Source organism: Tamandua tetradactyla, chromosome Y (assembly GCF_023851605.1).
Source record: "Tamandua tetradactyla isolate mTamTet1 chromosome Y, mTamTet1.pri, whole genome shotgun sequence".
NCBI lineage: Eukaryota > Metazoa > Chordata > Mammalia > Pilosa > Myrmecophagidae > Tamandua > Tamandua tetradactyla.
Genome location: NC_135354.1, coordinates 5,074,069 through 5,218,247, shown reverse-complemented (window position 1 = coordinate 5,218,247; position 144,179 = coordinate 5,074,069).

The following is a 144,179-nucleotide window of genomic DNA, read 5'->3' as shown; positions in this document are numbered from 1 at the left end:
CGTGATGAAGAGATGAGAAGACAAGATGAGATGAGCCTATGAGATGAGGAGATGAGACGAGATGACAATATAGGATGATGAGATGAGATGAGACAATGAGAAGAAACTATGAGATGAGATGACAAGATGATGACATGCCGGGATGAGACGATGAGGTGGGGTGATGAGATGAGACTGTGATTCGAGACAGGATGACAAGATGGGATGATGAAGTGAGACAAGATGATGAGATGCGTTGATGAGATGAGATGAGACGGTGAGATGAAATGACAAAAATAGAGGATGAGCTGATGATACAGGATGAGGAGATGAGTAAAGGCAATGGGATAGGATGAGATGGGATGGCAAGATGAGATGAGATGATGAGATGGGACAATGAGATGAGATCAGATGATGACAGGAGACAAGATGATAAGATGGAATGATGAGATGAGATGAAACAATGAGATGGAACGATAAGATGAGATGATGAATGAGATGAGACAGCAAGATGAAACGATGAGACAGGATGATGAGATGGGATGATGAGACAGGATGATGATTTGAAATGAGATGACAAGATGACATGATGAGAAGCATTGATGAGACAAGATGACGAGATGAAACAATGAAATGAGACAGGGATAGGAGATGGGATGATGAGACAGGATGACAAGATGAGACGGAAAAATGAGATGGGATGACGAGATTAGATGCATTAATCAGATGATACAATGAGATGCGATGAGGAGATGAGAAGATGAGATGAGACAGTATGATGAGTTGAGATGAGATGAGAAATGATGAAGAGATGAGAAAATGAGATGAGACGAGACTATGATGTGACAAAATGAAACAAGATGACAAGACAGGATGATGAGATGACATGAGACAATAAGATGAAACTATGAAATGAGATGACAAGATGACAAGATGATGAGAAGAGTTGATGAGGTGGGTGATGAGATGAGATAGGGAGGTGAGACAGGATGACAACATGGGATGATGAGATGAGACATGATGATGAGATGGGATGAGGAGGTGAGATGGGATGATGAGATGAAATGACAAATATAGGGGATGAGCTGATGAGATGGGATGATGAGATGAGAGAAAATGAGATGACGAGAATAGACAGGACAAAGACACAAGTCAACAAGATGAGATGAGATGATGAGACAATGAGATGAGATGAGGAGATGCAGTGAGGAGACAAGATGAAGAGATGGGATGATGAGATGAGATGAGACAATGAGGTGAGAGGAAGAGATGTGATGAGATGGCGAGACAAGATGAGATATATTTCATATATTAATTTTTGGTCTTTCAATGTAGTTAAAAATATCATTAAAATTACATAAACTAAAGAAAATGACTAAATCAATTCTAAACTTTCTACCTTCTGTTGAGAATTTGCCTAATGATTGGTACTGCATTGACTGGGCTAAAAACTGAAAAACTACAAGGGGTAGTAGGCCCTTAATTGGAGGAGAGTTAACATCTCTGCAATACTGAATTTTCCAATACATGAATTCAACACAATAATGGATGAAGGGAAAATGAGACGGGATGAGGAGATGAGATGAGATGACAAGATGAAATGACAAGAATAGAGGATGAGGATGAGACAGGATGACAAGATGAGATGAGACGAGGAGATGAGATAACGAGACTAGACAGGGTGATGAGACATGCAGAGGAGATGAGATAAGATGATGAGATACCGAGACAAAATGAGACAGTGAGAAGGGATGAGGAGATGAGATGAGATGATGAGAAGGGACAATGAGACAGGATGATGAGACGAGATGCCAAGATGAGACAACAAGATCAGATGATCAGACAAGATGGTGGGATGAGACAGGGAGACAAGATGGGATGATGAGACAGGATGATGAGGTGAGAAGAAATGATGAGAGGAGATGAGACAATTAGATGATGAGGCAAGATGAGAAGATGAAATAATGAGAGGGGTTGATGAGACAGAATAATGAGATGAGATGAGAGGTTGAGATAGGACAATGAGATGAGATGATGAGTAGGGAAAACAAGACAGGACAACGGGATGAGATTGGATGACAAGAGATGAAACAAGATGAAAAGATGGGATGAAAAGAGGAGACAATGAGATGAAGCAAGATGATGAGATGAGAATGGATGATGAAATGATGAGATGAGATGACAAGATGATGATATGAGATGATGAGGTTAGATGATGAGATGAGTTGATGATATCAGATGATGAGACATGATGATGAGATGGATGATAAGATGGGATGATGAGATGGGATGATGAGATGGGATGAGGAGACAAGACAGGACAATGAGACAGGATGACGAGATGTGATGAGATGATGAGACAAGACAAGAGGAGACGATGAGAAGAGACCATGAGACAGTATGATGAGATGAGATGACTAGAACGGACAAGAAGATGAGACAATGACATGAGATGATGAGATGGAATGATGAAATGGATGATGAGACAGGAAGATGAGATGGGATGAGGAGACAGGATGACGACAAGAGATGGGACCACGAGACATAATGATGAGATGAGATGAGACGATGAGACGACTCAAGATGAGATGATGAGATGAGATGATGAGACGGGACAATGAGATGAGATGACAAGATGAGATGACGAGATGAGATGATGACATGAGATGATGAGACAGAATGAGAAGATAGATGATGAGATGGATTGATGAGATGGTATCATGAGACAGGATGATGAGACGAGATGGGACAAGGAGATGGAATGACGAGATGAGATGAGACAATGAGAGGAGACAAGATGAGATAATGAGTTGAGACAATGGGATGGGTCAGTGAGATGAGATGATGAGATGGGATGATGAGATGGACGATGAGATGGAATGATGAGATGGGATGATGAGATGGGATGATGACACAAGATGGGACAATGAGACAGAATGATGAGATGAAAAGGGATGACAAGATGAGACAAGATGAGGCAATGAGGTGAGATAATGAGACAGGAAATTGAGATGAGATGATGGGATGGGATGATGAAATGATGAGAGAATGAGACAGGATGGAAGGATGAGACATGGAGACAATGGAAAGATGATATGGGATGATGAGATGAGACGAGATGACGAGATGGGATGATGAGAGGAGATGACGAGATGAGATGAGGAACTCAGATGATGAGATGGAATGATGAGATGGACGAAGAGACAGAATGATAAGATGGGATGATGAGAGTGGATGACAAGATGAAACAGGACAATGAGACAGAATAACGAGATGAGATGAGATGACAAGTTGAGACAAGATGAGATGATGAGATGGGATGATGAGATGAGATAATGAGATGGGACAATGAAATGAACAGGCCAGGAGACAAGATGGGGGAATGAGACATGTAGATGAGATGGGAAGACGAGATGGGACAATGAGATTAGATGAGACAACGGGATGGGATGATGAGAGGAGACTATGAGTGAAGCAAGATGATGAGGCGAGGTGAGATAATGACATGAGATAACACAATGAGATGATGAAATGGGATGACGAGATGAATGATGAGATGGAATGATGAGATGGGATGATGAGACAATATGGGACAATGAGACAGAATGGCGAGATGAGATGAGATGACGAGACGAGACAGGATGAGATGATGAGATGAGATGATGAAATGGGATGATGAGATGACATGAAGAGAGGGGATGATGAAATGATGAGAAAATGAGACAGTATGTTGGGATGAGACATGGAGATGAGATGGGAAAATGAGATGGGATGACGAGAAGAAATGAGATATGGAGATGAGATGATGAGAGGAGATGACGAGATGAAATGAGATGAGTTGAGATGAAACGAGAAAATGAGATGAGATGACGAGACGACATGAGATGAGACGACAACATGAGATGATGAGAAGGAATGATGAGATGGGATGATGAGATGGGATGATGAGATGAGATGGGAAAAAACAGAATAACGAGATTAGATGAGATGATGAGATGAGACCAGATGAGATGATGAGATGAGACAACAAGATGAGACGATGAGATGGGATGATGAGATGAGATGGCGAGATGGGACAACCAAATGATGAGACAATGAGACAAAACAGTGGGATGAGGCATGGAGATGAGATGGGAAGATGAGACAGGAAGACAAGATGAGACGTGACGATGAGATGGGATGATGAGAGAGGCAAAGTGATGAAGTCAGATGATGAGACAAGGTGAGATGAAGAGACAAGAAGACGAGATGAGATGACAACATGAGATGATGAGACGGGATGATGAATAGGATGATGAGATGGGATGATGAGACAGGAGGATGAGATGTTATGAGACAATGAGACAGAATGACGAGATAAGATGAGAAAATGATGAGAACAAATGAGACCATTAGATGAGACAATGAGATCGGATGATGAGATAACATGAAGAGATGGGACGATGAAAGAATAAGACAATGAGACAAGATGGTGGGATGAGACATGGAGACAAGACGGGAAGACAGGATGGGATGATGAGATGAGATGAGACCATGAGATAGGATGATAAGAGCCGAAGATGAGATGAAGTGAGATGATAAGACAAGATGAGATGATGAGATGAGAGGACAAGATGAGAAGATGAGTTGAGACAATGACAGCAGATGATGAGATGGGATGACAAGATGGACTATGAGATGGGATGATGAGATGGGTTGATGAGATGGGATGATGAGACAAGATGGGACAGCGCAACAGAATGATGAGGTGAGATGAGACGATGAGACAAGATGAAATGATATGATGATACGGGATGATGAGATGAGATGATGACACAGAACAATGAAATGATGAGACAATGATACAAGACACTAGTTTGAGACATTCAGACGAGAGGGGAAGATGAGACGGGATGACAAGATCAGACAAGACATCAAGATGGGATGATGCGAGTAGATGACGAGATGAAGTGGGATGATGAGACAAAAAAGTATGAAGAGACAATGAGATGATGAGATGAGATGATGAGATGAGGCGACGACATGAGATGATGAGATGTTATTATCGGACAGATGATGAGACGGGATGATGAGATGGGATGATGTGACAGAATGGCGAGATAAGATGGGACACTGAGACAGAATGATTAGATAAGATGAGATGAGGAGATGAGACAAGATGAGGCAATTGGATCAGATTTTGAGATGGAAAGATGAGATAGATGACAAGATGGGACAATGAAATGATGAGACAATGAGACAAGACAGTGGGATGAGACATGGATATGAGACGGGAAGATGAAGCATGATGATGAGATGAGATAAGATGACTTGATGGGAGGTTGAAAGAAGACAATGAGATAAAACGAGATGATTTGAGAAGATGAGATGATGAGATGATTCGATGAGATGACGAGATGAGACTATGAGATGAGATGATGACATGAGATGATGAGATGGGATGATGAGACAGGCAATGAGATGGGATGATGAGATGGAATGACAAGATGAAATGGGACAACCAGACAGCATGATGAGATCAGATGAGATGACGAGACCAGACAAGATGAGACAATGAGGTGAGATGATGAGATGGGATGATGAGATGAGATGAGGAGTTTGGATGATGAAATGATGAGACAATGAGACAAGATGGTGGGATGAGATATGAAGATGAGATGGAAAGACGAGATGGACGAGGTGATGAGATGAGATGATGAGAGGAGATGATGAGGTGAAGTGAGAAGATGAGACGAGATGAGAGGATGGGATGATGTGATGAGATGATGAGAAGAGACTATGAGATGAGATGATGACAGGAGATGATGAGCCAGGATGAGGAGACAGATGATGAGATGGGATGATGAGATGGGATGATGAGATGGGATGACGAGATGAGTTGTGACAATGAGCCAGAATGATGAGGTGAGATGAGACGACGAGATGAGAAAAGATGAGATGATGATATGAGATGATGAGTTGGGATGATGAGATGAGATGAAAAGACGGGATGATGAAATGAAGAGACAATGAGGCAAGATGGTGGGATGAGACACAGAGATGAGACAGGAAGACTAGATGGGATGACAAGAGATGAGAAGACAAGATGGGATGATGAGAGGAGACAACGAGATGAAGCGAGATGATGAGATGAGATGATAACATGAGATGATGAAATGGTATGATGAGATGGACAATGAGATGGCATGACGAGATGGGATGATGAGATGGGATGATGGGATTAGATGACATGATGAGATGATGACATGAGATGATGAGACTGGAAGATGAGACAAATGATGAGATGGGATGATGAGATGGGATGATTAGACAGGATGATGAGATGAGATGGGACAACAAAACAGAATGATGGGACAAGATGAGATGACGAGATGAGACAAGGTGAGATGATGAAATGAGATGAAGAGATGAGACTACAAGATGAGATGATGTTATGAGATGATGAGAAGGGATGACAAGATGGACAATGAGACAGGATGACAAGAAGGGATGATGAGACGGGATGATGAGATGAGATGGGACAATGAAACAGAATGACGAGATGAGATAAGATGATGAGATGAGACAAGATGAGATGAGGAGATGAGATGACAAGATGAGACTTGAGATGAGAGGATGACATGAGATGATGAGAGGGGTTGATGAGATGGGACAATGAGACAGAATGATGAGATGAGATGAGATGATGAGATTAGGAAAGAGGAGACAATGAGATGAGATGATGAGACTGGATGTTGATATGAGATGAAGAGATGAGATGATAAAATGACAGAAAATGAGACAAGACAGTGGAATGAGACATGGAGATAAGACAGGAAAACATGAAGGGATGATAAGATGAGACAAGAAGGTAAGATAGGATGAGAGAAAATGATGAGATGAAGTGAGACAATGAGACGAGATGATATGATTAGATGATTAGATGAGATGATGAGATGAGACAATGAGATGAGACAATGACATGAGATGATGAGGTGGGATGATGAGACAGATGATGAGATGGGATGACAAGATGGGATGATGAGATGGGATCAAGAGATGAGACAGGACAATGAGACAGAATGACGAGATGAGGAGACACAATGAGACAAGACAAGTTGAGATGATGAGATGAAATTATGAGATGGGATGATGAGTTGAGATGATGAGATGGAATGATGAAATGATGAGACAATGAGAAAAGATGGAATGAGTCATGCAAATGACATGGGAAGATGAGATCTTGTGATGAGATGAGACAAGATGATGAGATGGGATGATGAGAGGAGAGGATGAGATGAAGTGATACGGTGAGATGAGATGGGATTATGAGGTGAAGAGATGAGATGACGAGACAAGATAACGAGATGAGACAATGACAAGAAATAAAGATATGGGATGATGAGACAGTCAATGAGACGAGATGATGAGATGGGATGATGAGAAGGGATGATGAGATGAGACGGGACAATGAGACAGAAAGAAGAGATGAGATGAGACAATGAGACAAGACAAGATGAGATGATGAGATGAGACAATGAGATGGAATGAAGAGATGAGATAATGAGATGGGATGATTAAATGATGAGACAATGAAAAAGACGGTGGGATGAGACATGGAGACCAGACCAGAAGATGAGAAGAGATAATGAGATAGGATGATGAGAAGAGATGAGGAGATGAAGCGAGATGATGAGATGAGATGAGATGAGGAGACGATGATATGAGGTGACAAGATGCAATGACAAGATGAGATGATGAGACAGGATGGAGAGATGGACAAAGAGACAGGATGATGACATAGGATGATGAGATGGGATGATGAGACGAGATGGGGCAATGAGACAGAATGATGAGATGAGATGGGGCAACGAGATGTGACAAGATGTGATGATGAAATGAGACGATGAGATGGGACGATGAGATGAGTTGATGAGATGGGTGATGAAATGATGAGACACTGAGACAAGACAGTGAGATGAGACATGAAGACGAGATGGGACAAGATGAGATGAGACGACTGGCTGGGATGATGAGAGGAGATGATGAGATAATGCAAGACAATGAGATGACATGAGATGATGAGACGATGAGAAGAGATGATGAGATGAGATGATGAGATGAGATGATGAAATGAGATGATGAGATGGGATGATGAGATGGGATGATGAGACTTGTTAATGAGATAGGATGATGGGACAAGATGATGAGATGACATGGGATAATGAGACAGAATGATGAGAAGAGATGAGATGACGAGATGAGACAAGATGAGATGATGAGAAGAGGCAATTGTGATGGGATGATGAGATGAGATGATGAGATGGGATGATGAAATGATGAGACAATGCCTTCCGTAGAAGATGGCAGCTTATTTAGGCATGCAGGTCTTAGTTCCTCCTCCACAACTACTACCATACAACTAGAAACAATACAGAACAGCTCCTGGAGCCACGACAGAGATGAGACATACAGTGTTCCCCATTCCAGAATGGCTGGACTGGCCAAGAGACTCTGCTGCAGTGAGGTCCACGAGAGGTGTGCGCATCCCCAGGCCATGGCGGCTGGCGACCAGAGCACCTCCCTCCCTTCTTCCCAGGATGGCTGAGAGCTTTGGATCAGGTTTCCCAAGCCACGGCTACCAGAGTCCCTTCCACACCCGTGGCTTCCTGGGCCAGGTGGGAGCTTTGGATTGGCAGGGTTCCCCAACCATGGCAGCCGGTGACACTTCCCCATGCATGGCTTTGCTGGTCAGCTGGCAGCCTTAGAACAGCGGTCCCCCAAGCTGTGGTGGCTGGCAACCACAGCCCCTTCTGCACATGTGGCTTCCCGGATGAGCTGGAACCATCAGAACAGCGGTTCCCCAAGTCTCAGTGGCTGGCAACGTTCACCACAGGCGAGTTCCCAGACGGAAAGGAAAAAGTCTCAAACAGTAGTAGAGACTAAGCCCAACCTAACACCAATAGTGGCACTAAGGTACAACTTCTGTCTATTAAATTTGGCCATCAGCTCACACAAAACTGATCAAAGCAGAAGTCGCCAATTGGGCTAATTGAAAAAGAGGAAAGTTGGTGAAACAGAGCATTCAGTGGCTGTTTCTATGGAGGCTTCATTGATTCTGGGCTCAGCACTAGGATTACATAGGTTAGAACTGCCCCAAACACAGAAACAGGCTGCTTTTAGGGCTCTCCACCAACTGAACCTTCCCTGCAGGTGGGGTGAAATGCAACACAGGTGAAATTCCTCTCTCAAGGAATTCAGATCCCAGGACTTCACAATTTGAAGCCATCAAAACCAACCTACAAACTTTCCTCTGTCTCCACCACACACCCAGCAGCGAGAGTCTTCCAAAGTTAAAAGAGCCACAACATGTTTTGCTGGACAGACAAGCAGACAGACAAGCACCAAATACTGGGCAGGATAAGAGAAGAGAGCCCAGAAACTTCACAGGAAAGTCTTTCAACCTGCTGGTTCGCACACACAGGGAAATCTGATTAAATGCTCAGATGTCAGCAAAAAATAACAAATCATACCAGGAAAATTGAAGATATGGCCCAGTCAAAGGAACAAACCAACAGCTCAAGTGAGATACAGGAGTTGAGACAACTAATTCTGAATATACAAAGAGAAATGGAAAACCTCTTCAAAAACCAAATCAATAAATTGAGGGAGGACATGAAGAAGGCATCGGATCAAGAAAAAGAAGAAATGGAAAGTCTGAAAAACAAATCACAGAATTTATGGGATTGAAAAACACAGTAGAAGAGAGGAAAAAACAATGGAAACCTATAATGGTAGATTTAAAGAGAGAGAGGATAGAATTAGTTAACTGGAGGATGGAACATCTGAAATCCAAAAAGAAACAGAAACTATAGGGAAAAGAATGGACAATTTTGAGCAGGGGCTCAGGGAATTGAATGATAATATGAAGCGCTCAAATATACATGTTGTGGGTACCCAGAAAGAGAAGAGAAGGGAAAAGGAGGAGAAAAACTAATGGAAGAAATTATCACTGAAAATTTCCCAACTCTTATGAAAGAACAAAAATTACAGATCCAAGAAGTACAGTGCACCCCAAAGAGAATAGACCCAAATAGGCATTCTCCAGGACACTTCCTAGTTAGAATATCAGAGGTCAAAGACAAAGAGAGGATCTTGAAAAGCAGCAAGAGAATAACAATCCATCACATACAAGGGAAACCAGATAAGACTATGTGTAGACTTCTCAACAGAAACCATGGAAACTAGAAGACAGACGGATGATATATTTAAGTTACTAAAAAAGCAAAACTGCCAACCAAGAGTTCTATATCCAGCAAAATTGTCCTTCAAAAATGACGGAGAAATTAAAACATTTACAGACAAAAAGTCGCTGAAAGAATTTATGACCAAGAGACCAGCTCTGCAAGAAATAATAAAGGGAGCACTAGAGTCAGATATGAAATGACCGAAGAGAGAGCTATGCAGAAGAGTGTAGAGAGAAGGAAAATCAGATATGATATATATAATGCAAAAGGCAATATGGTAGACGAAATTATTACCCAAACAGTAATAACCATAAATGTTAATGGACTGAATCTCCCAATCAAAAGATATAGACTGGCAGAATGGATTAAAAAACAGGATTCTTAGCCCCAAAGATAAAAATAGGTTGAAAGTGAAAGGTTGGGAAAAGATATTTCATGCAAATAACAAGCAGAAAAGAGCAGGAGTAGCTATACTAATATCCAACAAATTAGACTTCAAATGTAGATCAGTTAAAAGAGACAGAGAAGGATACTATCTACTAATAAAAGGAACAATTAAACAAGAAGACATAACAATCATAAATATTTATGCACCAAATCAAAATGCCCCAAAATAGGTGAGGAATACACACAATCACTGAAAAGGGAAATAGACACATCTACAATAATAGTTGGAGACTTCAATTCGCCACTCTCATCAATGGACAAAACATCTAGACAGAGGACAAATAAAGAAACAGAGAATTTGAATATTACAATAAATGAGCTAGACTTAACAGACATGTATAGGACAGTACATGTCACAACAGCAGGATACACCTTATTCTCAAGTGTTCATGGATCATTCTCAAAGATAGACCACATGCTGGGTCACAAAGCAAATCTCAACAAATTTAAAAACACTGAAATCATACACAACACTTTCTCAGATCATAAAGGAATGAAGTTGGAAATCATAATAGTCAGAGTGCCAGAAAATTCACAAATACGTGGAGGCTCAACAAACACTCTTAAACAACCAGTGGGTCAAGGAAGAAATTACTAGAGAAATTAATAAATATCTTGAGGTGAAAGAAAATGAAAACACAACATAACAAAACCTATGGGATGCAGCAAAGGCAGTTCTAAGAGGAAATTTATTGCCCTAAATACTTATATCAGAAAAGAAGAAAAGGCAAAAATTCAGGAATTAACTGTCCACTTGGAAGAATTGGAGAAAGAACAGCAAACTAACCCCAAAGCAAGCAAAAGGAAATAAATAGCAAAGATCAAAACAGAAATAAATAAAATTGAGAAAATGAAAACAATAGAGAAAATCAAGAAGACCAGATGTTGGTTCTATGTGAAAATCAATAAGATTGATGGGCCCTTTGCAAGTTGACCAAAAGAAGAAGAGAAAGGATGTAAATAAGTAAGATCAGAAATGGAAGAGACATAACAAGTGACCTCACAGAAATAAAGGAGTTTATAACAGGATACTATGGACAACTTTATGCTAATAAATACAACAATGTAGATGAAATGGACAAGCTCCTAGAAAGGCATGAGCAACCAACTTTGACTGAAGAAGGAATAGATGACCTCAACAAACCAGTCACAAGTAAAGAAATTGAGTCAGTCATTCAAAAGCTTCCCAAAAAGAAAAGTACAGGACAAGATGGCTTCACATGTTAATTCTAACAAACATTCCAGAAAGAATTAGTACCAACTCTGCTCAAACTCTTCAAAGAAACCAAAGTGGAGGGAAAGCAACCTAATTCATTCTGTGAAGCCAACATCACCCTCACACCAAAACCAGGCAAAGATTTTACAAAAATAGAAAACTACACACCAATCTCTCTAATGAATATAGATGTAAAAATCCTCAACAAAATTCTAGCAAATTGAATCCACCAAACACATTAAAAGAATTATGCATCATGACCAAGTAGGATTCATTCCAGGTATGCAAGGATGGTTCAGCATAAGAAAATCAATTAATGTAATACACCATATCAACAAAACAAAGCAGAAAATCACATGATCATCTCAATTGATGCAGAGAAGGCATTTGACAAGACTCAACATCCTTTCTGGTTGAAAACACCTCAAAGAATAGGAATACAAGGGAGCTTCCTTAAAATGATAGAGGGAATATATGAAAAACCCACAGCTAATATCATCCTCAATGGGGAAAAATAGAAAAATTTCCCCCTAAGATCAAGAACAAGAAAAGGATGTCCATTATCACCACTATTATTCAACATCATGTTGAACGTTCAAGCCAGAGCAATTAGACAAGAAAAAGAAATGCAAGGCATCAAAATCGGAAAGGAAGAAGTAAAACTATCACTGTTTGCAGATGCTATAATACTATACATCGAAAACCCAGAAAAATCCACAACAAAAAAACTAGAGCTAATAAATGTGTACAGTAAAGTAGCAGGTTATAAGATCAACATTCAAAAATCTGTAGCATTTCTATACACTAGCAATGAACAAGCTGAGCGTGAAATCATGAAATGAATTCCATTTATAATTGCAACTAAAGGAATGAAGTACTTAGGAATAAATTTAACTAAAGAAACAAAAGACCTATGCAAAGAAAACTACAAAAAACTGTTAAAAGAAATCACAGAAGACCTAAATAGATGGAAGGGCATACCATGTTCATGGATTGGAAGACTATATATAGTTAAGATGTCAATCCTACTGAAATTGATTTACAGATTAATTGCAATACCAATGAAAATCCCAACAACTTAAGAATTACTGAGTGCATATGTAGATTGGTATGATTTCTAAATGTTGTGTTAATTTCTTTTTTTTCTTTCCATTAATAAAAAAAATAAATAAAAATGTGACCCATTAGGAGGTATGCTATATTCCAAAAGAACTGCATGAATTTTCCTATCTATATAGACAGAAATCAGGGGAATATATGTGGGCATGGATATTAATGGTGTGGGATAATGGTGGAAGGAATATAAAGTTGGATCAAGCTGAATTTATTGATATGGGCCCTCTAAGTGGAGATTCTGCTATCAGTGGTGTAGCTTGAAGGGTTAGAACGGGTATTAACTGTTTGGATGGTTGGCTGAAATGTGGATCCAAAGCTGGCCAACATTATCTGTGGGTAAAAAATGCCATAACTGCCCTGGTATAATGTAGATGAGGGGATCCAGAGGCTTAGAGAGATAGAAACGTTAGAGTGGGTTTATCATGGAAGACCTAGTCACACGCCCCAGGAATGTCCAGAGGACACTTCTTTTACCAGAAGCTTGAGAAATAAATTTGTGAAAAAAAAATCCCAACAACTTATTTTTCAGATATAGAAAAACCAGTAAGCAAATTTATCTGAAAGTCAGGGTACCCCAAATTGCTAAAAGTATCTTGAGGAAAGAAAACGAAGCTGGAGGTCTCAAGCTGTGGGACTTTAAGGCACATTATGAAGCCACAGTGATCAAAACAGCATGGTATTTGCATAAAGATAGATATATCGACCAATGGAATTGAAGAGAGTGCTCAGATATAGACCCTCTCATCTATGGACGTTCTAGCTTTGACAAGGCAGTCAAGCCAATTCACCTGGGACAGAACAGTCTTTTCAACAAATGGTGCCTAGGGAACTGGATATCCATATGCAAAAGAATGACAGAGGACCCATATCTCACACCCTATACAAAATTTAACTCAAAATGGATCAAAGATCTAAACATTAGTTATAAGATCATAAAACATTTAGAGGAAATTGTGGGGAGATATCTTGGGAAACTTACAATTGGAGGCAGTTTTATGGACCTTAAACCTAAAGCAAGAGCACTGAAGAAAGAAAGAAATAAATTGCAGCTCCTCAAAATTAAACACTTTTGTACATCAAAGAACTTCATCAAGAAAGTAGAAAGACAACCTACACAATGGAAATCAATATTTGGAAACGACATATCAGATAAAGGTCTAGTATCCAGAATATATAAAGAGATTGTTCAACTCAACAACAAAAAGACAGCCAATCCAATTACAAAATGGGAAAAAGACTTGAACAGACACCTCTCAGAAGAGGAAATACAAATGGCCAAAAGGCACATGAAGAGATGCTCAATGTCCCTGGCCATTAGAGAAATGCAAATCAAAACCACAATGAGATATCATGTCACACCCACTAGAATGGCCATTATCAACAAAACAGAAATGACAAGTGCTGGAGGGGATGCGGAGAAAGAGGCACACTTATCCACTGCTGGTGGGAATGTCAAATGGTGCATCCACTGTGGAAGGCCATTTGGCCATTCCTGAAAAAACTGAATATAGAATTGCCATATGACCCAGAAATACCATTGCTAGATATCTACTCAAAGGACTTAAGGGCAAACACACAAATGGACATTTGCACACCAATGTTTATTGCAGCATTATTTACAACTGTAAAGAGATGGAAACAGCCAAAATGTCCATCAACCGACGAGTACCTAACAAACTGTGGTATATACATACAATGGAATATTAAGCAGCTTTGAGACAGATTAAATTTATGAAGCATGTAATAACATGGATGGACCTAGAGAATATTATGCTGAGTGATACTAGCCAAAAACTTAAGGACAAATGCTGTACAGTCCCACTGATGTGAAGTGACATTAGGGAATAAACTTGGAATATGTCACTGGTAACAGAGACCATCAGGAGTTAGAAACAGGGTAAGATAAAGGGTAATTGGTGCTGAATGGATGCAGACTGTGCAACAGGTCTAAATACAAAAACCTAAAATGGACAGCATATTACTACCTAATTTTAATGTAATTATGTTAAAACACTGAATGAAGCTGCATCTGTGCTACAGTATTTTTTGTTCGTCTGTTTGTTTTATATATACTTTTTGAATTTTTTACTTTCATTTTTTTCTCTATAATTTCATTTTTTTCTTTTTCTGTTGTCTTGCTATTTCTTTTTCTAAATTGATGCAAATGTACTAGGAAATGATAATCATATATCTATGTGATGATATTAAGAATTACTGATTTAATATGGAGAAGGAATGATTTCTAAATGTTGTGTTAGTTAAATTTTTAATTAATAAAAAATGATGAGAAATGAGACAAGACGGTGGTATCAGACATGGAGACGAGATTGGAAGAATAGATGGAATGAGGAGATGAGATGAGACAATGAGATGGGATGATGAGAAGTGATGACGAGATGAAAGGAGATGATGGGACTAGATGGGATGATGAGACGATAATATGAGATGACGAGATGAGATGATGAGGGGAGACAAAGACAAGAGTTGATGAGACAGGATGATGAGATGAATGATGAGATGGGATGATGAGATGGGATGATGAGATGGGATGACGAGACGAGATGGAACAAGACAGTATGAGAAGATGAGATTAGATGATGAAATGAGACAAGATAAAATGATGAGATGAGATGATGAGATAGGGCAATGCGATGAGATGATGAGATGGGACAATGAAATGGCGTGACAATGAGACACAATGGTGGGATGAGACATGGAGATGAGATGGGAAGAAAAGACATGACGACAAGCTGAGATGAGACGATGAGATGGAATGATGAAAGGAGACAATAAGATGAAGCAAGATGATGAGACAAGATGAGATGTTGAGAGGATGAGATGAGATGATGAGTCGAGATGACGAGATGGGATGATGACATGAGATATTGAGATGGGATGTCAAGATGGATGATGAGATGGGATGTCAAGATGGGATGATGAGACGGGATGAAGAGGCAAGATGGGAAAATGAGGCAGAATGATGAGACGAGATGAGATGATGAGACGAGACGAGATGAGATGATGAGATGAGATGATGAGGCGGGACAATGAGATGAGATGACAAGATGGGAAGAAGAAATGAAGAGACAAAGAGAAAAGATGATGGAACGAGACTTGGAGATGACATCAGAAGACAAGGTGGGATGACAAGATGAAACAAGATGACGAGATGGGATGATGAGTCAGAATGAGGATATGAGATAGGTAAATGAGACAGAATGACAAAATGAGTTGAGACGATGAGATGAGATGATGAGACAGGATGAAGGGATGAGATGGAATGGGACAGAAAGATGCAATGAGATGAGATGATGAGACAAGACAAGATGAGAGGAGGAGCTGAGAAGATGAGATGGGATGATGAGAAGAGATGATAAGATGGGACAAAGGAATGAGGAGAAAATGACAGAAGACTGTGGCATGAAACATGGAGATGAGATGGGAAGACGAGACGGGATGACAAGATGAGACAAGATGATGAGATGGGATGAGATGACGAGATGAGATGACAACAAGAGATGAGACGGGATGATGAAACAGATGATGAGATGAGATGATGAGATGGGATAATGAGACAGGATGACTAGATGAGATGGGATAATTAGACAGAATGACGAGATGAGATGATGAGATGACACAAGATGAGGCAATGAGATGAGAAGATGAGATGGGATGATGAGATGAGATGATGAGATGGAAGGATGAAATCATGAGAAAATAAAACAAGATGGTGATATGAGACATGGAGACAGGCCTGGAAAATGAAACAGGATGATGAAATGAGATGAGATGACATTATGCTGAGATGAAATGATGAGACATGAGGACAAGATGAGATGACAACATGAGCTGATGATATGGGATGATGAGATGGATGATGAGACAGGATGATGAGATGGGATGATGAGATGGGATGAGGAGATGAGATGGGTAAATGAGAGAGAAAGACTAGATGAGATGAGAAGATGAGATGAGACAATGAGACTGTATGATGAGATGGTATGATGAGATGGGATGAGGAGATGAGATGGGTAAATGAGAGAGAAAGACTAGATGTGATGAGAAGATAACATGAGACTATGAGACTGTATGATGAGATGGTATGATGAGATGGGATGAGGAGATGAGATGGGTAAATGAGAGAGAAAGACTAGATGTGATGAGAAGATAACATGAGACTATGAGACTGTATGATGACATGAGATGATGAGATGAGAGGATGAGAAGAGACTATGAAATGAGATTGTGAGACAGGATGATGAGACAGATGATGAGACAGGATGACAAGATGGGATGATGAGACAGGATGATGAGACGAGATGGGACAATGAGACAGAATGAAGAGATGAGATGAGATGATGAGATGAGACAATGAGATGAGATGATAAGATGGGACAATGAGCTGAGAGGATGAGATGGGACAATTAAATCACTAGACAATGAGACAAGACAGTGGGATGAGACATGGAGATGAGATGGGAAGCTGAGACGGTATGACAAGATGAGACAAGATGATGAGATGGTATGAGATGATGAGACGATGAGATGAGATGACGAGATGAGATGACAACAAGAGATGAGATGGGATGATGAGACGGATGAAGAGATGAGATGATGAGATGGGATAATGAGACAGGCTGACTAGATGAGATGAGGTAATGAGACAGAATGGTGAGATGAGATGAGATGATGAGATGACACAAGAAGAGGCAATGAGATGAGAAGATGAGATGGGGTGATGAGATGAGATGAAGAGATGGAAGGATGAAATAATGAGAAAATAAAACAAGATGGTGATATGAGACACGGAGACAGGACTGGAAAATGAAACATGATGATGGAATGAGACGAGATGACGAGATGGGGTGATGAGAGGAGATGACGAAATGAAGTGGGATGATGAGATGAGATGAGATGGCATTATGCTGAGATGAAATGATGAGATGCAAGGACAAGATGAGATGACAGCATGAGCTGATGAGATGGGATGATGAGATGGATGATGAGACAGGATGATGAGATGGTATGATGAGATGGTATGAGGAGATGAGATGGGTAAATGAGAGAGACAGACTAGATGAGATGAGACGATGAGATGAGACAATGAGACTGTATGATGAGATGAGATGATGAGACGAGAGGATGAGAAGAGACTATGAAATGAGATTGTGAGACAGGATGATGAGACAGATGATGAGAAAGGATGACAAGATGGGATGATGAGACGGGATGATGAGATGAGATGGGACAATGAGACAGAATGATGAGATGAGATGAGATGATGAGATGAGACAAGATGAGACAATGAGATGAGAAGATGAGATGGGACAATGAGCTGAGAGGATGAGATGGGACAATGAAATCACGAGAAAATGAGACAAGACAGTGGGATGAGACATGGAGATGAGATGGGAAGAGGAGTTGGGATAAAAGAGATGAGATGAGATGATGAGATGGGATGATGAGAGGAGATAGGGAGATGTAGCGAGACAATGAGACAAGATGAGATGATGACACGAGATGATGAGATGTGATGATGAGACAGACAATGAGATGGGATGACAACATGGGATGATGATATGGGATGATGAGATGAAATGGGAAATGAGACAAAATGACCTGATGAGATGAGACAATGAGATGAGACAAGATGAGACATTAAGATGAGATGATGAAATGGGATGATAAGATGAGATGATGAGATGGGACCATGAAATTATGAGACAATGAGACAAGACTTTGGGATGAGATATGGAGATGAGACAGGAAGGTGAGAGGGGAGGTTGGGATGAGATGAGACAACAAGATGGGATGATGAGGGGAGATGATGAAATGAAGTGAGACGATGAGACAAGATGAGATAATGAGACAATGGGATGTGATGATGAAACAAGACTATGAGGTGAGATGACAACATGAGATGATGAGATGGGATGATGAGACAGACTATGAGACAGGATGATGTGAATGGTTGATGAGACTGAATGACAAGACGAGTAAGGAAAACAATACAGAATGATGAGATGAGATGAGATGACAATATGAGACAAGATGAGACGATGAGATGAGATGATGAGATGGGAAGATGAGATGAGATGATGAGATAGGAGATGAAATGATGAGACAATGTGATAAGATGGTGTTATGAGACATGGAGACAAGACAGGAAGTCAAGACGGGATGACGAGATGAGATGAGTAGATTAGATGGGATGATGAGAGGAGACGACGATATGAAGAGTGATGATGAGATGAAATGAGATGATGAGATGATGAGATGAGATGACGAGAGGAGACGACGAGATGAGTCGATGATATGAGATGATAAGCAGGATGACGAGGCGGATGATGAGGCAGGATGAGAAGATGAGATGGGATAACAAGACAGAATGATGAGATGAGATGAGATGATGAGATGAGACAATATGAGTCATTCAGAGGAGAGGATGAGATGGGATGATGAAATGAGATGATGAATGGGATGGTGAAATGATGAGACAATGAGACAAGATGCTGTGAATAGACATGGAGATGAGGCAGGAAGAAGAGACAGGACAATGAGATGAGACATGATATGAGATGGGATGATGAGAGGAGATGATGAGATGAAGTGAGACCATGAGACAAGATGAGATGATGAGAAGATGAGATTAGATGACAAGATGAGGCTATGAGATGAGACGATGATATGAGATGATGAGATGGGATGATGAGATGGATGATGAGACAGGATTATGAGATGGGATGATAAGATGGGATGATGAGACAAGACGGGACAATGAGAGAGAACGATGAAATGAGATGAGACAATGAGATGAGACAAGATGAGATGTTGAGATGAGACGATGAGATGGGATGATGAGATAAGATGGCAAGATGGGCGATGAAATGAAGAGACATGGAGAAAAGACAGTGGGATGAGACATGGAGATGATATGGGAGGATGAGACAGGACGACAAGATGAGAAGAGATGAAGATATGGGATGATGAGAGGAGATGATGAGAAGAAGCGAGATGATGAGATGAGATGAGATGATAAGACGAGATGAGATAATGAGACAAGACGATGAGATGAGATGAAGATGTTAGATGATGAGACGGGATGATGACATGGGATGATGAGACAGGATGATGAGATGAGATGGAACAATGATAAAGAATGACGAGATGAGAAGAGATGATGAGAAGAGAAAAGATGAGATGATGAGATGAGACAATGACATTGAACGATGAGATGAGATGATGAGATGGGACGAGGATATGATGACACAATGAGACAAGACTGGGGGATGTGACTTGGACACAAGATGGGATGACGAGATGGGATGATGAGATTAAATGAGACATTGAGATGGAATAGTGAGATGAGACAATCAAATGAAGCAAGAAGATGAGACTAGATGAGATGATGAGATGATGAGATGAGATGATGAGATGAAATGATATGAGATGAGACAGGATAATGAGATGGACAATGAGAAAGGATGACGAGATGTGATGATGAGATGGGATGACAAGATGAGATGGGAAAATGAGACAGAATGACGAGATGAGATGAGACGATGAGACAAAACAGGATAAGATGATCAGATGAGATGATGAGACGACATGAAGTGATGAGACAAAGGAATGATGAGACAATGACACAAGACGGTGGGTTGAGACATGGAGGCAAGACAGGATGATGAGACGGGATGATGACATGAGATGAGATGACGAGATCAGAAGATGAGAGGACACGATGAGATGAAGTGAGATGAAGAGACGAGATGAAATGATGAGACATTGAGATGAATTGATGAGACGAGACTATGAGATGAGTAGAGGACATGAGATAATGAGACAGGATGATGAAATGGATGTTGAGACGGGATGACGAGATGGGATGATGAGACAGGATGAGGAGTTGAGACAGGACAAAGAGACAGAATGACGAGATGGGATGAGACAGCGAGATGAGAAAAGATGAGACGATGAGATGAGATGATGAGATGGGATGATGAGAAGAGATGATGAGATGGGATGATGAAATGATGAGACAATGAGATAAGATGGTGGGATGAGACATGGAGACAAGATGAGAAGAAGAGATGGTTCAATGAGATGAGACAAGATGGCGAGATGGGAGGATTATAGAAGATGATGAGCTGAAGCGAGATGATGAGACAAGATGAGATGATGAGACGAGACAACGAGATGAGATGACATGAGATGATGAGATGGGATGATGAGACGGAGGATGAGATGGGATGAAGAGATGGGATGATGAGACGGGACGACGAGACAAAACGGGACAACGAGACCCAAAGACAAGATGAGATGAGATGATGAGATGAGACAAGATGAGATGTAATGTTGAGAAGATGAGACAGGATGATGAGATGAGCTGAGGAGATGGAATGATGAAATGGTGACACAAAGAGACAAGATGGTGGGATGAGATATGGAGAAAAAATGGGAAGACGAGTTGTGACAATGGGATAAGATGAGACAACAAGATGGGATGATGAGAGTAGACGATGAGATGAAGTGAGACGATGAGAGGAGATGAGATGATGAGAGGATGAGGTAAGATGATGAGTCGAGACTACGAGATGGGACGATGACATGAGATGATGAGACCAGATGACAGGAAGGGCGATGAGATGGCATGACATGATGGGATGATGAGACAGGATGACAAGATGAGATGTGACAATTAGACAGAATGACCAGATGGGATGTTGTGAAAAGGTGAGACAAGATGAGATGTTGAGATGAGATGATTAGGACAATGAGATGAGATGATGAGATGGGATGATGAGATGAGACAGGACAATGAGACAGAATGACAAGATGAGACTAGACGATGAGACGGGACAAGATGAGAAGATGACATGAGATGATGGGACATGATGATAAGATGGGACAATGAAATGAAGAGAAAATAGGACAAGATGGTGGGATGAAACATGGAGACCAGATGGGATGATGACACAGGCCAACAAGTTGAGACAAGATGATGAGATGGGACAATGAGAGGAAATGATGAGAGGAATCCAAATGATGAGACTAGATGAGATTACAAGACGATGAGATGAGATGAGGAGATGATATGATGGCATGAGATGATGAGAAGGAATGATGATGGGATGAGAAGGGATGACGAGATGGGATGATGAGAAGGGATGATGAGCCGAGATGGGACAAAGGGACAGAATGATGAGATGAATTGATGAGAATAGACAAGATGAGATGATGTGACGGGGCAATGAGATGAGATGACGAGATGGGACGATTAAATGAAAAGATAAAGACACAAGATGCTGGAATGAGACATGGAGATGAGACAGGAAGACGAGACAGGATGATGAGATGAGACGAGATGGTGAGATATGATGATGAGAGGAGACGAGAGGAAGTGAGACGATCAGATCAGATGTGATGAAGAGACGATGAGATGAGATGAGGAGACGAGAAAACGAGATGAGATGATGACATGAGATGATTTGATGGGATGATGATGGATGATGAGACAGGTTGACAAGATGGGATGATGAGACAGGATGATGAGACAAGATGGCACAATTAGGCAGAATGAAAAGATGATATGTGATGAAGAGGCCAGACAATATGAGACAATGAGATGAGTTGATGAGATGGGATGATGAAATGATGAGACAATGAGACAAGATGGTGGGATGAGAAATGGAGATGAGAAGGGAAGATGAAACAGGACAATGAGATGCAATGAGAAAATGACATGGATTTGATAAGAAATGACAAGATAAAGTGAGATGATGAGATGAGAAGAGATGACCAGACAATGAGTTGAGATGATGAGATGAGATGACTAGATGACATGATGAAATGAGATGATGAGACAGGATGACGACATGGATGATGAGGTGGGATTATGAGATGGGATGATGAGAGGAGATGACGAGAGGAAGCGAGACAATGAGACAAGATGTGATGATGAGATAATGAAATGAGATGACATGTGGAGACTATGAGATGAGACAACAAAATGAGATGATGAGATGGGATGGTGATATGGATGATGAGATGGGATGATGAGATGGAATGACAAGAAGGGATGGGACAATGAGACAATATGTTGAGGAGAGATGAGACAACAAAGCAATACAAGATGATATGATGAGATGAGATTATAAGACAGGATGATGAGATGAGATGATGAGATGTGATGATGAAATTATGAGACAATGAGAAAAGATGGTGGGATGAGATATGGAGATGAGACAGGAAGATGAGATGGGATGATGAGATGAGAAGAGATGACAAGACTGGTTGATGAGAGGAGATGATGAGATGAAGCCAGGCAATGAGACTAGATGAGATGAAGAGATGACGAGATGAGAGGACAACAGGAGATGATGAGATGGGTTGAAGACAGATGATGAGACGAATGATGAGATGGGAGGTTGTGACGGGATGACACTATGAGTTGGGACAATGAGACAGAATGATGAGTTGAGATGAGACATTGAGACAAGACAGGATGAGACGATGAGATGAGATGATGGGATAGGATTGTGACATGAGATGACGAGATGGGACATTGAAATGATGAGACAAGTAGACAAGGCTGTGGGATGACACATGGAGACCAGACAGGAAGATGAGATAGGACGATGAGATGAGACGAGATGATGAGATGGGATGATGTGACAGGATGACGACATGAGGTGAAATAATGAGCTTTTAGAATGAGACATGACAAAAAGATGAGATGAGATGAGGAGATAAGATGATGAGATGGGAGGATGAGACAAGATGGGACAAAGAAACAGAATGACAAGATGGGATAGGACAATGAGAAGGGATGACGAGATGGGACGGTGAGATGAGATGATGAGACAGGATGAAGTGACAGATGATGAGACAGGATGATGGTTTGAGATGGGATGATGAGATGAAACTATGAGATAAGAAGACAAGATGAGATGACAAGATGAGATGATGAAACGAGACCGCAAGTTTTGACAGGGAGATGAGATGGGAGGATAAGCCAGGAGGACAAGACAGGAAGATGAGATCAGATGAGATGTTGAGATGAAATGATGAGAAGAGATGGTGAGATGGTACAATGAGTCAGGATGATGAAATGAGATGAGACGACGAAATGAAATGACCAGAACCAAAGAAGAGATGATGAGATGATAACAGGAGACGATGAGATGAGATGACGAGACAGGATGATGAGATGAGACGAGATGACAAGATGGGATGATGAGATGGGATGACGAGACAGGGGGAAGAGAAGGGACGAGATGACAAGAAGGGAAAATGAGATGAGATTAGATGATGAGATGGTACGATGAGATGGGACAATGAGAAGAGATGGGAAGAAAAGACAGTGTAAGATGTGAGGACAAGATGAGATGACAAGATGATATGATGAGACGGGATGACAGGATGAGCTGAGATGATGAGATGAAATGATAAGAGGGGACGATGTGATGATGAGATGAAATGACCTTATGAGATGATGAGACGAGATGATGTGTTGAGATGAGATGACTAGACAGGACGTTGAGATGAGATGAGACAACGAGATATGCTGAGACGATATGAAATGAGACAATGAGATGAGATGACAAGACCAGATGATGAGATGGATAATGAGACAGGATGACAAGATGAGATGAGACAATGAGATGAAACAACAAGATGATGAGATGATGAGAAAAAGCGACGAGATGAGATGAAGTGATGAGATGGGACAGTGAGAATGGATGATGTGATGAGATTGGAAGATGAGATGGGACAACTAGATGAGATGCGATGACGAGATGGGATGAGATGAGTCAATGAGATGAGATGACAAAACAGGATGATGGGATGAATGAAGAGACAGGATGACGAGATGAGATGGTCGACAAGATAGGGTGATGAGATAGGACAAGAATATGGGACGAGATGATGAGATGGGATGATGAGTCTAGATGACATGATGAGATGAGATGACAAGATCAAATGATGAGAAGAGTCAACGAGATGATGAAACGACCTGATGAGATGATGAGAAAAGATGATGAGATGAAATGACAAGATGGGATGATGAGATGAGATGAGATGACAAGATGAAATTATGAAAAAAGATCATGAGATGACGAGATGACATGACTTGATGAGATGATGAGACGAGACAATGTGATGAGATGAGATGATGAGACGGGATGATGAGATGAGATGATACAATGTGATGTGATGAGATGATATGATGAGACAAGATGATGAGATGAGATGACGAGACCGGATTATGAGACAATCAGACAGGATGACAAGATGAGATGAGATGATGAGATGAAACGACAAGATGATGAGATGACGAGATAAGATGACAAGATGAGATGAAGCAATGATATGGGGCAATGAGATGGGATGATGTGATGAGACTGGAAGATGAAATGGGACAACTAGATGAGATGAGACGATTAGATGGGAAGAGATGAGTCAACGAGATGAGATGCAAAATGGGATGATGAGATGAATGATGAGACAAAATGACCAGATCACATGGGTCAACGAGACGGGACGATGAGATGGGACAACGAGATGATGAGATGGGATGAAGAGAGGAGATGAGGAGATGAGATAACAAGATGGGATGACAAGATGAGATGAGATGATAAGATGAAATGATGAGAAGAAATGAAGAGATGATGAGATGAGATGACGAGATGGGACGATGTGATGTGATGAGATGAGGAGATGTGATGAGATGATATGATGTGATGAGATGAGAAGATGAGATGATGAGACCAGATGATGAGACAGATAATGAGACAGGATGATGAGAAGAGATAAGATGATGAGAGGAAATGTCAAGATGATGAGATGATGAGATAAGATGAAGAGTTGAGATGACATGATAAGATGGGACAATGAGACTGGATGATGTGACAGGACAGGAGGATGAGATGGGACAACCAGATGAGATGAGAAAATGAGATGCAAAGAAATGAGTTGACAAGATGAGATGAAAAACGGGATGACAAGACAAATGATGAAATGGGATGATGAGATGAGATGGGTCAATGACAGGATGATGAGATGGGACGATGAGATGGGATGTTGAGATGACAAGATGGGATGATGAGATAGGACAATGAGATGATGAGATGGAATGAGGAGACGAGATGACGTGATGAGCCAAGATGACGAGACAGGGGGATGAGGTGAGACAAAAATATGGGAAGATGAGAAGAGATGAGATGAGATGGAACAATGAGACAGGATGACGAGATGAGATGATGAGATGGGTTGGTGAGACAGGATGCAGAGATGAGACAAGATGATGAGATGGTGTAATGAGACATGACAATGAGATGAGATGGGACAAAGAGACAAGATGACAGGAGATGAGGTAATGAGATGAGGCAACGAGATGAGACAACGGGATTGGATGATGAGATGGATGAAGAGAAGGGATGACAAGATGAGATGAGATGACAAGATGGGTTGACAAGATAAGATGGGATGAGAAGATGATGAGATCAGATGAGAATAAGAGATGGATGTCAAGAAGGATGATGTGAAGGAATGATGAGATCAGATAGGAAGATAAGATGGGACAATGAGAGGAGATGAAACAATGAGAGGACAATGAGATGATGAGAAGTCAAGATCAGACAAGATGAGAGGATGAGACAAGATGGTGGGATGAGACAGTGATGGGACAGGATGTCAAGATGGGATTATGAGATGAGAAGAGGTGATGAGATGGGATGATGAGAGAGGATGATGATATGAGATAAGACAATGAGACGAGATGAGATGATGAGATGATGAGAAGATATGATGAGATGTGATAAGCTGACAAGATGGGACGATGAGATATAATGATCAGATGAGATCAGAGAATGAGACGGGACAATGAGATGAGATGAGAGGAAGAGATGATATTAGAAAATACGATAAGACAAGATGAAGGAGTGAGAAGTGATGATAAGATGGAACGATGAGATGGGATGACAAATGAGATGAGACAAGATAAACAATGAGATGGAATGATGAGATGGGATGATGAGACAAGACAACGATTTGAGAAAAGATGACAAGATGAAATGATGAGAAGATGAGATGGGATGAAGAGACAACCAGATGAAACAATGAGACGGGAAGATGCAATGGGACGATAAGACAGGACAATGATTTGAGACAAGACGACAAGATGAAATGATGAGAAGATGAGACGGGATGATGAGTTGAGAAGACAAGATGAGATGAGATGACAAGACAGGGAGACAAGATAGGAGCATTAGACAGGAAGATGAGAAGAGATGAGATGAGGAGTTAGAATGGCAGGATGGGAAAATGAGATGAGAAGAGATGATGAGACATGATGAGATGAGACCACAAGACGAGCTGATGACATGAAACAATGAAACAGGATGATGAGACAGATGATGAGACGGGATGATGAGATGGAATGATGAGATGAGACAACGAGATGAGATGAGATGATGATATGATATAGGATGAGACAATAAGATGAGAGGATGGGGTGGGATGACAAAATGAGATGGGTTCATGAGAGGAAACTATGAGATGAGATGACAAGATGATGAGATGAGACGCTGAGACTGGATGACAATACGAGACAGGGAGATGAGACATGATGATGAGATGGGAAAATGAGAAGTGTTGAGATGAGGATATGTCAAGAAGAGACAAGACAATGAGATGAGATGAGAGCACGCAATGATGAGACGAGATGAGATGACAAGAGAGGATGACAGGATGAGACGAGATGATGAGATGAAAATACGAGAAGGGATGGTGAGACAATGAGATGACAAGATGAGATGAGGAGATGAGACAAAGATATGGGACTGTGAGATGAGACAGGGAGACAAGATGGGATGAGGAGACGGGATGACAAGATGAGACAGGAAAACAAGATGGGTTGACCAGATCAGATGAGATAACGATATGAAATGGTGAGATAAGATGAGGAGATGGGAAGAAGAGATGAGAAGGGACAACGAGTTGAGACAAGACGATAAGACATGACGAAGAGACAAGAAGATGAGATGAGACTATGAGATGATGAGATGAGACAAGATGAAAAGACAAGATGATGAGATGAGAAGAGAAAAGATGATGATATGAGACTGTAAGACAAGACAGGGGGACAAGACAGGATGATGAGATGGGATGATGAGATGGGATGAAGAGATGAGATGGGACAATGAGATGGAAAGATGACATGAGATGAGACAATGAGAGGAGACAAGATGGGGTGACAAGATGAGACAATGAGACAGGATGAAGAGACAGATGATGAGACGGGATCACGGGTAGAGATGGGATGATGAGATGAAATTAGGAGCTGCGAAGATTAGATAACATGACAAGATGAGATTATGAAATGAGACAGCAAGATGTGATAGGGAGATGATATGGGATAATAAGACAGGAGGATGAGACAGGATGATGAGATGAGATGAGATGTTGAGGTGAAACGAAGAGAAGAGATGATGAGATGGGACAACGAGACAGGATGACGAAATGAGATGAGACAACGAGATGAAAGACAAGAAGAGAAAATGAATCAGAACAACATAATGAGACTGGATAATTAGATGGGATGAGTAGATGATATAGGAAAACGAGAAGGGATGACAAGTTGGATGACAAAATGTGATGAGATGACAATATGAGATGACAAGAAGAGATGACAAGACAATGAGACAGGATGATGAGATGAAACGAGATGATGAGATGAAATGTTGAGAGGACGAGATGACAAGACAAGATGATGAGATGAGATGAGATGATGAGACATGACAGGATGAGACCACAAGAAGAGCTGATGACATGAAACAATGAGATTGGACAATGAGACTGGATGATGTGATGAGACAGGAGGATGAGATGGGATAACTAGATGAGATGAGATGATGAGATGGGATGAGATGACTCAACGAGATGAGATGACAAAACAGGATGAGGAAATGTATGACAAGATGAGATGGGTCAAGGAGATGGGACAATGAGATGGGAAAACGAGATGGGATGATGAGAAGATGATATGGGATGATGAGATCGGACAACAAGATGAGGAGATGGGAAGAGGAGATGAGACAATGAGATGAGCAAAGATGATAAGACAGGGAGATGAGCTGAGACAAAAAGATGGGATGATGAGAAAACACGAGACAAAGAGATGGAACAATGAGATGGGATGACAAGATGAGACATGATGACAGGATGAGATGAGAAGAGATGACAATATGGAACAATGACATGAGATGATGAGATGGGATGAGGAGACGGTCGATGAGATGGGATGATGAAATGAGAAGGGATAATGAGATGGAATGAGAAGAGATGGGATGATGAGATGAGACAAGATGAGAGGTGAGATGAGATGAAGAGAAAGGACGAGGAGAGGACAAGATGGGATGACGAGATGGGACAATGAGACAGAGAGATATGATGAGGAGACGAGATGATATGAGCCCAGAAGAGGAGAGAGGGAGATGAGATGTGACAAAAAATGGGAAGATGATAAGAGACAGGTTGAGGAGTTGGAAGAATGAGATGAGACAAGATGAGATGAGATGAGAGATGAGATGATGACCTGAGATGAGGAGATGGGAAGAGGAGGTGGATGATGTTATGGGACGACAAGATGGGATGATGAGAGGAAATGATGAGATGAAGTGAGTCGATGAGGCGAGATGAGATGATGAGATGATTAGATGAGATGACAAGATGAGAATATGAGATGAGATGACGACATGAGATAATGAGATGGGATGATGAGATGAATAATGAGATGGGATGTTGAGGTGGGATGATGAGATGGGATGACAAGATGGGACAATGAGACAGAATGACGAGATGAGATGAGATGATGAGATGAGACAATATGAGATGATGAGATGAGATGATGAGACAGGAAGATGAGGTGAGGTTACAAGATGGGATGATGAAGTGATGAGACAATTAGAAAAGATGGTGGGATGAGACATGGAGATGAGATGGGAAGATGAGATGGGAGGATAAGATGAGATGGGAGGATGAGACGGGATCATGAGATGAGATGATGAGATGAAGCGACACGAAGATATGAGATAAGATGGCGAGATGATGAGATGAGATGACAAAACGAGACTACTAGATGAGTTGAGGACATGAGATGTTGATACAGGATGAAGAAAGAGATGATGAGATGGGACGATGCAATGAGATGATGAGGTGGAATGATGAAATGGTGAGACAATGAAACGAGACCATGGAATGAGACACAGAGATGAGAAGGGAAGACAAGATGGGATGATGAGATGAGATGAGATGACCACATGGGATGATGAGATGAGATGAGACAATGAGATGGGATGATGAGAGATGATATGAAGCAAGATGATGAAATGAGATAATGAAACAATGTAAGGACATGATGTGATGAGACAAAGAGATGAGATGAAAATATGAGATGATAAGAAAGAATGACGAGAAAGGACAATGAGACAGAAAGACTAGATGAGATGAAATGATGAGATGAGACAAGATGAGATGATGAGATGAGATGTTGAGATGGGACAATGAGCTGAGATGATGAGATGGGACAATGAAATGATGAGACAATGAGAAAAGATGGTGAGATGAAACATGCAGACAAGATGGGAAGACAAGATGGAATGACGAGATGAGATGAGATGGTGAAATGGGATGATGGGAGGAGATGACGAGATGAAGTGAAATGATGAGACGAAATGAGGTGATGAGATGATGAGATGACATGACGAGATGAAACAATGAAATGAGACGATGATATGAGATGAGACAGGATGAAGAGACAGACGATGAGATGGGATGATGGGATGTGATGATGAGATGGAATGATGAGGCAAGACGGAACAAGACAGATTGATGAGATGAGATGAGACAACAGGATGGGACAAGATGAGACAATGAGATGAGACAATGAGATGGAATGATGAGATGAGAGGATGAGATGGGATGATGAAATGATGAGACAAAGAGACAAGATGGTGGGATGAGATATGGAGATGAGACAGGAGCTTGAGATGGGATGATGAGATGAGATGAGACAATGAAATGTGATGATGAGAGGAGATGACGAGATGAAGCGAGACAATGAGATGAAATGAGATGATGAGATTATAAGATGAGATGATGAAATGAGATGATGAGACAGGGTGACGTGACTGACGATGTGATGGTATGATGAGATGGAATGATGAGACGAGATTGGACAATGAAATGGGATGATGAGAGGTGACGATGAGATGAGATGAGATGACGAGAAGTTGAGATGTGATGACAAGATGAGACAACAAGATGAGATGATGACAGGAGATGATGAGACAGGATGACCAGATGGATGATGAGATGAGATGGGTCAATGAGACAGAGTGAAGAAATGAGATGAGATGATGAGACAAGGCAAGATGAGAGGATGTGATGAGATGATGAGATGGGAGTTTGTGATGAGATGATGAGATGGATCATTGAAATGAAGATAGAAAGAGACAAGATGGTGGGTTGAGACATGGAGACTTACAGGAAAATAAGACAGGATGAGGAGATGAGATGAGACAACAAGATGGGATGATGAGGGGAGGCGACTGGATGAAGCATGATGATGAAACAAGATGAGAAAACAAGAAAATGTGATGACATGACAAGATGAGACAACAAGATGAGACAATGACAGGAGATGATGATATGGGATGAAGAGACAGACGATGATACCGGATGACAAGACAGGATGATGAGATGGAATGACGAGATGGGATGACAAGATAAAATGGGACAATGAGACAGAATGACAAGATGAGATGGGATGTTGAGATGGGACAAGATGAAACAATGATGAGACATGGAGACAAGATGGGAAAACGAGAAGTGAAGAGGAGATAAGATAAGATGATGAGAAGGGATGAGGAGATGCGATGATGAGACTAGATGCTACAATGAGACAGAGTGTTGAGATGAGATGAAATGATGAGATGAGAGAAATGAGATGATGGGAAGAGACAATGAGACAGGATGATGATATGAGATGTCAAGACAGAATGATGAATGATTGGAAAATTAGTCAAGATGGTGGGATGAGAAATGGAGACAAGACAGAAAGATGAGCCTGGAAGACGATATGAGGCAAGACGATGAGATGGGATGATGAGAGGATATGATGAGATGAAGCAGGATGATGTGATGAGATGAGATGATGAGACAATGAGATAAGATGACAAGACAATGAGATGAGATGATGACATGAGATGATGAGATGAAAGACGGGATGATGAGAGAGATGATGAGACAGGATGACGAGTTGGGATGATGAGATGTGATGACTAGATGAGAGGGAACAATGAGACAGAATGATGAGATGAGATGACACGATGAGATGACACAAGATGAGATGATCAAATGAGATGATGAGACAGTACGAGAAGAGATGATGAAATGGGATGATGAATTGATGAGACAATGAGATAAGATGGTGGGATTACACATGGAGACAAGACAGGAAGATGAGATGGGACAATATGATGGGATGATTAGAAGAGACAATGAGATGAAGCAAAACAATATGACAAGATGAGATGACAAGACTATGAGCTGAGATGATGAGATGAGATGACGAGATGTTATGATGACATGAGATGATGAGACAGGATGATGAGATGGATGATGTAATGGGATGACGAGATAGGATGATGAAATAGGACGACAAGACGAGATGAGAAAATAAGAAAATGACGACATGAGATGTGACGATGAGGCAAGACAAGATGAAACGAAGAGATGAGACATGAGACGGGATGATGAGATGAGATGATGAGATGGAACGATGAAATGATGATACAAAGAGAAAAGACGGTGGGATGAGGCATGGAGATGAGATGGGATAATGAGATGGGATGATGAGATGAGATGAGATGTTGAGATGGGATAATGAGTGGAGACAACAAGCAAGATGATGAGGAGAGATGAGATGTTGAGATGATGAGATGAGACGAAGAGAAGAGACTATGTGAAGAGACGATGACATGAGATGATGAGTAGGGATGATGAGAAAGATGATGGGATGGGATGATGAGATGGGATGAAGAGACGGGATGACAAGACGAGATGGGACAATGACACAGAATGACAAGATGAGATGAGACACTGAGACGAGACAAAATGAGAAGATGAGATGGTATGATGAGATGAGATGAAGAGATGGGATGATGAAATGATGAGACAATGGGGCAAGATGATGGGATGAGACATGGAGATGAGACTTGAAGACAAGATGGGATGACGGGATGAGACAAGACAATGAGGTGGTATGATGAGAGGAGATGACAAGATGAAGCAAGACGGTGAAACGAGGTGAGATGATGAGACAATGAGATAAGATGATGAACTGAGACAGTGAGATGACATGAGATGATGAGATGGGAAGATAAGAGGAGATGATGAGATGAAGCAGGATGATGTGATGAGATGAGATGATGAGACGATGAGATAAGATGACAAGACGATGAGATGAGATGATGACATGAGATGATGAGATGGGATAATGAAATGAATGATAAGATGGGATGACAGGATGGGATGATGAGACAGGATGCTGAGACAAGACGGAACAATGAGACAGAATAATGAGATGAGATTAGGTGATGAGATGAGACAAGATGAGAAGATGAGATGAGATGATGAATGGGACGAAGAGATGACATGGCGAGATGGGATAATGAAATGATGAGACAATGAGACAAGACAGTGGGATGAGACATGGAGAGGAGATGGGAAGATGAGATAGGATGACAAAATGGGATGATGAGAGGAGAAGATGAGATGAAACAAGATGATGAGATGAGATGAGATGACAAGATGAGGAGATGAGATGACGAGATGAGATGATGAGATGAGACGATGATATGAGATGATGAGAACGGATGACAAGATGGATGATGAGATGGGATGACAACATGGGATAATGAGACGGATGATGAGATGATGCGGGACAATGAAACAGAATGATGAGATGAGATGAGATGACCAGACAAGTCAAGATGAGTCAGAGATGAAATGATGAGAACGGATGATGAGATGAGATGATGAGATGAGCTGTTGAAATGATGAGACAATGTGACAAGCATGTGGGATGAGACATGGAACCAAGATGGGAAGACCAGACGGGACTACAAAATGAGATGAGATGACATAATGGGATGATGAAAAGAGACAATGAGATGAAGAATGACGATGAGATGAGATGATATGATATGATGAGTCAATGTGATGATATGATGAGATGAGATGTCAAGATGATTCAACGACCTGAGATGATGAGACGCCATGACTAGATGGATGATGAGATGGGATGACAAGATGGGATGATGAGATGGGATGAAGAGACAAGATGGAATAACATGACAGAATGACAAGATGAGATGATACAACGAGATGAGACAAGATGAAATGATAACATGAGATGATGGAAGGAGATTATGAGATTGGATGATGAAATGATGAGACAATGAGACAAGACTGTGGGATGAGACATGGAGACGAGAGCAGAAGACAAGATCGGATGACAAGATGAGATGAAACAACGAGGTGGGATGAAGAGAGAAGATGACGAGATGAAGTGAGATGAGACTGCGAGATGAGACAAATACATGAGATGATGAGACAGGATGACAAGATGAGACTATGAGTTGAGACAACAACATTTGATGATGAGATGGGATGTTGAGACGACAAGGCACAATGAGACAGAACATCGAGATGAGACGAAACAATGGGTCGAGACAAGATGAGATGATATGAGACAAAGAAATGGGAAAATGTGGTGACATGATGAGATGGGAAGATGAAATGATGAGTTATGAGACAAGATGGTGGGATGAGACATGGAAATGAGATGCGGACAGAAGACAGGATGAAGAGTTGAGACAAGATGATGAATGGGATGATGAGAGGAGATGATGAGATGAAGCAAGACCATGAGATGAGATGAGATAATGAGATGATGAGATGAGATGACAAGACGAGGTTATGAGATGAGACAACAACATGAGATGAAGTGATGGGATGATGAGACGAGACAGGACAATAAGACAGAACGTTGAGATGAGATGAAACAACAAGATGAGATGATGAGATGAGGCAATGAGATGAGATGAGGAGATGAGAGTGTTAGATGAGACGACTACATGATATGATGAGATGGGATGATGAGACCGATGATGAGACGGGATGAAGAGATGGGATGATGAAACGGGATGAAGAGATGAGCCAGGAAAATGAGACAGAATGTCGAGATGAGATGAAATGATGAGATGAGTCAAGATGAGATGATGGGATGAGATGATGAGATGGGAAAATGAGAGGAGATGATGAGATGGGATGATGAAATGATGAGACAATGAGACAAGATGGTATGATGAGACATGGAGACAAGATGCAAAGATAAGAAGGGGTGAAGAGATGAGATGAGACGTCGAGATGGGATAAGAGAGGAGATGACAAGATGAAGTGAGACATTGAGACGAAATGAGATGATGAGATGGTGAGAAGAGGTGGCGAGAGACAAGATTATGAGATGAGATGATGACAGGAGATGATGAGATGGGATGATGAGATAGACAATGAGATGGCATGATGAGATGGCATGATGAGATGGGATGATGAGACAAGATGGGACAATGAAAAAGAATGAAGAGATGAGATGAGATGACAAGATGAGACAAAATGAGACAATGAGATGAGATGATAAGATGGGATGATGAAATGAGATGACAAGATGGGACAATGAAATGATGAGACAAAGACAAGATGGTGGGATGAGACATGGAGACAGTACATGGTGATGAGATGGGATGAAGAGATGAAACGAGACAATGAGATGGGATGATGAGAGGAGATGAGATGAAGTGAGATGATGAGATGAGAAAAGATGATGTGATGATCAGAAGATATGATGAGATGAGACTATGAGATGAGACGACAACATGAGATGATGAGACAGGATGAAAAAACGGAAGTTGAGACGGGATGACAAGATGGGATGACGAGACAAGATGGGAAAATGAAGGAGAATGACAAAATGAGATGAGACGATGAGATGAAACAAGATGAGATGATGAGATGAGATGATGAGATGAGATGAGGATCTGAGATGATGACATGAGATGATAAGTTGGGATGATGAGATGGACGATGAGACGTGATGCTGTAATGGGATGATGAGAAGGGATGATGATATGAGATGGGACAATGAGACTGAATGATGAGATGAGATGAGGCGACAAGTCGAAACAAGATGAGTTGTTGAGACAGGACAATGAGATGAAATGGTGAGATGGGATGATGAAATGATGAGACATTGAGACAAGACAGTGCAATGAGACATGGAGATGAGACGGGAAGATGAGATGAGACATTGAGATTTGATGAGGAGAAGACATGACAAGATGAAGCGAGATGATGAGATGAAAGGAGAGCACAAGTCAATGAGTTGCGATGATGAGATGGGATGATGAAATTGAGACAATGAGACAGGACAGTGGGAAGAGACATGGAGATGAGACAGGAAAAGGAGATGAGGTGAGATGAGGACATGGGATGATGAGATTAGATGATGAGGTGAAGCGAGATGATGAGACAAGATGAGATGACAAGATGATGAGATGAGATTACAAGATGAGACTATGAGATGAGAAGATGACATGAGAGGATGAGACAAGATGATGAGTTGGAGAATGAAAAAGGATGATGAGATGGGATGATGAGACATGATGACAAGATGAGATGGGATAACAAGACAGAATGATGATATGGGATGTGATGACGAGACAAGACAGGATGAGATGATGACAAGAGACAGTGAGACTGAATGATGAGATGAGATGACAACATGGGATAATGAAATGATGAGACAATGAGAGAAGATGGTGGGATGAGATATGGAGATGAGACAGGAAGATGAGAAAGGATTACTAGATGAGACGAGATGATGAGATGGATGATGATAGGAGACGATGTAATGAAGCGAGATGATGAGATGAGATGAGATGATGAGTCATCGAGATGAGATGATGAGATGAGACCATGAGATGAGATGATGACAGGAGATAATGAAATGGGATGACGAGATAGGATGATGAGATGGAATGACGAGATGGGATGATGAGACAGGATGGTGAGACAAGATTGGACAATGAGACAGAATGATGTGATGAGATGAGACGTGAGATGAGACAAGATAAGACAATGAGATGTGGTGATGAGATGCGATGATGAGATGAGATGATGAGATGGGATGATGAAATGATGAGACAATGAGACAAGATGGTGGGATGAGACATGAAGATGAGATGGGATGATGATACAGGATGACAAGGTTCGACAAAACGACAAGATGAGATGATGAGAGAAGACAACAAGATGAAGCAACACGATGAGATGGGAGGAGAAGATGATTCGATGAGATGAGATGGTGAAATGAGGCGATGAAATGAGAAGACAACTTGAGATGATGAGACAGGATGACAAGTCAGATGATGAGATGGGATTTTGAGGTGGGATGATGAGACGAGATGAGGAGATGAGACGGGATGATGAGATGAGATGGGACAAAGAGACAGAATAATGAGATGAGATGAGTCAACGAGATGGGATGACAAGAGGAGATGACAAGATGAAGCGTGACGATGCAATGAGATGAGAGGACCAGACGAGATGAGTTGATGAGATGGGACAATGAGATCAGACGATGACGTGAGATTATGAGACGGGATGATGAGATAGATGATGAGATGGATTGACAAAATGGGATGATGGAATGGGATGATGAGATGAGACAGGACAAAGAGTCAGAATGACGAGATGAGATGAGATGATGAAATGAAACAAAGTAATGAGATGATGAGATAAGATTGTAAGATGGGATGATGAAATGATGAGACAATGAGACAAGATGGTGTGATGACACATGGAGATGGGAAGGGAAGACAAGACGGGACAATGAGATGAGACGAGATGACAAGATGGGTTGAAGAGAAGAGAAGATGAGATGAAGCAACACGATGAGACGAGATGAGATGATGAGATGATGAGATGAGATGACGAGATAAAACTATGAGATTAGACAAAAACATAAAATGATGTGATGGAATGAAGAGACAGATGATGTGATGGGATGACGAGATGGGAGGACGAGACAGGATGACAAGACAAGATGGGAAAACAACACAGAATGACGAGATGAGACGAGACGATGAGACGAGACAAGATGAGACGATAAGATGAGATGATGAGATTGGACAATGAGCAGAGATGACAAAATTGGAAGATGAAATGATGAGACAATGAGATAAGATGGTGGGATGAGGCATGGAGTTGAAATGTGAAGATGAGATGGGATGATGGGTTGAGATGAGACATTGAGATTAGATGATGAGAGGAGATGACCAGATGGGATGATGAAATGAAGAGACAATGAGAAAAGACAGTGGGATGAGACATGGAGATGAGATGCAAAGATGAGAAGGAATGAAGAGCTGAGATGAGATGATGAGATGGGATGATAAGAGGAGATGAGAAGAAGTGAGATGATGGGATGAGATGAGATAATGAGACGATGAGATGAGATGATGCGATGAGACTGTGAGATGAGAGGACTATATGATATGATGAGATGGGATGACAAGACCGATGATGAGACGGGATGACGAGATGGGATGATGAGAAGGGATGAAGAGATGAGCCAGGAAACTGAGACAGAAGGTCGAGAAGAGATGAAAAGACGAGATGAGACAAGATGAGATGATGGGATGTGATGAAGAGATGGGATAGTGAGAGAAGATGAAGAAATGGGATGATGAAATGATGAGACAATGAGATAAGATGGTACAATGAGACATGGAGACAAGATGCGAAGATGAGAAGGGATGAAGAGATGAGACGAGATGTCGAGATGGGATGAAGAGAGGAGATGACAAGATGAAGTGAGACAATGAGATGAAATGAGATGATGAGATGGTGAGAAGAGATGACGAGAGACAAGACTATGAGATGAGATGATGACAGGAGATGATGAGACGGGATGATGAGATGGACGATGAGATGGCATGATGAGATGGCATGATGAGATGGGATGATGAGACAAGATGGGACAATGAAAGAGAATGAAGAGATGAGATGAGATGACAAAATGAGACAATGAGATGAGATGATAAGACGGGATGATGAGATGACAAGATGGGACAATGTAATGATGAGACAATGAGACAAGATGGTGGGATGAGACATGGAGACAATACATGGTGATGAGATGGGATGAAGAGATGAAAGGAGACAATGAGATGGGATGATGAGAGGAGATGATGAGATGAAGTGAGATGATGAGATAAGAAGGGATGATGCGATGATGAGAAGAGATGACGAGATGAGACTACGAGATGAGACGACGACATGAGATGATGAGACAGGATGAAAAAACGGACGTTGAGATAGGATGATGAGACGGGATGATGAGACAAGATGGGAAAATGAGGCAGAATGACAAAATGAGATAAGACGATGAGGTGAAACAAGATGAGATGATGAGATGGGACAAAGAGATGAGATGAAGGAATGGAACAATGAAATGATGAAACAATGAGACAGGACAGTGGAATGAGACATGGAGATGAGATGGGAGGATGAGACGGGACGACGAGATGGGATGACGAGATAGGATGATGTGCAGAGATGACAAGATGAAATAGGAAAAAGAGGCAGAATGATGAGATGATATGAGATGAAGAGATGAGACAAGATGAGACAATGAGATGAGATGATGAGATGGGATGATGATATGAGATGACAAGAAGGGATGATGAAATGACAAGACAATGAGCAAGAACAAGGGATGAGTCATGGGGACGAGATGGGAAGACAAGATGACAAGCTGGGATGATTAGAGGAGTTGATGAGAAGAAACGAGATGATGAGATGAGATGAGAGGATGAGACCAAGATGTGAGATGATGAGAGGAGACCACAAGATGAGACAATACATCAGATGATGATATAGGATAACAAGACAAATGACGAGATTAGATGATGAGATGAGACAAGAATAGATGATGAGATGAAATGATGAGATGGGACAATGAGAAGAGATGACGTGTTGTGATGATGAAATGACAAGAGAATGAGAAAAGATGGTGGGAAGAGAAATGGAGACAAGATGGGAAGATGACATGGGATGATGAGATGAGATGAGACGACGAGATGACATGATGAGGGTAGATGACAGGATGAAGCGAGACAATGAGACGAGATGAGAAGATGAAATGATGAGATGAGATGATGAGATGAGATGAGGATCTGAGACGATGACATGAGATGATGAGTTGGGATGATCAGACAGACGATGAGACGTGATGATGTGATGGGATGATGAGAAGGGATGATGATATGAGATGGGACAATGAGACTGAATGATGAGATGAGATGAGGCGACGAGTCGAGACAAGATGAGTTGTTGCGACAGGACAATGAGATGAAATGGTGAGATGGGATGATGAAATGATGAGACATTGAGACAAGACAGTGCAATGAGACATGGAGATGAGACGGGAAGATGAGATGATACATTGAGATTTGATGAGGAGAAGACATGACAAGATGAAGCGAGATGATGAGATGAAAGGAGAGCACAAGTCAATGAGTTGCGATGACGAGATGGGATGATGAAATTGAGACAATGAGACAGGACAGTGGGAAGAGACATGGAGATGAGACAGGAAAAGGAGATGAGATGAGACGAGGACATGGGATGATGAGATTAGATGATGAGGTGAAGCGAGATGATGAGACAAGATGAGATGACAAGATGATGAGATGAGATTACAAGATGAGACTATGAGATGAGAAGATGACTTGAGAGGATGAGACGAGATGACGAGTTGGAGAATGAAAAAGGATGATGAGATGGGATGATGAGACATGATGACAAGATGAGATGGGACAACAAGACAGAATGATGAGATGGGATGTGATGACAAGACAAGATGAGACGATGACAAGAGACAGTGAGACTGAATGATGAGATGAGATGACAACATGGGATGATGAAATGATGAGACAATGAGAGAAGATGTTGGGATGAGACATGGAGATGAGACAGGAAGATGAGACAGGATTACGAGAAGATATGAGATGATGAGATGGGATGACGAGTTGGGGTGATGAGACAGGATGAAGAGATGAGCCAGGAAAATGAGACAGAATGTCAAGATGAGATGAAATGACGATATGAGTCAAGATGAGACAATGATATGAGATGATGAGATGGAATGAGGAATTGGATGATGAGGCAGGATGACGAAATGGGATGATGAGATGGGATAACGAGACAAGAAAGGACAATGAGACAGAACAACGAGATGAGATGAGACAACAAGACGAGATGAGATGAGACAATGGGATGGGACAATGAGATGAAATGACGAGATGGGATGATGAAATGACAAGACAATGAGACTCAATGGTGGGTTGTGGCATGGAGATGAGATGGGATGATGAGATGGGATGAAGAGAGGAGACAAAGGAATTGCATGATGAGAGGAGATGATGAAATGAAGAGAGACGATGAGACGAAGATGAAGAGATGGTGAGATGAGAAAATGAGATGTCATGATGTGTTGAGCTGGGATGAAGAGATGGACGATGAGGTGGGATGATGAGATGGGATGATGAGATGGGATGATGTTAAGAGATGGGACAATGAGACAGAATGACGAGATGAGATGAGACGAAGAGACAAGCCAAGATGAGACAATGAGATGAGAAGATGTGATGGGATGATGAGATAAGATGATGAGATGGTATGATAAATGATGAGACAATTTGATGAGATGTTGGAATGCATCATGAAGACAATACTGGAAGACAAGTTGGGACAATGAAATGAGATGAAAAGACGAGATGGGATGATGAGATGAGACAACGAGATGAATCGAACGATAAGATGAGATGAGATGAGAAGAAAATGAGATGACATGACTAGATGAGACTATGACAAGAGACGAAGACATGAGATGACGAGAATGGGATGATGAAATGGGATGATGAGACAGGATGAGGAGACAAGATGGGACAACCAGACAGAATGGCAAAATGAGATGGGACAATGTGATGAGACAATATGACATGATGAGATGAGACGATGAGATGGGATGATAAGTTGAGATGACAAGATTGGACGATGAAATGATGGGACAATGAGACAAGACGGTGCAATGAGATATGGGCATGTGATGGGAAGACATGATGAGACGACAAGATGACACGAGTCAACTAGATGCAGTGATGAGAGGAGATGAAGAGATGATGTCAGATGATGAGACGAGATGAGATGATGAGATAATGAGATGAGATGATGAGACGAGACTATGAGAAGAGGCAACAATAAGAGATGATGAGACAGGATGATGAGACGATGATGAGACCATATGACGTGATGGGATGATAAGATGTAATGACAAAATAAGATGGGACAATGAGACAGAATGACAAAATGATATGACACGACAAGATGACATAAGATGAGAGGATGAGATGAGACGATGAGTGGAAGCAAGAAAATGAAATGAGATTAGATGATGAGACAATGAGATGAGATGAAGAGAAGAAAAAATGAGAAGAGATGATGACATGAATGATGTGATAGGATGACGAGATGGACAATGAGATAGGATGACAAGATGGCATGAAGAGACGGGATGATGGGATGATATGGATCAACGAGACAGAAAGACGAGATGAGATGACAAGATGAGACAATATGAGACAATGAGAGGAGAGGATGACATGGGAGGATGCGATGAGATGATGTGATGGGACAATGAAATGATGAGACAATGAGGCAAGATGGTGGGATGAGACATGGAGACAAGATGGGAAGACAAAATGGGACAAGGAGATGAGACGAGACGTCCAGATGGATGATGAGATGAGGCGACAAGATGAGACAATGATATTAGATGATATGACGGGATGACAAGATGGATGATCAGACAGGATGATGAGATGTGATTTTGACACTGGATAACAAGATGAGATGGGACAATGAGACAAAATGATGAGATGAGATGAGAGTATGTGACAAGGCAAGATGAGATGATGAGATGCGACAATGAAGCATGATGATGAAATGAGATGACAAAATGTGATGATGAAATGATGAGAAAATGAGACAAGATGGTTGGATGAGACATGGAGACAAGATGGGAAGATGGGATAGAACAATGAGATGAGATGAGATGAGATGACAAGAAGAGATGATGAGAGGAGACATAGAAATGAAGCGAGACAATGAGACGAGTTGAGATGATGAGATGAGATGATGAGATGAGATGACAAGGTGAGATGATGTCATGAGATGATGAGACGGGATGACAAGTGGGACGATTAGATGGGATGACGAGATGAGTTGAGATGATGAGAAGAGACAAGATGAGATGATGAGATGAGACCAAGCGATGGGACGATGAGATGAGATGACGAGATGGGACAATGAAATGAGGAGAAAATGAGAATAGACAGTGGGATGAGACATGGACACAAGACATGAAAATGAAAATGGACAATGAGAAGAGATGAGACGATGAGATGGGATGATGAGAGGAGACGACGAGATGAAGCAAGATGGTGAGACAAGATGAGATGACGAGATGAGGAAATGAGATGATGAGACAAGACAATGTGATGGGATGACGATATGAGATGATGAGATGGGATGATGAGACGAGAAGTGAAAAAGAGACAGAATGAGGAGATGGGATGAGAGGACTATACAAGACAAGATGAGATGATGAGATGGGATGATGAGATGGAATGTTGAGATGAGATGATGAGATGGGATGATGAAATGTCAAGATAATGTGACAAGATGGTGGGATGAGACATGCAGACAAGATAGGAAGACGAGACAGGACGATAAGATGAGACAAGAAAACAAGATGGTTTGACAAAACGAGATGAGGAGATAAGACAATGACATTAGATGCTGTGACGGGATGACGAGATGGATGATGAGACAGGATGACGAGATGGGATGATGAGGTGGGATGACAAGACGAGATAGGACAACAAGACAGGATGACAAAATGAGATGAGATGATGAGATGAGAGAAGATTAAATAATGAGAAGAGATGATGAGATGGGACGATGAGATGAAATGATGAGATGGGACAATGAAATGATGAGAAAATGAATGAAGATGGTGGGTTGAGTCATGGGGTTGTGATGGGAATGTAAGATGGGAAGATGAGATGAAATGAGATGTTGAGATAGGAGAATGAGAGGAGATGAAGAGATGAAGCAAGATGATGAGATGAGTAGTGGAGATGACGAGATATGACGATGACAAGAGATGATGAGAAGGGATGATAAGATGATGATGAGACAGGATGACAAGATGGGATGAGGAGATGGGATGATGAGATGAGATAGGAAAGTGATATCAAATGATGAGATGAGTTGAGATAACGAGACAAGATTAGACAATGAGATTAGATGATGAGACAGGAAAATGAGAAGAGATGATGAGATGGGATGATGAAATGATGAGACAATGAGACAAGATGGAGGGATGAGAGAGGGAGACAGGAAGTCTTGATGGGATGACGATATGAGATGAGATGACGAGATGGGATGAGGAGTGGAGATGACAAGATGAAGTAATATGTTGAGATGAGATGAGATGATGAGAAGATGAGATGAGATGACGAGATGAGACAATGAAATGAGATGATGACATGGAGATGATGAGACAGGATGACGAGAATGCCAATGAGAGAGGATAACGAGATGGGATGATGAGACATGATGATGACATGAGATGGGACAAAGACACAGAATGAGGAGATGAGATGAGATGATGAGGTGAGAGAAGATGAGATGATGAGATGAGATGCTGAGATGTGATCATGAGATGAGATGATGAGATGGGATGATGAAATGATGAGACAATATAATAAGATGGTGGGATGAGACATGGAGATGAGACAGGAAGACGAGACAGGATGACAAATGGGGAAAAGATGATGTGATGATGAGAAGAGATGGCGAGATGAAGCGAGATGATGAGACGAGCTGAGATGAGGAGATGGTAAGATGAGATGGCGAGATGAGATGACATGATGAGACAAATACATGAGATGTTGAGATGGGATGACAAGATGGGGGATGTGACGAGATGATGAGATGAGATGGGACAATGAGACAGAATGTCGAGATGAGATGAGATGATGAGAAGAGGCAAGATACGATGATGAGATGAGATGACAAGATGGGACATGAAATGATGAGACAATAAGACAAGATGGTGTGATGAGACATGGAGATGAGACGGGAAGACGAGATGGGATGACGAGAAGAGATGGCAACATGAGATGATGAGACGAGATGACTAGATGGACGATTAGACAGATGATGAAATGGGATGATGAGACAGGATGATGAGAAGAGACAGAACAATGAAGAAGAATGATGACATGAGATGAGATGAAGAGACAAGACAGGATAAGATTATGAGATGAGAGAGTGAGACGGGACAATGAGATGAGAAGATAAGATGTGATGATGAAATGATGAGACAATGAGACAAAACAGTGGGATGGGACATGGAGAAGACAAGGGAAGTTGGGATGATGAAAAAGAATGATAGAAGATGAGACCCTGAGATGAGATGACAAGAGGAGATGATAAGAAAAGATGGTGTGCCGAGAAATGGAGACAAGGTGGGATGAAAAGGGGAGATGAGGAGAGGAGACAAGACGTTGAGATCAAAAGATGAGAGGAGACAATGAGATGACGGGAGATGATGGAATGAGATGAAATGATGAGATGATGAAATGAGATGAAGAAACGAGACTATAAGATGAGATCACAAGGTGAGATGAAGAGAGGAGACAATGAGATGAAGCAAGGCGATGAGATGAAATGAGATGATGAGGCAATGAGATGAGATGACGAGATGAGATGATGAGGTTAGATGACGATATGAGGTGATTAGATGGGATGACTGGACGGACAATGAGATGGGATGATGAGATGGGATGATGAAACAAGATGGGACAATGAGATAGAATGATGAAATGAGATGAGACGATGACACGAGAAAAGAAGAGATGAGATGAGATGATAAGAGAGGATGAGATGAGATGACGAGATGGGACGATGAAATGTTGAGACAATCTTGAAAGATGGTGGGATGAGACATGGGGAGGAGACGGGAGGATGGGATGGGACATCAAGATGAGACAAGATGATGAGATGGGATGATGAGAGGAGATGATGAGATGAAGTGAGGGGATGAGATGAGATGAGATGATGAGACAATGAGATGAGATGACAAGATGAGACTACCCAATGGAATGAAGACATAAGACTAATGAGACGGAATGATGAGATGGATGATGAGATGGGATGATGAGATGGGATGATGAGATGGGATGACAAGATGAGATGGGAAAATGAGACAGAATGACAAGATGAAATGAGATGATGTGACGAGACAAGATGATATGATGAGACAATGAGACAGGATGATGAGATGGGATGATGAGAAGGGACAATGAAATGATTAGACAATGAGACAAGGCAGTGGGATGAGACATGGAGATGAGATGGGATGATGAGACAGACGATGAGATGAGATGGGCCCGTTGGCCCATGGGATGATGAGAAGAGATGACAAGATGAAGCAAGACGATGAGACGAGATGACATGATGAGATGATGAGATGAGATGATGAGACAAGATGAGGAGAAGAGATAACAACATGAGATGATAGACAGGATGACGAGATGGGTTGATGAGACAGGATGATGAGATGAGACAGGACAATGGGACAGAATGACAAAATGAGATTAAACAGCAAGATGAGGCAAGATGAGATGATGAGATTGACAATGAGATGGGATGATGAAATGAGATGGTGAGTGGGACGATGAAATGATGAGACAATGGGACAGGATGTGGGATGAGACATGGAAACATATGGAAAGACGGGATGGATGAGGCAACAAGATGAGATGATGAGAGGAGATGATGAGATGAAGTGAGTCCATGAGATGAGATGATGAGACGGGATGATGAGAGGAGATGAAGAGACAAGACTATGAGATGAGACAATGACATGAGGTGATGAGCCAGGATGATGAGATGGGATGATGACATGGGATGATAAAATGGGACAATAAGACAGAATGATGAGATGAGATGAGATGATGAGACGAGACAAGATGAAAAGATGAGATGAGACAAAGAGTTGGGATGATGAGATGAGATGAAATGATGGGATGATGAAATGACAAGACAATGAGACAAGATAGTGGGATGAGTCATGGAGACAAGATGGGAAGATGAGACGGGATGACAGGATGAGACGAGATGAAGAGAGGGGATGATGAGAGAAGATGACGAGATGAAGTGAGACAATATAATGACATGAGATGACAAGACAATGAGATCAGGTGATGAGATGATACTACGAGATGAGACAATGACATGATATGATGAGACAGGATGAGGCGAAGGATGAGATGGGATGACAAGATAGGATGAGATGAGATGAAGGGAAGAGGTGGGACAAAAAGACAGAATGACAAGATGAGATGAGATGACGCATCGAGACAAGATGAGACGAAGAGATGAGATGATGAGACAGGAAGATGAGTTGAACTGGTGAGATGAAATGATGAAATGATGAGACAATGAGACAAGATGGTGCGATGAAACATGGCGATGAGCTGGGAATATGAGACAGGATAACGAGATGAGATGAGATGACGAAATGGGATGATGAGAGTATACCTAGAGATGAAGAGAGATGATGAGATGACATGAGGTGACAGGATGATGAGATTAGATCAAGAGACAAGACTATGAGAAGAAACGATGACATGAGATGGGGAGATGGGATGACAAGATGGGAGATGAGACAGGATGAAGAAATGAGATGATGAGATGGGATGATGAGATGAGATGGGGCAATGAGACAGATTGTTGAGATGAGATAAGATGAGATGAGAAAAGAAGAGATGATGAGATGACACGATGAGATGGGATGATGAGATGGGATGATGAGACAGGATGATGAGATGGGACATTGAAACAGAATGATGAGATGAGATGAGGTGATGAGAAGAGACAAGATGAGATGATGAGATGGGATGATGAAATTAGATGATGAGATGGGATGAGGAAATCACAAGACGATGTGACAAAACAGAGGGATGAGACATCTAGATGAGACGGGAAGATGAGATGGGATGACAAGTTGAGATGGTACAATGAGATGAGATGATGAGAGGAGACGATGAGATGAAGCCAGACAATGAGATGAAGTAAGATGACAAGTTGATGAGATGAGGTGAAGACACGAGTCTATGACATGAGATGACAACATGAGATGATGAGATGGGATGAAGAGATGGACAATGAGACAGGATGATGAGCTGGGCTGATGAGACGGGATGATGAGATGAGATGGGACAATGAAGCAGAATGACAAGATGGGATGTGACGATGAGACAAAATAAGAGGAGATGATGAGATGAGATGATGAGACAGGACAATGAGATGAGATGATGAGCTGGGATGATGACATGATGATGCAATAAGACAAGACCCTGCAATGAGATATGAAGATGAGACAGGAAGAAGGGACAGGACAATGGGATGAGACGAGAAGACGGGGTGGGATGAGGAGAGGAGAGGGCAAGATGAAGCAAGACAATGAGACGAGATGTGATGACGAGATGATGAGATGAGATGATGAGATGAGACTGTGAGATGAGATGATGACATCAGATGATGAGACAGGATGATGAGATGAAAGATGATATGGGATGACAGGATGGGATGATGAGATGGGATGATGAGACAAGATGGAAGAATGAGGTGAATGATGAGATGAGATGAAATGATGAGATGAGACAAGATGAGAGAATGAGATGAGATGATGAGATGGGTTGATGAGATGAGATGATGAGATGGGACGATGAAATGACCAGACAATGAGGGAAGAAGATGGGATGAGACATGGAGATGAAATGGGAAGACAAGACGGGACAACAAGAGGAGACGAGATGATGAGTTGGGATGATGAGAGGAGATGACAGGATGAAGCAAAAGGATGAGGTGAAATGAGATGATGAGATGATGAGATGAGATAAGAGATGAGGTGATGACATGAGAGGATGAGACAGGATGATGATATAGATGATGAGATGGGATGATTAGAAGGGATGATGAGCTGGGACAACGAGATGAGACAGGACTATGAAACAGAACTACAAAATGAAATGAGATGATGAGATGAGACAAGATGAGATGATGATTAGATGAGACATTGAGACAGGATGATGAGATGAGATGATGAGATGGAATGATGAATTGATGAGACAATAAGACAAGATGGTGTGAATTCACATGGAGATGAGATGGGTAGATGAGATGAGATGACAAGAGGAGACGTGACAAAGATAGTGGATGATGAGATGAGACGACGAGATTAAACGGGACGATGAGATGATGAGATGGGAAGATGAAATGATGAGAAAATGAGACAAGATGGTGGGATGAGACATGGAGACGAGATGGGAAGACGAGATGGGAGGACGTGATGAGAGGAGATGACGAGATGGGATGATGAGAGGAGCTGACGAGATGAAGCGAGATGATGAGATGAGATGATGAGACAAGAGATGAGATGATGAGACGAGACGAGAGGAGACGATGACATGAGAGGATGAGATGGGATGGCAAGACGGATGATGAGACGGGATGATGAGATGGTATGATGAAACAGAATTAAGAGATGAAGTGGGACAATGAGAGAGAATGACAAGATGAGATGAGATGACGGGATGAGGCAAGATGAGATGATGAGAAGAGACAATGAGATGGGATGATGAAAGGAGACAATCAGGCAAGACATTGGGATGAGTCATGGAGACGAGACAGGAAGATGAGATTAGATGACGAGTTGAGATGAGATCATGAGATGGGAATATGAAAGGAGAAAATGAGATGAAGTGAGACATTGAGACAAGATGAGATGAACAGATGATGAGATGAGATGATGAGACAAGACAAAGAGATGAAATGATGACATGATATGATGAGATGGGATAATGATGGATGATGAGATAGGATGATGGGATGGGATGGTGAGACTGGATGACAAGATGAGACCAGACGAGACTGAAAGATGAGATGAGACAAGATGAGACAATGAGATGAGATGATGTGATGGTACGATGAGATGAGATCACTAGATGGGATGAAGAAATGATGAGACAATGACTTCTGGAGAAGATGGCAGTTTGGTAAGGCGTGCTGGTCTTAGTTCCTCCTCAAGCACAACTGCTAAAGGACTAGAAACAGTACAGAACAGCTCCCAGAGCCATAACAGAGACCAGACACACAGCATATACCATTCTGGAATGGCTGGACTGGCTAAGAGACTCCACTGCAGTGAGGTCCTCGAATGATGCGTGCTTCCCTGAGCCATGACAGCTAGAAGCCAGAGCCCCTCCCTCATTCCTTCCCAGGTTGGCTGGGAGCTTTTGATCAGGTTCCCCAAGCCATGGTGACAGGACCCCCTTCCGCACACATGGCTTCCCAGGCCAGCTGGAAGCCTTGGATCGGCAGGGTTCCCCAACCCGTGGCAGCCAGCAACCCTCCCCCATGCATGGCTTCCTGGGCTGGCTGGTAGCCTCAGATCAGCGGTCCCCCAAGCCATGGTGGATGGCAACTGCAGCCCCTTCCACACACATGGTTTCCCAGGCGGGCTGGGAACTTTGAAACAGCGGTGCCCCAAGCCATGGCAGGTCTTGACCCTCCCCCACAGGAGACTTCCTGGAGGGAAAGGAAAGAGTCTCCAACAGTAGTAGAGACTGAGCCCAACCTAACACCAATAGTGACCTTAAGGAACAAAGTCTGACTACTAAAAATAGGCCCTCAGCTCAGGCATAACTGATCAGTGCGGAAAACGCCGATTGGGCTAACTGAAAAAAAGGAAAGTGGGTGAAACCAAGCCTTCTGTGGCTGTTTTTACAGAGGCTTCATTGCCTCTGGGCTCAGTGATGGGATTACATAGGTTACAACTGCCCCAAACGCAGAAACAGCCTGCTTTTAGGGCTCTCTACCACCTGAAGCTTCCACACAGGAGGGGTGAAACGCAACACAGGTGGAATCCCACTCTCAAGGAATTCAGATCCCAGGACTTCACAATTAGAAGCCATTAAAACCACCCTACAAACTTGCCTCTCTCTCCACCACACACTCAGCCGCAAGAGTCATCCAAAGTTAAAAAAGCCACAACATCTTTTGCTGGTGGAACCCGCAGACAGAAAAGCACCACATACTGGGCAGTATAAGAAAAACAGAGTACAGAGACTTTACAGGAAATTCTTTCAACCTGCTGGGTACCACATTCAGGGAAATCTGACCAAATGCCCAGATTCCAGTAAAACATAACAAATCACACCAGGAAAATTGAAGATATGGGCCAGTCAAAGGAATTAACCAGTAGCTCCAATGAGATATAGGAGCTGAGACAACCAATTCTGAATATATGAACAGAAATGGAAAACCTCATCAAAAACCAAATCAATAAATTGAGGGAGGGCATGAAGAAGGCATGGGATCAACAAAAAGAAGAAATGGAAAGTCTGAAAAAACAAATCACAGAATTTCTGGGATTGAAAAACATAGTTGAAAAGATGAAAAAAAACAATGGAAACCTACAATGGTAGATTTAAAGTGACAGAGGATAGGGTTAGTGAACTGGAGGATGCAACATCTGAAATCTAAAAAGAAACAGAAACTATAGGGAAAAGAATGGGGAAATTTCAACAAGGGCTCAGTGAAATGAATGATAATATGAAGCACACAAATATACATTTTGTGGGTATCCAAGAAGGAAGAGAGAAGGAAAAAGGAGGAAAAAAACTAAGGGAAGAAATTATCACTGAAAATTTCCCAACTGTTATGAAAGACCTAAAATTACAGATCCAAGAAGTGTGGTGCACCCCAAAGGAAATAGATCAAAATAGAAATTCTCCAAGACACTTACTAGTTAGAATGTCAGAGGTCAAAGAGAAAGAGGATCTTGAAAGCAGCAAGAGAAAAACAATCCATCACCTACAAGGGAAACCCATTAAGACTCTGTGTAGATTTCTCAAAAGAAACCATGGAAGCTAGCAGACAGTGGGATGATATATTTAAATCACTAAAAGAGAAAAACTGCCAAACAAGTGTTCTATATCCAGCAAAATTGTCCTTCAAAATTGAGGGAAAATTTAAAGCACTTTCAGACCAAAAGTCACTGAAAAAATTTGTGACCAAGAGACTAGCTCTGCAAGAAATACTAAAGGGAGCACTAGGGTCAGATACAAAAAGATAGAAAAGAGAGGTATGGAGAAGAGTGTAGAAAGAAGGAAAAGAAGATATGATATATAAAATACAGAAGGCAAAATGGTAGAGGAAAGTATTACCTGAACAGTAATAACACTAAATGTTAATGGACTGAATTCCCCAATCAAAAGACATAGACTGGCTGAATGCATTGAAAAACAGGATCCTTCTATATGCTGTCTACAGGAAATACATCTTACACCCAAGATACATATAGGTTGAAAGTGAAAGGTTGGGAAAAGACATTTCTTGCAAATAACCAGAAAAGATCAGGAGTAGTTATACTAATAACCAACAAATCAGACTTCAAATGTAAAAGAGTTAAAAGAGACAAAGAAGGATTCTATCTACTAATAAAAGGAACAATTAAACAAAAAGGTATTGCAATCATGAATATTTATGCACCAAATCAGAATGCCCCAATAAACGTGAGGAATACACTGCAATCACTGAAAAGGGAAATAGACACATCTACCATAATTGTTGGAGACTTCAATTCACCACTCTCATCAATGGAAAGAACATCTAGACAGAGGATCAAAAAAGAAACTGAGAATTTAAATATTACAAAAAAAGAGCTATATTTAGACATTTATAGGACATTACACCCCACAACAGCAGGATACACCTTTTTCTCAAGTGCTTATGGATCATTCTCAAAGATAGAACATATGCTGGGTCACAAAGCAAGTCTCAACAAATTTAAAAAGTTTGCAATCATACACAACACTTTCTCAGATCATAAAGGAATGAAGTTGGAAATCAGTAATAGGCAGAGTGCCAGAAAATTCACAAATACATGGAGGCTCAACAACACACTCTTAAACAACCAGTGGGTCAAGGAAGAAATTACAAGGAAAATTAGTAAATATCTCGAGGGGAATGAAAAAGAAAACACAACATATCAAAACCTATGGGATGCAGCAAAGGCAGTGCTAAGAGGGAAATGTATTGCCCTAAATGCCTATATCAGAAAAGAAGAAAAGGCAAAAATGCAGGAATTAACTGTCCACTTGGAAGAACTGGAGAAAGAACAGCAAACGAATCCCAAAGCAAGCAAAATGAAAGAAATAACAAAGATTAGAGCAGAAATAAATGAAATTGAAAACATGAAAACAAGAGAGAAAATCAATAAGACCAGAAGTTTGTTCTATGAGAAAATCAACAAGATTGATGGGCGCTTAGCAAGATTGACAAAAAGAAGAAGAGAGGATGCAAATAAATAAGATCTGAAATGGAAGAGGAGACATAACCACTGACCTCACAGAAATAAAGGAGGTAATAACAGGATACTATGAACACCTTTATGTTAATAAATACAACAATTTAGATGAAATGGACGGGTTCCTGGAAAGACATGAACAACAAACTTTGACTCAAGAAGAAATAGATGACCTCAACAAACCAATCACAAGTAAAGAAATTGAATCAGTCATTCAAAAGCTTCCCCAAAGAAATAGTCCAGGACCAGACAGCTTCACATGTGAATTCTACCAAACATTCCAGAAAGGATTATTACCAACTCTGCTCAAGTTCTTCAAAAAAATCGAAGTGGAGGGAAAGCTACCTAATTCATTCTATGAAGCCAACATTACCCTCATACCAAAACCAGCCAAAGATATTACAAAAAAGAAAAGTACACACCAATCTCTCTATGTATATAGATGCAAGAATCTTCAATAAAATTTTAGTAAATTGAATCCAGCAACACATTAAAAGAATTATACATCATGACCAAGTTAGTATTCATCCCAGGTATGCAAGGATGGTTCAATATAAGAAAATCAATTAATGTAATACACCATATCAACAAATGAAAGCAGAAAAATCACATGATCTTCTCAATTGATACAGAGAAGGCATTTGACAAGATTCAACATTCTTCCTGTTGAAAACAATTCAAAGGATAGGAATACAAATGAACTTCCTTGAAATGATAGAGGGAATATATGAAAAACCCATAGCTAATATCATCCTCAATGGGGAAAAATTGAAAACTTTCTCCCTAAGATCAGGAACAGGACAAGGATATCCATTATCACCAATATTAGTCAACATCGTGTTGGAGGTTCTAGCCATAGCAATTAGACAAGAAAAAGAAATACAAGGCATCAAAATTGGAAAGGAAGAAGTAAAACTATCACTGTTTGCAGATGACATGATACTGTATATCAAAAATCCGGAAAAATCCACAACAAAACAACTAGAGCAAATGAATGTGTACAGCAAAGTAACAGGTTACAAGATCAACATTCAATTTCTGTAGCATATTTATACACTAGCAATGAACAACCTGAGGGGGAAATTAAGAAACAAATTCCATTTACAATTGCAACAAAAATTAAAGTACTTAGGAATGAATTTAACTAAAGGGACAAAAAACCTATACAAAGAAAACTACAAAAAACTGTTAAAATAAATCACAGAAGGCCTAAATAGATGGAAGAGCATACCGTCTTCATGGATTGGAAGACTAAATATAGTTAAGATGTCAATCCTACCTAAATTCATTTACAGATTTAATGCAATAACAATCAAAATCCCAACAACTTATTTTGCAGAAATGGAAAAACCAATAAGCAAATTTATCTGGAAAGGCAGGGTGCCCCGAATTGCTAAAAGTAACTTGAGGGAAAAAAACGAAGCTGGAGTTCTCAAGCTGCCATACTTTAAGGCATATAATGAAGCCATAGTGGTCAAAACAGCATGGTATTGGCATAAAGATAGATACATCAAACAATGGAATCAAATAGAGTGCTCAGATATAGACCCTCTAATCTATGGACATTTGATCTTTGATAAGGCAGTCAAGCCAATTCACCTGGGACAGATCAGTCTCTTCAATAAATGGTGCCTAGAGAACTGGATATCCATACGCAAAATAATGAAAGAAAACCCATATCTCACACCTTATACAAAGGCTAACTCAAAATGGATTAAAAATCTAAACATTAGGTCTAAGACCATAAAACAGTTAGAGGAAAATGTACGGAGATATCTTATGAAAATTACAATTGGAGGCAGTTTTATGGACCTTAAAACTAAAGCAAGAGCACTGAGGAAATAAATAAATAAATGGGAGCTCCTCAAAATTAAACACTTTTGTGCATCAAAGAACTACACCAAGAAAGTAGAAAGACAGCCTACACAATGGGAGACAATATTTGGTAACAACATATCAGATAAAGGTCTAGTATCCAGAATTTATAAACAAATTGTTCAACTCAACCACAAAAAGACAGCAAACCCAATTACAAAATGGGAAAAAGCCTTGAACAGACACCTCTCAGAAGAGGAAACACAAATGATCAAAAGGCACAGGAAGAGATGGTCAATGTCCCTGGCCATTAGAGAAATGCAAATCAAAACCACAATGAGATATCATCTCACACACATCAGAATGGCCATTATCAACAAAACAAAAAATGACAAGTGCTGGAGAGGATGCCTAGAAAGAGGCACACTTATCCACTGTTGGACGGAATGTCAAATGGTGTAACCACTGTGGAAGGCAGTTAGTCATTTCCTAAAAAAACTGAATATAGAATTGCAAAATGACCAAGCAATACATTTGCTAGGTATCTACTCAAAGGACTTAAGGGCAAAGACACAAACGGACATTTGCACACCAATGTTTATAGCAGAATTATTTACAATAGCAAAGAGATGGAAACAGCAAAAATGACCATCAACAGATGAGTGGCTAAACAAACTGGTATATACATACAGTGGAATATTCTGCAGTTTTAAGACAGAATAAACTTATGAAGCATGTAATAACGTGGATGAACCTAGAGAAAATTCTGCTCAGTGAGACTAGCCAAAAACTAAAGGACAAATACTGTATGGTCCCACTGATGTGAACCAACATTAGAGAATAAACTTGGAATGTGTCATTGGCAACAGAAACCATCAGGAGTTAGAAACAGGGTAAGATAATGGGTAATTGGAGCTGAAGGGATACAGATTTTGTGACAAGACTAGATACAAAAACTCAAAAATGGACAGCACAATACTACCTAATTGTAAAGGAATTATGTTAAAATACTGAATGAAGCTGCACCTGAGATATAGTTTTTGTTTGTTTGTTTGTTTTCTTTACTTTTATATTTTCGGTATACTGTATTTTTATTTTTCTCTATATTATCATTTTATTTCTTTTTTTGTTGTCCTGCTATTAATTTTCCTAAATCACTGCAAATGTACTAAGTAATGATGATCACACATCTATGTGATGATATTAAGAATTTCTCATTACATATGTAGAAAGGAATGATTTCTAAATGAGAGTTAGTTAATTTTTTTAATTAATAAAAAAATGATGAAGCAATGAGACAAGAAGGTGTGATGAGATATGGAGGCAAGATGGGAAGATAAGACGGGATGAGGAGATGAGATGAGACAATGAGATGGGATGCTGAGAGGAGGAAATGAGATGAACTGAGATGATGAGACAAGATAAGATGATGAAATAATGAGATGAGATGACAAGACAATGAGACATGGAATGAGATATGGAGAAGAGGTGGGAAGATGTGGTGGGATGATGAGATTAGAGGAGACAACGATATGTGATGATGAGAGGAGACGTGATGAAGCAAGATGATGAGACGGGATGAGATGATGAGACGATGAGATGGGATCGATGATGAGACGAGATTACAAGATCAGATGATAGTATGAGATGATGAGGCAGGATGACGAGATGGATGATGAGATAGAATGATGAGATGGGATGATGAGATGGGATGATGAGACGAGATGGGACAACGAGACAGAATGACAAGATGAGATGAAACAATGAGATGAGACAAGATGAGATGATGAGATGATGAGATTCGATGATGAAATGACCAGACAATGAGACAAGATGGAAGTATTAGACATGGAGACAAGATGGGAGGACAAGACAGGACGATGAGATGAGACGAGACAATGAGATGAGATGATGAGGTGAGATGATGAGATGGGATGATGAGACGGATGAGGAGATGGGATTATGAGATGGGATGATGAGTCAAGACGGGACAATGAGACAGAATGATGTGATGAGATGAAACGATGTGATGAGACAAGATGAGATGATGAGTGGAGATGAAACGGGAAGAAGAGATGAGACGATGGGATGGGACAATTAAATGACAAGACAATGAGACAAGACAGTGGGAAGAGACATGGAGATGAGACAGGGAGTTGAAACGGGATGATGAGATGAGATGAGATGATGAGAATGGATGATGAGAGGGGACAACTAGATGAACCGAGATGATGAGACAAGATGAGATGATGAAACAATGAGATGAGATGAAGAGATGAGACGATGACATGAGACGATGACATGAGAAGATGAGAAGGGATGACAAGACGGACGATGAGACAGGATGATGAGATGGGATGATGAGACAGGATGACAAGATGAGATGGGATGATGAGACAAAATGAAGAGATGAGAAGATATGATGAGATGAGACAAGATAAGATGATGAGATGTGATGATGAGATGGGATGATGTGATGAGATGACAAGATGGGATGATGAAATGACAAGGCAATGAGATAAGATGGTGGAATGAGACATGGAGATGAAATGGGAAGTCAAGATGAGATGATGAGTTGAGACGGTGTGATGAGATGGGACGAGATGATGAGATGGGATGATGAGAGGCAATGACGAGATGAAATGAGATGATGAGATGAGAAGAGATAATGAGACGATGAGATGAGGTGACAAGATGAGTCTTTGGGAGGAGATTATGAGACAGAATGATGAGATGGATAATGAGACGGGATGACGAGATGGAATGATGAGTTGGGATGATGATATGAGATGGGACTATGAGACAGAATGATGAGAAGTGATGAGACAATGAGACGAGATAAGATGAGACAATGAGATGAGATGATGAGATGGGACGATTAGATGTGATGAGAATATGGGACAAAATGACAAGACAATGAGAAAAGATGGTGGGATGAGACACGGAGACAAGATGGAAAGATGAGAAGGGACAACAAGAGAAGTTGAGACAATGAGATCGGATGATGAGAGGAGAAAACAAGATGAAGTGAGACAATGAGAAGAGATGTGTGATGAGATGATGAGATGAGATTGTGAAACAAGATTATGAGATGAGATGACAAAATGAGATGATGAGATGGGATGATGAGATGGATGATGAGATGGGGTGACAAGATGGGACCATGAAATGATGTGACAATGAGAAAGGACAGTTGCATGAGACTAGGAGATGAGATGGGAAGAGAAGATGGGACGATGAGATGAGCCCAGACAATGAGAGGGTATGATGAGAGGAGATGATGAGATGCAGCGAGACGATGAGACAAGATGAGATGATGAGCTGATGAGATGATATGATGAGAAAAGAGTACAAGAAGAGACAATGACATGAGATGATGAGATGGGATGTTGAGATGGATGATGAAATGGGATGACGAGATGGGATGATGAATTGGGATGATGAGATGAGAGGAGACGATGAGATGAGATAAGATGAGATGGATGATGAGATGAGATGATGAGATGGGATGATGAAATGATAAGACAAAGAGACAAGACAGTGGGATGAATCATGGGGATGAGAGGGGATGATGACATGAGACAAGATGACAAGATGTGATAATTAGAGCAGACAACGTGAATGAGCGAGACAATGAGATGAGATGAGATGATGAGATGAGACTACGAGATAAGACAACGACATGACATGATGGGAAGGGATGATGAGATGGGATGATGTGAATGGATGATGAGACAAGATGGGACAATGAGACAGAGTGATGAGATCAAATGAGATGATGAGATGAGACAAGAAGAGATGATGAGATGAGATGATGATATGGGATGATGAAGTGAGGTGATGAGAAGGGACGAAGAAATGATGAGACAAAGAGACAAGATGTTGGGATGAGACATGTAGATGAGGCAACAAGATGGGATAATGAGAGGAGAAGATGAGGTAAACTGACATGCTGAGATGAGATAAGATGCCAAGATGATGAGATGAGATGAAGAGACAAGATGACAAGATGAGACAACCACATGAGATGATCAGATGGGATGATGAGACAGATGATGAGAGGGGATGACAAGATGGGATGATGAGATGGGATGAGGAGATGGGACGGGACAAAGACAGAATGATGAGATGAGATGAGATGATGAGATGAGATAATGAGACGGGAGAATGAGATGAGACAATGAAATGATGAGACAGTGAGGTAAGATGGTGGGATGAGACATGTGGATGAGATGGGATGGTGAGGCGGGATGACATGATGAGACAACATGACGAGATGGGATAATGAGAGGAGAGCATTAGATGAAGTGAGATGATGAGATGAGATGAGAATGCGAGTCAATGAGATGAGATGAGAGGAGACTACTAAATGAGACGATGAGAAAAGATGATGAGAGGGGATGACAAGACAGATGATGAGACAGTTTGATGAGAACAGATGGGACAAGAAAGAAAGACAAGGTGAGAAGAGAGGAAGAGGCAAGAAAAGATGAGATGATGGGATGAGATGATGAGATGGGATGATGTGGTGTGATGATGAGATGGGATGAAATGATGAGACAATGAGACAAGATGGAGGGATGAGACATTTAGACTAGATGGGAAGATGAGACAAATGACGAGATGGGATGATGAGAGGAGAGAGCAAGATGAAGGGAGATATGAGACAAGATGAGATGATGACAGGATGAGATGAGATGACAAGATGAGACTACGAGATGAGATGATGACATGAGATGAGGAAACGCCATGACAATATGGACAATGAAAAGGGATGAAAAGATGGGATGATGAGATGGGATTATGAGATTAGATGGGACAACGAGTCATAATGACAATATGAGATAAGACGATGAGACGAAACAAGATGAGATGATGAGATGAGATGAGACGGGATGATGAGATGAGATGATGAGATGGAACGATGAAATGATGAGGCAATGAAACAAGACAGTGGGATCAGACATGGAGACGAGATGGGAAGACGAGACAGGATGATGAGATGAGAAGAGATGACAAGATGGAATGATGAGAGGAGACGATGAGATAAATCGAGATGATGCGATGGGATGAGATGATGAGACAATGACATGAGATGATGAGACATGATGATGAGATGAGATGACAACATGAGATGATGAGACGGGATGATGAATCGGACGATGACATGGGATGATGAGATGGGGTGATGAGATGGGATGATAAGACGAGATGGGACAATGAGACAGAATGACAAGATGAGATGAGATGATGAAATGAGACAAGATGAGATGATGAGAGGAGATGATGAGATGGGAAGATGTGATGAGATGATGAGATGGGATGATGAAATGAAGAGACAATGAGACAAGACAATGGTATGAGACATGAAGACAAGATGGTAAGACAAGATGGGATGACAAAATGAGATGAGACAACGACATGGGAAGATGAGAGCAGACAACGAGTTGAAGCGAGATGATAAGGAGAGATGAGATGATGAGATGATGAGATGAGATCATGAGACGAGATGACAAGATGTCATGACAACATGAGATGATGAGACAAGATGACGAGATGGATGATGAGACGGGAGGGCAAGATGGGATGAGGAGATGGGAAGATGAGCCGAGATGGGACAATGAGACAGAATGAGGAGATGAGATGAAACGAGATGAGACAAGATGAGACGATGAGTAGAGAGGATGAAATGGGATGATGAGATGAGAGGATGAGAAGGGAAAATGAAATGACAAGACAATGAGACAAGATGGTAGGAAGAGACATGGAGACGAGATGGGAAGATGAGATGGGATGACAAGTTGAGACAAGATAACTAGATGGAATGATGAGAGGTGATGAGATGAAGCAAGCCAATGAGACGAGATGGGATAATGAGGAGTTAAGATGAGATGAAACAAGACTACGAGATGAGTTGATGACTTGAGATGATGAGAAGCAATAACAAGATGGAGGAAGTGACAGGATCACGTGATGGGATGATGAGATGGGATGACGAGATGAGATGGGAAAATGAAAAAGAATGATGAGATGAGATGAGATGAAGAGATGAAACAAGATGAGACGATAAGATGAGAAGATGAGATGGGACAATGAGATGAGATGAATAGTTGGGGTGATGAAATAATGAAACAATGAGACAAGACGGTGGGATGAGACATGCAGATGAGGTGCAAAGACGAGATGGGAGGAGATGAGAGGATGAGATTAGATGACAAGATGAAGCGAGATGATGAGACAAGATGAGATGATGAGATGAGAGAGAGATGAAACGATGGCATGAGATGATGAGATGGGAAGATTAGGTGGATGATAAGACAGGATGACTAGATAGGATGATGAGACGGGATGACCAGATGAGATGGGACAATGAGACAGAATGATGAGATGAGATGCGATGACGAGATGAGATGTGATGACAAGACGAGACAAGATGAGATGATGAGATGAGAAGATGGGATGGACAATGAGATGAGATGATGAGATGGGATGATGAAATGACAAGACAATGAGACAAGACAGTGGGATGGGACATCGAGATGAGTTGGGAATACGAGATGAGATGAGACCATGGGATGGGATGATGAGAGGAAATGAAAAGGTGAAGCGAGATAATGAGACGAGATGAGATGATGAGATGAGATTACAAGACGAGACTACGAGATGAGATGATGACATGAGATGGTGGGATGGGATGACAAGATGGATGATGAGAAAGGATGAGGAGATGAGATGGGAAAATGAGACAGAATGACGAGATGAGATGAGATGACGAGATGAGACAAGATGAGATGAGATGATGAGATGGAACGATGATTTGACATGATGAGGTGAGATGATGAAATGATGAGACAATGAGTCAAGATGGTGGGATCAGACATGGAGACAAGATGGGAAGATGAGATGGGACGACGAGATGAAGTGAGATGATGAGAAGAGATGAGATGATGAGACGATGAGGTGATATGATGAGACGAGATGACGAGATGTGAAGACAACATGAGATGATGAGATGGGATGACTAGATGGATGATGAGATTGGAGGACAAGATGGGATGATGAGATGGGAAGATGAGCCGAGATGGGACAATGAGACAGAATGACAAGATGAGATGAGATTACAAGATGAGAGAAGATGAGATGATGAGATGAGATGATGACATGGGACGATTAGATGAGATGATGAAATGGGATGAAATGATGAGACAATGATACAAGACGGTGGGAGGAGACAGGGAGACAAGATGGGAAGATTAGATGGGACAATGATATGAAACGAGACAACGAGATGTGACAGGATGATGAGATGGGATGATAAGATGGGTTGATGAGATGAGAGGGACAATGACACAGAAAGATAAGGTGAGATGAGACGGAAGGGTAAGAAAAGATGAGATGATGAGATGAGATGATGAGATGGGACGATGAGATGAGATGATGTGAATGGGATGATGAAATGATGAGACAATGAGACAAGACAGAGGAATGAGACATTTAGACTAGATGTAAAGATGAGTGGGACAATGAGATGAGATGAGAAGGTAAGATCAGATGATAAGAGGAGATGATGAGATGAAGTGAGAAAATGAAACGAGATGAGATGATGAGGTGATGAGAGGAGATGACAGGATGAGACTGCCAGATGAGACAAAAGCATGAGATGATGAGATGGGATGATAAGACAGACAATGAGATGGGATGATGTGACAAGATGGAAAAATGAGACAAAATGACGAGATGAGATGAAACATCAAGAGACAAGATGAGATGATGAGGGAGATGATGAAATGGGATGATGAGCTGAGATGATGAGATGGGACAATGATATGATGAGACAATGAGATTAGATGGTAGGAAGACACATGGAGGTGAGATGGGAAGATGAGACGGGATGATGAGTTGAGACAAGACAACGAGATGGGATGATGAGAGGTGATGATGAGATGAAGCGAGACAATGAGATGAGATGAGATGATGAGGAATTTAGACAAGATGATGAAACAAGATTATTATATGAGACAATAACATAAGATGATGAGATGAAATAATGAGATGGACGATGAGATGGGCTGATGCAATAGAATGAGGAGATGGGATGACGAGTTGGGATGATGAGACAGGATGATGAGACGAGACAGGACAACAAGACAGAATGATGAGATGTGATGAGATGACAAGACGAGATGAGGAGATGGGATGAAGAGATGATATGAAGAGTTGGGATGATGAAATGATGAGACAATGAGACAAGATGCTGTGATGAGATTTGGAGATGAGATGGGAAGACGAGACTGGAAGATGAGGCATGATGATGTGATGAGATGAGACGACAAGATGGAATCATGAGAGGAGACAATGAGATGAAGTGAGATGATAAGATGAGATGAGATGACGAGATGAGATAGGAGAAGAACCGATGACATGAGATGATGGGACAGGAGATGAACCGATGACATGAGATGATGAGACAGGATGATGAGATGGACAATGAGATGGAATGATGTGATGGGACGATGACACAGAAGGATGAGATGAGATAAGATGAGAATATGAGATGAGACAATGAGAAGGGAGGATGAGATGAGATGACGAGATGAGATGATGAAATGATGAGAAAATGAGAAAAGATGGTGGGATGTGACATGGAGAATAGGAGGAAAGATGAGGTGGCAAGATGAGGCGGGATGATGAAATCAGATGAAATGATGAGATGGGATGATGAGACAGGATGATGAGATGGAATGATGAGACGGGATGATGAGATGAGATGGAACAATGAGACAGAATGTTGAGATGACATGAGATGATGAGAAAATGAGATGAGATGTTGAGATGGGACAATGAGATGAGATCACGAGATGGGATGATGAAATGATGAGACAATGAGACAAGACGTTGGGATGAGACATGGAGATTAAATGGGAAGACGAGACAGGATGACGAGATGAGACGAGATAATGAGATGGGATGATGAGAGGAGGCATCAAGATGAAGCGAGACGATGAGATGAGATGAGATGAGATGATGAAACAATGTGATGAGATGATGAGATGAGATGATGAGAACAGACAAGACAATGAGACAGAGTGACGAGATGAGATGCGACAACAAGACAAGAAAAGATGAGACAATGAGATGAGATGATGAGAGGGGATGATGAGATGATTAGATGGGAAGATGAAATGATGAGAGAATGAGACAAAATGAAGGGATGAGACATGGAGATGAAACAGGAAAATGAGGCGGGATGATGAGATGAGACGAGATATAGAGATGGGAGGAAGAGTGGAGATAAGAGGAAGCGGGTAGATGAGATGAGAAGAGATGATGAGATGATTAGATGAGATGAGAAAAGATGATGAGATGAGAAGACAACATGAGATGATGAGATGGGATGACAATGCAGTTGATGAGATGGGACGACATGATGGGATGATGAGATGGGATGACGAGATGAAATGGGACAACGAGACAGAATGAAATGATGAGATGAGACAATGAGAAGAGACAAGATGAGATGAGATGAGATGATGATATGGGGTGGTGAGATGAAATGACGAGATGGGATGATGAAGTGATGAGACAATGAGAGTTGCTATTGGGATGCGACATTGAAACGAGATGGAAAGACAAGTTGGGATGACGAGATGAGAGAAGGCAATAAGATGGGATGCTGAGGGGAGATGATGAGATGAAGCAAGATGATGAGATGAGATGAAATGAGAAGAGGATGAGATGAGATGATGAGACCAGATGACGAGACGAGTTGATGACCTGAGATGTTAGGATGGGATGACGAGATGGACAATGAGAAGAAATGACGAGATGGGATGATAAGACGAGATGACAAGACAAGATGGCACAATGTGACAGAATGACGAGATGAGATGAGATGATGAGATGAGGCAAGATGAGGCTATGAAATGAGATGATGAGATGGGAAAATGAGATGAGATGAGGAGATGGGATGTTGAAATGATGAGACAATGAGATAAGACAGTGGTATGAGACATGGAGATGAGACAGGAAGATGAGATGGGATGATAAAATGAGATGAGACGATGAGATGGGATGAAGAGAGGAGACAATAAGATGAAGCAAGTTGATGAGACAAGATCGGATGATGAGACTGTGAGATGAGATGATGAGACAAGATGAAGAGAAAAGACGATGAGATGCAATGACAACATGAGATGATGAGATGGGATGATGAGATGGATGATGAGATGGGAGAACAAGATGGGATGATGAGATGGGAAGACAAGCCAAGACAGGACAATGAAACAGAATGATGAGAAGACACGAGATGATGAGAAAAGGCAAGATGAGGTGATGAGATGAGATGATGAGACAGGAGGATTATATGAGTTGATGAGATGGAACGAAATGATGAGACAATGAGACAAGACTGTGAGATATGACATAGAGATTAGACGGGAAGATTAGATGGGACAACTTGATGAGATGAGATCACAAGATGGGAAGATGAGAGGAGATGACGAGATGAAGTGAGACGATGAGACAAGATGAGATGCCGAGACGATTAGATGAGATGATGAGACAAGACTACAAGATGAGACAATGATATGAGTTGATGAGATGGGATGACGGGATGGATGATGAGATGGGAGGACATGATGGGGTGATAAAACGGAATGACAAGATGAGATGGGACAATGAGACAGAATGTCGAGATGAGATGAATCAAGGATACAAGACAAGAAGAGATGATGAGATGATGAGATAGGACGATGAGATGAAATGACAAGATGGGATTATGAAATGAACAGACAGTGAGACATGTTGGTGGGATGAGACATGGAGAAGAGACAGGAAGATGAGATGGGAAAACAAGATGAGAGGAGATGCTGAGATGGGATAAGGAGAGGATGTGATGAGATGAAGTAGAGGATGAGATGGAATGAGATGAGGAGATGATGAGATGAGATGATGAGACGAGATGATGAGATGAGAAAATGACATGAGATCATGAGATGGGCTGATGAGACAGACAATGAAACGGGATGATGAGTTGGGATGATGAGATGGGATGATGAATGAGATGGGACAATGAGAGAGAATGACGAGATGAGATGAGACACAAGAGGACAGAAGATGAGTCAATGAGATGGGAAGATGAGAGGAGATGGCGAGATTAAGAGAAATGATGAGACAAGATGATATTGGTGAGATGATGAGATGAGATGATGAGACGAGATGATGAGATGAGAGGATGACATGAGATAATTAGACAGAATGTCGAGAACGACAGTGAGACGAGGTGATGAGATGGGATGATGAGACGGGATGACAAGATGAGATGAGAAAATGGGACAGAATGATGAGATGTGATGAGATGACAACATGAGACATGATGAGATTATGAGATGAGATGATGAGACGGGACAATGTGATGAGATGGCAAGATGGGACGATAAAATGATGAGACAATGAGATGAGATGAGATGATGAGACAGTATGAAAAGAGGGGCAAGATGACAACATGGGATGATGAGATGGGGAAAATGAGACAGGGCGATGAGAAGAAATGAGATAATGAGAAGGGACAATAAGATGTGTTGTGATGACGAGATGGTATGATGAGATAGGATGATCAGAAGAGACAGGAGAGCGAGAAGAGACAGGACGAGAAGACCGGACAAGATGTGAGGATGAGATATGACGATGAGTTGAGATGATGAGATGGCATAACAGGATGAGATTAGATGATGAGAGGAAATGATGAGAAGAGACAACGAGATGAGATGAGATGACAAGATGGGATGATGAGATGAGACGAAATGACATGATGTGATGAGATGATATGATGAGACGAGATGATGTGATGAGAGGATGAGACTGGATGAAAAGACAGTCAATGAGACAGGATGATGAGATGAGATGAGATGATGAGATGAAGCAAGATGATGAGATGATGAGTTAAGATGACGAGTTGAGATGAGGCGATTAGATGGGACAATGAGACTGGATGATGTGATGTGACAGGAAGATGGGATGGGAAAATTAGATGAGATGAGATGACAAGATGGGATGAGACGAGTCAACGAGATGAGATGACAAAATGGAATGATGAGACAAACGATGGGATGGGATGACAAGATGAGATGGGTAAATGAGACTTGACTAAGAGATTTGATGATGAGATGGGACAATGAGATGACGAGATGGGACCACGAGACAGGACAATGAGACAATGAGATGGGACAATGAGACGAGATGATGAGATGAGATGAGATGATGAGAAGAAACAACAAGAAGAAAAGATGAGATGAAGAGACAAGATGACCTGATGAGATGACGAGATGAGACAAAGAGATGAGATGAGATGATGAGATCAGATGAGATGATGAGATCAGATGAGATGATGAGATGAAACAGTGAGAAGTGATGACAGGATGATGAGATGAGGTGACCTGATGAGATGACGAGATGAGACAATGAGATGAGATGACAAGATGGGATGATGAGATGAGATGACAAGATGAAACAATGAGAAGAAATTACAAGATGAAGAGATGAGATGACCTGATGAGATGACGAAATGAAACGAAGAGATGAAATGATGAAATGGGATGATGAGATGTAATGAGATGACAAGATGAGATGAGATGACGAGATGAAACCAAGAGAAGAGATAACAAGATGATGAGATGAGAAGACCTGAAGAGAAAATGAGACAAGATGATGAGATGAGGTGAGATGATGAGATGGGATGATGAGATGAGATGAGATGATGATATATGATGAGATGATATGATGAGATGAGATGACGTGATGAGACAATGACATGAGATGATGAGATGGGACGATGAGATGAGATGAGATGACATGATTGGATGACAAATCAGAATGATGAAAAGATGATGAGATGAGATGAGATTAAATTATGAGATGTAATGATGAGACGGGATGACAGGATGAGAAGAGATGATGAGATGGGATGATGAGACAGGATGACGAGATGAGATGAGATGACGAGATGGTACAATGAGACATGACGATGAGATGAGATGAGATGACGAGACAAGATGATGAGATGAGGTGAAGAGATGGGGCATCAAGAGGAGACAATGAGATGGGATGATGAGATGGATGATGAGATGAGATGATGAGACAGGATGACAAGATGAGAAGAGACAATGCGATGGGATGATGAGTCAGAATGTAGAGAAGAGATTAGATGATGAGATGGTACAATGAGACATGATGACGAGAAGAGACAAGAAGAGGAGACAAGAGGACAAGATGATGTGATGAGATGAGGAAACAAGATGAGACATCAAGAAGGGATGATGAGATGGATGATGAGATGGGATGACAAGATGAGATGAGATGAGGAGATGAGATGACAAGATAACATGGGATGAGAAAATGATGAGATGAGATGAGAAGACGAGATGGGATGTTCAGACAGATTTCATGAAGGGATGATGAAATCAGATAGGATGACAAGACAGGAAAAGAGATGAGACAAAATGATGAGAGGACAATGAGACAACAAGAAGCCTAGATCAGACAAGAGGAGATGATGAGACAAGATGGTGGGATGAGATGGAGAAGAGATGGGATGTCGAGATGGGATGAAGACATGAGAAGAGATGATGAGATGGGACGATGAGATGAGATCAGAGAATGAGACAGGAAAACAGGATGAGATGAGAGGATGAGATGACGAGTTGAGAAAATATGATAAGACAGGATGATGGGATGATAGGAGATGATGAGATGGAATGAAGAGATGGGACAAGGAATGAGATGAGACTATGAGATGAGATGAGATGGGACAATGAGATGAGAGAAGAGGATGAGATGACGAGATGAGAAAATACAATGAGATGGAATGATGAGATGAGAAGAGACGATGAGACAGAATGATGAGATGGGATGACAAATGAGATGAGACAATGAGATGAAACAGAAAGACGGAATGATGAGATGGGACAATGAGACAGGACAAAGATTTGAGACAGGATGACAAGATGAAATGAGAAGATGAGACGGAATGATGAGTCAAGATGACGAGATGAGATGAGATGACAAGACAGGGAGACATGATGGGACCATGAGACAGGAAGTTGAGAAGAGACGAGATGAGGAGATGGAATGACAGGATGGGACAATGAGATGGGAAGAAATGATGAGACGTGAAGAGATGAGACCACAAGACGAGCTGACAACATGAAACAATGAGATGGGATGATGAGATGGACGATGAGATGGGACGATGAGGTGGAATGATGAGAAGAGATGAGATGATGGCATGAGAAAAGATGAGACAATGAGATGAGAGGATGAGGTGGGATGACAAAATGAGTTGGGTCAATGAGATGAAACTACTAGATGAGATGATGAGACATGAGACAAGATGATGAGACTAGATGATGAGACGAGACAGGGAGATGAGATGTGATGATGAGATGGGAAAACGAGAAGAGTTGAGACAAGGATATGTGATGATTAGACATGACAATGAGATGAGATGAGAAGACATGATGATGAGATGTGATGAGGGGACAAGATGGGATGACAGGATGAGATGAGATGAGATGATGAGATGAAAATACGAGAAGGGATGATGAGACAATGAAATGACAAGATAAGATGATGAAATGAGATGAAGATATGAGACTGTGAGATGAGACAGAGAGACAACATGGGATGAGGAGACAGGATGATAAGATGAGATAGGAAAATGAGAAGGGAAGGCAAGATTCCATGAGATAATGAGATGAAACGAAGAGATGAGATGAGGAGATGGGAGGATGAGACAAGAAGGGACAATGAGTTGAGAAGAGATAATGAGATGTGACAAAGAGATGAAAAGACGAGATGAGATGAGACTATGAGGTGATGAGATGAGACAAGATGAAAAGATGGGATGATGGAATGACATGAGATGAGATGATGATATGAGACTGTGAGACGAGATGGGGAGACAAGATAGGATGACGAGACGGGATGATGAGTTACGATGAAGAGATGAGATGGGACAATGAGATGGAATGATGAGATGAGATGAGATGATAAGAGGAGACAAGATGGGATGACAAGATGAGAAAATGAGACAGGATGAAGAAACAGAGAAGAGACAGGATGACAAGTTGAGTTGGGACGATGAAATGAAACCAGAAGATGAGAAGACGAGATGAGATGATGGGACGAGATGATGAAAAGAGACAGCAAGATATGACAGGAAGATGAGATGGGATAATAAGCCAGGATGATGAGACGCGATGATGAGATGAGATGCTGATATGAAACAATGAGAAGAGATGGCAAGATGGCTCAATGAGACAGGATGACTAAGTGAGATGAGAAGATGAGATGAAAGATGAGAAGATAAGACAAGATGATGAGATGACAACATGAGATAATGAGACAAGATGATGAGACAGGATGACGAGAGGAGACAAGAGGATGAGATGGGATGACGAGATGGGATGATGAGAAAGAGCAATGAGAAGAGACAAGATGACAAGAAGGGACAATGAGATGAGATGAGGGGTTGAGATGGTATGATGAGATGGGATGGTGAGAAGAGATGAGACAATGAGAAGAGATGGGATGACAAGCTGGCACCAGATGTGAGGATGAGATGAGACCAGTAGCTGAGATGACAATATGGGATGATAAGATGAGACGAGATGATGATATATGATGAGATGAGATGATGAGATGAGATGATAACATGAGATGATGAGACGGGGTGAGGAGATGGACGATGAGACAGGACGAGGAGATGGGTTGATGAGATGGGATGACGAGATGGGTTGAGATGAGTCGATTAGATATGATGGCACAATGGGATGATGAGATGAATGACAAGACGGGATGATGAGAGACAGGTCGACAAGACCAGAAGATGAGATGGGATGATGAGATGGGAGGATGAGATGATGAGATGAGATGACGAGATGATGAGATGGGATGAGGATACGAGATGGCATGATGAAACAAGATGATGAGACAGGGGTATGAGATGAGTCAAAAAGATGGGAAGATGAGGAGAGATGAGATGAGGAGATGGAAAAAAGAGATGGGATGACAAGATGAGACAAGACGATGAGATGAGATGAGATGACGAGATGAGATGATGACATGAGATGATGAGACAGAATGAGGAGATGAGACAGGACAATGAGACTGAATGATGAGATGAGATCAGATGATGAGACAAGACAAGATGAGATGATGAGATGAGATGATGGGATGGGTTGATGAGATGAGATGAAATGACAAGATGGGATGACAAAACAGTATGATGAAAACATGATGAGATGAGATGACGAGACTAAGTGACAAGATGAGATAGCCAGATGGGAGGAAGGATGAGAAGAGATGATGAGAAGGGATAATGAGACAGGATGACGAGATGAGATGAGATGAGATGATGAGATGGTACAATGAGACGTGATGACGAGAGGAGATGAGAAGTGGAGTCCAGATGATGAGATGAGGTGATGAGATGAGGTGACAAGATGAGATGACGAGATGGGATGACAAGATGGATGATGGGATGGGATGATAAGATGAGATGAGATGATGAGATGAGAAACAAGATGAGATGGGGTGAGAAGATGATGAGCTGAGATGAGAAGACGAGACTGGACGTCAAGATGGATGATGTGAAGGGATGATGTGATCAGGTAGGACGATGAGAAGGGAAAATGAGACGAGATGAAATGATGAGAGGACAATGAGACAATGAGAAGCCAAGTCTCAGACAAGACGAGATGATGAGACAAGATGGTGGGATGAGATGGGGATGAGATGGGATGTTGAGATGGGATGAAGAGATGAGAAGGGACGTTGAGATGGGATGATGAGAGGGAATGATGATATGAGACGAGACAATGAGATGAGATGAGATGATGAGATGATGAGAAGAGATGACGGGATGAGATGAGTTGACGAGATGGGATGATGAGATGGAATGATAAGATGAGATCAGAGGATGAGATGGGAAAATGAGAATAGATGATAGGATGAGATGATGAGATGAGAAAATATAAGACAGGATGAAAGGATGAGAAAATATGATGAGACGGAATTAAGAGATGGGACAATGAATGAAATGAGACCATGAGATGAGATGAGATGATGAGACAAGACAATGAGATGAGATGAGAGGATAGGATGACAAGATGAGAAAATACGATGAGATGGGAAGGTGAGATGAGAAGAGAGGATGAGACAGAACAATGAGATGGGATGTCAATAAGATGAGACAATGAGATGAAACAATGATATGGGATGATGGGATGGGATGATGAGACAGGACAATGATTTGAGGCAAGATGACAAGATGAAATGATGAGAAGATGAGACGGGATGATGAGCTGAGATGACGAGATTAGATGAGATGACAAGACAAGGAGAGGAGATAGTATCACAAGACAGAAAGATGAGAAGAGAGAAGATGAGGAGATGGAACAGCAGGATGGGACAAAGAGATGAGAAGAGATGACCAGATGTGATGAGATGAGAACACAAGATGAGCTGAGGACATGAAACAATGAGATGGGATGATTAGATGGATGATGAGATGGGACAATGAGATGGAATGATGAGACAAGACAAGATGAGATGAGATGATGACATGAGACAAGATGAGACGAGATGAGAGGATGAGGTGAGATGACCAAATGAGATGGGTCAATGAGATGAAACTACAAGATGAGATGATGACATGAAGAGATGAGATGATGAGACTAGAGGACGAGATGAGACAGGGAAAGGAAACGTGACAATGAGATGGGAAAATGGGAAGAGCTGATATGAGGATATGTGACAATGAGACAAGACAACAAGACGAGATGAGATGAGATGACAGGACTGGATGACACAATGAGATGAGATGATGAGATGAAAATACAAGAAAGGATGATGAGACAATGAGATGACAAGATGAGATGATGAGATGAGACAAAGATATGAGACTGTGAGAAAAGACAGGGTGACAAGTTGGAATGAGGAGGTGCGACGAAAAGATGAGACAGGAAAACGAGATGGGATGACAAGTTTAGATGGGATAATGAGATGAAAAACGAGATGAGATGAGGAGATGGGAAGATGAGACGAGAAGGGACGATGAGTTGATATGAGATGATGAGACGTGATGAAGAGATGAGAAGACAAGATGAGAAGAGAATATGAGATGAGGAGATGAGATAAGATGAAAAGACAGGATGACGAGATGAGAAGAGATGAAATGATGATGTGAGACTGTGAGACGAGACAGGGGGACAAGAGAGGATGATGAGATGGGATGATGAGACAGGATAAAGAGATGAAATGGGGCAATAAGATGGAATGATGAGATGAGATGAGATGATGAGAGGAGAGAAGATGGGATGACAAGATGAGACGATGAAAGAGGATGAAGAGGCAGATGATGAGACGGGATGACGGGTTGAGTTGGTATGATGAGATTAATCTAGGAGATGAGAAGACGAGATGAGATGATGAGATGAGATGATGAAATGAGACAGTAAGATGTGACAGGAAGATGAGTTTGGATAATAAGCTAGGATGATGAGACAGGACGATGAGATGAGATGAGATATTTAGGTGAAACAATGAGAAGAGATGATGAGATGGGACAATGAGACAGAATGATGAAATGAGATGAGATGACGAGATGAAAGACAAGAAAAGAAGAGCAGATAATGAGATGACAACATGAGATGACAAGATGAGACGATGATACAGGATGATGAGATGGGATGATGAGATGGGACAATGAGAAAGGGCAATGAGAAGAGACGAGATGAAGAGAAGGGACAATGAGATGAGATAGATGACGAGATGGTATGATGAAATGGGATGATGAAAAGAGATGGACAACGAGAAGAGTTGGAACAACAAGATGGGACAAGATGTGAGGATTAGATGAGATGGGGAGATGAGATGATGAGATGTGATGAACAGATGAGATGAGGTGACAAGATGAAATGACAAAGAGTTGACAAGATGATGAGAGGAGATGACTTTAAGAGATGATGAGACAAGATGATGAGATGAGATGAGATGATGAGATGGGAGGATGAGATGAGACGAGATGAAGTGATGTGATGAGATGATAAGATGAGACGAGATGATGAGATGAGATGATGAGACCAGATGACGAGATGGACAATGAGAAAGGATGATGAGATGAAATGAGAGAATGAGATGAAACGACAAGATGACGAGATGACGAGATAAGACAACGAGTTAAGATGAAGCAATGAGATGGGACAATGAGACTGGATGATGTGATGAGACAAGAGGTAGAGATGGAACAATTAGATGAGATGAGATGACGAGATGGGACGAGATGAGTCAATGATATTGGATGACAAAATGGGATGATGAGACGAACAACAAGAAATGCTGATGAGATGAGATGGGTAAACAAGATGAGATGATGAGAAGGGACAATGAGATGGGACAATAAGATGAAGAGATGGGACAATGAGACGGGACAACAAGATGATGAGACGGGAAGATGGAATGAGATGATTACATGAGAGGAGATGAAATGATGTGAAGAAATGATGAGATGACAAGATGAGATGACGAGATGAGATGAAGAGATGGGATGATGAGAGGAGACAACCTGAGGAGATGATGAGATGAGATGAGATGATGAGATAGGATCATGAGATGAGATGAGATGATGATATATGACGAGATGATATGATGAGGCGAGATGACAAGATGAGATGATGACATGAGATGATGAGACGGGATGAGGAGATGGATGAAGAGATGGGAGGATGGGATGGGATGATGAGATGGGATGACGAGATGAGACAGGACAATGAGACAGAATGACAAGATGAGATGAGATGACAAGATGAGACAAGATGAGATGATTACATGAGATGATGAGATGGGACAATGAGATGAGACGAAGGGATTGGATAATGAAAGGAGATGACAAGATGAAGTGAGATGATAAGATGAGATGTGATGATGAGATGATGAGATGAGATGATGAGAGGAGACGGAGAGATGAGATGATGACATGAGATGATTAGACGGGGTGACTAGAGGAATGATGCAACAGAATGAGGAGATGGAATGATGAGACAGGATGACGAGATGAGATGGGAAAATGAGACAGAATGATGAGATAGGATTAGACGATGAGACCTGACAAGATGAGATGATAAGATAAGAAGATTAGATGGGATGATGAGATGAGATGACAAGATGGGAAGATGAAATGAAAAGAAAATGAGACAAGATGGAGGAATGAGATATGGAGATGAGATGGGAAGACGAGACGGGATGACAAGAAGAGACAAGATGATGAGATTAGAAGAGATGACAGGAGGGGATGATGAGAGGTGATGATGAGATGAAACACGATGATGAGATGAGATGAGAGGACAAGATAATTAGATGAGATGATGAGATGAGATTATGAGATGAGACGATGACATGAGAGAATGAGATGGGATAACAACATGGATGATGAGATGGGATGACGAGGTGGGATGATGAGACGGGATGGTAACACGAGATGGGACAATGTGACAGAATGACAAGATGAGATGAGATGACAAGGCAAGACAAGGTGGGACGATGAGATGAGAATATGAGAAGGGACAATTAGATGAGATGATGAGGTGGGATGATTAAATTATGAGACAATGGAACAAGATGGTGGGATGAGAAATGGAGACGAGATGGGAGGTCGAGATGAGACAAGACAATGAGATGGGAAGATGAGAGGATACGATTAGATGAAGTGAGACGAGGTGACAAGATGAGATGGTGAGATGGTGAGATGAGATGACATTAAAAGACTACAGGTGAGACAACAAAATGAGATGAAGAGACAGGATGACGAGACGGACATGAGATGGCATGATGAGTTGGGATGATGAGATGGCATGACAAGATGAGATGGGACAATAAGACAGAATGATGAGATGAGAAGAGACAACAAGATGAGACAAGTTGAGACAATGAGAGGAGATGATAAGATGGGACGATGAGATGAGATGATGAGATGGGATGATGAAATGATGAGGCAATGAGACAAGACAGTGGGATAAGACATGGAGACAAGACAGGATGATGAGACAGGACAATGAGATGAAATGACATGATGAGATGGGATGATGAGAGGAGATGATGAGATGAAGTGAGATGATGAGATGAGATGACAAGATGCTGAGATGAGATGATGAGCCGAGACAATGGGATGGGATGACAACATGAGATGATGCGATGGGATGATGAGTAGGATGATGAGACAGGATGACGAGATGGGATGAAGAGACAGGATGATGAGATGAGATGGGACAACGAGGCAGAACGATGACATGAGATGACATGAAGAGATGAGAGCAGATGAGATGATGACATGACATGATGAGACGGGATGATGAGATGAGATGATGAGATGCGAAGAAGGAATGATGAGACAATGAGACAAGATGGTGAGATGAGATATGGGGATGAGAAGGGATGACGAAGTCAGACGAGACGATGAGATGGGATGATGAGAGGAGACAATGAGTTGAAGTGAATTGATGAGACGAGATGTGATGGCATGGTGATGAGATGAGATGACGAGATTGGACTATGAGATGAAACAATGATATGAGATGATGAGATGGGATGATGAGATGGATAATGAGAAGGGATGACAAGAAGAGATGTGACAATGAGACAGAATGATGAGATGAGATGACGAGACAAGACAAGATGAGAGGATGAGATGAAAATATGAGACAGGATGATGAGATGAGATGATGAGATGGGAGGATGATATGATGAGACAATGAGACAAGACGGTGGGATGAGACATAGTCAGGAGAGGGGAAGAAGAGACAAATGATGAGTGAGATTAGACAATGGCATGGGAGTATGAAATAATGAGAAAATGAAACAATATGGTGGGATGAGACATGGAGAAGAGACGGAAACATGAGATTGTATGATGAGAGGAGATGATTGGATGAAGTGAGACGATGGGATGAGATGAGATGACATGATGATGATATGAGATAACGAGACAAGACTACAAGATGAGACGACAACATGAGATGATGGGAAGGGATGATGAGACGGATGATGAGACAAGATGATGGGATGGGATGATGAAATGGGACGATGAGACAAGATGGAAAAATGAGACAGAATGACGAGATGAGATGAGCTGACGAGATGAGAGAAGATGAGATGATGAGATGAGATGATGAGATGGGAAAATGAGATGAGATGATGAGATGGGACAATTAAATGATGAGACAATGAGACAAGACAGTGGGATGAGACATGGAGAAGAGAAGGGAAGATGAGATGGGATGATGAGTTGAGATGACATGGAGGGATGAGACATGAAGATGAGAATGGAGGATGAGAGGGACGATGAGATTAGATGGGATGATGAGAAGGGATGATGAGAGTAGATGAGATGAAGAGAGACAATGAGATGGGAGGATATGATGAGATGAAGAGCTGAGATGAAGAGATGAGACTATGAGATGAGACAACGACATGAGATGATGAGACAGGATGATGAGATGTATGATGAGATGGGATGACAGGATGGGATGGTGAGACAGGATGATGAGATGAGATGGGACAACTAGACAGAATGATGAGATTAGATGAGAAGACATGATAAGACAAGGTGAGAGGATGAGATGAAAATATGAGACAGGATGATGAGATGAGATAAAGGGATGGGGCAATGAAATGACAAGATGATGAGACAAGATGGTGGGATTAGATATGGGGACTTAATGGAATGACAAGCTGAGATAAGATGATGAGATAGGATGATGAGAGGAGACGACATGGTGAAGCAAGATGATGAGACGAGATGAGATGACATGCTGATGAGATGAGATGACGAGACAAGACTACGAGATGAAGCAATGATATGAGATGATAAGACAGGATGACAAGATGGATGATGAGACAGGATGACGAGATGAGATGATGAGACGGGATGAGGAGGCAAGATGCAACAACAAGACAGAATCTTGAGAGGAGATGAGGAGACGAGATGAGACAAGATGAGACAATGACATGAAATGATGAGACGGGAGGATGAGATGAGATGATTAAATGGGACGATGAAAGACTGACACAATATAACAAGACTGTGGGATGAGACATGTAGACTAGAAGGGAAGATGAGGCAGGATGACGAGATGAGATGAGATGACGAGATGGGATGATGTGAGGAAACGATGAGATGAAGTGAGACAATGAGACAAGATGAGATGACAAAATGATGAGATGAGATGAAGAGATCGGATGATGAAATGATGACACCACAAGACAAGACACTGGGATGAGATATGGAGATGAGACAGGAAGATGAGACAGGATGATGATGAGACGAGACGACATGCTGGGATGTGAGAGGAGATGATGAGATGAAGTGAGACAATGAGAGCAGATGAGATGATGAAATGAGATGAAGAGACAAGACGATGAGATGAGACGACAACATGAGATGAAGAGATGGGATGTGGAGATGGACGAAGTGATGGGATAATGAGATGGGATGATGAGATAGGTTGACAGGATGAGACGGGAAAATGAGACAGAATAATGAGGTGAAATGAGACGACAACATGCAATGAGAGACAGAATGATGAGATGAGATGAGATGATGAGATGAGACAAGATGAGATAATGAGATGAGACAAGATGAGATGATGAGATGAGATGATGAGACAAGACTATGAGATGAGATGATAGATGGGAAGACAAAACAGAAGGATGAAAAGATGATGAGATGAGATGATGAGATTAAACAATGAGAGGAGATGATGAGATGGGACAACAGGGTGAGAAGAGACAAGGCGATGAGATGATGATACAGGATGATGAGATGAGATGGTGAGATGGTACAATGAGACATAAAGACGAGATGAGATGAGAAAATGAGACAAGACAATGAGATGAGGTGATGAGATGAGGTGACAAGATGAGACAATGAGATGTGATGAAGAGTTGGATGATGAGATTAGATGATGAGATGGGATGAAAAGATGAGAAGAGATGATAAGAAGGGATGGTGAGACAGAATGCAGAGATGAGATGAGATGACAAGATGGTACAATGAGACATGATGACAAGAAGACGAGATGAGATAAGACGACAAGATGAGGTGATGAGATGAGATAACGAGATGGGATGACAATATGAGATGAGATGACAAGATTAGGTAGGACGAGAAGATGATGAGATGAGATGAGAAGATGAGATGGGATGTCAAGATGGATGACATGATGGGATGATGAGATCAGATATTATGACGAGATGGGACAATGAGATGAGGCAAAATGATGAGAGGACAATGAGAAAGGGAGAAGCCAAGATCAGACAAGACAAGATGATGAGAAGAGATGGTGGGAAGAGACAGAGATGTGATGGGATGTTGAGATGGGATGATGAGATGAGAAGAGACAATGAGATGGGATGATGAGAGGGGATGATGATATGAGATGAGACAATGAGATGAGATGAGATGATGAGATGAAGGGAAGAGACAATGAAATGAGAAGTGATGAGATGGAACAAAGAGATGGGACAACGAATGAGATGAGACAACGAGATGAGATGAGATGATGAGATGGGACAATGAAATGAGATGAGAGGACAAGATGAAGAGATGAGAAAATATTATGAGAGGGGATGGTGAGATAAAAAGAGATAACAAGATGGAAAGATGAGATGGGATGATGAATGCGATGAGACAATGAGGTGAAAAATGAGACTGGACGATGAGAAGGGATGATGAGAGAGGACAATGATTTGAGACAAGATGACAAGATGAAATTATGAGAAGGTGAGATGGGATGACGAGATGAGATGATGAGATGAGATGAGATGACAAGAAAGAGAGATGAGATGGGACCACGAGACAGGAAGATGAGAAGAGACGAGATGAGGAGATAGAACGACAGGATGGGAAAATGAGATGAGAAGAGATGATGAGTCATGACGAGATGAGACCACAAGACGAGCTGATGACATGAAACAATGAGATGGGATGATGAGACAGATGATGAGATGAGATGATGACATGAGACAAATGAGACAATGAGATGAGAGGATAAGGTGGGATGACAAAATGAAATGGGTCGATGAGATGAAACAATGAGATGAGATGATGAGACGATGAGATGATGAGACTAAATGACGAGACGAGACAGGGAGATGAGACGTGATGAAGAGATGGGAAAAGGAGGAGACATGAGACGAGGATATGTGATGATGAGACAAGATGAGAAGATGAGATGGGATGATGAGATGATGAGATGAGGCGAGATGACAAGATGGGATGACAGGATGATATGAGATGAAATGAAAATATGAAATGGGATGATGAGACAATGAGGTGACAAGATGAGACGATGAGATGAGATGAAGATATGAGAATATGAGGTGAGACAGGGAGATAAGACGGAATGAGGAGACGGGATGAAAAGATGAGTTAGGAAAATGAGATGGGAGGAAAAGATTAGATGAGATAACGAAATGAAATGATGAGATGGGATGAGGAGATGGGAAGATGAGATGAGAAGGGATGACAAGTTGAGATGAGATGTTGACACATGATGAAGAGACGAGAAGATGAGATGAGACTATGAGATGATGAGATGAGACATGTTGAAAAGACAGGATGATGAGGTGAGATGAGACAAGATGATGATACGGGACTGTGAGACGAGACAGAAAGACAAGATAGGATGATATGACAGGATGATGAGATGGGACAATGAGATGGACTGATGAGTTGAGATGAGATGATATGAGACTGTGAGACGAGACAGAAAGACAAGATAGGATGATGTGACAGGATGATGAGATGGGACAATGACATGGAATGATGAGATGAGATGAGATGATGAGAAGAGACAAATGGGATGAGGAGATGAGACGATGAGACAAGATGAAGACACAGATGATGAAACAGGATGACAGGTTGAGATGGGACAATGAGATGAAACTAGGAGATGAGAAGTCAAGATGAGATGATGAGACGAGATGATGAAATGAGACAGCAAGATGTGACAGGGAGATGAGAGGGGATAATAAGCCAGGATGATGAGAAGGACAATGGGATGCAATGAGATGAGGAGATGAAACAATGAGAAGAGATGGCGAGACAGGACAAGACAGGAATATGAAATGAGATGAGATGATGAGATGAAAGACAAGAAGAGATTACTAGATGCTAGTATGACAACACGAGACGAAGAGTCAAGACAACAGGAAAGGATGACAAGATGAGACGAGATGATGAGATGCGATGATGAGATGGATGACAAGAAAGGGCAACGAGAAGAGATGAGATGATGAGAAGGGATGAGGAGATGAGACAAGATGAGGAGACAGATGACGAGATGATGCAAGATGATGAGATCGGATGATGAGAAGAGATGATGAGATGAAGCGAGATGAGACAAGATGAGAGGATGAGACGATGAGATGAGATGATGAGAAGAGATGAGGAGATGAGATGATGACATGAGATGGTGACATGGATGATGAGACAGATGATGAGATGGGATGACAAGACAAGATGGGATAACGAAACAGAATGGTGAGATGAGATGTGACTATGAGTTGAGACAAGATGCAATGATGAGATGAGATGATGAGAGGGGATTTTGAAGTGATGAGAAAATGAGACAAGATGGTGGGATGATACATGGAGATGAGATGGGAAGATGAGATGGGCTAATGAGATGAGATGAGACAATGAGATGGGATGATGAGAGGAGACGATGAGGTGAAGCGAGACAATGAGATGAGAAGAGATGATGAGAGGATGAGAAGAGATGACAAGATGAGACAACAACATTAGGTGATGAGAGGGAATATGAGACAGATGATGAGACAGGATGATGAAATGGGATGATGACATGGGATGATGAGACGAGATGGGACAATGAGACAGAATGATGAAATGAGATGTGATGATGAGATGAGACAAGACGAGATGATGAGATGAGATTATGAGATTGGATGATGAGATGAGTTGATGAGATTGGACAATGAAATGACGAGACAATGAGACAAGACAATGGGATGAGACATGGAGATGAGATGGTAAGATAAGAACAGACCTCGAGATGAGACAAGATATCAAAATGGGATGATGAGAGGAGACGACGAGATGAAACAAATGATAAGAGGAGATGAGATGATGAGAGGAAGAGAGGAGATGATGAGACGAGAATACGAGATGAAACGATGGCATGAGATGATGAGATAGAATGCCAAGATGGACGATGATACGGATGATGAGATGGGATGATGAGATGGGATGATGAGACGAAGTGGAACAATGAGACAGAATGAGGAGATGTGATGAGATGATGAGACAAAGCAAGATGAGATGATGAAATGAGATGATGAGATGGGACAATGAGATGAGATGACGAGATGGGTTGAAGAAATGACAAGATAATGAGAGAAGCCTATGGGATGAGACACGGAGATCGGACGGTAGGATGAGATGGGACAACAAGATGAGATGAGATGATGAGAAGTGATGATGAGAGCAGAAAATGAGCTGAAACGAGATGATGAGACCAGATGAGATGATGAGAGGATGAGATGAGATGAGATGAGACTGTGAGATGAGAAGATGACAAGAGATAATGAGGTGGGATGATGTGACGAGAGATGGGAAAGGAAGATGAGATGGAATGATGAGATGGGATGATGAGATGGAACAACAAGACAGAATGGTGATTTGAGATGAGACAACGAGACGAGACAAGATGAGATGATGAGATTAAATGATGAGATGGGACAATGACATGAGATGATGAGATGGGACAATGAAATGATCAGAAAATGAGACAGGACGGTGGGATGAAACATGAAGATGAACCAGGAAGATGAGGTGGGATGATGAGGTGAGATGAGATGATGAGATGGGATGATGAGAGGAGATGACAAGGTGAAGTGAGACGATGAGATGAGATGAGATGACAAGATGATGAGATGAGATGAAGAGGCGAGACTACGAGAAGAGACAAAGACATGAGATGATGACACATGACAATGAGGTGAGTTGCCAAAAAGGGACGATGAAATGACAGACAATGAGACAAGACTGTGGGAACTGACATGGAGAAAAGATGGGAGGACTAGACGGTATGATGAGATGAGACGAGATGAAGAGATGGGATGATAAGAAGAGATGGGACAACAACACGGGACAAGATGTGAAGATGGGATGACAAGATGAGATGAGATGATGAGATGAAACAATGATAAGAGATGATGAGATGACAAGATGAGATGATTTTATGAGATGACGGGACAAGATGAGATGAAATCAGATGAGGAGATGGGACGATGAGATGAGATGAGATGATGCAAAGTGATGTGATGATATAATGAGATGAGATGACGAGATGTGATGATGAGACCGGATGATCAGATGGACAATGAGACAGGATGAGGAGATGAGATGAGACAATGAGACAAACCTACAAGATGATGAGATGATGAGATAAGACAAAAATTTGAGATGAAGCAATGAGATGGGACAATGAGACTGGATGATGTGATGATAAAGGAGCATGAGATGGTACAATAAGATGAGATGAGATGACAAGATGGGACAAGATGAGTCAAAGAGATGAGATAACAAAATGGAATTATGAGAAGAACGAACAGCTGGGATGAAGAGATGAGGTGGGTTATTTAGCAGGCAGATGAGAAGGGACAATGAGATGGGGCAATGAGATGACGAGATGGGATGACGAAATGGGACAATGAGATGATGAGATGGGATGATGAGATGAGATGATGAGATGTGACGAGGAAATGATGAGACAATGAGACAAGAAGGTGGGATGAGACATGGAGACAAGACTGGATGAGATGAGACGAGGAGATGGGATGATGACAGGAGAAGATGAGATGAAGAGAGACAATGAGACAAGATGAAATGGAGAGATGAGATGATGAGGTGAGACTATGAGATGAGATGATGAAATGAGATGAGATGGGATGATGAGAGGGACAATGAGAGGGGATGATGAGATGAGATGGGACAACGAGACAGAATGACAAGATGAGATTAGATGAAGAGATGAGACAAGATGAGATGATGAGATGAGACAATGCAATGGGACAAAGAGATGAGATGAAGAGTTGGGACGATGATATGACAAGACAATGAGTCAAGATGATGGGATGAGACATGGACACAAAACAGGAAGATGAGACAGGATGACAAGATGAGAGGAGAGGATCAGCTGGTATGATGAGGTAAGATGAAGAGATGAAGCGAGTCGATGAGAGGAGATGAGATGATGAGACAATGAGATGAGATGATGAGACGGGATGATGAGATGAGATGATGAGATGGGACAATGAAATGATGAGACAATGAAACAAGAAGGTGGGATGAAACATGGAGATGAGGTGGAAAGTTGACATGGGATGATGAGAGGAGACGAGATGATGGGATGGGATGATGAGAGGAGATGACGAGATGAAGTGAGACAATGAGACGAGATGAGATGATGAAACAATGAGATTAGATGACAAGACGAGACGATGAGATGACATGACATGGGATGATGAGAAGGATGATGAGAAGGGATCACGAGATGGAATGATGAGATGGGATAACAAGAAGAGACAGGGCAACAAGACTGAATGACAAGACAAGATGAGATGATGAGATGAGAGGATGAGATGGGATGCTGAGATGAGATGATGAGATGGGACGATGAGACAGGATGACAAGATGAAACAGAACAATGAAAGAGAATGACATGCTGAGATGAGATGAAGAGATGAGACAGGATGAACCAATGAGATGAGACAATGTGACAAACTGATGACATTGGACTATAAATGATGAGACAATGAGACAAGATGGTGGGATGAGACATGGAGATGAGATGGAAAGACAAGATGAGATGATGAGATGAATCAAGATGATGAGATGTAATGCGAGAGGAGATGATGAGTTGAAGTGAGACGATGAGATGAGATGAGATAATGAGGATGAGATGAGTGACAAGACGAGACTATGAGATGAGTTGGTGACATGAGATGATGAGACGGGATGAAGAAATGGAGGATGAGATGGGATGATGAGATGGGATCACGAGATGGACTGATATGATGGGATGACAAGATGAGATGGAACAACAAGACAGAATGACGATGAAATGAGATGAAGAGACAAACAAGATGAGAGGATGAGATGAGATGATCAGACGGAATGATCAGATGAGATGATGAGATGTGATGATGAGATGGGATGACAAGATGAAATGGAAAAATGAAACAGAATGATGTGATGAGATGTGATGATGAGACGAGACAAGATTAGTTGATGACATGAGATGATGAGACGGGATGATGAGATGTGTTGATGAGAGGAAACGATGAAATGATTTGAAAATGAGACAAGACCGTGGGATGAGACATGGAGATGTAATGGGAAGATGAGAGAGGATGAAGAGATGAGACGAGATGATGAGATGGAAAGATGAGAGGAGACAAAGAGATGAAGCCAGGCAAGATGAGATGAGATGACGAGACGATGAGAGGAGATGACAACAGGAGAAAACGAGATGAGACAACAATGTGAGATGATGAGACAGTGTGACTAGATGGATGCTGAGCTGGGAAGATGAGATGGGATGATGAGATGGGACGGGACTATAAGACAGAATGAGGAGATGAGATGAGACTACAAGACGAGACAAGATGAGAAGATGAGAATAGATGATGAGATTTGTGGATGAGATGACAAAAGGGGATAATGAAATGATGAGACAACGAGACAGCACAGTGCGATGAGACATGAAGAGGAGATGAGATTAAATGAAAAGACGAGTCAATGAGATGAGTTGACGACATGAGATAATGAGACAGGTTGATGAGATGGAGGGTGAGATGGGAAAACGAGATGGGATGATGAGATGGGATGACAAGATGAGATGAGATTACGAGATGGGATGATGAGATGGGATGATGAGAAGAAATGAGATGAGGAGATGAAATGATGAGATGGGATGATATGATGTGATGAAGACATGAGACAAGACAAGGAGACAGCACAAAGAGATAAGACTACAAGATGGGATGATGAGATGGATGGCAAGATGGGATGATGAGATGACACAAGGTGACGAAATGAGTTGACGAAATGAGATGAGACAACAAGATGACAAGATGGGATGAGAAGATGAGACAGAATGAGATGGATGATGTGCAGAGAAGATGAGATCAGATGGGTCTATGAGACGGAAAAATGAAATGAGATGAGAAGATGAGAGGACGATGAGATGGATGATGAGATGATGAGATGCTGAGATGAGAAAAGATGAGATGATGAGACAAGACAAGATGGCGAGAGGAGACAGGGAAATGAGATGTGACAAAATGGGGAAACAAGAAGGAATGAGATGAGGAGATGTGACGATGAGATGAGATCATGCAATGAGATGATGAGATGAGACGAGATGACAAGATGGGATGACTAGATGAGATGAGATGATGAGATGAAACTACAAGAAGGGATGATGAGACGAGAAGACGAGATGAAGCAATGAGACGAGACAGGGAGATGAGGCGGGACAATGAGACAGATGACAAGATTAGATGGGACAATGAGATGGGATGATAAGATTAGATGAGATAATAAGATGAAATGATGAGATGAGATGAGGAGATGAGAAGATGAGACCAGACAGTGTGATGAGTTGAGATGAGATGATGAGACGTGATGAAGAGATGAGAAGACAAGATGAAATGAGACTCTGAGATGATAAGATGAGACGAGACGCAAAGACAGAATGATGAGATGAGATGAGACAACAAGATGAAACTATGAGATGGGATGATAAGATGATGAAAGAACACAATGAAACGATGAGGCTGACTGATGAGTTGAGACTGTGAGACAAGACAAGGAGATGAGACAGGATGACAAGGGAGAAAGATGAGAAGAGAGGAGATGTGGTGATGGAACAATGAATCAGAACAACTAGATGAGATGAAATGATGTGATGAAAAGATGACATGAGTTGGCAAGACAGGATGATGAGACAGGATGACGAGATGAGATGAGACAATGAGATGGTAAGGTGAGATTAGATGAAGTGATGAGACAAGATGAGATGATGGTATGAGATAATGAGATGGGATGATGAGACAGATTATGAAACAGGATGACAAGGTTAGACAGGCGATGGGATGGGATGAAGAGATGGGATGACAATATGAGGTGGGATGATGAGATGAAACTAGAAGATGAAAAACGAGTTGATGAGAACACGAGATGAGACTTTGCAATGAGACAGCAAGACGAGATGTGACAATGAGGTGACGAGACATGTCCATGTGACAAGACGGGAGAATGAGATGAGACGAGATGTTGAGGTGAAATTATGTGATAAGACGAAGAGATGATGAGATGATCAGATGGGATGATGAGTCGGCATAACAAGATGAGGTGGGGAGGAGATGGGATGATGAGAGGAGATGATACAATGAGATGGGAAGATGAGATGAGATGACGAGATGAGACAAGATGAGATGATGATATAAGATGATAAGATAGGATGATGAGATGGATGATGAAACAGGACAATGAGGTGAAGCAGGTGATGAGATGGGACAATGAAATGGTATGACAAGATCAGATGGGAGGATGAGATGAAACTATGAGATGAAAGAACAAGATGATGAAATGATGAGACAAGACTTTGAGATAAGATGAGACAATGAGATGATGAGATCATTCAAGATGACAAGATGGGACAATGAGTTGAAAATACATGATGAGATGAACAGATGATGAGATGATGAGACGGGATGATGAGTTGGCATGACAAGACAAGGCGGGAGATGAGATGGGATGATGAGATGAGATGGAACAATGAGAGGGGATGATGAGAGGAGATGAGATGATGAGATAAAGTGACAAGAAAAGATGACAAGATGGGACAATGAGATGAGACAAGATGATGAGATGAAATGATGATATGATGAGACAGAATAACAAGATGAGACAACAAGATAAGCTGAGTTGATGAGACAGGGAGACGAGATGAGATGACAAGATGGAGATGAAAAGAGATGAGATGAAGAGATGAAATGATGAGGCAGGATGATGAGATGAGACATGATGACAAGATGAGATGGGATGAGATGATGTGATGAGACAACAATATGAGATGACAAGGCAGAACAATTAGAGAGATGATGGGATGGGACAATGAGACAGTATGATGAAACAGGATGAAGAGAGGAGCCAGGACAACAAGATGGAATGACGAGATGAGATGTGAGTATAAAACAAGACAAGATGGGATGACGAGATGAGATGATGAAACAGAATGATGAGATGGATGATGAGACAGGATGGTGGGCTGACATGGAATGAAGAGATGAAAGTGTGAGAAGAGAACACGAGATGAGATGATGAGATGAGATGACAAGATGAGACAACAAGAGTCCAGATGGGATGATATGCAGGGAAAACAAGATGGGATGAGAAGATGAGTCGAGATGATGAGATGAAATGTTGAGAAGAGATGATGAGATGGCGAGATGATGAGACGAGATGAAGAGATGGGATGACAAGATGAGATGAGATGATGAGATGATGATGAGATGGGAGGATGAGAAGAAACAAGATGAGGAGCTGAAATGATGAGATGGGATGATGACACAGGATGACAAGATGAGACTAGACAAGGAGACAAGACGAAGAGATGAGATGACAAGATGGGATGATGAGATGGATGACAAGATGGGAGGATGAGATGAGACAAGTTGACGAGATGAGATGACTAGATGAGATGGGATGACATGATGACAAGATGAGAAGAGAAAACGAGATAGGATGAGACGGATAATGTGAAGGGACAATGAGATCAGACTGGCCTATGAGATGGGACAATGAGATGAGACGAGACTATGAGAGGTTGATGAGAAGGGATGATGAGATGCTGAGATGCCGAGATGAGAAAAGACGAGATGATGAGACAAGAGAGTGGGACAGGATGGCAAAAGGAGACAGGGAGATGAGATGTAATGATAAGATGGGGAAATAAGAAGAGATGAGAAGAGGAGATGTGATGATGAGACAAGATGATGTCAATGAGATGAGACAAGAAGATGATGAGATGAGATGAGATGACAAGATCGGATGACAATATGAGACAAGATGATGAGATGAAACTATGAGAAGGGATGATGAGATGAGAAGACGAGAGGAAATGATGAGACTAGACAAGAAGATGAGGTGGGATGATGAGATGGATGACAAAATGAGATGTGACAACAAATGGGATGATGAGCTTAGATGAGATAATGAGATGAAATGATGAGATGAGATGAGGAGATGATTAGACAAGATGAGACAGTATGATGAGTTGAGATGAGATGATGAGACATGATGAAGAGAAGAGAAGATGAGATGAGATGAGACTATGGGATGACAAGATAAGACAAGATACGAAGACAGGATGTCACGATTAGAGGAGACAATGAGATGAAACTATGAGATGGGACAATAAGATGACAAGATGATGAGACGAGGTGATGAGGTTGAGTGATGAGATGTACTGTGAGATGAGACAGGAAGACAAGACAGGATGACATGAGAGGAAGATGAGAAGAGAGGAGACGTTGTGATGGAACAATGAGATGGAACCAGTAGATGAGACGAAATGATGAGATGAGAAGATGACATGAGACGACAGGACAGGATGATGAGCCAGGATGATGAGATAAGATGAGACAATGAAATGGGAAGAAGAGATGAGATGAAGAGACAGGACAAGATGAGATAATGAGATGAGATGATAAAATGGGATGATGAGATGGATGATGAGACAGCATATGATGTGAGACAGGCAATGAGATGGGACAATTAAACGTTATGAAAAGTAGAGATGGGATGATTAGATGAAACTATGAGATGAAAGAATGAGATGATGAAATGGGATGACAAGATGAGATGAGACGACATGATGGGATGATGAGATGGGACGATGATATGAAATGAGACGAGATGAAATGATGATATGGGATGATGAGATGGGATGATGAGATGAGACAGGGGGAGGAGACAAGAAGTTGAGATGAGGTGATAAGATGACATGACAAAATGGGATGATGAGATGGATGAAGGGATGGAATGACTCGATGAAAAAAGGTGACGAGATGAGATGAAGAGATGAGATGGGATGACAAGATGGCGAGATGAGACTAGAAGATGAGACCAGATGATGAGAGGACAAGGCAAAGGGATGACGAGATCAGATGGGTCTATGAGATGGAACAATAAGATGAGACTAGATGATCAGAGGGTGATGAGACAGGATGATAAGATAATGAGAAGCTGAGATAAAAAAGATGAGATGATGAGACAAGAAGGTGGAATGAGACAGGAAGATGGGTTGGGATGTCAAGATGTGATGAAGACATGAGAAGAGATGATGATATGGGATGACAAGAGGGGATGACCAGATGAGAAAAGACAATGAGACGAGATGAGATGACGAGATGAGATGAGATGACGAGATGGGATGATGAGATGAAATGATGAGATGAGAACAGATGATGAAAAGGGACGATGACATGGGATGACAAGATGAGATGAGATGACGAGATGATGAAATCAGGCAAGATGATAAGACGCAATAATGAGATAAGAAGGGATGACAAGATGGAACGATGAGATGGGGCAATGAATGAAATGAGACAACAAGATGAAATGATGAGACGGGGCGATGAGATGGGATGATGAGACAGGATTATGATTTGAGTTGAGACAATAAGAGAAACGATGAGAAGACGAGATGGGAAAAGTAGATGAGACAATGAAAAGAGACAAGATGACAAGACAGAGGGATGAGATGGGACGACAAGATGGGAAGATGAGAAGAGACAAAATGAGGAGATGGAATGATGACAAGGGACAATGAAATGAGATGAGATGATGAGATGAGATGAGACCACAAAAGGAGATGACAACATGAAAGAATGAGACAAGATGAAGAGACAGATGATGAGACAAGATGATGAGATAAGATGACGACATGAGACAAGATGAGACAATGAGATGAGAGGATGAGTTGGGATGATGAGATAGACGATGAGAGGGGATGACAAAATGAGATGGAAAAATGAAATGAAACTATGAGATGAGAAGATGAGATGATGAGACAAGACGATGAGACTAGATGGTGAGAGGAGACAAGGAGATGAGATGTGATGAAAAGACAGGAAAACAAGAAGAGATGAGATGAGGAGATGTGACAATGAGAATAGACACTGCGATGAGATGAGATGACAAGATGATGGGACAAGACGAGATGATGAGATGAAACTACAAGAAGAGAAGATACGACAAGATGATGAGAAGAAACAATGAGATGAGACAGGGAGACAAGATGGGATGATGAGATGGGATGACAATCAGACAGGACAACAAGATGGGATGATGAGATTAGATGAGATGATGTGATGAAATGATGAGATGAGATGGGGAGATGAGAAGACGAGATGAGACAGCATGACGAGTTGAGATGAGATTATGAGATGTGAAGAAGAGACGAGTAGATGAGATGAGATGGGACTATGAGATGACTAGACGAGATGAGATGGTGAAACAGGATGATGAGATGAGTTGAGACAATGAGTGGAAATTATGCAACGAGATGAAAAGATGACTAGATGACAATTTGAGATGATGAGGTGGGACAATGAGATGAGACAGGGAGTTGAGAGAGGATGACAAGACGGGATAATGAGATGAGACAAGACAAAGAGATGGGATGATGAGATGAGATGAGACAATGAGAGGGAATGACAAGAATAGAGGATGAGAGGATGAGATAGGATGATGAGATGAGATGAGATGATGAGATGAGACAACGAGACTAGACAGGACGTTAAGCAGAGGAGATGAGATAAGATGATGAGATGATGAGAAGAAATGAGACAATGAAACGGGATGAGGAGGTGAGATGAGATGATGAGATGGGACAATGAGATGGGATGATGAGATGAGATGCCGAGATGAGACAATAATATAAGATGATGAGACAAGACGGTGGGATGAAGAGACAGGATGATGCAATGAGATGAAATGATGAGATGAGAAGAAACTATTAGACAGTGACACAAGACGAGGAGATGAAACTATGAGATCGATTGACAAGACAGGACAATGAGATGAGATGAGATGAGATGCCGAGATGGGACAATGAGATGAGATGATGGGTAGGCAAAACAAGACAGGACAACGAGATGAGATGGGATGACAAGATGGGGTGATGAGATTCAATGACATGATGAGATGGGACGAGATTAGACTATAAGATCTGATGATGTGATGGGATGAGTAAATGACGACAAGATGGGACAAAGAGACGGGAAAATGAGATGAGATGAGACGACAAAATAAATGATGAGATGGGATGATGAGATGGGATGAGGAGATGGAACGATGAGAAGAGATGAGGCATTGAGTTGAAACCAGTCGATGAGATGAGGAGATGAGATGAGATGATGAGGCAGGGAGATGAGAAAGGATGACAAGAGAGGAAGATATGTAGAGAGGAGAGGTGGAGATGGAAGGACAAGATGGGAAAACTAGATGAGAAGAAATGATGAGATGAGATGATGAGATGAGATGAGGAGACAGGATGATGAGACAGGATGAAAAGATGAGATGAGACAATGAGATGGGATGATGAGATGGATGCTGAGACAGGATGAAATGATGAGATGATGAGATGAAACTATCAGATGAAAGAACGTGATGTCAGGACGATGAGATGAGACTTTGAGATGAGACAGGGAGATGAGATGAGATGACAAGATGGGATGATGAGACGGAATGGTGAAAGGAGACTTGACAATGGAAGGGAAGATGAAATGGGATGACAAAAGGAGATGAGGAGGATATGGGACAACAAGATGAGATGATGAGATGACGAGATGAGACAAGATGATAAAACGGGATGATGAGATGAGAAGAGATGATGAGATGGAACAATGAAATGGGATGATGAATGAGATGAGACAGCAAGATAAAATGATTAGACAGGATGATGAGATGGGATGATGAGACAGGATGACGATTAGAGATGAGAAGTAAAAATGAAACAATGAGAAGATGAGATGGGACAGTGAGATAAGACAAGATGACAAGGCAGGGAGATGATATGGGATGACAAGATGGGAAGATGAGAAGGGACAAGACGAGGAGATGGAATGATGAAATGGGACAATTAGATGAGACGAGATGATGAAGAGAGACAGAATAGATCACAAGATGAGAAAACAACATGAAACAATGAGACAGTACAATGAGATGGACAATGGACAGGATGATGAGACAAGACGACGAGATGAGATGAGATGACAATATAAGACAAGATGAGATGACGAAATGAGAGGATGAGATGGGATGAAGAGAAAGATGATGAGATGGGATGACAAGACAAGAAAGGACAATGAGATGAAACTATGAGATGAAATGGTGAGATGATGAGAAAAGATGATGAGACTAGATGGTGAAATGTGACAGGGAGATAAGAAGGGATGACAAGATGGGAAAACAAGAAGAGATGAAAGGAGTAAATGTGATGGTGAGTTGAAACATAGAAATGAGAAGAGACGATAAGATGATGAGATGAGATGACAAGATAGGATGATGAGATGAGACGAGAGTTGAGATGAATCTATGAGAAGGGATGATGAGACGAGATGATGAGTCGAAATGATGAGACGAGACAGGGAGACAAGACGGGATGATGATATGGGATTACAAGGTGAGATGGGAAAATGAGATGGAATGACGGGATTAGATGAGATGATGAGATGAAACAATGAGATGAGATGAGGAGATGAGAAGATGAGAGGAGACAGTATGACGATTTTAGTTGAGATGATGAGACGTGATGAAGAGATGAGAAAACGAGATGAGATGAGCCTATGGGATGATGAGATGAGATGACAAAACAGGAAGATGAGATGAGATGAGACAATGAGATGCAACTATGAGATGAGATGACAAGATGACGAGATGAGATGATGAGGTGGGGCAATGAGATGAGACTGTGAGAGGAGACAGGATGACAAGGCAGGATGATGAGGTGAGTCAAGAGGACAAGAGGGATCATAAGATGAGATGAAATGACAAAAATAGTGGATGAGCCAATGAGACGGGTTGACAAGGTGAGATGAGATGAGACAATGCAACTAGACAGGACAAAGGCATAAGTCAACAAGACGAGATGAGATGATGAGCTGAGATGATGAGGTGGGGTGATGACATGAGACTGTGAGACGAGACAGGGAGACGAGACAGGATGAGAAGATCAGAGGATGAGATGAGATAAGATGACGAGATGTGATGATGAGATGAGATGAGACAATGAGATGAAATGAAAAAAATAGGGGATAAGCCAATGAGATGGGATGATGAGATAAGATGAGATGAGGTTACATGACTAGACAGGACAAAGATGCAAGTCAACAAAACGAGATGAGATGATGAGACAAGATGAAATGATGAGATGAAATGAGATGAAACAACGAGACGGGATGATGACATGAGATGAGACAATGAGGTTAAAGAATGCGATGAGACAAGATGATGAGACGAGATGAGATATATTTGATATATTAATTTTTCATTTTTCAATGTAGTTAGAATGTCATTAAAAATCCAAAAACCAAAGAAAATGACTAAATCAGCTCTCAGCTTTCTACCTCCTGTTGAGAAATTGCCTAATGATTAGCACTGCATTGACTGGGATAAAAACTGAAAAACTACAAGGTGTAGTAGACCCTTATTTGGAGGAGAGTCAACATCTCTGCAATATTGAATTTTCCAATTCATGAATTCAACCCAATAATGGATGAGAGGGAATATGAGACGGGATGATGAGATGAGATGAGACAACGAGATGAAATGACAAGAATAGAGGATGAGAGGATGAGTCAGGATGATGAGATGAGATGAGACAACAAGACGAGATAATGAGACCAGACAGAATGACGAGACATGCAGAGGAGATGAGAAAAGATGATGAGATGATGAGAGGAAAGGAGACAATGAAACAGGATGAGGAGATGGGATGAGATGAGATGGGTTGATGAGACAGGATGATGAGATGAGACGCTGAGATGAGACAACAAGATAAGATGATCAAAAAGATGGTGGGACAACACAGGGAGACGAGATGGGATGCTGAGACAGAATGACGAGATGAGATGAAATGATGAGAGGAGATGAGACTATTAGATGATGAAACAAGATGAAATGATGAGATGGGTTGATGAGACAGGACGATGAGATGAGATGATGAGTAGGGACAACAAGACAGGACAATGGGACGAGACGGGATGACAAGACGGGGTGATGAGATCTGATGAGATGATGAGATGGGATGAGATTAGACTACAAGATGTGACAATATGATAAGATGAAGGGAAGATGACTAGATGGAATGATGAGATGGGAAAATGAGATGAGATGAGATGTTGAAATAAATGACAAGATGGGATGATGAGATGGGATGAGGAGACAGAATGATGAGATGAGATGAGGCAAAGAGGTGAAACGAGATGATGTGATGGGATAATGAGATGGGTTCATGAGACGGATGACGAGCTGAGAAAGGCGATGAGATGGGGTGATGAGAAGGGATGACAAGATGAGATGGGATGATAAGATGAAACTACGAGATGAAAGAACAAGATGATGAGATGATGAAAGGAGACTTTGAGATGAGAAAATGGGATCAGATGAGAGGATGAGATGACGAGATGAGTCCAGATGACAAGATGGGACAACAAAATGAGACAAGATGATGAGATGAAATTACATGATGGGATGAACAGAAGATGAGACAATGAAATGGGATGATGAGTCAGCACGACAAGATGAGGTGTGAGACGAGATAAGAGGATGAAATAAGAAGGGTAAATGAAACAGGATGATGAGAGGAAATGAGATGATGAAAAAATGACAAGAAAAGATGACAAGATTATGAGACGGGATGATGAGATGAGACAAGATGATGAGATGAAATGATGAGATGATGAGACCGAATGATAAGACGAGACAAGACAAGCCAAGAAGATGAGACAGGGAGATGAGACAGGATGTCAAGATGGAAGATGAGAAGATAGGAGAATGAGAAGATACAAGATGAGATGAGACAATGAATCAAAACTATGAGATGAGATGACAAGATGATGAGACAATGAGATAAGATGATGAGGTGGGATGATGAGATGAGGCAGTGAGAAGAGACAGGGAGATGAGACAGGATGACAAGATGGGATGATGAGGTGAGACAAGATGATGAGATAGGATGATGAGATGAGATGAGACAATGAGATTAAATGACAAAAATAGGGGATGATGCAACAAGACAGGATGATGAGATGAGAGAGATGAGACCATGCAACTAGACAGGACAAAGACACAAGTCAACAAGACGAGATGAGATGATGAGATGAAATGAGGAGATGAGACAATGAGACGGGATCATGAGATGAGATGAGATGATGAGGTGAAAGGATGAGATGAGACAAGATGATGAGAGGAGATGAGATATATTTGATATATTAATTTTTTGTTTTTCAATGTAGTTAAAAATGTCATTTAAATTACAAAAATTAAAGAAAATGACTAAATTAACTTCAGCTTTCTACCTCATGTTGAGAATATGCCTAATAATTGGCTCTGCATTAACTGGGGTAAAAACTGAAAAACTACAAGGTGTAGTAGACCCTTATTTGGAGGAGACTTAACATCTCTGCAATATTGAATTTTAAAATTCATGAATTCAACCAAATAACGGATGAGAGGGAAGACGAGACAGGACGATGAGATGAGATGAGACGATGAGATGAAAAACCAAGGATAGAGGATGAGAACATGAGACAGGATGATGAGATGAGATGAGACGATGAGACGAGGCAATGAGACTAGAGAGGATGATGAGACAAGTTGAGGAGATGAGATAAGATGATGAGATGATGAGATGAAATAAGATAATGAGATGGGATGTGTAGATGAAACTATGAAATAAAAGAAAGTGATGATGAGATGACGAGAGGAGACTTTGAGATGAGACAGCGAGATAAGATGAGACAACAAAAGGACGAGATGAGTTGAGATGACAAGATGGGACAGCAAGATGAGACAAGATGGTGAGATGAAATTATGTGATGAGATGAAGAGATGATGAGACGGGACGATGGGTCAACACAACAAGATGAGGTGTGAGATGAGATTGGATGACAAGAAGAGATGGGACGATGAGACGGGATGATGAGAGGAGATGAGATGATAAGATAAAATAATAAGAAATGGTGACAAGATGATGAGACAGGATGAAGAGTTGAGACAAGATGCTGAGAGGAAACAATGAGATGATGAGACCAAATGACGAGATGAGAGGACCAGATGAACTGAGAATATGAGACAGGGAGATGAGAAGGGATGACAAGACAGAAGATGAGAAAAGACGAGATTAGGAGATGAAATGATGAGACAGGATGATGAAATGAGACAAGATGACAAGATGAGATGAGATGAGATGATGAGATGAGATGACAATAAGAGATGATGAGACAGGCCAATGAGAGGAATGATGGGATGGGACAACAAGACAGGATGATGAAATGGGATGGAGAGATGAGATGGGACAAAGAGATGGATGAAGAAATGAGATGTGACAATGAAACAAGACAAGATGGGACGATAAGATGAGACAATGAAAAAGGATGATGAGATGGAATGGCAGGTTGAGATGGGATGATGAGATGAAACTATAAGAAGAGAACACGAGATGAGAAAACAAGATGAGACAAGAAGAGACAGGGAGACTAGATGGGATGATGAGCTGAGATGACAAGATGGGACAACAAGATGAGTTGAGATGAAGAGAAGAAATTATGAGAAGAAACGACGAGATGATGAGATGATGAGAGAAAATGATGAGACGGGATGACAAGATGAGATGAGACAACGAGATGGGATGATGAAATGGGATGATAAGAAGAAGCGAGATGAGGAGATGAAATGATGAGATGGGATGATGAGATGAGACAAGAAAAGGAGTCAAGGTGACAACATGAGGAGATGAGATGAGACAATGAGATGGGATGATGAGATGGAAGACAAGATGGTATGCGAGATGAGACAAGGTGATGAGACGAGATGACGAGCTGAGATGGGATGACAAGGTGAAGAGATGAGATGAGAAAACGATACAGGATGATGAGATGGACGATGCGAAGGGATGATGAGGTCAGACAGGCCTATGAGATGGGACAATGAGATGAGATGAGATGATGAAAGGATGATGAGATGGGATGTTGAGATGATGAGAAGCTGAGATGAGAATAGATGAAATGATGAGACAAGACATTGGGATGAGACAGGGGGAGGAGATGGGATGTCAAGATAGGATGAGGAGATAGGAAGAGATGATGAGATGGGATGATGAGAGTGGATGACGAGATGAGAAAAGACGATGAGAAGAGGTGAGAAGAGGAAGCGATGAGATGAGATGGGAAGATGAGATGAGATGACAAGAAGGGATGATGAGATGGAATGAAGAGATGAGGCAAGATGATGAGAAGGAATAATGAGATGTGATGAAAAGATGAGACGAGATGATGAGACAGGACAATGAGATGAGATGAGATGATGAGATGGTGAAATGAGACAAAATGATAAGGCAGAATGATGAGATGAGAAGGGATGACAAGATGGAATGATGAGATGGGAGGAAGAATGAGATGAGACAACAAGATGAAACAATGAGACAGGATGATGAGAATGGATGATGAGAAGAGATGACGAGATGGAAAAATGAGTTGGGAAGATGAATGAGATTAGACAAGAAGATGAAATGATGAGACAGGATGATGATTTGAGATGAGAAGACAAGATGAAATGATGAAAAGTCAAGACAGGACAATGAGACGAGACAATGAGATGAGACAAGATGACAAGACAGGGAGACGAGATGGGATGACAAGATGGGAAGATGAGAAGAGATAAGAGGAGGAGTCAGAACAACAAAATTGGACAATGAGATGAGACGAGATGATGAGAGGAGACGATATGAGAACACAAGACAAGACAACAACATGAAACAACAAGATGAGACAGTGAGATGGACAATGAGATAGGATGATGAGACAAGAGGAGAAGATGAGATGAAATGATGACATGAGACAAGATGAGATGATGAGATGAGAGGATGAAACAGGATGATGAGACAGACGATGAGATGGAACAATGAGAATATGAGATGATGAGACAGGACAATGAAACTAGAGGGTGAGATGAGACAGGGAGATGAGACGTGATGACAAGATGGGAAAACAAGAAGAGATGAGATGAGGAGATGTGATGATGAGATGAGATGACAAGATGAAATGAGACAAAGAGATGATGAGATGACAAGACGGGATGATGAGATGAGATGATATGATGAGATGAAACTATGAGAAAGGATGTTGAGATGAGACAAAAAGATGGGAATAGGTAGGGAGACAAGACTGAACCACGAGACAGGTTGACAAGATGAGACGGGAAAACGAGATGGAATGATGAGATTAGATGAGATAATGAGATGAAACAACGAGATGAGATGAGGAGAAGAGAAAAAGAAACAAGACAGTACGACAAGTTGAGATGAGAGGATGAGACATGATGAAGAGATGAGAATAGGAGATGAGATGAAATTATGAGATGACGAGAAGAGACGAGATGACAAGACAGGATGATAGGATGAGATGAGACAACAAGATGCAACTGTGAGACAAGATGATAAGATGACGAGATGACAAGATGAGATGATGAGGTGGGGCGATGAGATTAGACTGTGAGAGAAAACAGGGAGATGAGACAGGATGAGAAGATGGGATGATGAGATGAGACAAGACGAGATGGGATGATGAGATGAGATGAGATGATGAGATGAAATGACAAAAATAGGAGATGAGCCAAAAAGATGGGATGAGGAGATGAGATGACGTGACTAGACAGGACAAAGATACACGTCAACAAGATGAGATGACAAGATGATGAGATGAGATGACGAGATGAAATGAGATGACAAGATCACGAGATGAGAAGAGATGATGAGGTGAAACTATGAGAAGGGATGATGAGACGAGATGACGAAATGAACAACGAGACAAGAAAGGGTGACGAGATGGGATGACAAGATGAGATAGAACAATATGATGAAACTATGAAATGAAATCATGAGATGAAGAGACAAGATGATGACACTAGGTGGAGAGAGAAGACAGGTAGATAAGATGTGATGATAAGATGGGAAATCAAGAAAAGATGAGATGAGGGGATGTGATGATGAGACGACACGATGCGATGAGATGAGACAATGAGATGATGAGACAAGATGAGATGACAAAATGGAATTATGAGATGAGACGAGATGATGACATGAAACTATGAGAAGGGATGATGAGATGAGATGACGAGACAAAACGATGAGACAAGACAGGGAGATGAGACAGGATGATGAGACGAGATGACAAGATTAGACAGGACAATGAGATGGGATGATGAGATTTGATTAGATAATGAGATGAAATGATGAGATAAGATGAGGAGATGAGAAGATAAGATGCAACAGTACAACATGTTGAGATGACATGATGAGACGTGATGAGGAGATGAGAAAACATGATGTAATGAGATAACACTATGAGATGATGAGATGAGATGTGATGACAAGACAGGATGATGAGATGAGACAAGACAATGAAACAAAACTATGAGACGTGATGACAAGGTGACAAGATGATGAGAGAAGCAGAGGAGATGAGATAAGATGATGAGATGACAAGATGAAATGAGATAATGAGACAGGATGAGGAGATGAGACGAGATGATTAGATGGGTTGATGAGATGGGATGATTAGATGAGATACCAGGATGAGACAAGATAAGATGATGAGACGTGATGGTAGGAAGAGACAAGAAGATGAGATGGGATGATGAGATGGGATGACAAGTTGGGATGGCAGGTTGAGATGGGATGATGAGATGAAACTATGAGATGAAAACATAAGATGAGATGATGAGATGAGATGATGACACGAGCCAACAAAAAGAGACAGGGAGACAAGATGTGATGATGAGCCGGGACAACAAGATGGATGACAAGATGGAATGGCAGGTTGAGATGTGATGATGAGATGAAACTACGAGATGAGTACATGAGAAAAGATGATGAGATGAGACGATGAGACGAGCCAACAAAAAGAGGCAGGGAGAAGAGTTGTGATGATGAGCTGGCACAATGAGATGGAATGACAACATGAGCTGATATGACGAGATGAAATGATGAGAAGAGATGATGAGATGATGAGATGATGAGATGAGATGACAAGACGGGATGACAAGATGAGACAAGACAACGAGATGGGATGATGAGATGGGATGATGAGAGAAAATGAGATGAGGAGATGAAATGATGAGATGGGATGATGAGATGGGATGACGAGATGAGACAAAACAAAGAGAAAAGATGATGAGATGAGATGATGAGATGGGATGAAGCAATAGATGAGAAGATGGGATGACTAGATGAGACAAGTGAGGAGATGAGGTGAAGAGATGAAATGGGATGACAAGATGAAGAGATGAGATGTGAAGATGAGACGGAATGACGAGATGTTCAATGTGAAGAGGCAACGAGATCAGATGGGCCGAGGAGATGAGATGAGATGACAAGATGAAATGACAGGTATAGAGGATGAGAGTATGAGACAGGATAATGAGATGAGACGAGAAGAAGAGACAAGATATTGAGACTAGACAGGATGATGAAAAATGCAGAGGAGATAAAATAAGAAGATGAGATGATGAGACAAAATGAGACAATGAGATGGGATGAGGAGATGAGATGAGATGATGAGATGGGACGATGAGATGGGATGATGAGATGAGATGCTGAGATGAGAAAACAGGAAAACATGATCAGACAAGATGGTGGGATGAGTCAGGGAGACAAGATGGGATGATGAGACAGGATGGCAAGTTGAGATGAAATGATGAGAGATGAGACTATTAGATGATGGGATGAGACAAGGAGTTGAAATGATGAGATGGGTTGATGAGACAGGGCGAAAAGATGAGATGAGATGTTGAGATGGGATAATGAGATGAGACAATGAGTAGGGACAACAAGACAGGATGACAGGATGAGATGGGATGAAAAGACGGGGTGAGGATATCTGAAGAAATGACAAGATGGGATGAGATTAGACTACAAGATGAGATGATGTGATGGGATGAAGGGAAGATGACGAGATAGGATGACAAGACAGGAAATATAGATGACATGGGATGATAAAATAAATGATGAGATGCAATGATGAGATGGGATGAGGAGATGGGACAGTGAGATGAGATGATGTGACAAGATGTAATGAGATGATGAGATGAGATGATAAGGTGGGATGACGAGACAGATGATGAGAAAGGATGACAAGGTGAGATGGGCAATGAGAAGGGATGATGAGAAGGGTCAATGAGAAGGGATGACAAGATGAGATGGGATGATGAGATGAAACTACGAGATGAAGAGACAACGAGATGCAACTTTGAGAAGAGAAAGCGAGATGAGATGAGATGACAAGATGATGAGACAAGTCCAGAAGACAAGACAGGGCAATGAGATGAGACAAGATGATGAGATGAAATTACATAATGAGACAAAGAGATGAGGAGATGATGAGACAGGACGGTGAGTCAGCATGACAAGACAAGGCGGGAGATGAGATAGGATTAATAGATGAGAAGGGACGATGAGACGGGATGAGAAGAGGAGATGAGATGATGAAATAAAATGACAAGAAAATATGACAAGATGACGAGACAGGATGACAAAATGAGACAAGATGATGATATAAAATGATGAGATGATAAGACCAATTGATGAGACGAGATGATAAGATGAGCCGAGTTGATGAGACAGGGAGACGAGACAGACAAGATGACAAGATGGGAGACAAGATGAGGAGATGGAAAGATGAGACATTATGACGAGAGAGGACAAGACAACAAGATGAGATGAGTTGAGTTGATGTGAAGAGACAATGATATGAGATGATGAGATGGATGATGGGATGGGACAATGAGAAAGGATGATGAGACAGGATGAAGTATTGTGACAGGAAAACGAGATGGAATGATGAGATGAGATGTGACAATGAATCAAGAAAAGGGGTTGATGAGATGAGACAATGAAACAGGATGATGAGACAGATGATGAAACAGGAGGGCAGGGTGAGGTGGGATGATGAGATGAAACTATGAGATGAGAATATGAGACAAGATGATGAGATGAGATGACAAGACAAGACAACAAGAAGAGACAGGGAGATGAGATGGGATGATGAGCCATGATGACAAGATAAGACCACAAGATGAGTCAAGATAACAAGATGAAATGATGAGAAGACATTATGAGATGACGAGATGATTAGATGAGATGATAAGACAGGATGATGAAATGAGATGAGACAATGAGATGAAACTATGAAATGAGATGACAAGATGACGAGACTACAGGATGAGATGATGAGGTGGTGTGATGAGATGAGACTGTGAGATGAGACAGGGAGACAAGAGAGTATGAGAAGATGGGATGATGAGACAAGACAACGGATGGGATGATGCAATGAGATGACACGATGTGATGAAATGACAAAAATAGGGGATGAGGTGAGGAGACAGAATGCGAGATGAGATGACTCAACTAAACAGGACAAAGACACAAGTCAACAAAACGAGATGAAATGATGAGATGATGAGATCAAATGAGGAGTTGAGATGACGAAATGGAATGATGAGATGAGATGACATGATGCATTGATAGGACCAGATGAGATGAGATGAAAATATATTACTTTTTCATTTTTCAATGTACTTAAAAAGTCATTAAAATTACAAAAATTATAGAAAATGACTAAATCAACTCTCAGCTTTCTAACTCCTATTGAGAATTTGCCTAATGATTTGCACTGGATTAACTGGGGCAAAAACTGAAAAACTACAAGGAGTAGTATACCCTTATTTAGAGGAGAGTTAATATCTCTACAATACTGAATTTTCCAATTCATGAATTCAACCCAATAATCAATGAGAGGGAAGATGAGACAGGACAATGAGATGAGATGAGATGATGAGATTTAATGACAAGAAGATAAGATGGGATGATGAGAGGAGAAGAGATGACAAGAGGGAACGATAAGATGGGACTATCAATGAGATGAGACAATAAGATGAAATAATGAGATGGGATGATGAGACAGGATGATGATTTGAGATGAGACGACAAGAAGAAATGATGAGGAGATGATTTGGGACAATGAGATGAGACAACAAGAAGAGACAAAATGACAAGACAGGAAGAAAAGATGGAATGACAAGATGGGAAGTTGAGAAGGGACAAGAGGAGGAGATGGAATGACAACAGGTGACAACAAGATGAGACGAGATGATGAGACAGGATTAAGTCACAAGATGAGATGCTAACATGAAACAATGAGATGGGATGATGAGATGAATGATAAGACAGGATGATGAGACAAGAGGATTAGATGAGATGAGATGACGACATGAGGCAAGATGAGACGATGAGATCAGAGGATGGGATGGGATGATGAGACAAGTCAATGAGACTAGATGGACAGATGAGACAGGGAAATCAGACATGATGACAAGATGGGAAAACAAGAAGAGATGAGATGAAGAGATGTGATGATGAGACGAGAAAATGAGATGAGATGAGACACAAAGAGATGAAACTATTAGATGAGATGACAAGATGATGAGATGATGAGATGAGACAATGAGGTGGGGGGATGAGATGAAACTGTGAGATGAGACAAGGAGATGAGACAGGATGACAAGACAGGATGATGAGCTGAGACAAATGATGAGATGGGGTGATGAGATGAGGTGAGAAGATGAGATGAAACAACAAAAATAGGGGATGAGAAGACAAGACAGGATGATGAGATGAGACGAGATGAGAAAACGTGACTAGAGAGGACAAAGACACAAGTCAACAAGACGAGATGAGATGACAAGGTGACAAGATGAGAAAAGATGAGATGTGGAGACATGACAGGGGGACAAGATGGTAAGAGTAGACAGGGAAATGAGATGTGACAACAAAATGGGGAAACAAGAACAGGTGAGATGAGGAGATGTGATGATGAGACGAGTGATGTGATGAGATGAGACAATGAGATGATGAGAAGAGATGAGATGAAAAGACGGGATGACGAGATGAGATGAGATGATGAGATGAACCTACGGGAAAAGATGATGAGACAAGAAGACAAGATGAAACAATGAGACGAGACAGGGAGATGAGGCAGGATGATGAGACAGATGACAAGATGAGATGGGACAATGAGATGGGATGACAAGATTAGATGAAATAATGAGATAGAATCAACAAGATGAGATGATGAGACGGAATGAAGAGATGGATAATGAGATGGGATGACAAGATGGGATGCCAAGGCAGGATGACGAGACAATATAGGAAATGAGACAGATTGTTGAGAAGAGATGAGATGATGAGATGAGACGATGAGATGGGACAATGAGATGAGGTGACGAGATGGGACAATGAAATGATGAAACAATGAGACAAGACGGTGGGATGGGACATCGAGACAAGACAGGAAGATGAGACAAGATGACAAGATGGGATGATGAGAGGAGTTGATGAGATGAAGCGAGACAATGAGACAAGATATGATGACGAGATGATGAGTCAATATGAGATGACAAGACGATGAGAAGAGATGATGAGATGAGACAACATGATGAGATGATGACATGAGATGATGAGACAGTGTGATGAGACAGACAGTGAGATGGAATGACGAGATTGGATGATGAGATGGAAAGATGAGAAGAGATGGGTCAACAAGATAGAATGCTGAGGTGAGATGAAACGACATGATGAGATAAGATGAGACAATGAGATGAGACAATGAGAGGAGACAATGAGAGAAGATGAGATGGGATGTTGAAATGATGAGACAATGATACAAGATGGTGGGATGGGACATTGAGACAAGACAGGAAGATGAGACAAGATGACAAGATGGGATGATGAGAGGAGATTACAAGATGAAATGAGATGATGAGATGAGATGAGATGAAGAGATGACAAGAGAAGATGAAGAGATGAGGCAACAACATGAGATGATGAGACAGGATGAAGAGATGGAAGATGAGTTGGGATGATGAGATGGGATGATGAGACGGGATGATGAGACGAGACAGGAAAATGAGACAGAATGATGAGAAGATGTGAGAGAATGAGACGAGGCAAGATGAGACAAGATGAGATGAGCAGATGGGATGATGAGATGAGATGAAAAGATGGGACAATGAAATGATGAGACAATGAGAAAGGCAGTGCAATCAAACATGGAAACGAGATGGGAAGACGAGACGGGATGATTAGATGAGACGAGACGGTGTAATGGGATGATGAGTTGGGATGACAAGATGAGACGGGACAATGAGACTTAATGACGAGAGGAGATTAGACAACAAGAGGAGACAAGATGAGACAATGAGATGAGACGATGGGACTGGATGATGAAATGAAATGACAAGATGGGATGATGAAATGATGAGAGAATGAGACAACACGGTGGGATGAGGCATGGGGATGAGACAGAAAGCTGAAACGGGATGACAAGATTAGACAAGATGACGAGATGGGATGATGAGAGAAGATGATGAGATGAAGTGAGATGTTGAAACAAGATGAGATGATGAGACAATGAGATGGCATGATGAGATGAGAAAACGAGATCCGACCACATCATGAGATGATGAGACGGGATGATGAGACGGACAATGTGACAGGATGACGAGATGGGATGATGAGACAGGATGAGGAGACGAGATGGGAAAACTAGACAGAATGACGAGATGAGAAAAGATGACGAGAAGAGACAAGATGAGACGAGATGAGATGAAGAGACAGGATGATGAGATGAAATGACGAAATGGGGCAATGAAACAATGAGACAATGAGACAAGATGGGGAATGATGCATGGAGAAGAGATGGGAAGATGATATGGGACAGTGAGAGGAGATGAGATGATGAGATGGGATGATGAGAGGAGATTACGAGATGAAGCAAGATGATGAGACGAGATGAAATGCTGAGACAAAATGAGATGATGAGATGAGAAAATAAGATGTGAAGATGACATGAGATGTTGAGATGGCATTACAAGACAGAAAATGAGACAGGATGATGAGATGGGATGATGAGATTGAATGATGAGACGAGATGGGACAACTAGACTGAATGACAGGATGAGATGAGATGTCGAGATGAGACAAGATGAAACGATGAGATGAGTCAATGAGATGGGACAATGAGATGAGATGACAAGATGGGATGATGAAATGAGAGAAAATGAAACGAGATGGGGAATGATACATGGAGAAGAGATGGGAACACAATACTGGATGGTGAGATGAGACGAGATGATGAGATGGGATGATGAGAGGAGATGAGGAGATGAAGCGAGATGATGAGATGAGATGATGAGACGAGACTGCAAGGTGTGATGACTACAAGAGATGATGAGAAGGTATGATGAGATGGATGATGAGATGGGATGAAGAGATGGATGATGAGAAGGAATGAAGAGACAAGCTGGGACAATGAGATAGAATGTCGAGATGAGATGAAATGACAAGATGAGACAATATGATGTGATGAGATGAAACGATGAGATGGGATGATGAGATGGGTTGATGAGACCAGAAGATGAGATGAGATGGGAGAACAGGACAGAATGATGAGATGAGATTAAATGATGAGATGATGAGATGAGACGATGAGATGGGACAATGAGATGAGATGGGGTGATGGTATGATGTAATGATGAGAAAATGAGACAAGACATTGGGATGAGACATAGAGAGAAGACAGGAAGATGAAATGTGTCGATGAGATGGGATGATGTGAGGAGATGATCAGATGAAGTGAGATGTTGAGATGAGATGAGATTATGAGACAATGAGAGGAGATGTTGGGTCTAGAGGACAAGATGATTAGATGACATGAGATGATGAGACAGCATGACGAGATGGATGATGAGACAGGATGACAAGATGGGATGATGAGATGGGATGACGAGATGAGACAATGAGATGTGATGGGATGAAATGATGTGACGAGATGAGGAGATGAGACAAGACCAGATGATTGATGGACAATGAGAGAGGATGACGAGATGACATGGGATGATGAGACAGGATGATGAAATGTTTCATCATCCCAGATGATGATATGAGATGAGATGAAGAGATGAAACAACAAGATGAGAGAATGAGTGGGGACTATGAGATGAGACTGGATAATGAGATGGGATGATGAGATGACATGGGACAACGAGAAGGGATGTGGAGATGGGAAGAGGAGATGTAAAGAGATGACAATATGAAATGACAAGAAGAGAAGACAAGACGAAGGGACAGGATGATAAGGTGAGAACAGATGACTAGATGAAATGATGAGCGGATGAGACAACAAGATGAGATGATGAGATGAGATGAGATGGCGAGATGAAATGACAAGATGATGAGATGATGAGATAAGACGACAAGATAAGATGAAATGATGGGATGGGACAATGAAACTGGATGATGTGACAAGACAGGAGGATGAGATGGGACAACTAGATGAGATCAGATGATGAGATGGGATGAGATGAGTCAATGTGATGAGATGACAAAATGGGATGATGAGATGAACAATGAGATGGGATGATGAGATGAGATGGGTCGATGAGATGGGATGATGAGATGGGACGATGAGATGGGGTGACAAGATGATCAGATGGAACAATGAGATAAGCAAAGAGATGACGAGATGAGATGAGGAGACGAGATGATGTGATGAGCCAAGATGACAAGACAGAGAGATGAGATGAGACATAAAGATGGGAAGATGAGAAGAACGAGGTGAAGAGATGGAACAATGAGATGGGATGATGAGATGAGACAAGATGATGAGATGAGATGAGATGAGAGGATGAGATGAGATGACGATATGAGATGATGAGATGGGTTGAGGAGATGGATGATGAGAAGGGACGATGAGATGGTATGATGAGATGGGATGACGAGATGAGATGGGACAATTAGACAGAATGATGAGATGAGATGAGATGAGATGAAGAGACGAGACAAGATAAGATGTTGTGATGAGATGATGAGAATGGACAATGAGATGAGATGACAAGATGGGATGACAAAACAGAACAATGAAAACATGATGAGATGAGATGTCAAGATTAAATGATGATATGAGATGACGATACGGGATGATAGGATGAGAAGAGATGATGAGATGGGATGATGAGACAGGATTACTAGATGAGATGATATAACGAGATGGTATAATGAGACATGATGATGAGATGAGATGACATGACATGATAAGACAATGAGATGAGGTGATGAGATGAGGTGACAAGATGAGACAATGAGGTGGGATGATGAGATGGATGATGAGAGGAGATGACAAAATGTAATGACAAGATGAGAAGAGACGATGAGAATGGATGATGAGGCTGGATTCGGAGATGAGATGAGATGATGAGGTGGTACAATGAAACATGACAACAAGATGAGATGAGATGAGACAATGAGACGGGATGACAAGATGGATGATGAGATGGGATGACAAGATGAGAGGAGATGAAGAGAGGAGAAAACAAGATGGGATGGGATGAGAAGATGATGAGATGAGATGAGAAGACGAGATGGGATGTCAAGAAGGATGATCTGAAGCGATGATGAGATCAGAAAGGAAAATGAGATGGGACGATGAGATGAGACAAAATGATGAGAGGACAATGAGATGACGAGAAGCATAGATCAGACAAGATGAGATGATAAGACAAGACAGTGGGATGAGACAGAGATGAGATGGGATGTCGAGATGGGATGATGAGATGAGAAGAGATGATGAGATGTGATAATGAGAGGGGACAATGAGATGAGATGAGACAATGAGATGAGATGAGATGACGAGATGATGGGAAGAGATGATGAGATAGGATGATGAGATGAGATCAGAAAATGAGATGGGACAATGAGATGAGTTGAGAGATGAGATGATGACATAAGAAAACATGAAAGACAGGAAAATTGGATAAGAAGAGATGATGAGATTGAATGAAGAGATGGGACAACGAATGAGATGAGACAACAAGATGAGATGAGATATGAGATGGGACAATGAGATGAGATGAGAGGATGAAATGACGAGATGAGGAAACACGATGAGATGGAATGATGAGATGAGAAGAGATGACGAGATGGAACGATGAAATGGGATGATGAATGAGATGCAACAACGAGATGAAATAACAAGACAGGATGATGAGATGGGACAATGAGACAGGACAATGATTTGAGACTGGATGACAAGATGAAATGATGAGAAGGTGAGATGTGATGATGAGTCAAGGTGACGAGTTGAGATGAGACGACAAGACAGGGAGATGGGAAGGGACCATGAGACAGGAAGATGACAAGAGATGAGATTTGGAAATGGAATGACAGGATGGGACAATGAGATGAGAAGCGATGATGAGACGTGATGAGATGAGAGCATAAGACAAGCTGATGACATGAAATAATGAGACAGGATGATGAGACGAATGATGAGATGGGACGATGGAATGGAATGATGAGATGAGACAACAAGATGAGATGAGATGATGACATGAGACAAGATGAGACAACGAGATGAGAGGATGAGGTGGGATGACAAAATGAGATGGGTCAATGAGATGAAACTAAGAGATGAGATGATGAGGTGATGAGACAAGATGATGAGACTAAATGACGAGACGAGACAGGGAGATGAGATGTGACAATCAGACGGGAAAACGAGAAGAGTTGAGATGAGGATAGGTACAAGGAGACAAGATGATGAGATGAGATGACAGGATGATGAGACAAGACAAGATGACAAGATGGGATGACAGGATGAGATGAGATGATGAGATGAAAATACAAGAAGAGATGATGAGACAATGAGATGACAAGATGAGACAATGAGATGAGACAAAGGTATGAGACTGTGAGACAAGACAGGGAGAAAAGATGGGATGAGGAAATGGGATGACATGATGAGACAGGAAAATGAGACGGGATGAGATTATATGTGATAATGAGATGAAAGGATGATATGAAATGAGGAGATAGGAAGATGAGACAAGAAGGGATGAGAAGTTGAGAGAAGACGATGAGATATGATGAGAAGAAAAGATGAGATGAGATTTTGAGATGGGATGACAAGATGGGACGATGAGACAGGGTGACAAGAAGAGATGAGATGATGACAAGGGACAATGAGATGTGAAGAGATGATGAGATTGTATGATGAGATGAGATGATGAGAAGAGAAGGGACAATCAGAAGAGACAGGACGACAAGGCAGAACAAGATGTGAGGACGAGATGAGATGACGAGATGTGATGATGAGATGGGATGACGAGATGACATGAGATGATGAGATGAAATAACAAGAAGAGATGAGGTGATGATGAGACAAGATGAATTTATGAGATGACAAGACGAGATGATGAGATGAGATGAGATGACGAGATGGGACGATGAGATGAGATGAGATGCTACGATGTGACCAGATGATATGATGAGATGGGATGATGAGATGAGACTACGAGACCGGATGATGAGATGAAAAATGAGACAGGATGACAAGATGAGATGAGGTGATGAGATGAAACAAGAGGATGATGAGATGATGAGATGAGATGACAAGTTGAGATGAAGCGATGAGAAGGGACAATGAGACTGGATGATGTGATGAGTCAGGAGGATAAGATGGGACAATTAGATGAGGTGAGATGATGCGATGGGATGAGATGACTCGATGAGATGAGATGACAAAAGAGGATGATGAGACGAATGATGAGATGTGATGATGAGATTAGATGTATCAATGAGATGGGACGATGAGATGGGATGCAAGATGGGATGATGAGATGATGAGACAGGATGATGAGATGGGACAACAAGACAAAAAGATGGGACTATGAGATGATCAGATGAGATGAGATGATGAGAAGAAACAATGAGAAGAAATGATGAGATGAAGAGATGAGACTACCTGATGAAAAGACAAGATGGGGTGACGAGTTGAAATGAGATGATGAGATGAAATGAGATGAAGAGATGAAATGGAGAGAAGAGATGACAAGATGATGAGAGAAGATGAACTGATGAGACAACAAGATGAGACAATGAGATGAGATGATGAGACAGGATGAAGAGATGAGATAAGAAGATGAGATGAAATGACTTGAAGGGATGAAGAGATGATGAGATGAGATGACCTGATGAAGCAATGAGACGAGATGACAAGATGAGATGTCGAGAAGGGACAATGACATGAGATGAGATGACATTATATGAGGAGATGATATGATGTGATGAGATGATGAGATGAGATGATGAGTCTGGATGACGAGATGGACGATGAGATGGGATGATGAGATGGGTTGATGAGACGAGATGGGACAATGAGACAGAATGATGAGATGAGATGAGACTGCAAGATGAGAGAAGATGAGATGATGAGATGAGACAATGAGACAGGATGATAAGGTGAGATGACAAGATGGGATGATGAAATGTTGAGGCAATGAAACAAGACAGAGGAATGAGACAGGGAGACAAAATGGGAAGACAAGACAGGATGATAAGATGAGATGAGACGATGAGATGGAATGATGAGAGGAGATGATGAGATGAAGTGAGAAGATGAGATGAGAAAAGATGATGAGATGATGAGATGAGATAACGAGACGTGACTATGAGATGAGACAACACCTTGAGATGATGAGACAGAATGATGACATGGATGATGAGATGGGGTGACAAGATGGCTTGATGAGATGGGATGACAAGACGAGATGGGACAATGAGACAGAATGACAAGATGCGATGAGATGACAAAACAAGACAAGATGAGACAATAAGATGAGACAATAAGACAAGAAGATAAGATGAGATGATGACAAGGGATGATGAAATGACAAGACATTGAGACTAGACAGTGGGATAAGTCATGGAAATGAGACGGGAAGATGAGGTGGGATGACTAGATGAGACGAGAAAATGAGATGGAATAAGGAGAGGAGACGAGATGAAGCCAGATGATGAGAAAAGATGAGATGATGAGATGATGAGATGAGATGACGAGAATAGAATATGAGTTGAGATATTGACATGAGATGATGAGCCAGGATGAAGAGATGGAATGATGAGATGGGATAATGAGATAGACAGGACAATGAGACAGAATGATGAGATGAGATGAGACGATGGGAGGAGGCAAGATGAAATGATGAGAAGAGATGATGAGATGATACAAGATGAGATGATAAGATGAGACAATGAAACGGGATGATGAGATGAGATGATGAGATGGGATGATGAAATGATGAGAAAATGAGAAAAGACAGTGAGCTGGGACATGGAGACAGGATGGGAAGACAAGATGGGATGATGAGATGGTACGAAATGATGAGATGGGATGATGAGAGGAGACGACAAGTTGAAGCAAGACAAGATGAGATGTGATGATGAGACAATGAGATGAGATGATGAGATGAGACAGTGACATGAGATGAGGAGAAGGGATGACAAGACAGATGATTAGACGGAATGACGAGATGGGATGTTGAGATGGGATGACGAGGCAAGACAGGAAAACGAGACAAAAAGACCAGATGAGATGAGACGACAAGACAAGTCAAGATGAGATGATGAGATGAGACAATGAGACAGGATAATGAGATGAGATGACGAGATGGGTGATGAAATGATGAGACAATGAGACAAGACAGTGGGATGAGACAAGGAGACAAGACGGGAAGACGAGATGAGATGAATCAATGAGATGAAATGAGAGGAGATGACAAGATCTAGCGAGGTGATGAGACAAGAACAGATGATGATATGATTAGATGAGATGATGAGAGGAGATGATGCATTCAGATGACAACATGAGATAAATAGACAGAATGATGAAATGGACAATGAGACAGGATGACAAGATGGGATGATGAGACAGGATGACGAGATGATATGGGAAAATGAGACAGAATGATGAGATGAGATGAGATGATGAGATGAAATGATGAAACATATGATGAAATGGACAAAGAAATGATGAGACAATGAGACAAGATGGTGGGATGGGACATGGAGACAAGGCAGGAATATGAGATGGGACAAAGAGATGAGATGAGATGGGAAGATGTGAGGAGATGACGAGATGAAGTGAGAAGATGAGATGAGATGAGATGACGAGATGATGAGATGAGACAATGGGACGGGACAATGAGAGGAGAAGCGAGATGGGACAATGAAATTATGAGACAATGAGACAAGACGGTGAGATGAAACATGGAGATGAGATGGGAAGTCGAGATGGTATGATGAGATGAGATGAGATGATGAGATGGAATGATGAGTGGGGTAGATGAGATGAAGTGAGATGATGAGACAATATGAAATGATGGGACAATGAAATAAGATGACAAGATGAGATGACAAGATGTGATGATGACATGAGATGGTGAGACAGTATGACAAGATGGATGGTGAGAAGGAATTATGAGATGGGATGATGAGATTGTATGACAAGATGAGATGGGGCAATGAGAAAGAATGACGAGATGAGATGAGACGACAAGAAGAGACATGATGTGTTGAGGAGATGAGATGATAAGACGTGATGATGAGATGAGATGTCGAGATGGGACAATGAAAGAACAAGACAATGAAACAAGAGAGTGAGATGAGACATGGAGACAAGAAGGGAAGATGAGACGGGACAACAAGATGAGAATGGACAACAAGATGGGATGATGAGAGAAGATGATGAAACATAGCAAGACAATGAGATGAGATGAGATGATGAGACGATGAGATGAGATGACAAGATGAGATAACAACATGAGCTGATGAGACGGGATGACAAGACTAGATGGGGCAATGAGATAGAATGATGAAATGAGAAGAGATGATGAGATGAGACTAGATGAGAAGATGAGATGAGATTCAGAGACAGGAGGAGGAGAAGAGATGATGAGATGGCATGAGGAAATGACAAGACCATGAGACAAGATGGTGGGATGAGACATGGAGTTGAAACAGGAAGATGAGATGGGACAATGAGATGAGACGAGATGACAAGATGGAATGAGAAGAGAAGAAGAGATGAGGAGTGTCAATTAGATGAGAAGACATGTTGAGATGAGACGATGAGATGAGACAATGACATATGATGATAAGAGAGGAAGATGAGATGGATGATGAGATGGGATGACGAGATGGGATGATGAAACAGGATGACAAGATGAGATGGGAAAATGAGAGAGAATGATGAGATGAGATGAGACGATGAGATGAGACAAAATGAGATGATGAGAAGTTGAGATGAGATGACAAGATAGGACCATGAAATGACGAGACTATGAGATAAGACCGTGGGATGAGACATGGAGATGAGATGGGAAGAGTAGAAGGGATGACGAGATGAGATAAGTCAATGAGATGGAATGATGAGAGGAGATGATGAGAGGAAGTGAGATGATGAAATGAGATGTAATGACAAGATGATGAGATGAGATGATTAGACGAAACGATGAGATGAGACAATGAAATGAGATGATGAGATGGGATGACGAGACGGATGATGAGATGGGTTGACAAAATGGGATGATGAGACTGGATGCCAAGATGAGACCAGAAAATGAAACAGAATGATGACATGAAATGAGATGATGAGATGAGACAAGATGAGATGATGAGATGAGATGTTGAGACAAGACTACAAGATGAGACGATGACATGAAATTATGAGATGGGATGATCAGATGGATGATGAGATGGGATGATGAGACAGGATGAAGAGATGAGATGGGACCACGAGACAGAATGACAAGTTGAGATGAGATGATGGGAGGAGACAAGATGAGATGATGAGGTGAGATGAGAAAGGACAATGAAATGAGATGATGAGCTGGGATGATGAAATGAGAAGCAGAAGCCAATGAGACAAGATGGTGGGATGAGACATGGATAAGAGATGGGATGACGAGATGAGATGAGATGATAAGATGGGATGATGAGAGGAGATGACAAAATTAAGTGAAACGATGAGATGAGGTGAGATGACCAGATGATGAGATGAAATGATGAGATGACACGACAAAATGAGCTGACAACATGAGATGATAAGACAGGATAATGAGACGGACAAATGGGACAGGATGATGAGATGGGATTGCAAATTGAGATGGGACAATGAGACAGAATGACGAGAAGAGATGGTGAGAAGAGACAAGATGAGATGATGAGATGACACAATGAGATGGGATGATGTGATGAGATGAAGAAATGGGATGAGGAAATGACAGGACAATGAAACAAGATGGTGGGATGAGACATGGAGAAGAGAAGGGAAGATGAGATAGGATGAAGAGAGGAGACGAGAGGATGAGATGGGATTACGAGATGGGATGAAGAAATGAAGAGACAATGAAATAAGATGGTGGGATGAGACATAGAGATGAGATGGGAAGATGAGACGGGATGAGAGATGAGAGGAGATGACGAGATGAAATGAGATGATGAGATGAGATGAGATGACAAGAGGATGAGAGGAATTGATGACATGATATGACGAGGTGAGATGATGACATGAGATGATGAGACAGGATGATGAGCTGGGATGATGAGACGGGATGATGAGAAGAGACGGAACAACAAGACAGAATAAGGAGAAGAGATGACGAGATGAGACAAGATGAGATGATAAGATGAGACAATGAGATGGTAATATGAGATGACATGATGAGATGGGATGATGAAATGATGAGACATTGACACGAGATGGGAAGACAAGATGGGATGATGAGATGAGAGGAGATGACGAGATGGGATGATGAGAGGAGAGGACGAGATGAAGTGAGATGTTGAGATGAGATGTATGACAAGACGATGAGATGAGATGAGATGATGAGATGAGAGAAGAAGATGATACGATGACATGACATGATGAGATGGGATGACGAGACTGACAATGAGATGGGATGATGAGATGGGATGATGAGACGGGATGATGGGATGATGTGATAGGATGAAGAGGTTAATATTGGACAATGAGACAGAATGACAAGGTGAGATGAGATGACAAGATGAGACAAGATGAGATGATGAGATGAGACGATGAGACGGGAAGATGAAACGAGATTCCGAGATGGGATGGTGAAATGATTAGACAATGAGAAAAGATGGTGTGAAGAGACATGGAGATGAGATGGGAAGATGAGATGGGACGAGATGAGATGATGACATGAGATGATGAGAAAGGATGATGAGATGAGATGAGACTATGAGACAAAATGACAAGATGAAATGAGATGATGAGATGAGCCAAGATGAGATGATGTGATGGGATGATGGGATGAGATGACGAGATGGGACATTGAAATTATTAGACAATGACTTCCGGAGAATTTTGCAGCTTAATAGGGAAAGCAAGTCTTAGTTGCTCCTCCAGAACAACTACTAAAGACGTACAAAGAGTACCGAACAGATCCCAGAGCCACAACAGAGGCCAGACATGCAGCGTACCCCATTCCAGAATGGCTGGACTGGCTAAGAGACTCTGCTGTGATGAGGTCCCCGAGAGGTGCATGCTAACCAGGTCCACAGTGGCTGGCAGCCACAGCCCGTCCCTCCATCCTTCCTGGGCTGCTGGGAGCTTTGGATCAGGTTCCCCAAGCCATGGTGACCAGAGCCCCTACCATACGTGCAGCTTCATCAGTCAGCTGGGAGCTTTGGATCGGTGGGGTTTCCCAAACCATGGTGGATGGTGACCCTCCCATTCGTGCAGCATCCTGGGCTGGCTGGTAGCCTCATAACAGCAGTCCCCCAAGCCACAGTGGTGGGCAACCACAGCCCCTTCCACACAGGTGGCTTCCCAGGATGGCAGGGAGAATCAGAACAGCGATTCCCCAAACAATGGTGGCTGGTGACCCTCCCCCACAGGAGACTTCTCAGAGGGAAAGGAAAGAGTCTCCAACAGCAGTAGAGATGGAGCCAAACCTAACACAAATAGTCACATTAGGGAAGAACTGCTGACTACTAAAATAAGCCTTCAGTTCAGGTGAAACTGATTAAGGCAGAAGTCCCCAATTGGGCTAACTGAAAAAGAGGAAAAGGGGTGAAACAGAGCCTTCTGTGGCTGTTTCTATGGAGGCTTCATTGCCTCTGGGCCCGCACTGGGATTACATAGGTTACAACTGCCCCGTACTCACAAATAGGCTGCTTTTAGGGCTTTTTACCACCTAAAACTTTGCTGCGGGGGGGGTGAAAAAACACACAGGTGGAATCCCTCTCTCAAAGAATTCAGATCCCTGGACTTCACAATTTGAAGCCATTAAAACCAACCTACAAACTTTCTTCTGTCTCCACCACACACCAAGTAGCTAGAGTCTTCCAAAGCTAAAAGAGCCACAACATCTTTTGCTTGTGGGACCTACAGACAGACAAGCACCGCATACTGGGCAGGATAAGAAAAACAGAGCCCAGAGACTTCACAGGAAAGTCATTCAACCTGCTGGGTCCCACATTCAGGTTAATCGAATTAATTGCACAGACACCAGCAAAAAATAACAAAACACATCAGGAAAATTGAAGATTATCACCCAGTCAGAGGAACAAACCAATAGCTCAAATTAGATACAGGAGCTGAGACAACTAACTCTGAATATATGAACAGAAATGGAAAACATCTACAAAACCCAAATCAATAAATTGAGGGAGAACATGAAGAAGGCATGGGATCAACAAAAAGAAGAAATGGAAAGTCTGAAAAAAAATCACAGCACTTATGGGATTGAAAAACACAGTTGAAGAGATGAAAAAACAATGGAAACCTACAATGGTAGATTTAAACAGGCAGAGAATAGAATTAGTGAACTGGAGGATGGAATATCTGAAATCCAAAAAGAAACATAAGCTATAGGGAAAAGAACGGAAAAATTTGAGCAGGGGCTCAGGGAATTGAATGATAATATGAAGCCCACAAATATACATGTTGTGGGTGTCCCAGAAGGAGAAGAGATGGGGAAAGGAAGAGAAAAACTAATGGAAGAAATTATCACTGAATATTTCCCAACTCTTATGAAAGACCTAAAATTACAGATTCAAGAAGTGCAGTGCACTCCAAAAAGAATAGACACAAATAGGCATTCTCCAAGACACTTACTAGTTAGAATGTCAGAGGTCAAAGAGAAAGAGGGTCTTGAAAAGAGCAAGAGAAAAACCATCCATCACATACAAGGGAAACCCAATAAGACTATGTGTAGAATTCTCAACAGAAACCATGGAAGCTAGAAGAGAGTGGGATGATATATTTAAATTAGCAAAAGAGAAAAACTGCCAACCAAGACTTCTATATCCAGCAAAATCGTCCTTCAAACATGAGGGAGAAATTAAAACATTTTCAGACAAAAAGTCACTGAGAGAATTTGTGACCAAGAGAACAGCTCTGCAAGAAATACTAAAGGGAGCACTAGAGTCAGAACCGAAAAGACAGAAGAGAGAGGCATGGAAAAGAGTGTAGAAAGAAGGAAAATCAGATATGATATATATAATACAAAAGGGAAAATGGTAGAGGAAAGTATTACCCAAAAGGAAATAGCACTAAATGTTAATGGACAGAATTCCCCAATCAAAAGACAAAGACTGGCAGGATGGATTAATAAACAGGATCCTTCTATATGCTGTCTACAGGAAACACATCTGAGACCCAAAGATAAACACAGGTTGAAAGTGAAAGGTTGGGAAAAGATATTTCATGAAAATAACAACCATAAAAGAGCAGGAGTAGTGATACTAATATCCAACAAATTAGACTTCAAATGTAAACAGTTAAAAGAGACAAAGAAGAATACTATCTACTAATAAAAGGAATAATTAAACAAGAAGACATAAGAATCATAAATATTTGTGCACTAAATCAAAATGCCCCAAAATATGTGAGGAATATGCTGCAATCACTGAAAAGGGAAAAAGGCACATCTACAAAAATATATGGAGACTTCAATTCACCACTCTCATCAGTGGACAGAACATCTAGACAGAGGATCAATAAAGAAACAGAGAATTTGAATATTATAATAAATGAGCTAGACTTAACAGATGTTTATAGGATATTACACCCCACAACAGCAGGATACACCTTTTTCTCAAGTGCTCATGGAACATTCTCAAAGACAGACCATATACTGGGTCAGAAATAAGTCTCAACAAATTTAAAAAGATTGAAATCCTACACAACACTTTCTCGTTTCATAAACCAATGAAGTTGGAAATCAATAACAGGAAGAGTGCGATAAAATCCACAAATACGTGGAGGTTCAACTACACACTCTTAAACAAGACAAACTACAAGATGAGATAATGACGGGATGATGAGACAGGATGATGAGACATACGATGAGAAAGGATGATGAGATGAGACGAGACAATGAGACAGAATGATGAGATGAGATGAGACAATGAGATGAGACAATGGGATAAAATGATGAGACAGGATGAGGAAATTATGAGACAATGAGACAAGATGGTGGGATGAGACATGTAGACAAAATGGGAAGATGAGTTGGGATGACGAGATGAGACGAAACACTGAGAAGGGATGATGAGAGTAGATGAAGAAATGAAACAAGATGATGTAACAATATGAGATGATGAGATGATGACATGAACGACAGTATTAGATGATGACATGAGATGATGAGACAGGATGATGAGACGGATGATGAGATTGGATCACAAGATGGGAAGATGAGACGGGATGATGAGTGGAGATGGGACAATGAGTCAGGATGACGAGATGAGATGGGACAATGAGATGAGACAAGATAAGATGATGAGATGAGTCAATGAAGTGGTACAATGAGATCAGATGACAAGGTGGGACGATGGAATGATGAGACAATGAGAAAAGACAATGGGATGAGACATGGAGACAAGACGGGAAGATGAGATGGGATGACAAGATGAGATGAGACGTTGAGATATGATGATGAGGGGAGTCGACAGAATGAAGTGAGACAATGAGACGAGATGAGATGATGAGATGAAATGATGAGACGAGACAGGGAGATAAGGCAGGATGACGCGGCAGATGACAAGATGAGATGGGACAATGAGATAGGATGGCGAGATTTGATGAGATAATGAGATGAAATGATGAGATGAAGTGAGGAGATGAGAAGATGAGATGAGACAGTATGACGAGTTGAGATTAGACAATGGGACTTGATGAAGAGATGAGAAGAAGAGATGAGATGAGACTATGAGATGATGAGACGAGACAAGATGTGAAAAGAGCATGATGGGATGAGATGAGACAATGAGACAAAACTAGGAAATGGGATGAAAAGACGATGAGAAGACCAGAAGAGAAGATGAGGTGGGGTGATGAGATGAGACTGTGAGACAAGAAAGGGAGACAAAACAGGATGAGAAGTGAGGAAGATGAGAATAGAGGAGATGTGGACACAGAACAAACAGATGGAACAACTAGATGAGACTAAATGAGATGGGAAGATGACATGAGACGACAAGAAAGGAAGATGAGACAGGATTATGAGATGAGATGAGACAATGAGATGGGAAGATGAGATGAAGAGATGAAGCAAGATGAGACGATGGGATGAGATGATGAGATGGGATGATGAGAAGGATGATGAGACAGGACGATGAGGTGAGGCGGGCAATGAGATGGGATGATGAGATGGAATGACAAGATGAGACAGGATGATGAGATGAAAGTACAAGATGAAAGAACGAGATGATAAGAGGAAGAGATGAGATTTTGTGATGAGACAGTGAGATGAGATGACGAGATGACGAGACAAGTCCATATGACAAGATGGGACAACGAGATGAGACAAGATGATGAGATGAAATTATATGATGAGATGAAGATTTGATGAGATGATCAGACAGGATGATGAGTTTGACATGACAAGATGAAGAGGGAGAGGAGATGAGACAATGAGATGGGAAGATGAGATGAGATGAAGAGATGAGACAAGATGAGTTGACGAGATGAGATGATAAGATAGGATGATGAGATGGATGATGAGACAGGACGATGAGGTGAGACAGGCAATGAGATGGGACAATGAAACTGTACAAGATGAGATGGGATGATGAGATGAAACTACAAGATGATAGAACGAGATGACAAGACAACAAGATGAGATTTTGAGATGAGTTGGCATGAAAAGACAAGGCAGGAGACGAGATGGGATGACGAGATGAGATGGGATGATGAGATGGGCTGATGAGAGGAGATGAGATGATGAGATAAAATGTTAAGAAAAGATGACAAGTCGGGACAACGAAATGAGACAGGATGATGAGGTTAAATGATGAGATGATGAGAACAAAAGATGAGACAAATGATGAAATGAGCTGAGATGATGAACAGGGAGATGAGATGACAAGACAGAGACAAGAAGAGACGAGATGAGGAGATGGAGTGATGAGACCAGATGACGAGATGAGACAAGATGACAAGATGAGGAGATGAGATGATGAGATGAGACAATGATATGAGATGATGAGAAGGAATGATGAGACAGAAGAAGGGATGGGACAATGACCCAGGATGATGAGATGGGATAAAAAGAGGAGATGGGACAATCAGATGGAATGATGAGATGAGATGTGATGATGAAACAAAACAAGAAGAGACGACGAGATGAGAAAATGAAACAGGATGATGAGACAGATGATGAGACGGGATGGCAGGCTCACATGGGATGATGAGATGAAACTATGAGATGAGAAAACAAGACACAATGATGAAATGAGACAATGAGAAGAAAAAACAAGAAGAGACAGGGAGACGGATGTGATGATGAGCAGGGGCAACAAAACAGGATGATAAGATGAGTCAAGATGATGAGCTGAAATGATGAAAAGAGACAATCAGATGACGAGATGACGAGACAGAATGACAAGATGAGATGAGATGACGAGATGGGATGATGAGATGGGATGATGAGAAGAAACCAAATGAGGAGAGGAAATGCCGAGATGGGATGATGAGACAGGATGATGAGATGAGACAGGACAAGAAGACAGGACAAAGAGATGAGATGATGAGATGGGATGATGAGATGGATGACAGGATGGGATGATGAGATGAGACAAGTTGATGAGGTGAGATGACGAGATGAGATGGGACAACAAGATGACAAGATGAGAAGAGAAGATGAGATGGGATGAGATGGATGATGTGAAGGGATGACAAGATCAGATGGACCTATGAGATGGGACAATGAGATGAGATAAGAGGATGAGAGGATGATGTGAAGGGATGATGAGATGATGAGATACCGAGAAGAGAAAAGATGAGATGATGAGACAGGTGGTGGGACAAGATGGCAAGAGGAGACAGGGAGATGAGATGTGATAACAAGATGGGGAAACAAGAAGAGATGAGACGTGGAAATGTGATGATGAGATGAGACAATGTGATGAGAAGAGATGACGAGATGATGAGACGAGACGAGATGACAAGACAGGATGACGAGATAAGATGTGATGAGATGAAACTATGAGAAGGGATGATGAGATGAGAAGATGAGATGAAATGATGAGACGAGACTGGGAGATGAGGTGGGATGATGAGACGGACAAAAAGATGAGATGGGACAACAAGGTGGGATGACGAGATTAGATGAGATAATGAGATGAAATGATGAGATGAGATGAGGAGATGATTAGACTAGATGAGAGAGTATGACAACTTCAGATGAGACAATGAGTTGTGATGAAGAGATGAGAAGATGAGATGAGATGAGCCTCTGAGATGATGAGATGAGATGAGATGCGAAGACAGGATGTCGAGATGAGAGGAGACAATGAGATGAAACTATGAGATGGGATGATAATATGACAAGATGATGATATGAGATGATGAGATTGGGTGATGGGATGTACTGTGAGAGGAGACAGGATGATGACATGAGACAAGGCGAGGAGACAAGGAGATGAGATGAGGTGATGAGATGAGACAATGAGATGAGATGGGACAACAAGCTGGCGAGATGAGATGAGAAGATAAGAACAGATGATGAGAGGAAAATGCGAAGGGATGGTGAGATCAGATGGACGTATGAGTTGGGACAATGAGATGAGAATAGATGATGAGAGGAAGATGAGATGGGATGATGAGATGACAAGAAGCCGAGATGAGAAAAGATGAGATGATGAGACAAGTTGGTGGGATGAGACAGAGAGATGAGTTGGGATGTCGAGATGTGTTGACAAAATGAGAAGAGATGAAGAGATTAGACAACAGATGGGATACCAGATGATAAAAGACAATGAGATGACATAAAATGATCAGACGATGAGATGAGATGAAATGAAGAGATGGGATGATGAGATGGAATGATGAGATGAGACAAGATGATGAGAAGGTACAATGAGATGGGATGATAAGATTAGATGAGATGATGAAATGGGACAATGAAATGAGATGAGATGACAAGATGATGAGATGAGGCAAGATGATAAGACGGGATGATGAGATGAGAGGAAGTGACGGGATGGAACGATGAAATGGGACGATGAATGAGATGAGACAACAACATGAAAAGAATAGACAGGACGATGAGATGGGATGATGAGACAGGATGATGATTTGGGTTGAGACGACAAGAGAAATGATGAGAAGATGAGATGGGACAATTAGACGAGGCAATGAGAAGAGATAAAATGACAAGTCAGGGGGATGAGATGTGATGGCAAGATGGGAAGATGAGAAGAGAAAAAACGAGGAGATGGAATGATGACATGGGACAATGAGATGGACAATGAGACAAGATGATGAGACAAGATGACCAGATGAGATGAGGTAACAATATGAGACAAGATGAGATGACGAGGTGAGAGGATGAGATGAGATGATGAGACAGAAGATGAGATGGGATGACAAGACAAGAAAGGACAATGAGATGAAACTATGAGATGAAATGATGAGATGATGAGGAAAGACGATGAGACTAGATGGTGGTATGTGACAGGGAGGTGACAAGAGATGACAAGACGGGAAAACAGGAAGAGATGAAAGGAGGAGATGTGACAATGGGATGAGACATAGAAATGAGACGAGATGATGAGATGATGAGACGAGATGAGATGACAAGACAGGATGATGAAGATGATAAGATGAATCTATGAAAAGGGATGATGAGAGGAGATGACAAGTCAAAATGATGCGACAAGACAGGGAAATAAGATGGGACAATGAGACAATGACAAGATGAGAGAGGACAATGAGATGGGATGATGAGATTAGATGAGATGATGAGATGAAATGACAAGATGAGATGAAGAGATGAGAAGATGAAATGAGAAGCTATGACGAGTTGAGATGAGAAGATGAGATGTGATGAAGAGATGAGAAGAAGAGATGAGATGAACCTGTGTGATGATGAGACAAGATGACAAGACAGGATGGCAAGATGAAATGGGACAAGACAAAACTATGAGATGAAATGACAAGATGCCGAGGTGACAAGATGAGATGATGAGGTGGGGCAATGAGATGAGACTGTGAGAGGAGACAGGATGACAAGAGGGTATGATGAGCTGAGTCAAGAGGATGAGATGGGATGATTAGATGAGATGAGATGATGAGATGAATGACAAAAATAGAGGATGAGCCGATGAGACAGGATGACAGGATGAGACAAGATGAGATGACATGACTAGACAGGACAAAGGCACATGTCAACAAGACAAGATGAGATGATGAGATGACGAGTTGAGACGATGTGGTGGGGTGACGAGATGAGACTGTGAGACGAGACAGGAAGACGAGACAGGATGACAAGCCCACATGATGAGATGAGACCAGATGATGAGATGGAATGATGAGATGAGATGAGACGATGAGGTGAAATGACAAAAATAGGGGATGATCCAATGAGACGGGATGATGAGATGAAATGACGTGACTAGACAGGGCAAAGACACAAGTCACCAAGACTAGATGAGATGATGAGATGACAAGATGAGATGACGAGATGAGATGAGATGAGATGAGATGAGATATATTTGATATATTAATTTTTCATTTTTCAATGTAGTTAAAAATGTCATTAAAATTACAGAAATAAAAGAAAATGACTAAATCAACTTTCAGCTTTCTACCTCCTGTTGAGAAATTGCCTAATGATTGTCACTGCATTGACTGGGAAAAAAACTGAAAAACTACAAGGGGTTGCAGACCCTTATTTGGAGGAGAGTCAACAACTATGCAATATTGAATTTTCCAATTCCTGAATTCAACCCAATAATGGATGAGAGGGAAGACAAGACGGGATGACGAGATGAGATGATGAGATGAAATGACAAGAATAGAGGATGAGAGGATGAGTCAGGATGATGAGATGATGAGACAATGAGATGAGATAATGAGACCAGACAGAATAATGAGACATGCGGAGATGAGATAAGATGACGAGATTATGAGACAAAAGGAGGCAATGAGAGAGGATGAGGAGATGAGATGAGATGATGAGATGGGTTGATGAGATGGGATGATGAGACGCAGCACCGAGATGAGACAAAAAGATAAGATGATCAAACAAGACAGTGGGGCAAGACAGGGAGATGAGATGGGATGATGAGACAGAATGATGAAATGAGATTAAATGATGAGAGGAGGTGAGACTGTTAGATGTTGAAACAAGACGTGTAGTTGAAATGATGAGATGGGTTGATGAGACAGGATGATGAGATGAAATGAGATGCTGAGATGCGACAGTGAGATGAAAGGATGAGTCGAGACAACAAGGCAGGATGACAAGATGAGATGGGACGACAAGACGGGGTGATGAGATCTGATGAGATGACAAGATGGGAGGAGATTAGACTACAAGATGAGATGACATGAGGGGATGAAGAGACGAAAAAGAGATTTGATGCTGAGTTGGGATGGGGAGTAGGGATGAAAAGATGAGATTAGGGGACAAGATGAAATGAGAAAACAAGATGGGATGATGAGATGAGAAGAGATGACGAGACAGGGAGACAAGACGGGATGAAAAGAGAGGAAGATGAGAAAAGCGGAGACATGGAGATGAGACAGGAAGATGAGAGAGGATGACGAGATGAGATGAGACATCAAGATGGGATGATGAAGGGAGATGATGAGATGAAGCGAGACGATGAAAAAAGATGATATGATGAGATGATGAGATGAGATGTCGAGATGAGACGATGAGATGAGATGATGACCTGAGATGATGAGTTGTGATGATGAGATGAAAGATGAGATGTGATGAGGTGATGGGATGATGAGATGGGATGGCAAGACGAGATGGGACAACAAGACAGAATGATGAAATGAGATGAGACAACAAGACGAGACAAGATGAGATGATGAGATGAGATGAAGTGACAGAATGATGAGATGAGATCACGAGATGAGATTGTGAAATGATGAGACAATGACTTCCGGAGAAGATGGTGGCTTATTAAGGCATGTGGGTATTGGTTCCTCCTCCAGAACAACTTGTAAAGTACTAGAAACAGTACAGAACAGCTCCTGAAGCCACAACAGAGTCCAGACACACACCGTACCCCATTCCGGACTGGCTGGACTGGCTAAGGGACTCCACTGTGGTGAGGTCCCTGAGAGCTGTGTGCTTCCCTTTGCCATGGCAGCTGGCACCCGGAGCCCCTCCATCCCTATTTCTGGGCTGGCTGGGAGCTTTGAATCAGGTTCCCCAAGCCATGGTGAACCGAACCCCGTCAACATACGTGACTTCCCAGGCAAGCTGGAAGCCTTGGATGAGTGGGATTCCCCAATCTGTGGCAGCCAGTGACCCTCTCCCATGCACCACTTCCTGGGCTGGCATGTAACCTCAGAACAGTGGTCCCACAAGCCACAGTGGCCAGGAAAGGCAGCCCCTTCCACACACGTGACTTCCCAGGCTGGCTGTGTGCTTCAGAACAGCGGTTCCTAAATCGTGGCTCCTGGCAATCCTCCACAAAGGTGACTTCCCAGAGGGAAAGGAAAGAGTCTCCAACAGTAGTAGAGACTGAGTCCAACCTAACACAAATAGTGGCCTTAAGGAACAACTTCTAACTACTAAAAATAGGTCCTCAGTTCAGGCGAATATGATCAAGGTGGAAGTCATCAATTGGGTTAACTGAAAAAGAGGAAAAGGGGCAAAAGAGAGACTTCTGCAACTGTTTCTATGGCAAATTCGTTGCATCTGGGCTCAGCATTGGGATTACATGGGTTACAACTGCCCTGAACACAGAAACAGGCTGCTTTTAGGCTCTCTACCACCTGACCCTTTCCCACAGAAGGGGTGGAATGCAACACAGGTGGAATCCCTCTCTCAAGGAATTCAGATCCCAGGACTTCACAATTTGAATCCATTAAAACCAACCGACAACCTTTCTTCTGTCTCCACCACATGCCCAGCAGTGACAGTCTTCAAAAGTTAAAAAAGCCACAACATCTTTTGCTGGTGGGACCCACAGGCGGACAAGCACCACATACTGGTAAGGAAAAGAAAAACAGAGCCCAGAGAGTTCACAGGAAAGTCTTTCAACCTGCTGGGTCCCACACTCAGGGAAATCTGATTAAATGCCCAGATGCCAGAAAAAATAACAAATCACACCAGGAAAATTGAAGATATGGCCCAGTCAATGGAACAAACCAATAGGTCAAATGAGATACAGGAACTTAGACAACGAATTGTGAATAAACGAACAGAAATGGAAAACCTCTTCCAAAACCAAATCAATAAATTGAGGGAGGACATGAAGAAGGCATGGGATCAACAAAAAGAAGAAATGGAAAGTCTGAGAAAAACAAATCACAGAACTTATGGGTCTGAAAAATACAGTTGAAGAGATGAAAAAAATGGACACCTACAATGGTAGATTTAAAGTGACAGAGAATAGAGTTACTGAACTGGAGGATGGAACATCTGAAATCCAAAAACAAACTGAAACTACAGGGAAAAGAATGAAAAAATTTGAGCAGGGGCTCAGGGAATTGAATGATAATATGAAGCACAAAAATATATGTGTTGTGGGTGTCCCAGAAGGAGAATAGTATGGAAACAGAAGACAAAAACTAATGAAAGAAATTCTCACTGAAAATTTCCCAACTATTATGAAAGACCAAAAATTACGTATCCAAGAAGTGCAGCACCCCCCAAAGAGAATAGACCCAAATAGGCATTCTCCAAGACACTTGCTAGTTAGAATGACAGAGGTAAAAGAGAAAGAGAGGATCTTGAAAGCAGCAAGAGAAAAACAATCCATCACATACAAGGGAAACTCAAAAAGACGATGGTAGATTTCTCAACAGAAATCATGGAAGCTAGAAGACAGTGGAATGATATATTTAAATTACTAAAAGAGAAAAAACCGCCAACAAAGACTTCTAAATCCAGAAAAATTGTACTTCAATAATGAGGGAGAAATTAAAACATTTTCAGAAAAAAGTCACTGAGAGAATTTGTGACCAAGAGACCAGCGCTGCAAGAAATACTAAAGGGAGCACTAGAGTCAGATACAAAAAGACAGAAGAGAGAGGTATGGAGAAGAGTGTGGAAAGAAGGAATATCAAATATGATATATATAATACAAAAGGCAAAATGGTAAAGGAAAGTATTACCCAAACAGTAAAAACACTAAATGTTAATGGACTGAATTCCCCAATCAACAGACATAGACTGGCAGAATGTATTAAGAACAGGATCCTTCTATATGCTGCCTACAGTAAACACATCTTAGACCCGAAGATAAACATAGGTTGAAAGTGAAAGTTTGGGAAAAGTTATTTCATGCAAATAATAACCAGAAAAGAGCAGGAGTAGCTATACTAATATCCAACAAACTAGACTTCAAATATAAAACAATTAAAAAAGACAAAGAAGGATATTATCTACTAATAAAATGAACAATTAAACAAGAAGACATAACAATCATAAATATTTATGCACCGAATCAAAATGCCCCAAAATACATGAGGAATACACTGCAATCACAGAAAATGGAAATAGACACATCTAGCATAATAGTTGGAGACTTCAATTGGCCACTCTCATCCATGGACAGAGCATCTAGACAGAGGATTAATAAAGAAACAAAGAATTTGAATATTACAATAAATGAGCTACACTTAACAGACATTTATAGGACATTACACCACACAACAGCAGGATGCTTCTTTTCTTCAAGTGTTCATGGATCATTTGCAAAGATAGACCATATGCTGGGTCACAAAGCAAGTCTCAACAAATTTAAAAAGATTGAAATCATACACAACCCTTTCTCAGATCATAAATGAATGAAGTTGGAAATCAGTAATAGACAGAGTGCCAGAAAATTCAAAAATACATGGAGGCTCAACAACACACACTTAAACAATGAGTGGGTCAAGGGAGAAATTACAAGAGAAATTAGTAAATATCTCGAGGTGAATGAAAATGGAAACACAACATATCAAAACCTATGGGATGCAGCAAAGGCAGTGCTAAGAGGGAAATTTATTGCCCTAAATGCCTATATCAGAAATGAAGAAAAGGCAAAAATTCAGGAAGTAACTGTCCACTTGGAAGAACTGGAGAAAGAAGAGCAAACTACACCAAATTAAGCAAAAGGAAAGAAATAACAAAGATTAGAGCAGAAATAAATGAAATTGATAACATGAAAACAATAGAGAAAAACAATAAGACCAGAAGTTGGTTCTATGAGAAAATCAATAAGATGGACGGACCCTTAGCAAGATTTACAAAAAAAGAAGAGAGAGGACACAAATAAATATGATCAGAAATGGAAGAGGAGACATAACTACTGACCTCACAGAAATAAAGGAGGTAATAACAGGATACAATGAACAACCTTATGCTAATAAATACAACAATGTAGATGAAATGGACAAGTTCCAGAAAGGCATGGACAATCAACTTTTACTCAAGAAGAAATAGATGACCTCAACAAACCAATCACAAGTAAAGAAATTGAATTAGTCATTCAAAAGTTTCCCAAAAAGAAAAGTCCAGGACCAGATGGCTTCACATGTAAATTCTACCAAATATTCCAGAAAGAAATAGTAGCAACTCTGCTCACAATCTTTAAAAAAATCGAAGTGGAGGGAAAGCTACCTAATTCATTCTATGAAGCCAACATCACCCTCATACCAAAACCAGGCAAAGATATTACAAAAAAAGAAAACTACAGACCAATCTCTCTAATGAATATAGATGCAAAAATCCTCAACAAAATTCTAGCAAATCGAATCCAACAACACATTAAAAGAATTATACATCATGACCAAATAGGATTCACCCCAGGTATGCAAGGATGTTTCAACATAAGAAAATCAATTAATGTAATACACTATATCAACAAATCAAAGCAGAAAAATCACATGATCATCTCAATTGATGCAGTGAAAGCATTAGACAAAATTCAAATGCTTTCCTATTGAAAACACTTCAAAGGATAGGAATACAAGGGAACTTCCTTAAAATGATAAAGGGAATATATGAAAAACCCACAGCTAATATCATCCTCAATGGGCAAAAATTGAAAACTTTCCCCTTAAGATCAGGCACAAGACAAGGATGTCCAATATCACCACCATTATTCAACATCGTGTTGGAGGTTCTAGCCAGAGCAATTAGAAAAGAAAAAGAAATACAAAGCATCAAAATTGGAAAGGGAGAAGTAAAACTGTCACTGTTTGCAGGTGATATCATACTATACATTGAAAACACGGAAAAATCCACAACAAAACTACTAGAGCTACTAAATGTGTACAGCAAAGTAGCAGGCTACAAGATCAACATTCAAAAATCTGTAGCATTTCTATTCACTAGCAATGAACAAGCTGAGGGGAAATTCAAGAAACGAATTCCATTTACAATTGCAACTAAAAGAATGAAGTACTTAGGAATAGATTTAACTAAAGAGACAAAAGACCTGTACAAAGAAAACTACAAACAAATTTAAAAGAAATCACAGAAGTCCTACATAGATGGAAGGGTATACCGTGTTCATGGATTGGAAGACTAAATATAGTTTAGATGTCAATACTACTTAAATTGATTTACAGATTCAATGCAATAACAACCAAAATCTCAACAGCTTATTTTTCCGAAATAGAAAAACCAATTAACAGCTTTATATGGAAAGGCAGGGTGCTCCGAATTGCTAATAGTATTTTGAGAAAAAGAAACGAAGCTGGAGGTCTCAAGCTGCCGGACTTTAAGGCATATTATGAAGCCACAGTGGTCAAAACAGCATGGTATTGGCATAAAGATAGATATATCAACCAATGCAATTGAATGGAGTGCTCAGATATAGACCCTCTCATCTATGGACATTTGATCTTTGATAAGGCAGTCAAGCCAATTCACCTGGGACAGAACAATATCTTCAATAAATGGTGCCAAGAGAACTGGATATCCATATGCAAAAGAATGAAAGAGGACCTGTATCTCACACCCTATAAAAAAGTTAACTCAAAATGAATCAAAGATCTAAACATTAGGTCTAAGACCATAAAACAGTTAGAGGAAAAGGTAGGGAAATATATTATGAAACTTACAATTGGAGGCGGTTTTATGGACCTAAAACCTAAAGCAAGAGCACTGAAGAAATAAATAAATAAATGGGAGCTCCTCAAAATTAAACACTTTTGTGCATCAATGAACTTCATCAAGAAAGTAGAAAGACGGCCTACACAATGGGAGAATATTTGGAAATGACATATCAGATAAAGGTCTACTATCCAGAATTTATAAAGAGATTGTCCAACTCAACAGCAAAAAGACAGCCAACCCAATTACAAAATGGGAAAAAGACTTGAACAGACACCTCTCAGAAAAGGAAATAAAAATGGTCAAAAATCACATGAAGAGATGGTCAATATCCCAGGCCATTAAAGAAAAGCAAATCAAAACCACAATGAGATATCATCTCACACCCACCAGAATGGCCATTATCAACAAAACAGAAAATGACAAGTGCTGGAGAGGATGCGGAGAAAGAGGTACACTTATTCACTGTTGGTGGGAATGTCAAATGGTGCAGCCACTGTGGAAGGCAGTTTGGTGGTTCCTCAAAAAACTGAATATAGAATTGCCACATGACCCAGCAATACCATTTCTATGTATGTACTCAAAGGACTTAAGGGCAAAGACACAAACGGACATTTGCACACCAATGTTTAGAGCAGCATTATTTACAATTGCAAAGAGATGGAAACAGCCAAAATGTCCATCAACAGATGAGTGGCTAAACAAACTGTTAGCCACAGATGGAATAATATGCAACTTTAAAACAGAATAAGCACATGAAGCATGTAATAAAATGGATGGACCTAGAGAACATTATGCTGAATGAGACTTGCAAAAAACTAAAGGGCTAATACTGTATGGTCCCACTGATGTGAACTGACATTAGAGAATAAACTTGGAATATGTCATTGGTGACAGAAAACATCAGGAGGTAGAAACAGGGTAAGGTAATGGGGAATTGGAGCTGAAGGGATACAGACTATGCAACAGGACTTTTTGATTTTGCAAAACTCAAAAATGGACAGAACAAAACAAATTAATTTTAATGTAATTATGTTAAAAAACTGAATGAAGCTACATCTGTGTTATAGTTTTTTTCTTTGATTGTTTATTTACATATATGTATTTTTTCTCTATACTATCATTTTATTTCTTTTTCTGTTTTTTTGCTATTTCTTTTTCTAAATCAATGCAAATGTACTAAGAAATGATGATTATACATCTATGTGATGACATATTAAGAATTACTGCTTGAATATGTAGAATGGAATGATTTCTAAATGTTGTGTTAGTTAATATTTTTAATTAACAAAAAATGACGAGACATTGAGACAAGAAGGTGGGAGAAGACACAGAAACGAGACAGGATGTCAAGATGGAACAATGAGATGAGACAAGATGACAAAATGGGATGATGAGAGGTGACAATGAGATAAGAGAGAAGATGAGACAAGATGAGACGATGAGATGATGAAATGAGATGATGAGATGAGACTATGAGATGAGAGGATGACATGAGATGATTAGACGGGATGACAAGACTGATGATTGGATGGAAGATGAGATGGGATGAGACGAGACTACGAGATGAGAGGAAGACATCAGCTGATGAGAGAGGATGATGAGACGGATGATGAGACAGGATGATGAGATGGGATGATGAGATGATGAGATGAGATGACTAGAGGAGATGAGATGATGAGAAGATGAGATGAGATGATGAGATGAGACTATGAGATGAGAGGAAGACATGAGCTGATGAGAGAGGATGATGAGACAGATGATGAGACAAGATGATGAGATGGGATGATGAGACAGGATGATGAGATGGGATGATGAGACAGGATGATGAGGTGAGATGGGAAAATGAGATGAAAAGTTATGAGACGATGAGATGAAATGAGGAGACGGGATGATGAGATGAGATGATGAGAGGAGACAACGAGATGAAGCGAAGTGATGAGTCAAAATGAGATGATGAAACGATGAGAAGAAATGACGAGATGAGACTACAAGATGAGACGATGATAAGAGATGATGAGACGGGATGATGAGACAGATGATGAGACTGGATGACGAGATGGGATGATGAGATGGGATGATGAGGCGATATGGGACAATGAGACAGAATGATAAGGTGAGATGAGATGATGAGATGAGAGAAGATGAGATGATGAGATGAGAGGATGAGAAGGGATGATGAGATGAGATTATGAGATGGAATGATGAAATGAATGGACAATGAGACAAGATGGGTGGATGAGACATGGAGATGAGAGGGGAAGATGAGATGGGGTGACAAGATGAGACGAGATGACGAGATGGGATGATGAGAGAAAATGATGAGATGACGCGAGACAATGAGACAAGATGAGATGATAAGAAGATGAGATGACATGACCACATTGGACGATGAAATGAGACAACATATGAGATGATGAGCTGAGATGACAAGACAGAAAATGAGATGGGATGATGAAATGGGATGATGAGATGGGAAGACAAGATGAGATGGACAAAGAGAACAGAATGACGAGATGAGATGAGATGATGTGATGAGGCAGGATGAGATGATGAGATGCAACGATGAGACATGATCAAATGAGATGATGAGGCGGGATGATGAAATGATGAGACAATGAGACAAGATGGTTGGATGAGACAAGGGGATGAGATGGGAACGTGAGATCAGATGAGGACATTAAACAAGATGATGAGATGGGATGATGCAAGGAGATGACAGGATGAAGCGAGATGATGAGACGAGATGAGATGATGAGATGAGATGATTAGAAGGGATGACGAGAGAGATGATGAGAGGCAATGACTAAATGGGATGTTGAGACGGAATGACAAGGCAGGACTGGACAATGAGACAGAATGATGAGATGAGATGAGACAACGAGATGAGACAAGATGAGATGGTGAGATGATACAATGAGATGGGATGATGAGATGAGATGACGAGATGGGATGATGAGAGAAGATGATGAGATGAAGTGAGATGAGACAAGGTGAGATGATGAGACGATGAGATGAGATGACAATAAGAGACTATGAGATGAGACAATGGCATGAGATGATGAGATGGGATGAAGAGATGGATGAGGAGGTGGGATGAAGAGATGGGATGATGAGAGGGGATGATGAGACAAGACAGGTCAATGAGAAGAAAGATGAGATGAAATGAGATAATGAGATGAGACAAGATAAGATGAGGAAATGAGATGATGAGATGGGATGATGAGATGAAATGATAAGATGGGACAAAGAAATGGTACAATGAGACATGATGGTGGGATGAGACATGGAGACGAGATGGGAACATGAGACAGGATGACAAGATGAGATGAAACGAAGAGATGGATTGATGGGGGGAGATAAAGAGATGAAGCGAGACAATGAGAAGGGATGAGATGATGAGATGAGATGCTGAGACGGGATGATGAGACAGACAATGAAATGGGATGACGAGATGTAATGACAAGATGAGAGAGACAATGAGACAGAGAGGTGAGATGAGATGATGACACAAGACAAGATGAGATGATGAGATGAAATAATGAGATGGGATGATGAGATGGGATGATGAAATAAGACAATGAGAAAATATGATGGGATGAGACTCAGAATAGAGACAGGAAGACAAGATGGGATGATGAGATGGGATGATGAGAGGAGACAATGAGATGAAGCAAGAGGATGAAACGAGAAGATATGATTGGAAAATGAGTTGAGATGACATGAGATGATGAGATGGAATGATAAGATAAATTGGGACAATGAGACAGAAGGGCGAGATGAGATGACATGATGAGATGAGATAAAATGAGATGATAAGAAGAGACAATGAGACAGGATGATGTTAAAGATAATGAGATGGGATGATGAAATTATGAGACAATAATACAAGACAGTGGGATGATACAAAGAGACGAGATGAGAAGACGAGATGGGATGATGAGATGAGAGGAGATGATGAGTGGGATGATGAGAGGAGGTGAGGAGATGAAGCGAGTTGATGAGATGAGAAGACAAGACAATGAGATGAGATGATGAGAAGAGATGAGGAAATCACATGACAACATGAGATGATGATAAGGGATGATGAGATGGACGAAGAGATAGGATGATGAGATGGGATGATGAGGCAGGACAGGAAAAGGAGACAATGATAAGATGAGATGAGAGGAAGACACAAGACAAGATGAGATGTTGAGATGAGATGATGAGAAGCAATGATGAGAGGAGATGACGAGATGGGATGTTGAAATGATGAGACAATGAGACATTGTCACATGTCAGTGAGATGAGACATGGAGATGGGACAGGAAGACGTGAATGGATGACAAGATGAATTGAGATGACAAGATGGGATGATGAGAGGAGATGACGAGATGAAGCGAGGTGATGAGGTGAGATGAGATGGTGAGACAATGAGATGAGATGATGAGACGAGACTGCAAGATGAGACGACAACATGAGATGATGAGGTGGGATGATGAGATGGGAGGATGAGATGAGATGAAGAGTTGAGATAATGAGAATAGATGAGATGAAGCGAAATGATGGGATGAGGTCAGATGATGGGATGATGAGATGACATGACAAGACTATGTAATGAAACGATGAAATGAGATGTTGAAATGGGATGAGAAGATGGATGATTCGATGGGATGATAAGACGAGATTATTAGAAAGGATAACGAGATGAGACAGACAATGAGACAGAATGAAGAGATGAGATGAGACGATGAGATGAGACAAGATGAGGAGGATGAGATGGGACTATGACACGGGATGATGAGGTGAGATGATGAGATGGGACAATGAAATGATGAGACAATGACAGAAGATGGTGGGTTGCAACATGGAGATGAGATGGGAAGACGAGATGGGACTATGAGATGAGAAAAGATGACTAGGTGGGATTATGAGAGGAGAGAACAAGAAGAAGCAAGACGATGAGACAAGATGAGTTGATGAGATAATGAGATAAGATTATGAGATGTGATGGCGAGATGAGATTATGACATGATATGATGAGACGAATGAAGAGACAGACAGTGAGATGGGATGACGAGATAAGATGATGAGAGGAGATGACGAGACAAGACAGGACAATGAGAATAAATGATGAGATGAGATGAAGAGATGAGATAACGAGATGAAGCAACAAAATGAGATGATGAGACAGAAAGACGAGAGGAACAATGAGATGGGATGACGAGTTGGGATGATGAGGCAGGATGAGTAGTTGATGTGAGATGAGATGAGATGAGATGATCAGATGATAAGATGAGAGGATGAGATGAGACTACGAGATGAAATGACAGTATGAGATGATGAGACAGGATGACAAGTGGGACAATGAGATGGGATGAGGAGACAGACAATGAGATGGGATGATGAGATGGTATGATGAGACAGGGTGATGAAATGAGATGGGACAATGGGACAGAATGATGAGATGAGATGAGATGATGAAATGAGACAAGATTAGATGATGGGATGAGATGATGAGATGGGACAATGAGATGAGATGATGAGATAGGATGATGAAATGAAGAGACAATGAGACAAGACGGTGGGATGAGACATGGAGATATGATGGGAAGGCAAGATGGGACAATGAGATGAGATGACATGACGAGATGGGATGATGAGAATAGATGATGAGAGGAAGTGAGATGATGAAATGAGATGCGATGAAGAGATGAGATGAGATGACAACATGAGATGATGAGACAGAATGAAGAGATGGATGATGAGATGGGATGATGAGATGGGATTATGAGACGGATGACAAGACGAGACGGGAACATGAGACAGACCAACGAGAGGTGATGAGAAGATGAGACGAGAGAATATGAGATGATGAGATGAGATGATTAGACAGGATGATGAGATGATATGATGAGATGGGACAATGAAATGATGAGACAATGAGACAAGATGGTGGAATGAGTCATATTAATGAGATGAGAAGATGAGATGGAACGAAGGGATGAGATAAGATGATGAGATGGGATGATGAGAGGAGTGGGCAAGATGAAGTGAGATGATGCAATGGTATGAGATGATGAGATGATGATATGAGATGATGAGAAGAGACTACAAGATGATATGAGATGACGAGATGGGATGAAGAGAGGAGACAATGAGATGAAGTGAGACGATGAGATGAGATGATAAGACTACGAGATGAAATGACAACATGAGATGATGAGACAGGATGACGAGACAGAAAATGAGATGGGATGATAAGATGGGATGATGAGATGGGATGAAAAGACAAGACCGGATAATGAGAAAGAATGATGAGATGAGGTGAGACGGCAAGGTGAGACAAGATGAGATGATGAGATGAGACGATGAGACAGGACAATGATATGAGATGGTATAATGGGACAATGAAATGATGAGACAATGAGAAAGACAGTGGGATGTGACTGGAGATGAGATGGGAAAATGAGACAGGATGATAGGTGAGATGAGACAAGGAGATGGGATGATGAGAGGAGATGAAAATATTTACTGAGATAATGAGATGAGATGAGGTGATGAGATGATGAGATGAGGTGACAAGACGAGACTATGAGATGAAATGACAACATGAGATGATGAGATGGGATGACAACATGGACAATGAGATGGATGACGAGATGGGATGATGAGATGGGATGATGAGATGAGATGGGACAATGAGACAGAATGATGAGATGAGATGAGACAACAAGATGAGACAAGATGAGGTGATAAAGTGAGACAATGAGACGAGATTATGAGAGGAGATGAAAAGATGGGATGATGAAATGATGAGACAATGAGACATGATGGTGGGAGGAGACATGGAGATGAGATGGGAAGAGGAGATGGGATGATGAGATGAGACGAGGGGACGAGATGGGTTGATGAGAGGAGATGATGAGATGAAGTGAGAAAATGAGATGAGATGAGATGATGAGATGATGAGATGAGATGACAATATAAGTTGATGAGATGAGACGATGACATGAGATGATGTGTCGGGATGGTGAGACAGATAATGAGACGGGATAATGAGATGGGATGATGAAACAGGATGATTAGACGAGACGGGAGAGTGAGACACAACGATGAGATGAGAAGAGAAGTCGAGATGAGACATTATGAGATGATGAGATGAGACAATGAGACGGGATGAAGAGATGAGATGATGAGATGAGATGAAGAAATAACGAAGCAATGAGACAAGACAGTGGGAGGAGACATGGAGACGAGACAGTTAGAGGAAACGGGAAGATGCAAGGAGACAAGATGAAAAAATGGGATGATGAGAGGAGACAGGAAACGAGACAGAATGATGAGATGAGATGAGATGACAAGACAAGACAAGATGAGTCAATGCCATGGGACGATGTGATGAGATGACGAGATGGGATGATGAAATGAGGAGACAATGAGACATGATGGTGGGATGAGACATGGAGACAGGACGGGAATACTAGATGGGATGACGAGATGAGACGAGAGGTCGAGCTGGGATGATGAGAGGAGATGATGAGATAAAGTGAGGCGATGAGACGAGAAGTGATGACTAGACAATGAGATGAGATGATGAGATGAGGTGATGACATGTGATGATGAGACAGGATGATGAGACAGAATACGAGATGGGATGATGTGATGGGATGATGAGACTGGATGATGAGATGAGACGGGACAACAGACAGAATGGCCAGATGAGATGAGATGATGAGACTGGACAATATGAGATGATGAGATGGGAGAATGAGATGAGATGATGAGATGAAATGATGAGATGGGATGATGAATTGATGTGACAATCAGACAGGATGGTGGGGTGGGTCATAGAGATGAGACAGGAAGATGAGACAGGACAAGGAGATGAGATGAGACAATGAGATGTGGTGTTGAGAGAGGAAGATGAAATGAAGCAAAACAATGAGACAAGATGACATGATGAAATGATGAGATGAGATAAGATGACATGACGAGATGAGATGATGACAGGAGAGGATGAGACGGGTTGAGGAGATGAACAATGAGATGGTATGATGAGATGGGATGATGAGATGGGATGACAAGATGAAACAGGACAACCAGACAGAACGGTGATATGAGATGAGATGATGAGAAGAGACAAGATGAGAAAATGAGATGAGATGATTAGAGGATGATGAGATGAGATGATGTGATGGGACAATGAAATGATGAGACAATGGACAAGTCGGTGGAATGAGACATGGAGATGAGACAGAAAGACTACATAGGATGATGAGATGAGATGAGATGGCAAGATGGGATGATGACAGTGGATGATGAGATGAAGCAAGACAATGAGATGCGATGAGATGATGAGACAATGAGAGGAAATGACAAGATGAGATGACGAGATGAGATGTAAACAGAGGATGATGACATGGGTTGAAGAGATTGACCATGAGACAGAATGAAGAGATGGGATGATGAGATTTGATGATGAGATGAGACAAGATGTGATGATGAGAGGAGACAATGAGATGGGATGATGAGATTACATGACGAGATGGGACAAATAAATGGAGAGACAATGAGACAAGAAGTTGGGATGAAACATGGAGACAAGATGGGAAGATGAGATGGGATTATGAGATTAGACAAAACGTCGAGATGGGATGACAAGAGGAGATGATGAGATGAAGTGAGATGATGATACAAAATATGGTGATGAGACAATAGGAAATGAGGAGATGATGAGATGAGATGACGAGATTTGATGATGAGATGAGATGACAACATGAGATGATAAGACTGTATGATGAGAAAGAAGATAAGACAGGATGACGAGATGGGATGATGAAATGGGATGATAAGACGAGATGGGAAAATGAGACAGAATGCTGAGATTAGATGTGACAATGAGATGAGACAAGATGAGACAATGAGCTGGGACCATGTGTTGAGATGAAGAGATGGGATGATGAAATGATGAGACAATGAGAGAAGATGGTGGGATAAAACATGGAGATAAGATGGGAAGATGAAATGGGACAAAGAAATGAGATGAGACGACAAGATGGGATGATGAGAGGAGACGATGAGATGAAGTGAGATGATGAGATGAGATGAGATGATGAGATGAGATGAAATGAGATACGGAGATGAGACGATGACAAGAGATGATGAGATGGGATGACAATATGGATGATGAAGCAGGATGATGAGATGAGATGATGAGATGGGATGATGAGACAAGATGGGACAAAAAGACCGAGTGGCAAGATGAGATGAGATGACGAGATGAGACAAATGAGATGATGAGATGAGACAATGAGATGAGACAATGAGATGAAATGACAAGATGGGATGATGAAATGATGAGACAATGAGACAGGATGGTGGGATGAGATATGGAGATGCAATAGGAAGATGAGACAGAATGAGGAGATGAGATGAGATGATGAGATGTGATGATGAGAGGAGAGGACAAGATGAAGTGAGACAATGAGCCGAGATGACATGATGAAACGATGAGGTGAGATGACAGGATGAAATGATGAGATGAGACGATGAAAGGAGATGATGAGATGGGTTGAGGAGTCAGATGATGAGATGGGAAAACGAGATGAGATGATGAGATGGGATGACGAGACAAAATAGGACAATGAGACAAAATGACGAGATGAGATGAGATGATGAGAGGAGACAAGATGAGATGATGAGATGAGATGAAGGGATGCGATGATGAGATGACATGATGAAATGGGATGATGAAATAATGAAACAATGAGACAAGACAGTGGGATGAGACATGGAGATGAGATGGGAAGAGAAGAGGTGAAGATGAGATGAGACAAGATGTTGAGATGGGATGATGAGAGGGGATGATGAGATGAAGTGATATAATGAGATGAAATGATATTAGGAGATGATGAGATGAGATGATGAGATGAGATTATGAGATTTGACGATGACATGAGATGATGAGATGGGATGATGAGATGGGTTGATGAGATGGGATGATGAGAGGAGATGGGACAATGAGACAGATGACAAGATGACATGAGATGATGACAGGAGACAAGATGAGATGATGAGATGAGACAATGAGACAGGATGATGAGATGAAGAGATGGGACGATGAAATGAGGAGACAATGAAACAAGACAGTGGGATGAGACATGGAAATGAGACAGGAAGATGAGACAGAATGATGATATGAGACAAGAAGATGAAATGGGATGATGAGAGAAGATGACGAGATGAATAGATATGATGAGACGAGATGAAATGACGTGACGATGAGATGAGATGATGAGACGAGGCTACAAGATGAGGTGATGACATGAGTTGATGAGATGGGGTGATGAGATGGAAGATAAGACAGGATGATGAGATGGGATGATAAGACGTGATAATGAGACAAGATGGGACAATGAGAAAGAATGATGAAACGAGAGGACGAGATGAGACAAGATGAGATGATGAGATGAGAAGATGAGATGGGACGATGAGATGAGATGAGGAGGTGGGATGATGAAATGAGGAGACAATGAGAAAAGACAGTGGGATGAAACATGGAGACAAGATGGGAAAATAAGGTGGGATGATGAGATGAGATGAGATGATGAGATGGGATGATGAGAGGAGATGACGAGATGACACGAGATGATGAGACAAGATGAGATGATGAGACGATGAGATGAGATGACGAGATGAGATTATGAGATTAGATGACACCATTAGAGGATGAGATGGAATGAGAAGACAATGATGAAATGGGATGATGAGATGGGATGATGAGATGAGACAAAACAAAGAGACAGAATGACAAGATGAGATGAGAGGAAGAGATGAGAA